The sequence below is a fragment of the Juglans microcarpa x Juglans regia genome, chromosome 1S, assembly GCF_004785595.1.
Source record: "Juglans microcarpa x Juglans regia isolate MS1-56 chromosome 1S, Jm3101_v1.0, whole genome shotgun sequence".
NCBI lineage: Eukaryota > Viridiplantae > Streptophyta > Magnoliopsida > Fagales > Juglandaceae > Juglans > Juglans microcarpa x Juglans regia.
The window spans coordinates 12173506-12317684 of record NC_054595.1 but is presented as its reverse complement, the minus strand read 5'-3'; the positions used below and the strand labels follow the sequence as shown (position 1 = coordinate 12317684).

The following is a 144179-nucleotide window of genomic DNA, read 5'->3' as shown; positions in this document are numbered from 1 at the left end:
TAACAGGATTGTGGCAGCTAAACTATTTAGATCTTGGTTCCAATCAGCTCTATGGAAACTTGCCATATTTTCCTGTGAGATTGACAACACTTTCAATAAACCATAATATACTTACAGGCCACATCTCTCCAATTAAGAAGCTCAAAGACCTCATCCGGCTAGATGCAAGTGCTAACAGGTTTTCAGGGGTCATTAGCAGAGACATTCTTTCATTACCTAGGCTGGTTCATCTGAATGTTTCAAATAATCACTTTACTGCAACAGAGTTGGTCAACTTCTCTGCAGAAGAGACGGAACTTCAAGTGCTTGATGCACAAAACAACCAATTTCATGGTTATCTGCCTGCCAATTTGGTTAAAATTCAGAATTTAACCACAATTAATCTGGCACATAATCAATTCTCTGGTCCAATACCAAGAGGATACGGAGCCAAACTAAAGCGACCATGGAGAATCCTGTACTTGGATGACAACTTTTTGTCAGGAAAGCTTCCGCCAGAGTTCATTAGTCATGGACAAAGCATTACAGGCAGCCTTGCCAGAAACTGCCTTAGGTGTCCAACACAGACACCATTATGCCGTGGAGGGCAAAAGACAATTTCAGAATGCCTGAGAAAGAATAACAGCAGCACATAAAGAGATTTCTCAGATCAAAATTGAACAATACTGCCATCAGGAGGAAGAGTAGAAAAGCTCGTTTAACTTTCAATAAATAATATAATATAATATGGAAACCATCCGAGCATCTTTTTTTCACAAATGAATTTCTGGTTAGGTGTCATTCTCCTTCCTCGTACGAATGCTTCCAACAATACATTATATTTCCTATAACACTGCAAACACAAAATACACTGAAAACATGCTTTTACAATTTTTTGAAACTTAAGGAAGCAAAGCAAAGTCGATCAATACAAAATCAAGAAAATTGCCTACAGCATTTTAAAGACTGCTATAAACATAAACCGTTTCTAACTACATAAAACAAAGCATTTACAAAAGCCAATTAACACTAATATTGCCAAGCCAGATGAAAAGTGGGAGTTGAGCCAGAGCAATAAAGAGCAAGAGATAATGGTGCTTGCTCGAATCATAACTCCTCAACTCCGCAAAGAGCACTCGCTTCATTGTTTTTACCAAGAAAATACCCATGCATAGGCAGGTCCAAGGCATCAAAAAATAGTATGAGTATCCCCACACCAACTTCCCAAGGACAGCCAAACACATCCCTGTGAAAGTATACCCTGCATAAGCCACAATATCAAGCAGGGGTGCCTCTCCACTACCCAATGAAAGCAATGTCACCTTCAGAAGTGCGACTTGCAGAAACCACCCCAACAATCCCTTGATAAACAACCAGTTCAGAGCTTCTGGGCTAAACCTGGCAATAAATGAAAATCTTTAGAGATATTGTTTCAGCCAAGTAAAAAGAGGAGACAAGATGGAGGGCTGAAACAGTATGAGAATTAAATGAGTTTAGTTCAACATTGTAACATGAAAAAAAGGCAATGCCAAAATTATAACTAAACCATAAAAAGAAAATGAATCACTAAATTGAATTTCCAATATGACCATGAGGAAATTCAGGCAGCTAATGATAATACAGAATATGACTGCTGCATATAGCACATCTCCTTTTCGTCATATGTGTGTGTATATATACTATATAAATACATATTAAAGAAGAGATCAGTCACTTACTTCCCATGAAGACCCAATGAGAACCCAGCAAGAACAACATAAGTACCAAATGCCATAAGTGGAATGTACAGGTCCGGTGCATTTATATCATAAATTGGCGGTTTATAAGAGAGTCTGCCCCCTACTGGCTCAGTTATCCGTGTCCAATGGCCCTAAAGAAAGGAAAATATGCAGGAAAAAAAAAAGATTTAACTTCTATTGAAATTAAAATTGTGTGAACTGGAAGAAAACAGTGTAAACAGTGCTTACCCTATGCAGGAATGGAAACAGGACAACCTTCAACTTGTTCCATACATACTGGTCATTCACTTGGAAATAGTATTGGGGATCTGAGAAATATCTGCTTATCTGTTGGATTTGAACGCAAGAATTTCAATATAAAGGACAAATAGTTTTTTTTTTTTTTTTTAATAGGTAATATAAAGGACAAACAGTTATCAAGAACGCAACCAAAATATGGTTTTGCATATGACAACACAGAAATTTAAGGGACTAACTGAATGATTTATAATTTTCATATACGGGCCTAACGTACAGAAGAAAATGAAGAGTAAATTACATTTTTTCTATGACGAGGACTCCCGGAGACTATGCAAATGCATGTCTTTTCCCCAGTTAAACTTTGGACCCATGCAATGCATCCCCATCACATGGATCAGGTAAATAAAGTAAATTATATATGTATTTTTTTTTTTATAACTAAAATAAGTATTATTCATCCATTCAAGTGTCAATTACAAAGTCAGAATATGCCCTATTTATGTAGGAGCATTAGAAACTAAGAAGTCATGAAAATCCATGCCATTAAAGTCCACAGCAATGGCCCAAGTACAAAGAGTCCTAAAAAATAACATTTTCAGCTCCGCCCTAGATCTCTCTGTCTTCAAAAATCCTCTCATTGCGCTCCTGCCACAAGCACCACATAATACAAATAGGAATCATCGTCCAAACCGCTTTGATTTGTCGCATACCTTGAATTGAGGTCCAGCAAGCCAAAACATCCAACACAGTTTTCGGCATAACCCACGCTATTTCCAATCTGTTAAACACCTCATCCCATATAATCCTGGCTACCTCGCAATGTAAGAGTAAATGATTCACACTGACTCACCCCCTTTTTTACACATGCAACACCAATCTGCAATAATTATCCTTCTCTTTCTCAGATTATCCGTAGTGAGAATCTTACCTAATGACACTGTCCACACAAAAAAAGAAGCTTTGGGAGGAGCCTTATTGCGCCAAAGCTTTCTCCACGGATATTGTATCTTAGGAACTTGTGTAAGTACCTTGTAAAATGAACGAATAGTGAACACTCCTTTTCTTGCTGGACTCCACCACAGATCATCATGCTGGAAATTTGGACAACAAGAATACAAGACTATAAAAATCTACAAAACTCTCTATCTCCCAATCATGTGCCGCCCGGTTGAAGTTGATATTCCAGTGAATGTTCCTTCCTGCGACTTCCATAACCTCCACCACCATGGCATCTTGAGCATTTGCAATCAAGAATAGTGTAGGAAACAAATCTTTGTAGAGCACTATTGGCACACCATACATCCTTCCAAAATCTGATCTTGGAACCTGTACCCAATTGCAGTCTAGTGTGTTGATGAAATACCTCCCACCCTCTTCTAATATGTTTCCATAGCCCCATTCAAGAAGCCCCTCTAACTTCTCTTGTACACCATCCCTCCCCTAAATCACCATGTTTGTTCTCAATCACAATCTTCCATAAGGCTTATGGTTCCTTGATATATCGCCACAACCATTTGCCAAATAATGCACGATTGAACAACCTCAAATTTTCTGATACCCAAACCGCCATTAGAGATAGGACAGCACACCATCTCCCACTTGACTAGATGGAATTTAAACTCTTCTCCTAAGCCACCCCCACAGAAAATCTCTTTGTAACTTCTCAAGTCGACCCGCCACACTTGCCGGTATAGAGAATAAGGATAAGAAGTACATGGGTAGATTAGAAAGTGTACTTTTAATTAGCATAATCCAACCCCCTTTTGACAAATACATCATCTTCCAACCTGCTATTCTCTTCTCTACTTTTTCAATCACAGTATCCCAGATAGAAATGTGCCCTCGAGGCTATACCCAATGGTAATCCCAAATAACTCATAGGGAGAGACGCTATCTTACAACCCACTGTGCCAGCCAACTCCCTTATATTCTGAACTTCTCCAATAGGCACCAACTCAGATTTATCATAATTCTCTTTTAAACCAGACACTGCTTCAAAACAAAGCAGCAGCGCCTTCACAACCTTCAACTGCTCTTGATCGACTTCGCACATAATAAGCGTATCATCTGCAAACAGTAAATGTGAAATAGTAGTGATACCCCTACTAGGCAATCAAATCTGGAAACCACTAATAAAACCATTAGTCACTAAAGCCGAGATCATCCTGCTTAGTGCCTCCATAACAATAACAAAAAGTAAAGGAGATAACGGATCCCCTTGTCTCAAGCCACGAGAACTCAGAAAGAAACCCTCTAGGCTGCCGTTGATTAACACAGAGAATCTTACCGTGGATATACACCAGCTGATCCAAGACCTCCACCTTTCTCCAAAACCGCACCTACCCAGTAGATATAGAAGAAAATCCCAGTTAACATGATCATACGCCTTTTCCATATCTAACTTACACATAAGCTCTGAGCTGCCAGCCTTCAATCTACTGTCCAGACATTCATTAGCAATTAGAGCCGCATCAAGAATCTGTCTACCCTTCACAAAGGCATTTTGAGGCTTATTAACAATCTTCCCCAAGACCCCGCTTAAACGATTAGCAAGCACTTTTGCAATAATCTTGTATGTACCATTCACTAGGCTAATAGGCCGAAAATCTGTAATCTCAATGGCCCCTACCTTTTTTGGAATTAAAGCAAGAAAAGTGGTGTTGCGACTTTTCCCAAATTTTCCAAACGAGAAAAGCTCCTGAAACACCTTCAGAAGATCTTCTTTAATCACCTCCCAACATTCTCGAAAAAAACCCATAGAGAACCCATAAGGGCCGAGAGCCTTATCTTTTGCCATTTTCCTTACTGCATCATAAACCTCTTCCTCTTTGAAAGCCCTCTCCATGCTAGCAGCATCCCCCGGCTCAAAAGTGTCAAAACCAATCCATTCAGAGTAGGCCTCCACCCCACCTGCTCAGTGAGGAGCTTTCCAAAGAAATCGACCACGTGATTTTGTATTACCTCTTCTTCTCTGCACTCAACCCCCTCAATTTTCAGCACCTCAATGGTATTATTTCTTCTATGAGAGTTTACAATGTTATGGAAAAACTTCGTACTTCGATCCCCTTCCTTTAACCAAAGAGCTCTTGATTTCTGGCGCCATGACATTTCTTCTTGTAGGATTATACTCTCAAGGTCTGCAACCAACAAAGTTTTATGTGCTTGCTCCTCCTCAGTAAGTGGTTTCCTTTCTTGTATTCTTTCTAAATCATGTCTCTCCCTCCACTTAGTAATTTTGTTTTCCTCTACATTGCCAAAAGACTATTGATTCCATTCCTTTAAGTCTCTTTTTAATGCTTTCAGTTTATTTGCAAAAATGAAACTGGGGGTACCCTCAAAATGATATGAAATCCACCATTGTTTGACCCTTTCCACAAAGCCTTCAGACTTCAACCACATATTCTCAAACTTGAAATACCTTCTACCGCTACGAATACCTCCACAATCAAGCAAAATAGGCCAATGATCCGAGGCTAGGCGTACCAAACGCATTTGCCAGACATCCGGGAAATGACTTTCCAATTCAGGTGAAATTAAGAAACGATCCAAGAGGGACCACGTCTGATTATTCGACCATGTGGCTAAACCCCCTGCAAGTGGAAGGTCAATCAAATTCAAGTCAAAAATATATTCTGAGAACTCCAAACTTGTTGGCGTCAATCTTCTGTTTCCAAAACATTCACTTTGGAAACGAACCACATTGAAATCCCCCCAATACACCAAGGAAGCTCCCACCAGCTATGTACTCCTACAAGCTCATCCCACAGCAATCTTCTGTCTACATCTTGATTTGGTCCATACACACCTGCAAATGCCCACAAAAAACCATGTAATACACATTTAAAAGAACATGCTATCATATATCTCCCTATGTATTCCTCTACTTTCTCCATCACCCGCCTATCCAACATCACCACAATTCCTCCCGATGCCCCTGAAGAGGCCAAGTAAACCCAGTCTACATAAATATTGCTCCATAAACTCCGCAAAGTCTTCCTACTGATCATCTTCAACTTCGTCTCTTGTAAGCAAACAATGTCCGCTTTCCACTCACGAATTAAATGCCAAATCCGAAGGCGCTTTTCTACCTCGTTTAGACCCCGGACATTCCAAGATACAATCTTGGGTTTCATTGGGAAAAAGTCAGCCCCTTCCCTTTTGCTCTATTCCTACTAGCTACCCTCCAAGTTCATCAACCACATCAATCTTTTTAGTTCCCAACTTTTCTTCGAGTCACCCTTCTTTTTTTGGCGATGTCCAGCTTCTATAGTAGTTAACAAAGCTATGAACTGCTCCTCATACCCATCACATTCAATCCCCACCACATGTTGAATTTCTTTTGCTTTATGTATTACCCAATCTGAGGCTTGATCAGGGAAATAGTAATTCAATGGGATAGGATTCCCCATCTTGTTATTCCAGTTCTGAAAACCTCTCCCCATCGAAATCTCCTCCAACCCGCAAGCCTCAGGGATGAAAAGTTCATCCTCCACAGAGTGCATCAGATCATTCGAGTCCTCCTCTTCCTCAACCACCTCAAAATTCTCAAAATGTTTCACAGACAAGTCCGTCGGAGCCAAGAACATCCCACCACCCTTTGTCGGCGAGTCTGCACCTCCTTGGGCTGAGAAAAATGTGTATCGAACCCCACCAAAGCCTGATTCGCACAAAATGCCGGCGACACCTCATCGGCGGCCTCCTCTACCACTATCGGCGTCGTCTATGCTACCGTCAGTGTCGTCTATGCTACCATCGGCTAACCATTCATCGTCGGCTAGTTGTCCGGCACAAACCCGAGACTGTGCAACTCGGGTGGAAGGCACAGGCTAGGGCTCTCGAGAGACGTTGCGGGTTGGGCTTCCCCATTCGACTTACTGCCACTATGGGCCATGGGCTGAGACGGCCCAGCCCCATACAAGTTCTACGTGTTGGGCCTAGACGACCCAGCCCCACCAGACAGAGTTATGTTTTGATTATTGGGCCGAGACGGCCCACCCCTCTTTCGCCACACAACCCATCCTTTTCCCCTCTTTAATTTCTGATGGGCCTCATTCTGGGCATTGGTAGGCCCATGGCCCGTAACTTGTGTCTTCCCTTTTAAATCCCCCGTGTCTTCCTTTGCCTTAAATGAACCAACAAATTTCACTATTGCAGCCATGTCCCTCTGCAGTGCACGCAGCTGTCCCTGCATTTCCAACAACCTCTTCCTGACTTTCCACGTCTCCTGACACGCCACAGTGCCCCTGCCATGGAAATGGTTCGACACTCCATTTGTCTTGCCTTCCCAACGCCGCTGCCCTTGCCTTCTGTCAGAGACTCTCGCGCCACCATCACACATGTGCTTTCGGCATCGACGCAAACAGGGCCTCCTTATACGACCGAGCATGGTGTCTCAGTGACCCTTGACCATGATTCCGATAACCTCCACCAGTCAAACCACCCACTTTAGTGACCTCCTTCCCTTGCTCCAACAACACCTCCCTCATCTTCCTCCATCCCCATCCATTTTCTCCTTCCGGAATACATAAAACAATACTCCTTCCCCCCTGGTTGTACTCTGAAATTTCAAGATACCTCCCTCTCCTATTTGCACATCGTTGAGCAATCATACTACAGAAACCGTCTCGCGTTGCCGAATACACCTCTTTCTTCCCCCTGCTTAGACTCTCCTCTAATACCTTCCCAAGCCACTGGATTGAAGAGTGACCCAGCGTCACCATTTGCTCTGTTTTCCAGCTTCTCTCAGTAACTCGCAAACCATCAGCACCAAATTTTGACAAAATAAAGCATTTGGATTCAATCACCACTTCTATAGAACGACCCATCATAATCATCTAAACTTCAGAAAATATTAACATAACATTGCCGATGATGAAAAGCATAGAAAGCAACGAGGATAAAAAAGTGTGCAAGTGTACAGAGAGAAAAAAAGTTCCACTCTTTTTTTTATAGGTAATTTTTTAGTAACTTAAATCAAAATATGACATTTATATGCTTTTGGTTTCAAGTTGGAGTAAAAATGAATAGACAAACGCCTAATATTCATGGATAATAGCAAGGTAGAAAGACAAAAATAGGATGTGAATTAGTGTATGATATCATATGGAACTAATTGGAAAAATGATACGTGAGACCAATATTGATTAATTGAAAAAAAAAATCAACTAACCAATTCCAATTTAGTTAAGATTATGCCTTAGTAAATATTGTACTTGCTAGGTAGCATTTTAGATGTATAGATCTTAGCACACTTTTAAGAGGAAGGTATCATAAATTTCTAAAGCAAATATAATCTTGTCCTATAAGAGATGATAGCTTTCCTTTCTAGGCAGTAAAAATAAAAGCATTTATCCATTACCTTCTCATTGTGCTCAGAATTTTCAACCTACCTTTCTTCTCTCATGCAAGTAAATTTCAATATAAGTGTTTTTACCATTAAACTGTGTTATTTGTAAACTTTCATCTATTGTATGACAAGTAACTAACAAAATGGACAATTATTATATTCTTTTGAATCTCTGGTTATGTACACCAAATGCTCTGGCACTATAACCCCAGATAAAACACATCAAATCAATCCAGCCTGCATGAAATGTCATGCTACCCTCCATTGAACAGTTTTGAAAGACAGTTCAAATTTTCCCAATTCTGCAACTCTCAAAATAATAAAAAAATAAAAATGGAACATCCTAAGGTGTGGACCTCAGGCCATAAGCTTTCAGTTCACGTTAGAAGATGTAAATTTTCATTTAAAAATAGTAGGAAGCTAGAAATCCAATTGAAAACTCTGATAGCTGCATTAACAATTCCTCTAAAGTGCTAGCACCCAATCCATCATACAGATATACAAATAATAAAACTTGGAGCACAGGCATATTACTACCAACACGACGGTACAAAGGATATCATACATACTGTTCTCCCAAAGGATATCATACATACTGTTCTCCCAAAGGATATCATACATACTGTTCTCCTTCAAGCTTAAAAAGGAAGGGTCTCTTAAGTCATAACCTTTTATGCCACTTACGTTGCTTTGCACATATTCAGAGCTCGATCCTAAAAATTTTTCCCCATATGCACCCAATCCTCCTCTGATAAGCCCCGAACTGGCTCCATAAAATGCATTTCCAAATGGATTAGGCTGAGAATTTGTCGGTGGTATTGGCACACCAGACTGGGTCCCCACATTGTTGTACATTTCTGTAATTGAAAACATAAATGGTTACTATTGCACCCAAAAGAGCAGCTCAAGAAGAACGCAGCAAGATCTCACGCTTGAGTAATCCCAGAAGGCTACTACTGCTAACTTTCACGCCAAAATATTTTGGACTGCAATTAACAGTCAGTATGGTGGGTCACGAGTATAAAATGAAGCATAAAACTAAAACCGACATAAGCCAGAAGTTACAAACAGAGAGCTCTTCCACTTTCTGATAGTTTATTAAATACCTAACATAATACTTGAAGTTATGTACCCTAAATTCAAGCAAGAAAAGAAGGGCTCCCCGACACAAACCAAGTCTATGATTCATGAAGTTTCCCCCAAATATCACACAGATTTACGACCCGAAATCGCAAATATAAGCAAAAACGTGAAAACAAATGCAAATCTAAATACGTACATATATGAACGTCAGCGCATACATATATTCGGAGAGAGAGAGAGAGAGAGAGAGAGAGAGAGAGAGAGAGAAAGAGATGTCAAAGCGTACCGATGGGGATTCTGGCGAGTTTTGCGGCTAGCAGATCTGAGCTCCTGCGGGATTCCTGTGAGGGCTGGGTTCGTCCGCGTAAAGGCGCACACAGTTAAAGCGAGAGAGGAGAGCAACGAAGCAATAAATTTGAAAGAGCGAAAAACACAACGCGTGAATAGATGGATATGTGCTCGCTCAGGAATGAGATGACAAGAAAAATATTATAATAGAACATATTATAAAATTATAATATTATTTTTATTTTAAAATTTAAAAAAATTAAATTATTTTTTATTTTTTATTTAAAAGTTTAGAAAAGTTGTAATAATTAATTTAAAATTTTTATATTTGAATTATGTTTAAAAATGAGATAGAATGAAATGAGATAGAATGAAATGAGATGAAATGAAAATTTTAAGATGAGATCTATTTCTAAACAAATTTAGCTACACTGTTTCGTGAAACATTATAGTAGTGTCCATCTAATCCTTTTGCGAGAGTGCATCTTTGTCCACTGTATATCACATTTTTATTTCAAGAATTCTATGAAGAAGCCTTGCACACCCCATACACCCTCCACATCAGCTGGAGTGAAATGTCAACTTTAACCATGGTTTAAAATACATCCTTCTGTTTGCTAAGAGGCTCACTCACGAGCTTCACCCACCGGAGGGGAAAGAAGAAAGGCAAGCAAAGTCGTTCGACTAAGGAAAGACCAGTGCTTTGCTCTTAAGCCGTTCGACAGAAACCATCGTCCCTTTCCTTCTCCTTCAGTTGTTCCGGCCAATTAGGGTTTACTAAAATCTCGTATTTCTTATACACTACTATCTCAACAATCTAAACCGATTGTTGGCGAATTTTTCGGGATCCTTAGTTTGTATTTATGTGACCAACTACTCATTTTCCTCTCGGGTTGGTCATGAGCCTCGTCTAATCGTTTTAAATCTCAGACATTTATTATAAATCTAGAAGATGATTTTAAATTGAGCCAAGTATTTTAGAATCTTCCAAATATTTTAGAAGTCCAAAATTATTTTAATTAATGGGGTAAATTTTAGTATTATTGAACCAAACCTAATTTTCAAGTAAGCCTCCTTATATTTTGGAGCCCCAAAAATAATATAGTTTTAGAAAATCATTTTATTTAAATGATTTTAGTTCTTTAATAGTATTATTTAATATTCATTATTTTAATTAATGTTAAAAACTTTATTTATTTAAATGCTGTTATTTCTCTTAGAAATATTTAATAAAACTCATCATTTTATTTTATGATGAACATTCTTATTTTCAGATCAAGAATAAAAGTTGGTTTAAAACTAAGTGTATTTCTCTTACAATTATTTCTATTCTTTATTTCTATCTATTTTTTACTTTAGTTGGTTTAATTCTCCATGTTTAATCTCCACCATTGGATCTAGGTTAGAAATCCCAAGATGTAAGTCTAGGATTAATTCCCCAAAGCCCTCATTTGCCTCCTCTCTCCCTCTCCCCTCTCCATGCCCCCTCAGCTCTCTCCTTTCTCCCACGGCTCTTTTCCTCAAGGCACAAGCCCAGCCACACCGTCGTTGGCAGTGCCACCTCCACCGCCACACTTCGCCAGTGACCAACCCCTCTCCCTCTCAGCTTCACTTTCAGACCCTGTCCCTTCTTCCCTTAGCTTCTCTCTCCCGATTCCCTCTTCTCCCTCATGGTTTCTCTTCCCCTCAAGTCATCGTCGTCCAACTTCCATGAGCCACGAAAGGCCACCCAATTGAGATTCCGAGCACCAAGCGTCCACCAAGAGCTTCGATACCCTTCGGTCTCTCCCTCATCTCTATGTTCCTCTCATCTCACAGCCTCCAGTTGCCAGCCACCATCCACAACCAACCACCACCCTTCACCGTCCACAAAAATAAGCCTCACTTTTGGATCCATGCCCAACCCCTCTATTTTCACAGCCCTGAGCCAACCCCTCATAGCAGCAACCCTCACGGCACCACCACATGTTCCTCCATGCAAGGCCCACTACCCACCATTGCTCAACCCACCTCAGACCACCGAGAGCCTCTCCTCCGCATCTAGCAACGCCCTAGCACTGCCCAGCTCAACCCTCAATTTATGGTATAAACCTCTGTCTCCTTATCTCAAGGAAAATTATGTTTATGTGATTGAATGGCATTATGTTTGTATAATTGGATATATTTATATATATTCATTGCATTGATTATGGTAGACTTAGAAGAAGTGATGTGTGGTTGGGATTGTAATGGAGTTGGAGGTGAAGTATAAAGATTGTGAAATATGAGATTTGTGTTATTTGCTCTGTGTGGAGTTTAATTGGACCTTGTTTTGAGTATGTCTGTGTAGTTAGTGTAGTGTTGGGATTGTTTAGGTTGGGGAATTGTGAAAAGCATGGTTATTCTATCAATTTGAGATTTGTGAAGCTATGTGATTACTTGGGTTTGTTGTGTATTGAGTTAAATGGATAATGAGTTTAACTTATATGTGTATATTGATTTAGTTAAAGAGTCGGTTGGATTTTACTTAGAGGCAATGGTTTATGATTTAAATGTACGTGAAGACCATGAGGTCAAAGAGTTTGACATATTTGTTGCATTGAATGTGTTAGTTGTTCTATGTGGATTTTAATTTGACTTTTGATCATGTGGGTTGTATATCGTGTGAGGTGATGAGGATTAATGGACAGTTTGTGATGTGATTGTGTTAGTTTGTCGTATGCTGAGTTAAGTGATAGTGATATATGGATTGAGTATGAGTATGAGTATGTGCATGAATTTCCAAGAGATTTCAATTTTTGTTTTGTGAACTTGGTGAATTATGTTTAAATGAAGCAACAATCATGTTAGTAACTTACTTTATAAATTAAATTATGCATATGGAAGTGTGAAGTGGAATACCATAAATTGATGCTAAATATTGGAGTAATGTAATGGTTGGACTGTTTATATTTGCTAGGTTTAATATTTAATCTTTAGCTTCACTTATATTGGATGTGTGAGCAGATAAGTGATTTCTAAAGGCATGATTATGTTTGAGTTGGACTATGTTTATAATTGAATTGTATTGAGATGGTTGAGATGAATTTATGAAGTTTGGATGGATTGTCTTGAAGTGTTGGGATGGGATGATGGAATTGTAGTGGAGTTGAAAAGCATGATGATGATGTTGGTAGTTAAATGGACATATTTGTTTATATTAAATGTATTGAGTATGGATGGAGCTTGTTAAAACAAATTAGTGATTTCATTCTATTGTATATTGATCTTAGGTGATAAAAATGGTAGAACATAGATTAGTTGCATATATTGGACAAATTTATGTACTTTAAATGTATTTTGTATGGATGGCATTTGTAAGAACAAGTGGATACTTAAATGGATTATATGTTGATCTTAAATGATAAAGGGGTATGACGTATGTATGTTTGGTTTGGATGGTTTGGATTATGTAATCTGTTTGTAGGTGAGAAAGTGAATGGGAACTTAAGTTGATGTTGGATTGGATTGTATGTATATGGAGGATGGGTATTGTATTTGTAGTTGGATCTAATGGTGAAGTGAGATAAATTTATAAAGCTTGTTGAGTGATGGTTTAGAGGTTAAAGCGATGCATAGGAGCTCATTTATTAGTTAGAAATGAAGTTAGGCTTTTAGGTTCATAGTCTAGACTTAGGAATTATGAAAATGATTATGCCTCAAGGATTGAATGATGACATGTACAAGTGAAATGAAATGGATATTATGAATACCTAGAAGTACAAGTTTGTATAATTAGGAATGTCATGAAGAGGTATACGGAGTAAATAGTTGATGTAGATTATTTGGACAAGGACTAGTCTAAGTGGAGGAAGTTTAAGTAAGAACCAATTGGAGGTTAAGGCTATGTGAAAGAGAATGCACTAAGAGTAAGGAGTAGTTTTATTATGCAAGTTTTAAGTGTAATGTTCTTATGTAAATGAAAAGGAAATGACGCAAGGTTATGAATGCATATAGGTTGCCATCTGATATGCACATGAATGAATTGCATGAAATGGAATGGCATGGAGTCCAGGTAAGTATTATGTTTATACTCTTCTATAGTTTTCTAAAGATATGAAAATGAAAATGAATGTTTTATTTATGAGAAAGAAACAAAATACTTTTATGAGAAAAATGTTATTTTATGAAATGAAGGAAAAGGAAATGGTTTTCTAGAAATGAAAGAAAAGGAAATGTTTTCTTAGAATAAAATGACGCTTTATGAATTTATGCTAATGTATTAATGTTCAAGTATATGTATGTAATGGCCTTCTTTGGCAGCCCCTTTTTATAAACCCAAAGAATAGTTGTATGCATGTGAATGAATATTATATGTAATATGTATTGTATTTATGTTCCATGAAATGAAATGATGAGTTTTATGCTTTATGTTATGAAATGATGTTTTATAAAATGAAATAGACTGATGAATAAAATGAATGAAAAGAAAAGGAATGAATGAAAGGAAATGACTGAAAATAAATAAATGTTTTAATGTATGAATATACGTAACAGCCATGGCTGAATGAATGAATAATGATACCAATGAATTAGGCAGATTGCAATGTTGGGTAAGTAGTACTGGTAATGCACCCAGTGCTACCCCCTGATTGAGGGATTCCTAACTGAGGCCACGGGCTGAATCGGGTCCAAAAGACTGTTAAGCCTAACACACGGGACTTAATAGTGTGTACCGGCCAGAGGAAAAGTGATAAGAATAATTGGATGTATGGAATGTTTTAGTTTTTTGAAAGAATGTACAATGTGGAAAATGTTTTGAGGAATGAAAATCTTTTTAAAAGAAAAATCCCACCTCGTAATGTTTTTTTTTTTTTAAGAAAAGAAAAAGTTTTATGTAAAGTATATATATGAATGAGAAATGCATGAATGAAACATATGTTAGTATATTTTTACAGTATAAAGTAATGATTATTGAGTATTCGACTCATTTTATTTTTTTTATGTGTGCCCTACCCATGAATGAAATGAGAACGAAGCGTCAGGACAAACATGACCCAAGGAAGATGTGACAGAAGCCTAGGCATTTTATGTAATGTATGAAACCAATTTTGTTAAAAGACTTGTATTTTAATTAAATGAATTCCGCTGCAAAACTCACTCTTAGATTTATAAATGTAAGTTTTAAAATTTTAACTGTAGAATCTTTTATATCTTGGGAAGGGAAGGAAAAAGTTTTAAAAAGTTCAGTAATTCCCATATCATTTTCTTAAGTTATTTTTTAAAGTCCCACCACCAAAACACGCGTTACAATTTTGCATTTCATATACACTACAAATGTATTTCATATTTCCCTTCCTGTTAGGGTTTCAAATTTTTATATGAGTTTTGAGATTTTCTACTAGTTACAAGTTTTTCTTTATGTTCGTTTCTAAGAAGTGGTTTGGTTGAAGAGTTGGAAGGATTGTGCTAAGGTTTCTGCAGAATATCTTGATCATGGTTGAGTAGTTTGTATAAGAAAGGGTGAGATAAAACGGTGCATAGCAGCAAGTGATGTTGTGCGTTTCATGGAGATCAGTATTAACAGTAGGAAAATCCAAAAGGTGTGCTTTGTAGTTAAGTGGAACGGTGCGTTTTATTGTAAAGAAAAACGTGTAGTGTGTGTAGTGAATTATAACGTTGTCGTTTCTTCATTCATATAAGGAACTAGTACAAAAGCCCAAGAATCAGAGGGAAGGTTGTTTTGAATTCTTGAATATTGAAGTGTACTTTGGAGGTTAGAGATTCCTCGAAAATCTCTTCATAAATATGAAGAGTGTCTGGCTTTTCTTCTTTTTCTTATTTCTCGAATTCTTGTTTCTTGATTCTTAGTCTTTTTCTTTTATTCTCGAACTATTCTTTCCTTTTTTCCTTCGGAAGACTAAGGAATACCATTACAATTAGTATCAGAGAGACCAATCCTCTCATGGTAGAGAATACGCATGTAGCAGTCTTGAAGGGACAACAAGAAAGTTCTTTGAGGCATCAAGAAGGAATTCTGAAGTAGTTGGAAGAACATCATCATACCATCAATGAATTACAGGCAGGTTAGACCAATTTACTGATATGATTAGATCTTTAGTAGAAAAGCAACAAGTTAATTCTGTTCATAGTGGTTCTAATGGGGGAAGAGAAGAAAATAATGAAGAAGGGTTTTATGGTAGGAGCATGTATCATGATGAGAGGGCATCTTTGCTGAGGGGGGTTAGATTGGACTTTCCAACACTTTGATGGGTCAAATCTTGTTGGGTGGATTTTTAAAGCCACCCAATACTTTGAATTTCATCAAACATCAACGAATCAATGGCTTTTGATGGCCTCATATCACTTGGAAGGTGAGGCCCTTTGTGCGGTATCAAGATGCTATCTATTGTGGCATTTTTACAAGTTGGGATTCCTTTGTGAAGCCTTTCAAGTGAGATTTGGCCCTAGGACCTATGATGATCCTATGGAGGCTCTAACACATTTAAAGCAAGTGTCATCTACGGCTATTTATAAGGCACAATTTGAGGCTTTATCAAATTGATTGAATGGATTGTCTGAAAAACTTAAACTAGGCTATTTTATAAGTGGGTTAAAGGATGATATTTTATTGCCTGTTTGAATGCTCAATCCTATTAATTTGAATGCTGCCTTTGGCCATGCTAAGATTCAGGAGGAATATTTGTTGGCTTCAAGGAAGTCTTGGAGGAACAATACAGTGTTTGGGGGTAAAAGTTTGTCTGAAATGGGGAAGGATGGTGCCAACGTACAAAAGAATAATGTGCCTATTAAAAAAGTATTTTCTTCCCAAATGAATGAGAAGAGGAGGAAATGGTTGTGTTACCACTGTGATGAAAAGTGGAACCCAGCCCATATCTGTAAAAATTCTATAGCAACAATTTCAGATGGTGAAGAACATTCTAAGGAAGTCAGTATTATGAAGAACAAGACTATAGTGATGAAGAGAATCTGGAGATATCCATCCATGCTATCTCAGGTTGTTCTAACAACAATGTCATGAGGTTACTTGGGAGGATAGGGGCTTGTTCTGTCGAAATTCTAGTAGATTCAGAAAGCACTCATAACTTCCTGGATCCACTAATAGTGCAGTATGCAAGGTTAAGGATCCATAGCATTCTACTTTGCAAGTGAGACTTGCTAATGGGGATAGGGTGCTGAGTGAGGGTTCTTGTCAAGAGGTGGTGAAGATTCAAGGTTCCAAATTTAATGTGCCTTTCGATGTTTTGAAATTGGGGGCTGTGATATGGTTCTAGGTGTACAATGGCTCAGGACATTGGGCCCTATCCCTATTAACTGGGACTCTGTTAATATGTATATGAGTTTTGTTATGGGGCACTCAAGATTAACAGTGCAGGGGTTGAAACAAGATGAATTGAGAATTCAGACAAGGGATAGTTACTTGAAGTCTTCCTTGATTAGACAACATGGATGGTGTTTTACAAATAGTGGCAAAGAATTATGAACAACATTCTAAATCAGAAAAAAGAGATAGCAGCAGTTATTGATGAGTTTAAGGAGGTTTTTGAAGACCTGTGGGGTTACCTCCAAAAGGGCTTTTGATCATCAAGTTCCCTTGAAGGAGGGGATTGGTCCAATTTAAGTAAGGCCTTACAGATATCCACATTACCAGAAGATAGAAATTGAGATTTGCTAAGTTCTGGAGTGGTAAGGCCTAGTTAGAGTCCTTTCTCTTCACCAGTGCTTTTGGTCAAGAAATCAGATGACACTTGGAGGATGTGTGTCGACTACCGTGCCTTAAACCAAAAAACCAGCAAGGACAAGTTTTCCATACCTATCATTAATGAGTTACTTGATGAATTATTTTGAGCCAAGGTTTTTTCAAAGCTGGATTTGAGATCTGGGTACCACCAGATCAGGGTTAAAGAAGATGATATTGAAAGGACATTCTTTAGAACTCATGAAGGCCATTATGAGTTCTTATTTATGCCTTTTGGCCTTACTAATTCCCCTGATACTTTTCAAGGCCTAATGAATGATATATTCAAACCATTTTTAGAAGGTTTGTACTGGTCTTTTTTTATGACATCTTGGTCTATAGTAGAAACTTGGTTGAGTATGTACATCACCTCAGATCAGTGTTGGAGGTATTGAGAAAGAATACTTTGTAACCCAAAATGTCCAAATGCAAGTTTGGATTTGAGGAGATTGATTATTTAGGCCATGTTAAATCGGGTTGTGGAGTTGGAGCTAACCAGTCCAAAATTGCATCCATCTTAAAGTGGCCTCTTCCAACTTCTTTAAAGGCTCTAAGAGGGTTCTTAGACCCCACGGGCTACTATAGGAAGTTTATAAGATACTATGGTACTACAGCAACTCCATTGATAACATTGTTGAAAAAGAATTCATTTGTGTGAGATGAGGTAGCAATTGAAGCTTTTATGAAATTGAAGAAAGTAGTTACTAAACCTTTAGTTTTAAGGTTACCAGATTTCTCCAAAAGTTTCACCATTGAATATGATGCTTTTGGCTTGGGCTTGGAGGTGGTGCTCATGCAAGAGAGCCAGCCTATTGCTTTCTATAGCAAGGCTTAGGCAAAGCCCTTTAGTTATCCACTTACAAGAAAGGGGCTATTAGCACTTGTCTCATATGTTCATAAATGGAGGTCTACTCTGTTAGGGCAAGCCTTTAAAGTAAAAACTGATCAACAAGCCTTAAAGTATTTGTTCGAGCAGAGGGTAGGGATTAAGACTCAATAGAGTGGTTATCAAAGCTTATTGGTTATGACTTCTCTATTGCTTACAAGAGAGGCAAGGACAATAAGGTTACAGATACACTTTCCAGGAAGTCTAAAGAGCAAGTGGCGACTGTAGCTTTGACCACTTCTCCAACTCCTATATGGATTGAAGAATTGAAGCAATCTTACCAGCTCTCTCCTTTAATCAATGACATTTATTCTAAGCTTCAACAAGGCTTAGAGGGACCAACACACCAAAGTATTCAGTAGGGGCTTCTGTTGAGGAAAGACAAGATAGTAGTGGTTCCTGATTCTCCTTTCAAGATTAAGATACTTCATCATATACATTGCACAAGCTTGTAATGTGGGTTATCACAAGACTGTCCAAAGAGCCAAATTGGATTTTTTTTTTGGAAGGCATGATAAATGATATCAAGAAGTTGGTCAGGGAGTGTGATGTATGTCAGAAAAATAAGCATGAAAATCTGTTTCCAGCTGGACTTCTACAACCTTTACCAATCCCTAATTCTCCATGGCTCAACATCTCCATGGACTTTATTAAGGGTCTGCCTCTATCAAAGGGATCTTCTATCATATTGTAACGTCTGTCCTTGTGATGAGACTTTTTATGAAATGATTTTAGAAAAGGACGAGGGGAATTATCGTTCGATTTAAAATTTTTATTTCCATATCCAGGGTGCAAGACTCATCGTTATAAAATAAAATGTGATTTGAGAATAAAAGAGGTTTACAACAGAAAAGATCAATTTTAACAATGAAAAGGCCTCTCACACATTTAAATACTCATGCCTAGACTTTCGTGCTCTTCCCCTTGAGCTGTGTCCGTTCTGATGCGTGATGCTCATTCAATCCCTATGGGGGGAAGGGACATGCAAAAAAATTAAAATGAGTCGATGACTCATAAGCATTATTACTTCATACAATTAAAATATAATAACATAGGTTTTCATTCATGCATTCACCATACCATACATACTATACGTACATGCATGCGTGCGTTCGTTTGAAAACATCACTAGATGGAGTTTTTATTTAAAAATAGGCTTTCTCTTCATAAAACGTTTCTCTCGTCAGTGCCTTCATTTCTTAAAGAACGTGATGCATTCATGTATTCATACGTTCATGCATTCATACATTCTTTCTTATAACTTTTATTGGCCGGTACACACTGTTACGCCCCGTGTGTTGGGATTAGCGGTCTTCCTTTAGACCCGGACTCCGCCCATGACCACGAGTTGGGAATCTCTTTTCAGTTCGAGGGCAGCACTGGGTGCACTACCAGTACTACTTATCCAGCATTGCAATCTGCCCATTCATTCGGTACCCTTTTCATTCATTCATGTGGTCATTACGTATTTTCATACATTAAACGTTCAATCCTTTCTTTCAGTCCAGTCCTTTCTTTTTAGTTCATTTCAGCTCTATCTTTCATTTAATAGTTCGTTCATGGAAAACGTCATTTAAAAGCATGGGCTTAAATATCATTTTACATTAGTTCATTTTCGTGGCATCCATAAGACATCATTTCATAGGGGCATTTTAACATCAATTCATAGGAACCTTTTTAAAACAACATACTTTTTTCGAGTCGTTTAAAGCACCAGTTAAGGCATCAGGCATAAGCCTCAACATTTCTTTTCGTAGAAAATACATACAATAGATACTGCATATGATCATCCATTTACATGCGTACAATTAATACTTTTGGGTGCGTAAAAAGGGGCTGCCAAGGAGGGTCGTACATACGTATACCTTTGAACACTTTGGCCTCGTTTGCATTCAAAACCCACCTCAATTCATCTCATCATTACAATTTTCCCAAATTCTCACACAAAATATAATAAACAATTCAACTTTTTCAAATCCCAAAACAACTTTATCAAATTCTCACACAAAATATAATAAATAATTCAACTTTTATTCTACTATTCACAAACCATCTCAACTCATCTCTGAATCCAAACCGCTCCTTATACATAACATGTTTTCATAAAACATCTTTCGTGTCGTTTCCTAAAGTATCGTAAAGGAAAATATTTCGTTTATTTTATAAAACTCTAGAAGAGTATCAACATAATACTTACCTGGACTCTATGCTACTTTCATATCATGCAGTCCATTTATGTGCATGTCAGATGGCAACCTATATGCATACACATAACCTTGACATCATTCTTTATTTAATGCATAAGCAACTAGACTTAAAAGACATAGCTACAATTCACTTGGAACACTATCTTTCTATTTTTACGTGGATTTTAGTATGTTAAAACAATCAGATACACTTACAGTCACAACATCTTCCAACTCAAGGTCTTATCTCGAGTGCTCATCCGCTAAAGTGAACCCATGATTCACCTTAGGATTAAGATACTAAGACCTTCGTCTTACTCTTCCCATTGACTACATTCCGACGCACGATTCCGACCGACGAAGTCATACATCCCAATCCTAGACAATACGCCCGTCATTGCCTCCATGCACTTTAGCTCACACCAAATCCTCATTCTCATTCTTACACGCCACACGGCTCTAAGCCAACTCTGAGACTTAAGTACAGTGTACTCATGCTTAGGACAAATTACCCATTACATATGGTGAATCTGTCTGGCACATGTGTCTCACCAGACTACACATGTATCTTACCCCTTCATCACCTAAGAGACCAACATATAACACGTTGATCATATGCTCGTAGGGACAAGCACCATACTCCGATGCCAACATTTTCTTAACCCGGCTAGCATGACTCTTCATGCTATAGTCCCTTTTGACAGTTCATCCCAACTCTTAACACGACAAGACTCCATTCGCAATTACATCTTACGTCACGTCATATAGCTTGAGACTACTCCCAAGCTACATTATAATCATGTCACGTCACTTGATATCCCACTACGTCATTTCTATGCCAGCTCCTAACTCATCGTGAGTACGATCCCTCATGTACTCTTGTCACATCATGACATCTCGTCACGTTCCTACTACGTCGTTCCTACACTAACTCCTCACCCATCACAAGCATGACTGCCAGTAACTATACCACTTCGTGCATTCCCCAGTCATGCTTTCGCTGTGCACTCTTACACTTGTTCTACCACTTCACACATACTCCCAGCCATAAGTCAATCACTGTGACACTTGTCACCTCAGACTACAGGCCACATCACAGCTACTTCGGGACAATGTTCCACAGTTCCCGACACTACACACCACGCTCTACGCCCATCAACTACACAATCATCCTTATCTTTGCGACACGCCGCACACTGTATCGCTGCACCTCATGGAGTACACCCCACGTGTACTCCCTTCAAACACGCTACGCCACATCACCATTATGGTGTACACGCCATATGATGCATCACTCCATCGCATGGAGTACAATCCACGTGTATTCCCTTCTCACATGCTATGCCACATCACCACTATGGCATATACGCCATATGGTGCATCACTCCATCGCATGGAGTACACTCCACGTGTACTCCCTTTACACATGCTATGCCACATCACCACTATGGCATACACGCCATATGGTGCATCACTCCACCACATGGAGTACACTCCACGTGTACTCCCTTCACACACGTTATGCCACACAGAGTACACTCCGCGTGTAATCCTCTCATTTCACATTACACCAGGAGGGTATATTTTACATATACTCTTCTTATCCCACACTATGCCAAGAGAGTATGCACTCTCTTCCCATTCCACATGACGCCAGGCCACCATTACAACATAGTCTACAACACTACACAGCACACTATACAAATACGCCCAACACTTCACATACATAGCACATCACATCTCCATACTACATAGCAAACTCCACAACCTAACCAATCAACTAATAACATAAATAATGAGAGATAGATGGTTATACCATCGACGGGGTTGACTCGTGTGTTGTTCGCTAATCGTCACGATTGATGACGTCGGAAGGGTCTTACGTGGCGGCTAACCCGTGTACAATGGCTGTTTTGGCCATTGGAGATGGCTACGGGTGCGGATCTATGCGTAGGATGGTTAGGTCATGGTCTTGGAAGGGCTCATGGTGGCCTTGTGGTGGTTGGGGTGGCGAAGCACCGTGGAGCCATGAGTTTTCAAGGGAAACCCATGGGTCTCAAGGCAAGGAAGTCAGAGGGAGGAGCTTGGCTAGTCGTGGCTGACCATGGGGGAGCTTAGGAGGTTGCTGGTGGAGTTGTGGTGGCGAGGTGGAGGCAGCATGGTGGCCTAAGGCGGCGGATCTAGGCCAAACGGGTGGAACTCGTGTGCTAGAGAGTGAGGGGGCATGCGGTTGAGGGAGGCCAAGAGGCTTTATGGGGAGTTAAAGGAAGGGGTGGGAGCCAGTGGTGTTGCTCAGTGGGGCTAAAACCGACGCACGGCGGCGCTAAGGTCATCGGTGGCCTTGAAGCCGTGCGAAACCCATTTTTATGGGTGTTGTGCGTGTGTGCGACAGAGAGGGAGAGGGAGGTCCATGGTGGCTGGGTTTGTGAGAGGCAGTCACCGGTGTGAGGTGGTGGAGGTGCGGTGGCCTGGGTAGCCACGCACGGCGGCGCACGTAAGAGAAATGGATTTTACCCATTTCGGCTAGCTGACCGTGAAAAGAAAGGGAGAGCTATGCGTGGGGTTCACCTGTGGAGGGAAGGAGCTCGCCGGTGTGAGGGGACACTGGTGGTGGTGGCAGTGATGCCAAGCGACACACGACGGCGCCGGGCTAGGCTGAGGAAGAATTTGGCTAGGGGGAGGGGGTTGTCGTCAGGTTTAAGGGGAGAGGGAAGAGAGAGAGAGAGGGAATGGAAAAATGAGGGGGAAAGAGAGAGGGTCTGGCTTTTAATCTTGATCCCTTTATCTTGGGATTTTCAAAACGATCTAATGGTGGAGGATTAAAACATTGATTTGAAAATGCGTAAACATAAGCACTGAGAGGAATTAAGGTAGAATATTATTTAAACTAAACTTTAGTTGATAAAATAATATTCATTCATCATTAATAAATGATGAAGTCTTCTTTAATATTTTTTAAAAGAATAAAACCATTTAAATAAATTAGAGTTTTCAATATAATTTAAATCTCATAATATTTTAAATAACTGAAATCATATTAATAAATATATTAAAATGATTTCCGACAATTATAATATTTTTGGAACTCTTCAAAAATATTATAATTGTATTATTTAAAATCAAGTTTAGTTCAATAACACTAGAAATTTCTCATATGAATATTTCCAGTACATTTAAAACATTGGGCGTATTTTAGAAGTCACATAATATCTTTAGAACCACTACATCGAGGTTCGGCACGCATAACGAGGCTCACAGTCGCTAAAGAGAAAGCAGACTGTTGCATAATCCCTTCCTCGAAATTTGCTTACATCAGAAGAGAGGAGCGGGGTGTTACACATATTCATAGTGGTTGACAGGTTTACTAAGTTTGTTCATTTCTTTCCTCTTGCTCATCCTTTTACAACAAGCACAGTGGCTCAAACGTTTTTCTCTGGTGTTTTTAAATTGCATGGGATGCCCAAATCCATTGTCTCGAATAAGGATCCTATCTTCACAAGCTCATTTTGGAGAAACAGTTTTTAGTTGCAAGGGACTTCACTGAAATTCCGTTCTACCTATCATCCACGATCTAATGGACAAACTGAGGTGTTAAACAAATCTTTGGAGGGTTACTCAAAATGCTATGCCAGTGACAGACCTAAAGAATGAAGTATTTGGCTTCCTATGGCTGGGTGGTGTTATAATATCACTTACCATTCTTCTCTAAGGGTTTCCCTCCTTAAGGCCTTTTATGAGTATTTACCTCCTAAATTGTTGACCTATGTTCTAGGAACAACTACAAACGCAGCAATAGACCAGTAGTTAAAGTCAAGGGAACAATTGATGCAAATGTTAAAGGAAAACTTGAATGTAGCACAATAAAGAATGAGATTGTTTGCAGATAGGAGAAGGATTGAGAGGAGTTTTAAGGTGGGGGATTGGATATTTTTTTTTACTTCAGGCCTATAGGCAAAAGTCTGTTGCCATGCGCAACAACTTAAAATTTGCCCCACGGTTTTATGGTCCGTTTTAGGTGATTGATAGAATTGGATTTGTGGCTTATAAATTGAACCTGCCTTCTTCTTCAAAGTTACACCCAGTCTTTCATGTGTCATGTTTGAAGAAGAAATTAGACCAGCAAATCACACCACTTTTCACATTTCCTCTGAAGGATTCTCAAGGCCAAATTCAACCTGAGCCTGAGTTTGTTTTGCAGAGAATGATGAAAAAGGTTCGTAACCAAGTTGCTACAGAAGTATTAGTAAAATGGGTGGGAGCACCTCTTGAAAATAGCTCATGGGAGTTGTTATGGAAACTAAAGGAACTTTACCCACACCTTGTGGGCAAGATCCTTTAAAGGGAGGGGAGCTGATAGGGCCTTTGAGGTTAAGGACCTTAAAAGGAAGGGGATTGTAAGGAGAGGTCTGGTTGAGGAGCAGGAAGGATTTTTTTGATGTTTTTACAGAAGAGCTTGATTGTGGTTGAGTAGTCCGTATAAGAAAGGGTGAGATAAAACGGTGCATAGCAGTAAGTGATGTTGTGCGTTTTATGTTGATGCAACGGTATTAACAATAGGAAGATCCAAATGGTGCGCTTTGTAGTTAAGTGGAATGGTGCATTTTATTGTAAAGGAAAACATGTAGTGTGTGTAGTGAATTGTAACATCGTTGTTTCTTCATTCATGTAAGGAACTAGTATAAAAGCCTGAGAATCAGAGGGAAGGTTGTTCTGAATTGTGTTGTAAACGTCAACCAAAAATTCAAGGGATGAATTTCTTTAGGCTTTAGAAACCTTGTGAAAATTCAAACGTTTTCAGGAATTGACCCAATTGCGTAGGTTTTAGTTTGTCAGTATAGTATAGTCAGTATTCTACTCACTATGGTGCTAGACGCGCGATTTTATTTTTGAAAAATGTTATATGTACGTATAAAAAATGTAGATTTCTTTATGTATTGACGTGACCACACTAGTTACATAAGAAAACGTCATCACTCATCTTTCCAAAAAATGGTACAGTGTCGTTTTTAAACTACTTTAATCATTTTCTCAATCTAATAGAGGCATTTGCACCTCTTTCATGCAATACCTTTTAGGAGAGAAGGTTAGAGATGAGATCTTTAGAGAGATTGGAGATGAGATCGTCGGAGAGATTGGAGATGAGGTTGTCTATAGTGTTGGAGTTATGTGTGAATGAGTCAGAGCTACGAGCCTATGGTAAATGCCCCCAGGAAGGATTCTAAAGTAGAATAGGAGAAAATGATTTATTTTTTACTTTTTCAAAGTGAATAGTAACATTGATAGTAGCACCTGAGAGTAGTGTTTTCAAAATTATGGTGAGAAATATCCAAATTAGATTAGAGAAGTTTTATTTGAATACTTGGTAATATCTTAGCCACACTTGGTGAATAGTATGGGATACTTAGCACCAAGAGGAACCATGAGATGGAAGAAGTGAAGGAAATCAAGCTTTGTGTTCATGTCACCTAAGCCAAACACTATTCCATCCAACCATCCATTTTGTGTCAAACCAAAGAGAATTTCAACCCTAGTGAAACCCCAAAATCTTGGAATCCAATTGAAACTCTAAAATCTTGGTTGAAACCGAAACTCTAAACGGTTTCCTAAAATCCCAAAGTTTGCCTCCAAACCCTAAATGGACTCAATTTTAGCTTGTATTTAATCACTTGATTAAATCACTTTCATAATCTATTAACCACTAAAATTTCTGTTATGACATCATTATTTATTTCTTTAAATCTTAAAAATTTTATTAGGCCAAGAAAAATTGGATTTGGGCTTGATAGCAACCCACACCCCAACCAAACCCTATTGAAACCCTAAATGGAAGGAGCCCATTTGGTTAAGGCCCACAAAATTGAGTCACCTTGGCAAGGATTGTGGAAGAAGTTTCCCCCTACCATGGCTGACCAAACACTGCTCAAAGCAGCCCCAAATAGTACTTGATGTGAAGGCCTAAAGCCACCTCACCACCACCCTTCACAAGGAAGCTTCCTTGGCTGAAAACCATTCACTATTTTCCATGGTTTTGCCTCTTGTTTTGGCTGACACAATCATCATTCAAGTGTCACACAAAGCCCTCCCTTCACTCCTCATATGTGTAAGAGGCTTCCAAGTCTCTTCCCACTTCATCTCATCACTTTCCAACTCCTTTATTGGAGAGCAAACTAGAGAGACTCTCGAGCTGAGTTTCTGGCTCACTTTGTGTAACCTTTTCTATGTAGTTTTAATATTTTCTCATATAGTGTTATTCACTAAATTTGTTTCTATTTGAGTCTAGTTTCTGTAGATATATTTTATATTGATTTTTTGGGTCATTTGATCAGTAAAAAGCTGGTTTAAGCATGAAAAGTTAAGTCTGGGTGATAAACTAAAAATGTATGATATTTTGAAGATTTTAACTAAGTTATTAGCAAGCTCTCGGTCTGATTTTCTTATGGAGTATAGTTAACATTCTTATATGAGTTTTTGGTGAATATTATTTGCGTTTTATAAGCTTTTGTTAAATTTTTTACTTAGATAAAAAAAAGTTGAAAACTGGAAAGAGTAAAACAGTTTTTATTTTATGTAAGTTTGAATCTTTTGATGATAAAACACGACTCAATGGCTTTGATATTTTTAAATGATGCTCCTAAGACTTTTATTTACATGTTAGGATGTTATTTTAAGGATATTTGGTATTTTTTTTGAAGATATGATTTTTTATACATGAAAAGAATCATATAGGTCATAGATTTGAGGTTTTAGGATAGATCTATATTTTGGTTTAATTTTGGCCATTTTATCTTGATTTTAATACTTGGATCTACTCTAGGAAATGATTTTAAACCATATGATATTGTTGGTTTATGATTATTTTCATGAAATGTTTTAGATCAAGAGATTTGATCAAAACCAAACCTTGTGGAAATCGGTTTGTGGGAAAGTTTAAAAATACATTTTTGTAACTTTTGTGATTTTTACATGATGATTCAAAGCATTTTAGTTCTTAAGAGTGTTTTATAAAGATATTGGAATAAAGTTTTTGAACTTTTGGAGTTCTTGGAGATGTTTTAAAAAGAGACAAAACCTTCAGAATCAAGGGTTGTGTTTTAGTGAAAAAGATTAGAACTTTTTATTAAAAAGTTTTGTGATTTAGTGAAGTGGATTTTTGTTGGTTGTTTTAGTATGCTATTTGGACATAGGATATGATTTTCTATATTGCAATATTTTGGTTTAAGTATGAGAAATGAGGTTTGATAGAATTGCAACAAAAATAAGAAAAATGGCCTATAAGTGTTTTGGCCTTGGTGTGTTTGTCATGGTTGTGATATGTTTTAAATTTTTCTAATTAGATATTTAGATTTAGGACAAAAATTTACATAAAAAATGTAAATTTTGGTGAGTTTTGGAGTTAAGATGTAAAATTCTTAAGTTAGGGGTAAAATGGTCAATTTTTCACATGTAGAGGGTAAAATGATAAGTTTATTCTAAGATAGTATTTTCATGTTTCTAAGTTATTAGTGATGAAGTTTCTAACGTTTAGAAATCCCAACTAACAGTTTCTCGTATTTCGCACATTTCTCCATAACGTGACAGTCACGATAAGTTAACTTCTAACTTACTTTCATATTTCTATGTATATGTGTTGGCAAAGGATTGTTGTCTATGTTCTTATGTTATTATATATGCCATGTCACTATATGTTATTTGTTACACATTATATTATGTCATGCAATGTTTATTTGTTAAACGTTATGCCATGTCACAAAATGTTATCTGTTACCTGTTATGCCATGTTACAAATTGTTATTCGTTATATGTTATTCCATGTCACGAAATGCTGTTTGTTACCTGTTATTCCATATCACGAAATATTATTTATTACATGTTGGGCCATGTCAAGAAATATTGTTTGTTACCTGTTATGTCATGTCATGAAATGTTAGCTTTTACATGTTAGGTCATGTCATAAAATATTTTCTGTTACATGTTATAGCATGTCACAAAATGTTCACGTTACATCATGAAATGTTTACCTATTTCATGTTATGCCATGTCATTTATCTCATGTACATATCACGTTATGTTATGTCATCTCGTTTCACGTCACGTCATGTCTCACGTACAAAAGGTGTCTAAAAAATAGTATTTTCTTAGTCATTCATGTCTGAGATATTCGTGACGTAATCACTATGATTGTCCAATTATCTCCATTGATAATTCACATGAGGAACTTTCTGCATAATCATTTTGATTGTTAAAATACATCTACTCAAATGCTTATGGCGTAATCATTCTGATTGTCAGAATATTACTAGATACTCCTGGCATAGCTATTCTGATTGTTAGGGTCTCTCATTTAAAATACTCATGGTATAATCATTTTGATTGTCTAGGTATCACTGACGAAATATGTTGGGCAAAATCATTCTGATTATTCAGTATTCCTAATGAAAAAGCTAGTGAAATCATTTTGATTGTCAGAATTCATTTCAGTTCACGTTCAGTTCATGTTTAGTTTTAGTCAAGTTCATGTTCAGTTTTAGTTCAGTTCACGTTTGGTTCAAGTTTAGTTCGTGTTCAGTTTCAGTCCAGTTCATGTTCAGTTTTAGTTCAGTTCAAGTTTAGTTCAAGTTCAGTTTATGTTCAATCTCAGTTCAATTCACGTTAAGTTGAAGTTCAATTCATATTTAGTTTCCGGTTCTGCTTTATGCCATGTTTATTCCACGTCATTCAATTCATTTCATGTCAGTTCAAGTAATGTCAGTACATGTCATACTATTTGTCAAGTCACATCAAGCTTACTCATGTTCGTATTTTGCATTCATGCTTTTACTATCATGCATGCATCCTTAAACTGTTAGTTTAAGTTATTTGTTAACTTGTTGATATTTGTAATGAAATCTCATCATGGTAGTCCCAACTACCACTTTCCTAGAATGGTAGATCATATGTCAGGATCAGAAGGCGCACCAGAGGTTGACTGACTGCACAACGAAGACAGCAACGGCAGGACACGGAGCTCATAGCCTCAATGCTCCGATTTATCATTAGTATTATGGCCTCCTTGATTGAGTTGCACAAGCGACTCAATGGATTAGCCTAGTAATTACTTTAGTTCCTGCTTGTACATAAGGAACTCGGTCTACGTACTCTTATGATTATAGACGTTTTGGACTTATGTTGTAATCAACAATGCCTATCACTTTAATGTTTATGTAATATGTTTCATAGTTTTTGGGATATATCTCATTTGGTGCATAGTAATGCTCAAGAAAAAAATTATCCGCTACGAATATTGCATATTGCTAGGTGCATTGCATCTTTAATTGTCATGAACGGGAGCAGGTAACCTTGTGTTACATGTCCTAACACTTCATATGTCAGTCCGATCCCAAGAGGAGTCTGAGGACATCACAAGTTCTGGCAGACTTCGTCGCAAAGTTCACCTACTTCCCAAAAGAGGTATGAGATGCACCTCCGTGAAGCCTTAGCAGGTCTTTGTCGATGGCTCATCCTGTTGACTAGAGGAGGAGTGAGGGGTGCATATCATTATCAATGCCGAAGAAGAGTACAACTACGCCATCATACTGGTGTTTAAAACCACCAACGAAGCGGAGTACGATGCACTTCACCTAGTCATTGGGCGCTGATGAAGTGAAAGTGAGGGACGACTCCCAAGTGGTCATCAACCAAGTGTGGGGGAAGTTCACCACAAAGGGCGAGAAGCTGAAGAAATATTTGATGTTGGTGGGAGAAAAACGTAGCCACTTCCGGTATTTCCAAATTCAACAGGTGCCTAAAGCTGAGAACCAGAAAGCCAACAGGTTGGCACGAGCCACATTCGGGCACGAAGATGCCCCTCTGCAAAGTAGACAGTGATCAAAACAATGGATGCCCCCGCAGTAGGGGCCAAGATCTCCGAAGTAAGACCAGGAGCTCCAGAATGGGGCGTAGAGATAATCAGATACCTAGATGCCAACGACCTACCCGTTGAAAAGTGGGAGGAGAGGAACACCCTCGTGGACGGAGTTTTTTACCAGTGTGGTTACTCAGCACCTTTGTTGAGATGCCTCTGACTTGAAGAAGCGCGGTATATCCTAATGGAGATACATGAAGGAGTGTGTAGCAACCACTTAGGCGGGAAATCACTGGTGGGAAAGGTAGTGAGGGTGAGATACTACTGGCCACGCACCCTCAAAGATGCAGAAGAATTCATCTAGAAATGCCTGAAGTGTCAGGAGTATGCCCCAATACCTCACTGCCCGTCAGAGGAAATGACGTCGATCGTGTCACCATGGCCCTTTGTGTTGTGGGGAGTTGACCTGGTCAGCCCTCTACCCCCATGCAAATGAGGCATGAAGTTTGTAGTTGTGGTTATCAACTATTTCACTAAATGGGTGGAAGCTGAAGCCCTGACAACGATAACGCTGAGCAACATCACCCAGTTCCTATGGAGGCCATAGTGTACAAATTGGCATCCCTTGCTACATAATCTCGGATAGCGGTAGGCAGTTTGACTTGGATCACTACCGCAACTGGTGTAGAGACTTGGGAATCAAGTTCCGATACTCATTCCTGGGACACCCGCAGGCCAACGGGCAAGTTGAGACATGTTACACAAGGCTACATCCCCCTTGTACATGACAGTTAAGATGCAATGCACCTAACATCTAGCAGTATGCAATAAAACTCGTAGCAGAAAAATTCTTTTTCTATTTAACTAATGCACAGTGGCAAAATAAAGACACATGGTACCACTAAGTGCAAATATCCCAAAACTTTTATATAGCATAAGCACTTTAAAATAAGTTTGTCTTTTCCAAAAGAACTCCCAAAATATGTTAGAGTATTTTGAACCATTTCCAAAACACGGTATCTATCAAAACATTGTTTCTCAAAAGTAACTACCACAATAATCTTAAGTTTCGGGCTTCACTCTTTTCTCTACGTTCTGATCCTTATCCAGATTATGACGACATTTGAAATCCTCTATATCATGGAGTATCCCCATGATAGTTTGGTCGATCACCTCAAGGTGCTCCGAAATGGTGGGCTCGGGCAAGCTTACAACCAACTTAGGCACAATCCTCTCTAGAGGAGGTGTTGTCCTCTTGCGCTTCCCCATCGGGGTTTTCTAAACATGTTACAACTTCTACCATTCCGGGTGAGGAATGGTAGTAGAAACTACCAAAGTGAAATTTCAAAAAATCTCAACAAGTAAACGAACAACATACTATAGATATTATAAGCATATACAAGTAAATACAAACAAATGCGTGGACATGTACACATGACATAAAACTTTGACTTGTGCATCATGCACTTTTCTCATAAAAATAACATTTTTTATCTTTTAAGCTCTTATCACATGTTCATATCCTTTGAGCTCGGGTTCTTGTTCATATCATAACATATCATGCCAATTCATATTATGTCATAACATATCATATTGAGAACAAGTCTCATCATTCCTTATCCTTTCATTTATATCATAGCATATCATAGCATAACATATCATGTCATTTCATGTCATAGAGCGCAAATGCCTTGTTCTTATCATATCATATATGGATACCTCACGGCTTCCTTAAGCACTGTGTGTTCCCTGCTAGTTACCACATCAACCAATGATCCACTTGATCAAGGTGACTATGTCATAAACATAAACATATTCTTTTATGGTAGTTCGCATATTTCGCCTTCACCGTAATGTGCACCCACTAGCTTTAGGTGCAACCTCACTCTGGTATCCTTCTACAGGAACCATTTGAGGTTTGTCAACTGTACCTCATCAACCCAGAGGTTTCCACTCGACTTTGGACACTCCAGAGTGGACAGGGAATTCCACTAAGGTATTTTCCCATCTTGGCATTTGGGGTCGTTATAAAACATCATTGACTCTTTCTTTTAAAAGCATAGACCTGATGCATGAAACATGTAATGTGAACTCATGACGACTCATAACTCTTATTCATGCAACATGTAAAACCGAATAACATAGCTCAATTCCATAGCATGCATCTCATGTCATAGCTTCAAAACATTAGAACATATAGCAAATATCAATCCATGCAAACATATTTGATTCTTACGTTAAAACATCAAAACAGAATTTTATTACCCAACAAATGGTCTTGGTTGATTCATCTAGACCCTCCAAAACATGCATTTTATTCATTCAAACTCATAACATCATGTTTCCATTTAATCTTTACGTCCAAACAAACATGCAAAATCAATAAACATGGCAAAACCGAAACTTGTATCATAAAAACACGAGATTTAAACAACTTCATACACTAATCACAAGGGTCGAATACTTCATCATGCAATATCATGCTTCCATTCATAATTTCATACAAATATTCATAGCATCACATAAGCCGATTAATAAGCATGAAATAATAGACATATTTAATAATCAATCATTCAAGCAAATAATCGAGCAAAAGTTCACATATAAATACATACAAACAATATCAAAGGTTGGAAGTTTACATACAAAAGTCCAACGATAAAACTTAGCAAAATCTGAAAATATAGTATAGTGTATTAAAAATCAATCTCACATAAACCCTAGATTTCGAAAATGAGAGTGAATGTGAGTGTAGTGACATTTTCAAAATCTTTTCCTCAAGCTCAAAACCCTAGGGCCGAAACCATTGAAGATCACAAACCCTATTTTTTCCTTTAAGTCAAAAACCGAACTTGTGTAACCATAGATCACGTGTTCATGTGTTCAAATAGTAAGAACATTTCGGGTTCCATCTTCTAAAAAGAAAAAACCCTAGTTTCTAGAGTGAGAATAAGAGGTTGTGTGAGAAAACCCTAAATCCAAAAATACTAGATGAGATCTTCCCTTGGCCATGTGTGTGTGCATCAAGAAAAGAAGTGAAATGGTTCTTACCTCCACTTGTAGAGCTCTTGCTTGAAAATGGTGAGTGGTTTCTTTGAGATACACGAAAATGGTGGCGTTTGGCTAAAGAGAGTGTGAGAAAATGAAGACTTAGAGAGAGAAAATGTGATGGCCAAAATACACTAGGAGAAACAAGAAACGTTTTGCAAAAAGAGGCTCCCCCATTTTTAGCTCCTCCCTTATATAGAGTCCCTTTAGGTTTTCATCAACCATTGCATGCAAGACAAGTGTCATCCTGTTTTTCCCTCAAGATGAGACTTGCATGGGGAAGACCAAAGGTGTTCTCGTGTGGCCCTTTCTTTCTCCCCAAACCAAAACCCTTCACTTGCCTCATTCTCCATTTTGCCCTACCTCCTATGTCAAAGTTCAATGCACCAAGAGGTTAAAAAGTAATTTCCTCTCAATCCAAATCTTCCAAAGCACTCTTCTAGTGTGCATGGTTGACACGTGGCATAAGTGTGAGTGTGCTCTTAGATCTCTGAAAATCCTATGTCACTTGAGGTGACTTTGTGTCATTCCCTAGGCACCTCTTGCTTTTTGCTTTTTGCTTTTTGCCGCTCTCTCCCTTGTAGTCGTCACTCATATGCCCCCTTTCTTCCTCAAAAATTTTTTTAGAACATGTCTTTTTGCTTTTCCTAGTTGAGACATTCTTGGAAATCACAATTAACTTTTTCTCTTAGCTTGACATGTGTCCATGGGGACTTGAGCTTGCAAAAGTGGTGCCTACACCTCCAAAAACTGAAACCTTATTTTCTCTTTCTTGCTTCTTCCACTTTTCACCTTTATGTCCAACACATGGTTGACAAGTGTCCACTTAGCCTTCTTCCAAAAGACTAAAACTCTTTCCATGCCAAGTGGTGCCTTCTTCTTAGATCCATCACCTAATTTGGGCCTTTCCAAAGCAAACACTTAACATGGGCCTCTTTCCTTAGGCCAAACCTTTCTACTTTCTTTTGAAAGCTAACAAATCTAAGAGGTCCATATCCCACAAAAGAAAAGAAATTAGCCTAAGGGGCTCTTCCATACTTAAACAAAAATCCAAAGACACACCAACATCCATACAAAATGTAAATACGATTCCTCATGAAAAATCGGGATGTCACACAACCAACAAACCACTACTCGCAATACTGAAGAAAAAGCTCGATGAGAGGAAATGAGCTTGGCAGAATAACTCCCTCGGGTGCTATGGGCCTATCGGACCATTGTCAAAGCTCCAATGGGGAAACCCCCTTTGCCCTCACATACGAGCAAGAGACGATGGTGCCGGTCGAGATAGGGATGCCCACCTACAGGATCCACCGTTTTGACCAAGACTCCAATGATTAGAGACCATAAGAATAGCTCGACTTGCTGAAGGGGAAAATACAAGATGCCGAGATGAGAAGACCGTGTAGTACTTCAACAAGAGAGAGATCCTTCAAGGTCGATAACCTAGTGCTGAGACAGACATGGACAACTACACGAGAAGAGGGAAAGCTAGGGCCTGGATGGGAAGGTCCGTACGTTGTCACTGCCAACAACCGTCTGAGCTCCTATCTTCTCCAAGACGCTCAAGGGAAAGAGCTACCATATTCATGGAATGCAAAACACCTATGGAAGTTCTTTTGTTAGAAAATGTAAACATGTATACAAATGATGAATAAAGTTATATTTTTCTTAAAACTGTGTTGTCTCGCAGGATTAATTACCTTCCTGTGGGGCTTAAAAAGGCGAGTCTAGTCTCTAGGCTACTCGACCTCTCTCACCGAAGATCGCAAACCCAACCCTTGGCTGCCCGACATCTTACCTTCCCGTGGAGAGTCAACAGGCAGATCCAGCCTCAGGTTGCCCTACCTCCCTCATAGTGAAGCGCGACTCCAAGTCCTTGGCTGCACAACATCTTACCTCCCCATGGGGCTCAAATAAACGAGTCTAGTTTCCAAGCTGCTCGACCTCTCTCACGGAGGAGCACGAGTCCAACCCTTGGCTGCCTGACTACTTACCTTCTGGTGATGAGTCAATAAGTGGGTTCAGCCTCAGACTGCCCAACCTCCCTTGCGGCGAAGCATAGGTCTAGCTCCCTAGCTTCCCGACATCTTACCTTCCAGTGGGGAGTCAATAGGTGGGTCTAGTCTTCAGGTTGTCCCTTGGCTGCCCGACATCTTACCTCCTTATGTGGCTCAAAGAGGCGAGTCTAGTCTCCAGGTTGCTCGTTCTCTCTCACGGAGGAGCGCAAGTCCAACCCTTGGTTGCCCAACTACTTACCTTCCAGTAATGAGTCAATAGGTGGGTTAAGCCTCAAACTGTCTGACCTCCCTCACAGTGAAGCATAGGTCCAGCTCCTTGGCTGCCTGACATCTTACCTTCCTGTCGAGATCCAACAGGCAGGTCTAGTCTTCAGGCTGCCCGACCTCCCTCACGGCGAAGCTTGGGTCCAGCCCCCTGGCTGCCCGACATCTTACCTCTCCGTGGGGCTCAAAGAGGCGAGTCTAGTCTCCAAGCTACTTGACCTCTCTCACAAAGGAGAGGGGGTCCAGCCCTTGGCTGCCCGACTACTTACCTTCCCGTAGAGAGTCAATAGGTGAGTCCAACTCCAGGCTGGCTGATTTCCATCACGGCGTAGCACGGGTCCAACCCCCTGGCTACCCGACATCTTACCTCCCCTTGAGGCTTAAAGAGGCGAGACTAGTCTCCAGGCTGCTCGACCTCTCTCACGAAGGAATGCGAGTCCAGCCCTTGGTTGCCCGACTACTGATTTTCCCAGCCACCCAGGTTTGATTGTGTCACATTTGAAGTTTGAATTATTTATGCTAATTGGCTCAGTATATTTTAGCATGGTTACGCACCCCATCCCCAAATGAAAGACGAGTCGCGATCCCTCTCATAATGAAGTTATGGCGGGCCTAGACTTTGACTGACCAACCACGTTAACTCCCAACCAAGAAGAGGTAGCCAGGTCTAGCCTGTCGATTGCCGGACCACCCCTGCTACAAGGTCATGACAAAGCATGAAGCGAAGGGGATCCCTACACTTAATCCCTAACAACCAAAACTAGGTCAATCCACTCCTCACCACACTAGCCCCCACCTATCTCCACCTTTTTTGTGCACCCACAAAAAGGGGAAAGAAGGCTTAACAACAAAGAGGAAAAGGCAAAGAGATCGCGGGAAAAGAATGTCATTGACATATATATATATATTGTACAATGAAAGAATACAAGCTTACATGTACAGAAAAGGAATCCATTACAAATGTCTCTTTATAGGAAAAATAAAGAATAAAAGTACAAAAAAGAAAAAAAAGTGCAAGATTAATTGATGGGGTCGTTGGGAAGACATACAACATCAAGTCCTTGCCTATGGTGGTGTTGTGCTTCAGCACCTCCACGTTCGGGGGAAGAGACGCCAGATCCAGGGACCTTAAGTCAACTTGCAGGTTCACCAGCACATGGTTCCTCATCCTCTTCAAGCTCTCCAGATAACCAAAAGACCAGGCCTAGTCACAAACGATCTTGACTTGCTTTAGCTAATCATTCAGGCGAGGGACAATATCATGGACCTGGGTCAAGTCCGACCTAAAATCCTCGATAATGGTGTTGCGAGAAGCCACCTGACGCTTCATCTCGCCCAACCTAGCTTCTAACTCCTCCACCCGCAGGTTCCCTGTATGCACTATGGCCCAGGCCAGGGCAATCTCAACCTCCAAGTCCTTTATCTGTTTGACCTTGGACTTGAGCTCATCCGACATACTCTTCAAGTTTTCCTCCTGAACAACCACTGAAACAGAAGATTGTCCAGGAGGGGGTGGCAAAGCGGAGTCGAAGCTGCTATCCCCAAGCTCCTCTGTCCAAGGCTTTTTCTGCTTCCCCTCTAATGGCAGGCTCAAAGGTCTCTTGTGCCCCTAGGGGCAGTGGGTCACATGGGAATGCGACGATCATCAAAGTGAGTTTGCGCCGAGGGAGCCAGGTATCGCCTTACACTAGCCTCCTCCAACAAAGCCTCAAAGTAAACGTCCTCCTTGTGCAACTTCACCCAAGCTTGAACTATCTCTTGTTGACTCTCCTCTTCCTTGGTGGGCGTTGGACGAATCTCCTTATCCTTTGGCATGATCCCCTAGATACCACGAACAAGGAACTCTTGCTGAGTATTTTGTTCAACCAGAAACTCCCACCCCTTGCTGGACAGAAAGAAGAACCCCCAATTCCAGTCTTTGACCCGATTGTACCGCTACTCCAAGCGGGCCACCGTCTACCCTTGACGTGAGAAAAAATTGCAAGTATTTCCCTTCTGCTTCAAAATGTTGTGGGTCAGAAGGAACTCCTGAGCTCACTGCTCAGGGTGCTCTGGGTTGACCTCCTCCAATGCTTGGCGCTAGACAATGCAACAGCATGTTAGAATCCTCCATACGTTAGGGTGGAGCTATGCTAGAGCCAGATGAAGGTAGTCCAGTACATCACAAACTAGTCGATAAAAAGGAAGCCGCAATCTGCTGGTAAACATGCCAAAGTATAACGCCATCTTCAAAGCTTATAATGCCAGGGTAAATAGGCACCCGCGTCATTTGAAGTTCCCCAGGCCACAAACCAACACGTGTTGCGAAGGAGAGAGTGAACGGGTGCAAATCCCACAATACGTGCTACACGAAATGACGTAGGAGGTGAATCGTCAGTCGTTATCCAAACAAAGGAAGCCAAACGAGTGCACTCAAGTGCACATCAATCTATTAGAGACGTGTCGCTGAAACGCCCCTAGAAATAAAGGAATTCCCACCAAACAAAACAATATTCCCCTTCCAGGCCACTAGGTTGGGCTTGGGCCAGATGCTTAGGCCCCTCTTGAATTGGAACCTACCCTCCCACGACCCAGGAATTATCAAAGGGCCCCGACCCACGAATTGTGTTAACAAAAAGGGAATGCACCATGCGAGAAACAAGTCAAAGGGGAGAGACGGGACGTGCCAACCCCAACACTCGCCTACAATGACTAGCATTAAAGGAACCACGCCGACAAGTGAACGGAAAGCACGGGTAACCTGAGGAATGAGATGAGATGAAAAATTTATGAACAATAGTAAAATTGTTTATGAATAGTAGTAAAATAGTTTAAGTTCTGATGCTTTATGGGGTTTTGGAAAAGGAGAAAAAAATTATTAGAATATTATTTTTTAATATTAGTTTTGTTTTGTATTTGAAAAAATTGAATGTTTTTATGTTTTGTTTGGAAGTTTGGAAAAATTGTAATGATTAGATAAAAAGTTAAAAATTTAAAATTGAAAAAGTGTATATTCGAGTGATATTTAGATGTTAAAATATATGTGATGAAATTAAATGAAATGAGATGAGATGAAACCATCTCAATATCCAAACAACTAGATAGTCGAGATAGGCCCCATTTGGATAGTGAGATGAGATAAGATGATTTTAAATGGAAGTTGAAAGTTGAATAAAATATTGTCAGAATATTATTTTTTAATATTATTATTTTTTTAGATTTAAAAACGTTGAATTGTTTATTATAATTTGTGTGAAAATTTGAAAAAATTGTAATGATAAAAATGAGATGAGATGAAATGGAACCGTTTCTATATCCAAACGGTCCATAGTCTAGATGTTGGCAAATATCCGCCCATATTTAAAAATCAATGTAACAGCCCAATGGGTGGACTAACCAAGGTTTTAAAAACCATTCCGTTCCGGTTGGAATTTTCCTTGCTGAAACAATAATTGGCAAGGTGTGATGGGTTGTTCTGTTTCGGCTCAAATTCTGACCGTTCCAATCCATTCTGGCCGAATTCCGATGTTTCGGCCGGAACACATATTCCGGTTCGAAATTGGGCTAAATTAAAATTTGGAAAATATTCTAAAAAGAAAATGGCAAACTTGTAAATGCTTCAACCCTTTTCATCACATATATATGCACCATTTCCTGTACAAGCAAGTTAATAAAGCTCTTACAACTCAATAGAAAAGAAATAAATACTTAAAAAATATTAATACATGAAATTGAAAGAAAGTAAATGGGCGAGAAAGGCAATTAGACCTGATGATCTTTATAAGGTAATCAAAAACAACAGATTGCCAAAAGGGGCCCATAGCAGTGTATATGTACTGTGTTTTTTTATGAAGATATTTATTTTTTTTAGTATTTTTTATATCAATTTTTTTAACAATGTGATTGAGAACTAATTACGACTTAGAAATATTATTGAATTTTTTAAATAAGTATATTTTTAAGACTTGTATTGATATTATTTTAAAATATAATTTTATAGATATATAATATCTATATATAGACTATCTTAAAAAGACACACCAAAATATATCAATATCAAAATATTCTCTTTCAGTACTTCAACTTGAAGCATCATCGAAACGGAATTCAATATTTTAGATTAACTATTAATTTATTTTATTCTTCGTACCGTGGAATTGCCCAAAAATAAAATAAGAGAGAGAGGCAATGGGATGAAATTGGGTCATACGTCGTAGTGGGAGAAAATTTCTTGTTCTTGTGAAATGGAGGTAGCCGAAATGGATGAAGCCCTGAAGGTGTTGGACTCCTCTCTCTCTCTCCTCAAATGGCGTCTCAAATTTCCATCCAAGCGCCGACTCGAAATTGGTCCTTTTCAATTCAGTTTCTTTTAATTTTTTTCTTAAATTGCTCCCTTTTTTTTAGTCTTTTGAGCAATGAAACTGCTACATTGGTTTTTTTTAGCTTGCAAAATTTGAAAGCCCGTTCACAACTAAGCCAAGCAGTTTTATCGTACTCAATTGTGGGGGAGTTTTGGATTTCCTAGTAGTCCAAGTAGTGTAGATGCTATAGATTTCCTTTCGTTAATGAATAGAAATTCGTGTAAAAATGAGTGGTTCTGGAAAATGAAAACGCTCTAGTTTTAGATATAAAAAAATCTCATCTTATCATTACAACTTTTTCAAAATTCTTACACAAAATATAATAAATAATTTAACTTGTTCAAATACCAAAATAATAATAATATCAAAAAATAATATTGTATCAATATTTTATTCAACTTTCATCTAAAATCATCTCATCTTATCTCACTATCCAAACCCCACCTTAATCATTTTTCCAAGCCAAACGTGCCCTATGATCCGAGTTTTAGTTTCTTTTCCTTTATGGTGAATGTTATATTCCATAGATGTGAATTGTTATGTTTGTGAGAAATTCACATAGTTTGCAGTGAGTATGCACTGTTTTCATCTCAGACAGTGACCATTTTTATGTATTACAAGCTATTGACTCTTTCACTTGTATACCGTTATTGCTCGAGTGTATGTAATTGGGGAACCTGGGGAACCTTTTATCTTTTTTTTAAAAGGATGCACTGTCTTCGAGTAATTTATAATTTTGACTAATTTCTTTTTATGCATATGAATTGTGATTTTGGAATATTTTCTGCAGATATACTGGCCTTGTGTACTGGTATGAGGGCAGCTGTACTGGTTGACTATGGTGGAAAGATGCCAGAACTTCAGGAGCGATTATGTGGACTCGTGAAAATTATTCAAAAGGTTTTACTCCGTACTGCCTTGTTAGATTGTTAGGAGATTCTGTTTTAGGGTTGTTAGCTGCCTGTCATATGAGAAAAAATAAGGGAAAACATCCCAATCAGCTCCATTTGCAAAAAAGTAAAATCAGCCAGAAACTAATGAATTTTAAACCTCTAATTATAAGAAAAGAGCAGATCAGATAAATAATTATGGAGCCAACTTGGCCTTTTTTATTTGGGGATAGAGAGACTTGAACCCTCATGATTTCTAAAGTTGATAGATCTGCCTCTTAGGTTGAGGGAATTGTCTACCTATGCTTGTGATAAACCTCGGTATGATTTGAATCTTGATGGAGGAAAAAAGCTGGAAACTGGGGAAACTACTTGTGACAATTTGTGTTTGCAATATAAGTTTTGATTTTAAGGATGTTTAAAGGGATGATTTGGGATTTGAAGGTTGGAGATTTTATGGTTTTAAGGTTTCAAATTGTAATGTCCCAAGAAAAACACAAGTTGCATCTAGGCTTATTCTCCAAAACAACTAGTCAAGGTTATAATTGAAGCACCATCAGAATTATTATAAATGTCATGAACTTCTTCCTCCTAGGCAATTTGTGATCCCATTCCCATAGATGTGGGGTGTTACACAAAGGGTATAGGATAATGGACTTGACTTGGATTGTAAAAGGAGAAAAGAAGTTCATGGCTATTCCGAGGCTATGAAGGGTACCCATGACCACTACCAATACACAGTGAGGAAGAAGAGAGACCACCACTGTAATACTTTGTCAAAAAATCCTTCTGACTTCAACCACATATTCTCAAACTTGAAGTACCTTGGGCCTCCACGGAGACCTCCACAATCAAGGAGGATAGGAAAGTGATATGAACACAACCTTGGGAGTCGCTTTTGAATGAGATCCCGATAGTGTGCTTGCCATTCCGGTGATACTAGATATCTATTGATCCTTGACCAAGAGGGGAGTTCTCGGTTGCTAGACCAAGTGAAAGAGCCACCTGCAAGAGGAATATCCACTAAATCATGTTCATAAATAAAAGTAGAGAAATCGACCATAGCTAGGTTAAAACTAGAGTCACCCAACCTTTCACTCGGGAAGCGAGTGACGTTAAAATCCCCACCAATACACCAAAGTAAATCCCATATGCTACTTAGTCCTGCCAACTCATCCCATAATAAACTTCTAGTACGATCTATATTTGGGCCATATACTCCGACGAAAGCCCATCGAAAATCCGTCTACAACATTCTTAAACAAACAAGCCACCATAAAATCCCCCGAACATTCCTCCATCATTTCCACCAGTCTTTTATCCCCCATCACTAAGATGCCACCCGAGCCCCCTTGGGATGGTAAGCAATGCCACCCCACTTGATGAGAACCCCATAAACACCTTGTAATGCAAAGGGGAATAAATTCCAATTTCGTTTCTTGCAAATATATGATGTTCACTCTCCATTTACGTAGCATGTTTCTAACTTTGAGGCACTTTCTCTTCCCATTCGGCCCCCTTACATTCCATGAAACAATTTTTAGTTTCATAAAACAACCTCCATTGCCCTTCCCTTCGGTCTTCTACGATTAGAGCTCTTCTCACTGGCTCCATAATTGACTGTCCAATCAAGCCTTTTTAATTCTCTAGCTCTCTTCTTATTAGAATTGAGCTAGCTAGGCGAGCTAAGATGAGACTGTCTAGCCTTTATTGCTACAAGGAGAGCTATGAATTGGTCCTCAAAATCGTCACACAAGATTCCCACACAATGTTGAATCTCCTTTGCCTTATGTAATGCCCAATCTGAGGCCTGAATGTTGCTGCTGTTGCTTGGGTGGATAGAAGCCAGTGGAGCAGGTTCTTCCCAGTGAACAACTGCATTGAGAAAAGGACTTGCTTGTGCCTCCCCCAACTAGTCTGGGTCAGGATACACCATCTTCAAATACTCTCCCTGAGCCCCAGCTGAATCAACCACTACCAACTCTTGGTCTGGAGATTCTTCCCCCATAATACACTCTTTACAACATAGGCTCCTTATACCTTCGATTTCTACATGCCGGCCGGACACTTTTGCTTTAGAAATGAGCTTCGTATCTCTTGTTCTTGTCACCGGCACCGGGGCCTCCACCACGGCTGCCTGGATGTCAGCTACCAGAGTATCATGATGTCCTCAATCAGAGTAACGTTGTCTCCGGTAGTATGGTTGTAGCTCTAGAAGACGATCCGATTTTGAAAATCGAGTGACCTGTCATTTTGACCCTCCATCTCTGGGCCGGATGGCATGTTGGGTCCTTAAGCTTCATTTTCCCTTTCTCATCCCACGTAGCCCTCCCTTCTCTTGTGCCCAATTTACTTTCCTGAGCCCCCTTGGACCTAGCGTAACAGGCTTGTCTTCCCTGTCTCTAGCCCAGGCCTGTATCCTAGTTTATTTTGTGGATTAAACCATTCATCCGCTTCCTCATTTCAAATAGTTCGTCTTTGATACTTAGAATGGAAATTTTCTCTGCACCTCGCCCCATAAACAGAAAAACTCCATCCTTTCCTGCATAACTACCTTTGGCTTTCGGCGCATTAGCAATCTTCTCTCTACTCTTCTCCTTAACAGTAACTCTATCTCCTTCGAAATATCCATACTGCCCTTTGTTCCCTTGTTTGGCAACCCTACACTTCTCATCTCCTCTATTTTCTGGGTGACTCCTTTAATGGCTGGTGTTGAACAAGTGACTGCATTGGCGTATGATTAGGGGCAACTCCCACACTCGGAGCTTTTGTGCATAGTTGTTGTTTGAGAGAAACAACCCCCTTCTAATCTTTCTCAACCATTTTTTCCCACGCTACCATACAATGCACGACGCTCCATTGCCATCTTCCTCCAACATTTACAATCCCCTTCTTCAAGGATGATGATGAGGCTTCTCCTTCCTCCACCTCTGTACTCTACTATGGTCAGGTATCGACCATATTCGTTAGAGGACCTTTGTGCTATGTAAGCACTACTGGCTAGGCTTGATGTTCCGATAAATTCCTTATTACCTTTCGAACGAGAGCATTCATCTAAAGTCTGCACAACCCAGTTCACTGTTGGAATACTGAGTACTAGCTCTTTAATCACCTTCCTTCCTCTATCTATGATGCGCAATGCTCAACTTCCTGCAAATGAAATCTCAAATATCTTTGTCTCAAACTGGACTACCTTCGAGCATTCCATCCTTACAAGATTACACCTCCTAATATCGACCGAACAATGCTAAAGAATCACCGGCCGTAAAACAATCGATGTAACATAAGAGATGAGAAAAAGTGTACGGAGAGAAAGTCACAACATTAAAAGATTGACATTTTATATTAATATATAAAAATACATAATCTCTCTCTCTTGGGGTATGACCTTTCATCTTCCATCCCAGGCGCTTCTCGCCGAGGATAATCCTTGATCTTTCTTTGCTTACTTGATTCGTGTTCCTTTTTTTTTTATTCATTTCTCTTTACTTTTTAATCTTATTTTCTTCGTTCCTCTCTTCCAGTTTTCTCGTTTTCTGGGGTGTTATTGGTTATGGTTTTGTTTGATGGGTTTGTGTCGGAAGATACGTAGTGATAAGAAGCTCTTAGAGCTCAAAAAAGAAAATGCCCAATGGTGGAGGATCATAGAGAGTAGTAGTAGGGTCACTAAGTTCATCTCCATTGATGGAATGTTTAGCATATGTCGTGGGAGCTTGTAGAGCGTCTATTGGTTCTTCTTTTTTTTTTTGATAAGTAAGGATAAACTTTATTGATGTGAATGAAATAGGCATGTGCCATGTACACATGAAGTATACAATAGAACTCCTAAATACATTCTAAGAGCGATGAACTAAGGATAGAAATTCATGAATGTCACCCCCATTTAATACAATAGCTGAAAACCAAAGCAATAAAGTATGTAGAAAAAAATTCTTCAGCTCCACCATTGTTTGTTCCTTGTCTTCAAAACAGCGCGCATTCCTTTCCGTCCAAATACACCACATGATACACAACGGAATCATTCTCCAAACTGCTGCCACTTGAGGATTGCCCTGCAATTTTCTCCAACAAGCCATCAAATCCACCACCCTCATAGGCATTACCCAAGCCACACCAACCTTTCTAAAAATCTCATCCCACAACCCCCTTGCTACGTCACAATGTAATAAAAGATGATCTATCGATTCCCCATTCTTTTTACACATGTAACACCAATCTAACATTACACATCCTCTCTTCCTCAAGTTGTCCGTGGTCAAGATCTTCCCAAGGTGGCATTCCAAACAAAGAAAGCAACTCTAGAGGGTACACGAGACCTCCAAATGTTCTTCCAAGGAAAAGGGGTGTGATCCTGTGCAATCAAGAGTTTATAATACGCCTTTACGGTGCATTTCTTGTGATCCTGAAACCTCCATTTCAAACTGTTATGCTGTGCCATAGAAGTCCCCAAGGAGTGTAGCAAGCTAAAAAAGTCTGAAACCATAGATAATTCCCAATCATGAATATCCCTATTAAACAGAATATTCCATTGATGCGAACCATGAGCAGATAACCGCACATCCGCCACTGAAGCCTCCTTGTTAACTGCAATACGATATAAAGCCAGAAACACCCTTTCCAATGCCTGATCTCCACACCACACGTCCCGCCAAAAACTGATACGGTTGCCCTCCCCTGTGACAAAGCGAATATGATTTATGAAGCTTGTCCACCCCTTCCTTATAAACTTCCATAGCCCCACTCCATGCCCCCCTCTCACTTCTTTGGAACACCAACCACCCCAAGCAACGCCATATCTAGCATCTATAGTTTCTTTCCACAGAGATCCCCCTTCCAAATGATATCTCCAAAGCCATTTCTCCAATAACGCTTTATTAAAAGTTCTCAAATTACATACACCCAACCCCCCATTCACAACTGGGGCACGTACTATCTTCCAATTAACCAAATGAAATTTCTTCTCCTCCCATATGCCTCCCCATAAAAAAGCCTTGAAAAGTTTCTCAATCCTATTCGCCACCCCTGCAGGCATAGGAAAAAGAGATAAAAAATAAGTGAGAAGGTTAGTGAGGGTGCTCTTGATAAGAGTGAGACGACTCCCTTTCGATAAATACACCCTTTTCCATCCAGCCAACATTTTCTCTATCTTTTCTATCACCCCATTCCATATTGTTCTACTCTTGAAAGTTGCGCCTAACGGAAGGCCCAAATATTTCATTGGGAAAGAGGACACACTACAATCCAGAAGACTTGCTAGACTACGTATATTAGGAACCACACCCACAGGAACCATCTCAGATTTGCCAAGATTGACCTTAAGCCCTGATACTGCTTCAAAGCAAAGTAATAATGCACGTAGAGTTTGGACCTGACTCCTATCCGTTTCACAGAAAATCAGAGTGTCATCTGTGAATAGGAGATGAGAAATGATACAAGGGGCTGCCAGAGCCATTTCCAACCTGAAAACCAGATAAAAAACCCCCATCAACAGTAGCCTGCACCATCCTACTCAACGCCTCCATAACTATAACAAAAAGAAGAGGAGATAACGGATCACCCTGCCGTAAACCCCTCAAACTATCAAAAAAACCAGCAGGAGTGCCGTTAACTAGCACAGAAAACCGAGCCGATGAAATACAATGACGCATCCAAGAAATCCACCTATCTCCAAAACCACACCTCTTGAGCAAATACAAAAGGAATTCCCAGTTCACATGATCATAGGCCTTCTCCATGTCTAACTTGCAAAGAATACCTGGACTTCCCTCCCGCAATCTAGCATCTAGGCTCTCATTTGCAATGAGCACCGAATCAAGTATATGTCTTCCTCGAATAAAAGCATTCTGAGGCTTGGAAATAATATTTTCCAACATTGGACTAAGCCGGTTAGCAAGAACCTTTGGTATAATCTTATAGACACTACTAACCAAACTTATTGGATGAAAATCCTCAATACACGAAGTCCCATGTTTCTTGGGAATGAGTGCAATAAAGGTCGCGTTAAGTGATTTCTCAAACTTTTTAAAAGCGTGAAATTCACTGAACACCCACATGACATCACCTTTCACCACATCCCAACAAGTTTGGAAGAAACCCATTGAGAAACCATCCAGACCCGGCGCTTTGTCCTTAGCCATACTAGAGATGACCTTGAAAATCTCATCTTCATCGAAAGGTCTCTCCAACACACTGACAAGTTGCGGATCAATTGCCTTAAACGATAAATCATCAAGTTTCGGCCTCCAAGATACCGATTTGGTGAGAAGTGTCTCATAATATTGTGCAATATGACTTTCTAGTTCAGTGGGAGAGGATAGCACCTGAGTACCTGAATGAAGTGACTCAATCGCATTGTTACGTCGATGAGAATTAGCCACTTTGTGAAAAAACTTCGTACACCTATCACCCTCTTTCAACCAAAGGGCTCTGGATTTTTTACGCCATGATGTCTCCTCTGCCAATAAAACCCTTTCCAACTCTGACACAACCGTGACTTTCCTCAATAACTCCTCCTCAGAGGCCCCTCCCAATGATTCCTTACCCTCTAGCTCTTGCAATTCCTCCAACAAAGTGGACTTTTGATTGTCAATGTGACCAAATACTTCCAAGTTCCACTTCTTCAGATCTTGTTTTAGAGCCTTCAGCTTACCTACAAGAATGAAACTCGGAGTGCCACTAAACTGGTACGATGCCCACCAAGTACTCACCAACTCTACAAACCCGTTCACTTTAAGCCACATATTCTCAAACTTGAAATACCGGCGACTCTCGTGAATGCCCCCACAATCTAAGAGAATGGGAAAATGGTCTGAACTGACTCGAGCTAACCTTTTCTGACTTACTTCTGGATAGTGGGCTTCCCATAATGGCGAGACAAGGAATCTATTCAATTTCGACCAAACATGGCCGTTAGACCATGTGTACTCACCACCCACCAAGGGAAGGTCCATAAGGTCCAAATCAAAGATGAACTCAGAGAATTCCGACATAGCTAAAGTGTGCCGATGATGCCCCGATCGTTCACTAGAAAAACGAGTAATGTTAAAATCACCCCCATAAACTACGGCACATTCCATAAAGAGTAAATTCCCACCAACTCCTCTCACAACCTTCGCCTATCTCTATCCATATTGGGACCATAGGACCCTGCAAAAGCCCAATCCCACCCATCGCTCACATTTTTGAATAACACCGAAACCGAGAACTCCCCAACACACTCCTCAATCGCCTCAACTACTCCTTTATCCCACATTAATAACACACCACCTGATGCTCCCTGAGAGGCCAAATAGGACCAACCTACATACGAGCATCCCCATATACTACGCACCAATCTTCTATCAATAAAACCCAACTTTGTTTCTTACAAACATATCACATCACCCTTCCACGATCTCAATAAAGCTTTGATACGAAGACATTTATTACTATCATTGAGACCCCGTACATTCCACGATACAATCTTAGACTTCATTAAAACTTAACTTCCCCCTCCCTTTCGGTCTAACCCGTCCGCTACTCTCATCCTTAACTTCATAATTGATGGAGCATGTTAAACGTTTAAGTTCCCTGACTTGTTTTGTAGCTGATTTCGATCGACTAGCTTCAATAGCCACAAGAAGGGCCATAAATTGCTCCTCATAACCTCCAAAAGAGACCCCAAAGATATTTTGTAACTCCTCTACCTTTTTAAAAATCCAATTCGACGAACTACTCCCATATTCAGAACTGGGAGGAAGTGTACATAGAGGAGTAAGAGCCCCCTCCTCACCAACACTATTATTGGGATTCAAAATCAGTTCCGAGCCACCCAAGCTAATTGGTTCACCACTTGAGGCCATATTTTTAAGAGGAATGCCATCCCCAGAAATTATCCCACCAAAAACACTCAACTCCATTGGTGTGGATCCAAGCGGATACTTAGACTGCACTTGCACAGCCTCACCCGAAGATGATAACCCATTTCCATCGCTACTGACTGCACCTGCACAGCCTCAGGACCTTCGACCACCACACATGGCTCAAAAAGCCCGAATCATTTCTCAAACTCTCCAGCACTAATGGCTCGAAATCTCCCCCTCCTCTAAATCCTCCCGTCAGAACACCTTTACCGGCTCACCAGAGTGGTCGACGGAGTTCGTCGGAAATTTCTGTGCCGGAAGGGTTGCCGGTGAGATGCATATCGGCACCGCAGCCTGGTCCGAAATCTTTGACCCGGAAGCTTGCCCCGACACCTCGGTTGCCACTGCCCTCCATACTTTCTTTGGGCCTGAGGCCTGACCCGTACCCTGGCCCAACATAAGACCCGTAGAACCAATCCCATCCTTACGGCCCACGAAATCCATCAGCTCAGCCTTGCCCTTAACGCATCGTTTTAAGAAACTAATTTCATCGAACACAATGCCCACCTTCTCCTCTAAGCCAACTAACGTCCTCCATATACTTTTCTCATTTAACCCCAACAGTCTACTGTCTTCTCCACCATACCTCTGCACGTCCTCGACACTGTTTACGCCTGGCACCACGTCTCGCACAGCACGCGGCTCTACCTTCTTCAGCACCTCATTGTAAGATCTTGCAATTCCTGCCCACAAAGATGGAGCACCTCCCACTCCTCTGTTCTTCTTTACAAAATCTACCTGGGTCAAAACAGAGGATGCAGAAAGCTCCATTAAAGTATCTCCAAAGTTCCTCCATCCTTCCCCCTTCCTCCCTTCCGGAATCATAAGCAAACCTCTCCTCTTATCGCGACCAAATTCTGAGAGGGATATGAAACTGCCATGAAGATTACGTCCCTTCCTCACTATTAACACAGTTTCTCCTTTTCTACGAGTTCTCAAAAACTCATGAGAGTCCAGTGTTACTACGCCTTCCTTCACCATAAACCCAGCCAGCCCAGTGTTTCAACATCTACTGAAATGTATTTCACCACATGGCGACTACTTTCTATAATCCTCCACCACCTTGCGTTCTCCTTTCTGAACTCAAAAAGCTTCTGGTCAATGAACACCTCATTACACAACCCCATCTAAACCAGCCCAAAAAACAATACAACCCTAATGACTTAGTGATACACTAAACCCCTCAAGGAGGAAAAGCCATTAACGAATCACTACAGACAGTAAGGAAAAAGCCACAACGACAATAAGGTCTTTTAGTAGACTATTAAAATTGATGAAAACTTCACCTATCATTCCCTTACGTTTATGTAGAAAAAGGTATGAAATTCCATCAAAACCCAAGCATAAGAATGAGCCTATCAAGTTTTATAAAACTCAGAAGGAAAGGGAATCAAGTGCTGGTCGTTCAAAGATGTCTCAATAGCTATGGCAGGTTTCTGTCTTTGTCGGAGTATGGACATGATAGAAGGTGTGGCTTCATCGTTGTTCCAGAAGGTCTAAAGGGTGAGGGGTGGAGGAGGTTTGGAGAATTGCTGAGAGAGGTTGTTTCTTCTTTCTCTGTTTTGGGTGTTAAAAACAGAGTACCCGAGAAGGTTGTACCCCAGTCTTATGTTGAAGAGGGTTGGAAGGGGGACCTTTGTAGAGGTATTGAAGAAGCCGCCGCCGTGTATGGAGGGGAGTAGGGAAGTTCGTGGGAAGTTTAGTGGGAAGATCTCGATGTCGAAAGGGCAGTCGCAGGAGTCCATTCATATTCTCAAAGGTGACGGTCTGAATTCTATTGAAGGCACGTCAGGCTTTGGGAAGGATTTCTCACTGAAGGCCATGTATGATGCATTATTGGATATGAAGTTTAATGCGGACCTAATGTTGTATTGGGTTAAGTTGGGGTTAGGCCCGGTGGGCTCTGAAGGTCTAATTGGTAAGGATATGCAGATGGGTATTAAGATGGATGGGTAGGCTTCTAGTTTGGGTCATAAGGGGGATGCAAGAGTGAAGGGTAAAAATATAGTGGATGGGCCGGGCAGGGCCGGGCCTGGTCAAAGGCCCAAAACAGGTGTGGAAGGCTAAGACTCATATCGAAGTTTTTGGAGTATCAGGTATGGAATTTTCTTCTAGCTCGACGGCCCCACCACTTGCTCCAATGGTCGCGGAGGTTGCACAAACTTTTTCGCCGGTCATCAGTGACTCATTTGGTGAGACTCCAGTAATGGTTCCGTCGCCGGAGGTGGAAGAGGGTGATATAGTGGTTCGGGACGCTGAAAAGGAGGTGTATTATCGGTGGGAGGAAATAGAAGAAGGGGAGTTAGAAGAGAATCTTGATGGGGGGTGTCTTAATCAGGTAGTGATTATGAATCCTTTGAATAATGGAGCTCTTACGAGGGAACTATGTCCAAATTTAATTGAGAAGAATTGGCCAGAGGAAGGGTTTCGGCATCTGGAAATGGTTTTGGGGGGGGGCGGGGTTGACAGAGGTATAGGAGTACCTTAAATGGTATTGAAGGGTGCTTTGCAGATGGCTAGTTCTTCAGAGACTGTGCTGCTGGAAGCTACTTTATAGATGGTGGTCAGCGAGGTAGAGCGTGACAAGGAAGAAATGGGCAGTCCAATTCCGTTATGTACTATCCCTCCAAAGCCAACTTCCAAATTAACATCGGATTGGGTGTTGAAAAAAGTGGAGGAATTACAGGAGTGTGTGGGGATATCCTATGTAGGGTTTGGAGAGCAGTTTAAGGCTCTTCTTGTTGCTATTGAAGCAGGAAGATCCACGGCTTTGAAATCAGCAGTGAAAAGGGATAGGGAGTTGAAACGTTTAAAAAGCTCCATTAATTACGACAACGAGGGAACTTATAAAAAAAAAAAAAGAAAAATTACGACAATGAGGGAAGTGTGGGGAGGGATAGGTTGAAAGGGCGGGGGTCTTGGTCATCTAACGAAGCCTAAAATCCTTTCTTGGAATGTAAGGGGGATCAATGATGTCAATGAACGTCTCCGCATTATATCTTTTCTTCATAGCTGGAAAATTGACATTGTTCGTCTTCAAGAGACTAAGTTGAGTTTTATTGATAGAAATATTATTCGTAGTTTGTGGGGTTGTTCTTTTATAGGGTGGTGTTATCTACCTTCGTTGGGCGCTTCAGCAAGTGTGTTGTTGATGTGGGACAAGAGAGTGGTGGAGTTGGTAGAGGATTGCATTGGGTATTACTCAGTGGCTGTTTCTTTCAAGAATATTGAGGATGGGTGGAGGTGGGCTTTTGCGGGCGTGTATGGGCCTAATGTGGATAGTGATAGAAGTTTTTTGTGGGAGGAATTGGTAGGTTTCTATTTCTTATGGGATTTACCATGGTGTTTGTGTGGAGATTTTAACATTGTTCAGTTCCCTAGTGAGAGGGCGGGGGCATCTACGTCAACAGGGGCTATGGAAGACTTCTTGGAGCTAATTTTTTATCTGAATCTCGTGGATCTCCCTTTGGTAAGGGGGCTTATACTTGGTCTAACAATAGAGGGTGATCAAGGTTGGATAGATTTCTAGCCTATTCTCCTTGGGAGACACATTATCCGGATTTATGTCAGAAGAGATTGCCACGCATCTGTTTTGATCATTTTCCAATTTTGCTTGATTGTGGTGGCATTCATAGGGTAGGTGTTATTTCAAATTTGAGAATATGTGGCTTGAAGTTGATGGATTTGTAGAGAAAGTGAGGAATTGGTGGGCTTCTTATTCCTTTAATTGTACCCCTAGTTTTATTGTGGCAGGTAAACTTAAAGCCCTTAAGACTGATTTAAAGAAGTGGAATGATGAAGTCTTTAGACATAAGGGAGTGCAGAAAAATCTTCTTTGGGATGAGTTGCATGCATTGGAGGATGGGGAAGATAACGAGGAGTCCTTGTTAAGAAAGAATGAGGTTGTGTTTGAAATCGAGAAAGTTTTATTGATGGAAGACATATTTTGGAGGCAAAAATTAAGGGTGCTTTGGTTGAAGGAGGGGGACAAATGCACTAAGGCGTGGTTTGGATTCGAAGATGACTTCAGAAAATCTCAACTCATTTCGTACGGAAAACTCTTCTTCAATTCAAACGGAGTATTGATGTTATCAGGGGTTGTTTTTATGTGTTCTCATATATGACAAAATGGCTTACTAACCGTTGCTTTTTACTTTTCTAAGGGAATGTTTCCATGTGTAATGAAGGCTACGAAGGCCCTCACCCACTCCTTCACCCAGCCCCTTTCACGCAACCCTCATCTTGATGCAGAGCTCGTCACTGTGGGCAGACCCATTTTCTGCCATCATCGACGCCAGATCTCACCAGTTCAGCCCACTTCATGGCATGGGCAAGGGGGCATCTCATCTGCAATCCAGGAAATGCACGAATTCAAAGGCAGCCCGAGGTATTGGAAGCATCTCAACACCCACGGCGAAGGCAACCTAGGTCCGTTTATCGCGTGAGAGATAAGTCCCTTCCAATCCAGCTGGGTTTCATCTACTGCCTGGTAACCGTACCACATCACGTCCCCTTCCTTTTATAGAGATTATTTATAAAAAAATATTTTATATATATTAGTATTATTTAACGATTTTGGAAACAATTAAAAAAACATTTTTAAAACAATTTTTATTTGATATTTTACAAAAAAGTTCCATTAGAAAAAAATGTTGTAATCCGAAAAATATTATTATTCACTATATTAAAAAAAATAAAAATTGGGTAGGTAATTTATAAATTATTATTACTTAAGGAATAAATGTATTTATAAATAAAACAAATTTATTAAAAACACTATGCAATAATTTGTGGGACCCACATCTATTTCATCTCAAAAAAGTTAAAACTATCTCAACTCACTCACTACTATTCACAATTCATCTCCGAATCCAAACGACTCCTAAGTTTTTTCACAAGATGGCTAATTCTCATAGGTGCAATAATGCTATTGAGGTTCTTCATTCCGGCTCTAATGTGTTTCAATCTCCCAATGAGATCCAAGATCATATAGTGAAGTATTATGAAGATCTCATTTCTGAGACAGCAGAATGGCGTCCTAAACTTTTTTTTTTTTTTGTAAGTAAGAATCTTTATTGAATAGAATGAAACTAGGCAATGCCCAAGTACACAGGAAGTAGACAAAGTGAGACACCTAATAACATTCTAGTAAGCTGGAAAGAAGATAAAAACTCATGAACATTCCCACTCTTCAGTACAATAGCAGAAAACTACTGTAAAAGAAGGAATATAAATGAATTCCATATTTTCCCCACTGCACGCTCCGTGTTGTATCATTTCTTTCCATCCATAAACAACACATTAAGCACAAAGGTATCATCCGCCACACTGCTGCCAATTGAGAGCTATTGTGACACTTGTTCCAGTATGCTAGTAGATCCACCACACTCTTAGGTATTACCCAACTCAGCCCGGCTCTACTAAGGATGCCAGCCCATCACTCTCCAGTCACCTCACAATGTAAAAGCAAATGATCTATCGATTTCCCATTCCTTTTACACATGTAGCACCACTCCATAACAACCATACCGCGCTTCCTTAGATTGTCAACTGTCAAAATCTTCCCATGTGCAGTTGTCCAAATAAAAAAGATGACTTTAGATGGCACAAAAACCTTCCAGATGCTCTTCCACGGAAAGAATGTGGGCTGTTGGATTGTCAAAATCTTGTAAAAAGATTTAACAGTAAACTTTTTTCTCCCCGTGTGAATCCACAACATACGATCATTCTCATTTCCTCCTAACTGCGCTGAATACAAATAACTATAAAAATCTGCCAACTCTTCAAGTTGCCAATCTTGAGCATTTCTAGTAAAAGTGACATTCCAAATTACAGTCCCATTTGCATGACACAACACTTCTGAAACTGCAGCTTGCTGGTTTCCAGCCAAGTTGAATACGACCAAAAGAACAGTGTAAAGAGGGCTCTCTCCACTCCATACATCGAACCAAAAGCAGATTCTTGCTCCATCACCCACCTCAAACTTAAGATGTTTTTCAAAAGTGTTCCACCCCTTTCTAATAAATTTCCATAGGCTTACTCCATAAGACACCCTACCCTCCTTAGAACACCATCCCCCCACGCACTACCATACTTTCGATCAATAACCTCTCTCCACAGCTAGTTACCTTCCAGTTGGTACCTCCACAACCACTTTTCTAATAATACCTTATTCAAAATGCACAAATTTCGAACCCCTAAACAACCATTCGCAATCGGACAACTCACTATTTGCCAACTCACAAGATGAAATTTGATTTCCTCCCCCATGCCACCCCACAAGAAAGCTCTAAATTTTCGATCCGATTTGCCATACCCACCGATAATGGAAAAAGAGAGATAGTAAGTGGGAAGATTGGAAATGGTACTTTTGATAAGGGTTAATCTTCCTCCTTTTCAATCTTCTCTACCACACAATCCCAAATACTCTTTGCTTTGAATGACGCCCCAAGGGAAACCCAAGATATTTCATAGGAAGAGAGGCAATTTTACAGCCCAACAACTCCTTTAGAAAGGCAATATTCCTCACTTCCCCCACCAGCACCAACTCCAACTTTCTCAAGTTCACCTCGAGTCCTGAAACAGCTTAAAAGCACAACAAAACAGCCCTTAGAGCTTGAATCTAGCCACTAACAGTATCACAAAAAATGAGCGAATCATTCACGAATAATAAGTGAGAAATGGAACTGACACCATTACTATTGTTGTCCATCGAAAAACCAGCAAGAAATTCCCCCCTTACTGCAGCCTCCACCATGTGACTCAATGCCTCCATTACAATAACAAAAAGAAAAAGGGATAGCGGGTCCCCTTGTCTCAAACCCCTTGAAGTCTGAAAAAATCTACATGATTTTCCATTGAGTAGAACTGAAAACTAAGCGGTCAAAACACAATGTTTAACCCATTCACACCACATATCCCCAAAGCCACATCTTCTAAGCATATAAAAAAGAAAGTCCGAACACACATGATCATAAGCCTTTTCCATATCCAGCTTGCAACGGACCCTCGAAATGCCTTCTCTTAGCCGGTTGTCCAAACACTCATTTGCTATTAAAACTGAATCCAAAATTTGTAGGCCCCGAACGAAAGCATTTTGAGGTTTGTAAATGAGTTTGTCCATCACCAAACTTGTACGGTTAGCTAACACCTTTGATATGATTTTATAGATCCCACCTACCAAACTAATAGGCCGGAAGTCTTTCAATTCATAGGCATTGGCTAATGAAAGTAGCGTTTAGTGACTTCTCAAACTTATGCTTGGAATGAAAATCATGGAAAATCTGCATCACTTCCTCCTTCAATATATTCTAACACTCTTGAAAGAAAGCTATAGAAAAATCATCCGGGCCCATGGCTTTATCTTTGCACATACCTCTCACCACTAGATGCACCTTCTCTTTATCAAACGGCCTCTCCAACCAAAGACTCCTTATTATCTTCCCCTTCCACCAATGCATGCAACTCATCCCAAAGAATATTTTTCTGCACTTCCATATGTCTAAATACTTCTTCATTCCACTTCTTTAGATCAGACTTAAGGGCTTTAAGTTTACCCACTACTATAAAGATAGGGGTACCATCAAAGGAATAATCAGCCCACCAAGCCCTTACCTTTTCCACAAATCCTTCAACTTTCAGCCACATATTCTCAAATTTGAAAGAACGCCTACCCCATGAATGCCACCACAATCAAACAATATTGGGAAATGATCGGAACATACATGTGGCAACCTTTTTTGACATAGATTCGGAAAGTGCATCCTAAACTTGATGGTTTGAATTATGACCAGTTGGATTCTGGTGCAGCAAGTTGGTTGGAAAGGCTGTTTGAAGAAGCGGATGTGCATCAGGTGGTGTGAGGTATGTGCAAAGATAAAGCCCTAGGTCCAGATGGCTTTTCTATGGCTTTTTTTAAGGAGTGTTGGGATATAGTGAAGGAATAAGTGATGCAGGTATTCCATGATTTTCATTCTTGTCATAAGTTTGAGAAGTCCATAAGTGCTACTTTTATTCCCCTCATTCCGAAGATAGCTGGTGCCTATGAGTTGAAAGATTTCCATCCTATTAGTTTGGTAGGCAGGATTTATAAAATTATTTCAAAGGTGTTAGCTAACCGTATGAGTATGGTGATGGATAAAATCATTTCTAAACCTCAAAATGCTTTCGTTAGAGGCCGGCAAATACTGGATTTAGTTCTTATTGCGAATGAGTGTTTGGATAACCGAATGAGAAAGACATTCCAAGGGTTCTTGCAAGCTGGATATGGAAAAGGCATACGACCACGTGTGTTGGGATTTTCTTTATTATATGCTTAGAAGATGTGGCTTTCGGGATAGGTGGTGTGGATGGGTTAAACATTGTGTTTTGACCGCTCGGTTTTCTGTTTTAGTTAATGATAACTCGTGGATTTTTTCAGACTTAGAGGGGTTTGAGACAAGGGGATCTGTTTTCCCTTTTTCTTTTTGTTATTGTTATGGAGGCATTGAGTCGCATGGTGGAGACTGCAATAGGGGGGGTTTCTTGCTAGTTTTTCGATGGGAAACAATACTAATGGTGTTATTTCAATTTCTCACTTATTATTTGTAGATGATACTCTTTTTTTTGTGATGCAGAAAGTGATCAGATTCAAGCTTTAAGGGTTGTTTTATTATGTTTTGAAGTTTTATTGGGCCTCAAGGTGAACTTGGGTAAGTCAGAATTGGTACTGGTGGGAGATGTGAGGAATTTTAACTTCCTTGCAGATTTGTTGGGCTGCAAAGTTGCTTCTCTTCCTATGAAATATCTTGGGCTTCCCTTTGGGGCGTCCTTCAAAGCAAAGAGTATTTGAGACAGTGTTGTAGAGTAGGTTGAGAAAAGATTGTCGGGTTGGAAGCAGCTACATCTATCAAAAGGGGGGAGATTAAATCAAAAGTACTCTTTCCAATATTCCTACATATTATCTTTCTTTATTTCTATCACCGGTGGGTGTGATAAACTGGATTGAAAAATTGTTTAGAGCATTTTTATGCGGTGGTATGGGGGAGGAGAATAAATTTCATCTTGTGAGTTGGCAAAGGGTGAGCTGCCCGATTGTGAATGGTAGTCTGGGGTTGCGAAATTTGAGTATTTATAATAAGGCATTATTAGGAAAGTGGTTGTGGAGGTATCAAATGGAAGGGGATTCGTTATGGAGAGAGGTTATTGATCAGAAGTATGGAAGTGAGTAGGGGGGATGATGTTCTAAGGAGGGTAGGTGGTCTTATGGTGTATGCCTATGGAAATTTATTAAAAAGGGGTGGAACATTTTTTAAAAACATCTTAAGTTTGAGGTTGGAGATGGTGCAAGAATCCGTTTATTGTTTGATGAATGTTGTGGTGAGAGATCTCCTAATACTGTTTTTCCGGTTGTCTTCAGCTTGGTTGGAAACCAGCAGGTTGCTATTTTAGAGGTGTTGTGTCGTGCTAATGGGATTGTGCTTTGGAATGTTATGGAGTGGTGGTTCATGTGTAAGAAGAATGGGAAATCGATTGATCATTTACTTTTACATTGTGAGATGGCTAGGGAGTTATGGGTTGGCATTCTTAGCCCCCCCCCCCCCCCGGGGCGGTGTTTGGATGTTGAGTTGAGTTGAGATAAGCGGCCCACCTAAGATGATTTTAGATGTATTTAGATGTTAAGATGAGTTTAGATGTATTTATGGAAAGTTGAAAAAGGTTGTAGGTCCTGCGTGTAAAGAGATGTTGAACCTTTGTAGATCCCACGTATAAAGAGATTTTGAATTGAAATAAGTTTAGTGATTTGAGAGTTGAATATTTGGATGTTAGACTCAACTTAAAATTAGACTGAACTGAGATCAGAGTCAAGTTCCAAATGGGGCCTTAGTAGAGCTGGGCTGAGTTGGGTTATACCTAAGAGTGTAGTAGATCTACTAGTATGTTGGAATAGGCATCATAATAGCTCTCAACTGGTAGCGGCGTAGAGGATGATACCTTTGTGCTTAATGTGGTGTTTATGGATGGAAAGGAATGACAGGTGCTTTAATACCAAGGAGCGAGTAGTGGGGGAAATCTGGAATTTCTGTGTCTTCTCTTTTTTAGTGGTTTTCTGCTATTGTACTAAAGGGAGGGATGTTCATGAGTTTTTATTTTCTTTTCAGCTTTCTAGAATGTAATTAGGTGTCTCATTTTGTGTACTTCCTGTATACATGGGCTTCGCCAAGTTTCATTCGATTCAATAAAGATTCTTTCTTATAAAAAAAAATTAAAAAAATAAAATAAAAATACATCATACTATGTATGTAGATTCACTATATATAGGGAATATGTAATAGTTATGATGAATATGTGTGTGTGCACGCGCGCGCGCGCGTTTATGTATACATAAAATTTACTATTTTATGAGTATAATTGTATAAATGTTATAAATACATTGATATCCTTTTTTTTTTAATGATGGGGGAACCACCCCGCAGTAGAGTCCTTAGGACTCCTCACCCATGGAACCTAAACCCCCGGGGAGATTAGCACAACAACCCACCGTCATGGCCTCCCACTTAAATCATAGTTTGATCCCAGGGGGAATCGAACCTGTGACATGGGACTCATGCACACAAGTTCGCCCTTACCACTTGGGCTACCCATAGGTGGGTTACATTGATTAGATTTGGGTAATAGCTAAGTAGCCATACAGTCTTGAAGCCATTTAATTGTATTTGTAAATAATTGTGATTAAGAATAAAATCATATCTAATTGTATGTTGTGAGTGAAAAAATTATGTTATCTTATTTTATTTTATAATTTTATTTTTTAAATTCAAAATTTTTTTAAAAGTGAGAAACGAGCTGAGTTGAGTGCTTGATTGAGCGCTGGGCTTGATTTTTAGTCGAGTTTGGACATGAGAATGCCTTATTTGAGTCGAGTTTAAACATCCAAAAAAGGTCGAGTCAAGATTGAGTCGAGCTCGAGCCTTATTTTTTAATAATTGAGCTGAATTTGATTGGGCACTACTCGCTCGAACTCGGCTAAATCAAGTCAAGCTCAAGCCTGATTTTTTAATGACAAGCCAAGTTTGACCATGAACTACTCGCTCACTCGGCTACCCTGATACAACACTTATCATTCTTAATTTGGATAATCATTTTGAAATAAATCACCATGTAGAAAGGCATTTTGAACATCTATTTAAAATAGTGGCCAATCAACATTAGTTGCAAGGGATATGAATACCCAAACAGAAGAGATTTTGGCAACAGGCGAGGTCTCCTCATAATCACACCATAGGTTTGTGTGTGACCCTTGACAACCAAACTTGCCTTTAAATGTTCCACAAAACCATTAGGATTGAACTTCACAGTGTACACACATTTACATCCAACATTCTGTTTACCAGGAAGTAGTGGAACAAGATCCCATGTCCCATTATGGTGAAGGGTGTCTATTTCAGCTTCCATTGCTTGTCTCCAACTTGGATGAGATAATGCATCCTTAACTGTTTTGGCAACAAAGAGTTTTGCAAGCTAAGAAACAAAACAAGAGAATCCAGGAGATAAAGCCTGGCATGAAACAAACTGACTAAAAGGGTAGCAAGTGACACAAGAATGAGTACCTTTTCCAGAGCAATAGGCAAAGAGTTTGAAGCACTAGGTACATATAAATCTGGAGATGAAAATGAAATTGGTGGAGGCACGAGAGGTGGTCTAGAGCAGCGAGAATACGGGCATGTTTGGCAAACCACAAAATTTCCAAAATTTTTCGTAACTTCATTCCCAAAAATCAGTCAAACACAAAAAACTTTTCTATTTCAAATTTTAAACTTTTTATCTAATTACCTAATAATTATACAAAAATCAATACAACTTTTACGAACTTCAAAACGAAAATAATATTAAAAAATTATATTCAAACAATTTTTAACTTTATCTATCCACTTTCACAAACTCCAATACAATACTTATTCTAAAAAAGATTTTTTATTCAAATTTTTCTCTCATTTCCCAAAACCTAATCTCAAACAAATTCTCAAAATTCTCAAATGTTTCCAAACATTCTTGGTATCCAAGCATGCCCGTCAAGGGAATTGCAGAAGGTGCTAGTTGACAAGTTTGATGGAGTAGGTACGGGTGTTGATAGAGTGGTAAGGGTAGGTAAAGGAAGAGATGAGAAGGACAAGACAAGTTCACACTCACCAAAATATGTGACAGAAAATTAGGGTATATACTCAAAGAAGGTGACATCAAGTTGCTTCGAAGAACAAGACCATAACAACAATATCCCTTTTGAGTTCAGGAGTAACCAAGAAACACATTCTGTAGCACGTGAATCAATTTTATCAAACCCAGGGCCAAGGTTGTGAACATAACAAATACACCCAAAGATCTGTGGTGTAATAGAAAAGAAGAGTTTTGTTAGGAAACAAAATAAAGTGAGGAGAAACACTATCTAGAACTGAGGAAGGCATGAAGTTTACAAGGTGACAAGCGATAAGGACATCATCACTCCTTGTAGATATGGTTTTCCTCTGCCTTAAGTGAGGGTTTTAATAAATGGAGGTGTTGCCCTCTTTTTTTTTAAAAAAAAAAAAAGTAAAAGAAAAAAGAAAGGACATCATCACTCCATAAATGGTTAGGAACATGCATGTGTTCGGCCACACCATTTTGTTATGGAGTGTAAGGGCACGAGGTATGATGAACAATTCCCTTTACTAAAGTAAATAGCAAGTGAATTTTTTTAGCATTGTCCAAATGCAAGATTTGAGTTTTTTTCCAAATTGGGTTTTAACTTCTTAATGAAAAAATTATAATATGGAAAAAGCTCAAATTGGCATTCATAAAACACAACTATGTTATTCCAGAATGGTCATCCACAAATGTCCCAAAATAATGAAATTTATTTGATTAAATATTTATTGGCTCCCGAGCATCAAAATGAATCAATGCAAATGAACTTGAAGCATAGGGATCAACTCGAGTGACAAAAGGCACACAATAGTGTTTATAAAGTTCATATGCTTCACAAGGGATGGAGAAATATTAATGAGTTTGCTAATCCGTCATACCCCCAGCCACCACAGAAAGAATTGGTGATCTCAAGAAACCAACGCATCAATGCCATCTGCACACCAACCCGATTCTGACAACCTTAAAGGCCCCTTTTTTTTTTTAATCTAAACTAACTGAAATTTGAAAAAAATAGATCCTTGAAAGACTAGCAAACCAGCTCTTATACCATGTCAAGATTAGTGTTTTGAGTGAAAATGATGGGTAGTCAGAAACTTGTCTTATCCTCTTGCTATCGCATTATATATACCTTAGCTTATATTTTACATTTATATGCTCATTGGCTATACCCAATACATCATGCCATCTAACACTCTTGTTTTGAGTTTGCAGCAAAATCCACTAGAAAATAATAACAAAAAAATAGGTAATTCTTCGGTGTGTTGCTCTATGTTTAGTTTCTTACTCCCTTACTGTCTGGTTTGGTGTAAGAAGATGGGGGAGGATAGTGTGATAGGTAGTGATATTTCAGTCATGAGTCAAAGGAGGTGGTAACAGTAAATGGATGTTCATAAAGTTTGGAAAAATCTCTTTTATCTTTAATTATGGGATGGCACAAACTATTTCTTACTGGTGTCTGATTGGTCAGTAAACTATTTCTTTGCCGATTACAGTGTTCATTTAAGTGGAATTTTTGTTAGGTTCAATGATCAGTTTCATGATGGCTTATAGTAGTAGCTTTTTGTTCTTTCCTTTTTTCAGTATGGCAGATATTGTTTGTCAAAGATGATTGTACTTCATTCTTAATATAAATATGCACAGGAGTCCCCCATTTTTGAGAATCTGAGAGTAATGGTTATAGAAGATATGATATATCTGATACATGTAAGAGGACTTGCTGAGCATGTAAGGTTAAGCTTAAGCTCAGAGGCACAGCTGCTTTTTGTGGACCTTGAACATGACCCTCCAAAGGTAGGTTGGTTCCTGCTGTGGGATATTATTTGAAGTCTTTATCTTTAATCCCTCACATGCTCCTATGTTTCCTCTTTGATGAAGTCCCTCTTTTCATCTTTGTTCCAGATGGTAACATTAGAACAGAGCCCATTAAGAATGCAGTTTGTATCAATTCAGAAGTCTTTCTCTCTGTTATTTCCTCAAGATGGAATGAAAGATGATCTCTTACCATGTCACGGCAACGATTACATGGCCAATGACAAATCTTCAACTAATGAGCTTCTCGTTTCTCAATCTTCTGACTTTATTGATCTTAGTAGCTGCATGCAAGATACACAGGTTACTGTGCCGACTTTAAATGGGTATCCTTCTAAATTCACTTTTATAGTATACGTGTGCTCCTGGGTGTCATGGGGACGAGTGAAATTAGGAATTGATCATAAGGGTGCTGAGGTCGATCATTAGCAAGATAGAAAATTCACCTATGTACGGACACATGTGTGTATAAATTTAGAAAATCTCTTAACATTCTATAAATATGGATATTTTTAGTGACTCATTGTATTTTTGTCTTCGATTTGCATTTTAAAATAGGTTAATTTATTTATTTTTGGGGTTTTGGGGATTTGCTGCAAGTGAAAGCTAATTTTAGCATCATAATGCAAATAATGTAATACACCTATGAGGGGCATATAACTCAGAATGTTGATTTTTATTGCAAAGAAGAATAATTATTTTTGAGATTTTGGGAATCATTCCCATCTTAGCTCTTATGTGTGTATACATGTATGATTATTTTCAAGCATGGATTGTGCAGCCTTGATCTACTTATGTCCTGTTGAACACAATTGATTTTCATATCTTTTAAGAAGCAAGTTGAGGTGGGATTGAGTTTCATTAACAATAGGAATTGCTTTTGATGTTTGTAGATTTCTGCATCTAAAAAAATGCGTATTACAAAGTCGTATGAATATTTTACACCAATTGTTTTTACCTGATCTGTCAGTCAGTTTGATTGCTGGCCTTCTTTTGTGGTTGAATTAATGATTTAGCTTAAGATTTGGCCTCTCTACTTGTGGGGGGTATATTTTCGTCTTCTGCAATTCTCTCTCTACATTTTCTCTCATCTCTTTTGCTACTCGTTTCTGATGATTATGGCTGGTGATCTTCAACACGTTGAGCATTTTTCCGAATGTTATTAGGAGATGTAATCTTTTTTTAGGAGGGAATGCTCGAAGGTAGCCCTCATTGAGACGAAGTTATTTGAGATTTCATCTGCAGGAAGTTGTGCAGTATGCATCATAGAGAGAGGAAGAAAGGTGACTAAAGAGCTACTAGGTATTCCAACAGTGACCTTGGGTGCAGACTCTGGAAGAATGCTCTCTCAATCAGACGGAAACAAGGAATTTATCAGAACATCCAGCCTAGGCAGCAGTGCTTATATTGCACAAAGGTCCTCTAATGTATATGGTAAATATCTTACTATAGTAGAATACAGAGGCGGTAGTCTCATCATCATCATCCCTGAAGAATTGAAAGGTAAAGGTTGGAGGAAGATGGCTATGGAGCTTTGTGAGATGAGTGGCCTTGTGGGTAAAACCGGGATATGGGCCTGGGTTCAGGTCAGAAAAGGCAAGTGGCTCATTACAAGTCTGCTAGGACCATGGGCTCAGTTGTGGGCTCGGGAGAAATAAGGAAAACGTGGGCCAAGAAAGGGAAGACGAAAATTTATGACCCAAAAGACCATCTGGCCCTGCGATGGCGGGTCAAACACGCAGGCACTCTCTCTTTGAAGTCCTCCTTTGGAGCTGCAAATAAACCACCAGAGCTGACTTTACTATGGACAGTGACAACACAGAAACCACTGGCCGAGGAAGGCGAGCCGGTGGCCAGTATCTAGGCTGAAAAGTGATGGCACTGGCGACAAGAACAATAGACGATGGGCTGGTTTTGGATGCAGAAATCATCACCCGGCCTGTCGAAATCATTGTGAACACTTTGGCTTCACCCCATAAAGTGCCATCCCCGGAAATAGAAGGCATAATGAGCCTGTGCGATGTTCAACCAGAGATTGGGATCTGTGAAGAGTGTATTACGGGGAGAAGGAAATTCCAGACAATGTGATGGTAGTGTTTGACTCGGTTGGGGCAGAGGGAGAGTGTTTGCGGGTGTTGCATCATGTCTCAGACAAGTTGGGTGCAGTGCAAACAAGTCCCTTTGTCCATGAAGATGTATACTGGGTAGAACCCACTCCACTGTTTTCTCTACACCCAAGCAACAACAGCAACACCCGGGTCTCAGATTGGATCTTACACAAGGCAAAAGAGATTCAACATTGTGTGGGGATCTTATGTGACGGCTTCAAGGACCAATTTATAGCCCTCCTTGCAGTTATAGAGGCCGGACAGACCCATTCTAGCTCACCTGGTGAGCTTAATTTAGCTAAGAAGAGAGCTAGAGAATTAAAGAGGTTTGACTGGACAGTCAATGATGGAGCAAGAGAGAGGAGCTCTAACCGTGGAAGATTGAAGGGAAGGCCAATGGAGGTGTTTTATGAAACCAAAAATTGTTTCATGAGATGTAAGGGGGCTGAATGTGAAGGAAAAGTGCCTAAAAGTTAGAAATCAGCTACATAAATGGAGAGTAGACATTGTATGTTTGCAAGAAACGAAGTTGGAATTTACCCCCCTTTGCATTATCAAGAGTTTGTGGGTTGTAATCAACTGGGGTGGCATTACATACCATCCAATGGAGCATCGGGAGGCATTTTAGTGATGTGGGATAAAAGAGTGGTGGAAGAAAAGATAGGATTGTTTGGGGCACTTTATGGTGGCTTGCTCATTCAAGAATGTTGTGGATGGATATCAGTGGTCTTTTGCAGGAGTCTATGTTCCTAATCAAATCTATGGTCCCTTACAGCCATAGATTTTATTTTTTTTTCAATTTATCTTGAGTTGGTGGGTGATATTTTGTTGGTTTCTTGGGATAGACACATCTGGCCAGAGCATTAATTTACGTTTTAGATTTTATGGGTTAAATTTGCTTTGTCATTGGATTTAGAATCTGTTCCTGTTGTTGGGATTAGTTTTATTGTGATTTTAGGAAATGGGTTAGTTGTAATGTTGTGAGTTACATTTAAAGAAACTTTTTATCTCAAAATACTTATAAAAAAAGATTCTATATTTTATAGTTTGAGAAAGGTTGATTCATTCGAGTTCCTTGGTTTCAGTACCGGTAAAGACAACGTGTTTGCTTTCCTGGAAATGTATACCTTTGTGCTGAAACCTTTTTTTTTTTTTTTTTTTTTTTTTTGATATGACCTCTGTGCTGAAACCTAAATTTACTTTGGTGGTTAAAACTTAAAACTTTTATAATACTAATTATCCAAAAAATGCCCCATAATAGTAAATTTCTATTGTGGCTCATTAAGAAAGGATCCATGGGTAGGATGGTGGTCCAAATTGACCTGTTACTACTTGTAAGATGGAACACACCTTTGCACTTGACAATTCTTTGATGTTGTGAACTTGTTGGAACAGTTATTGCATTCTTACTACCCCAAAAGATGAACTCTTGCTATTATTTGTCCTTTAAGATTCTCTTTAATATATGCCATATGCTTGTTGCATTTTACTGGCCTTTGGATCTTATCATAACAAAGTAACAATGCTTAACTAAATTGCTGCAGATGGCTTCTGGGTTATCCGGTAGTGTACTTGTTCAGCAAGGAGTACATTGCTGATGCTGTTTGTAACCTTTCCACCAAGTCTCTTCGCATCTTCAAGATATCAGTCTGCAGGTTTGTTGTTCCCAATTCTAGTCTCATGTTGTGTCAAGATGTAACTTGAAGGATGTTTTCTTCTGGTCACCGCTACAAGAATCAACTGTCTCAGTCACAATTTTTTATTGAAAGATGTTATGTTGGTATATTGGTATATAAAAACGGAATACTGTCAAAATAAGGTTTTTTTTCTTTTCTTTTCTTTTTTTTTTTTTTTTTTTTGGTGGGGGGGGGGGGGGGGGGGTGTGTGTGTGTCAAGAATTTTGCTTATTTCAAGGATTTTCATTTTCGGAGAGAAAGTCTTGTGTACTCAGGCTATGCCTTTTGAGTTATTTTTAATAACATTTTCTATTACTTATCAAAGACGTGTTAGAGAGAAAGTCAAGGTAGTACTAGTGACACTGAGTTGGAGAAAATACCTTCCCGGTACCCAAGTTTTATATATGAAAACTTAAGGGATATCAATCTCATGATGGCTAATCAAATTACATGCTTCACATTTGTGGCCAGCAGTCTTCCTGTTGTGAATGATGAGGACATACATAAATCATTTTGTATACATCTTATGCATTTTGTGTACATAAATTATTGCTTATTAATATTTCTATTACTTCAAAAGAAATCCTTCTTGTCAAATGCATTGTTGAAAGTAGCGTTTAGTTTTCTTTATTCCCAACAAAAAAGAGAGAAAAAAGGTATAGTTTTCACCGAGGTTAAGATATATAGCATGTTGATGTCAAAGTTTGAATGCTCACAGGAATGCTGCCCCCAATAAAGTATCTCAGCTTGAAGAACTGTTGAGGTAACACTCCACTAGATATCTTGTTAGTCAAAATTTAATTGATGAAAATCTGTTTTAATTACAAAGGAAAATTTTCAAACAGCTGAAGGACAAGTTATAGAAGATGTGTACACAGGTTATATTGACAGGGGGAAAGAGAGAGAGAGAGAGAGAGAGAGAGGATGATATTGTTTGGTGCATGTATATTTTTGAGTATGACCATGACTCTGCTTATTTGCTGTTTATCTTAACCACTTATCGGAGTTGCACCTTGTGGGTTTAAATTATTGTCTCATGCCAAACTTACCTGTAAAGGATGGTGCCTTCCAAAATCAGAAACCTTGATAATTAGTTTCTTTGTTGAATAAAAATGATGCATGCACAAATAAGCTGGCTACAATAAACAATCACAAAACTCATGGGCTGGGCCACAGGGGAATGTGTTTTGAAGTGAAGAGTTTTGAAAGGGGTAATCTGCATGAGTTAATTTATGGCCTATAGGGAGAGGCAAAATTGAAATTTGATTTTTTTTTTTTTTTATTCTATTGATTGCATTGTCAAGAGAGACTGGTGCACTTATGGGCTTCTCTCTACCTCTTGACAAAACCATCCGGTTTTTATGTGAAAGGGGTTCAGCTCCTTGTTGGCCATTTGGCTACTTGTATGAAAGTTAACTGTTAGCATGGGAGCTCTGAGTTATTGATAGCAGTGTATCCTCTCAGGTAAAGTTGAGAAAAAGTTAATTGGCTGCGTACTTTGGGGTTGGTTCACTTATCTGAAACTTTAGGGTTGATTCACGACTTGTGGCACAGACACACATCATCTGATTGTTGTTGATTATAATTTTGACAGTAATTTCTACTATCATTAAGCACTCATTAGCAAGATGTTTTCTCGAATTTTTTTATTAGTTTTTCGGTGCCTTACGAACTAAGCATGGGAGGGAGTAACGAACCATGGGCAGAGGCATTTCTAGCGCACATGCAGGATAAGTGGGGAAGCTGTAAGCAAGTTTGGAGGTCTTTGCAGATGGAGGTTAGTGCATGCTACCCCCAAGCTGCCATTGTTTTGTAATAACAACCTACACAGAGCTGGTCCAACTCCCCCCCTCCCCCCAATAAAGATTGTAATTTATGACGGATTATTGACAATATAATATATGGAAAATGCTAAATGTACTTAAAGAAAAACTTATAAAAAAAATTTATTTCTCTACATGTCAGTTATTGATACGTTAAAAATTATGAAATTTGAGTTTTAAAATTTGAATTTCAAAAAAAAGTTAACAAAATGAGTCGTCTTGTAAGTAAAAGTGTAAGTAAAAATATAAGTACATGTAACACTATTTATAATATATTGCTCATGTATCAAGTATTGGCTGTTGCAAAATGTTAATTGTACTGGATAAAAACTTACAAAAACAAAAACTTCTTCACATGCCAGCTACTGATATACTGAAAATTATGAAATTTGAAATTCAAAATTTTAAAAGAAAAATGACAAAATGAGTCTTGTAAGTAAAATTATAAGTATATATAGAACTTACAGAAGTTCTTTAATGACGCAACTCTAGACACATGCTTTTGCCGAACTTTGTAAAATGTCGATATATTTTAAGGATTCTTCTCACTTTTTGCACGTTATAAATGCAACTTAATTTATTACTTCCTTGTGTCTCTGCTATTAGTTCTGCGTATGAACGGGACATTTGAAAACCGTCAAAAGCAGACTCGTATGGGATTGTACCCCCAAAGCTCTAAGGCTGTTTTTGGTTCTCAATCTTAATTGAGTTCAGTTTAATTTTAAGTTAAGTCTAATATTTAAACATTCAATTTTCAAATTATTAAACTCATTACAATTCAAAACCTTCTTACATATGGGATCTACAATCTTTTTCAACTTAAAATATCTTTATATGTGAGATTCACGATTTTTTTTACTTTTTCATAAAAAATATTAAACTCATTTTAATATCCAAACACACTTTAAATTCAGTTTAGATAGATTCTACATAACTTATTTCACTACTCAACTCATTACTATTTATAAAGAATTCAACTCAATTCAACTCAACATCTAAATACAATTTTAGCCACCAATGGATTATTTTTTAGAGTGAGAAAAAGATTATTGATTCGTACAAGTTCTAAATAAATAAGGTCGACGCAATTTTTTTGCAAAAAAGTAGACCTTATTATGAAGTGTAAAAAAACTATTATTTTTCAGTAAGATTTACTATTTTATAAAAATGTTGTGCAAGGCTAGTCAAGAGAGAATGAACAGACAATAAATGGAAAGTTGAAACCATAAAAAGTAAGCGAACGAGTAATACTATACACCGTATTTTCATCCTATTTTAATTTTATTAAGTAATATGTGATACATTCATTACTATTAGATGATAAAGAATCATACTTAATGAAATAAAAGTAAGATGATAATATTGTATATAAAAATTTTCAATTGAAAAATATGAAGAAAGAAATAGAACCAATAAATTATTAAAAATAATTAGATTTTAAAAATGGGAGAATGGAAAGACACAGTTAAAGTTACAAAAAAAAAAAAAATTACATAAACCCCTTCTAGATTTTAAAATTGCATGGAAGCTATATAGATTTGAAATTTATAAAAATGTCATCTAAACACTACAAAATTACATAATTTTCATCAAAACTATGCTTTTGATCACTTTTTTTTTTTCATGTGTCTTCTGATCACATCTATTGGAGGAGAAATAGTAAATAAAATGCCAAAAGGATCACCAAAAGAAACAACATTAGAAAACATTTATTTGGACGAGCCATTCAATCGTTACAGGCAGGAAAAACAAAAAAAAAAAAAAAAAAAAAAAAAGAGTAGAAAATGGGAGAGGTTGGAAACCTTAATTGAAATTAAAGCAACTCCTAAGCCGAAGAAAAACAAACAAAAAAAGTCCTTCAAAGGAAAAATAGATGCAACCACCAAGTCTTGTATTATGCCCCTTTGAGCAGACCGAAGACTTCAGTCTCGGTTGGAAGTGCAGGTATTGCTCCCTTCTTGGTAGTTGTGATGGCTCCACATGCATTTGCAAATTTGAGCACATGCCTCAGTCTTGGCTCATCCTAAACAAAAAACAAACGCAAAAATACACATTTAGAAGTGCAACCTATGATCGAGATGGGCATAATTCAAAATCAATAGGCCAGGGAAACTATATTTCAAGTTCCTTTTTATAGTTGGTCTCATATATTTCAGAATATTTAGAACTCCAACTTACAACGGAAATCAAACTATTGAATTTGAATATGAGGAATGAAAGTGAGTGCTTACTTCAAGTATGGATTGGTCATCCACAATCTTGCAGAGTAAGGCACCAACGAATGAGTCTCCGGCACCAGTCGTATCCACTGTCTTAACATGAAAAGCCTCCACTTCTCCATGGAAGTTCTATATTTTTGCAAACGACCAAAAAATGTATTAGGACAAACAAAATTGATCAGGTTAAATGATTTAATTACATTTTCTTAAGTATCTCATGGCAACAGCTTATTGTGACAAAGATATTGTTTAGGTTAAGGCTATGTTCAGATGTTGAGATGAGTTGAGTTAAGTTGTGAATAATAGTATTTTGTGAGATCCATTGAGATGGGTTTGACTTTTTTAGGTTGAGATTGGTTTAACTTTTTAGGTTGAAATGTATGAAGTAGGTTAAGGTGATTTTAAGTTTTTTATGGAAAATTAAAAAAGTAATAGATCACATCAATGATTGGTTTGAGATGAGTTGAGTTTGGTTCAACAACCAAACACAACCTTGATCATTCCATTTTTTGAATGAAACTTAACACCTTATATAAAAGCTCACTTATCATCACAGAAGAAAGAATGAATGCATTTATGAAAGCAAATGCCTCAATTTTGCAATCAGACACTCAAGATAGTAGTTTCCGAGTCCACGCTATTTTAAGAGAGAGAAGAAAGAACACAAGTAAAATTCCCATCCCTTTTGGAACTAATAATCATCTTATCTGGCCGTTACTTCAAGCCATATAAGCGAAAGTCAATTTCATATATGCAATGAAATGTAAGAAATAAAAAGATCAAACAAGAAAAGAAACTGTTAGTTTTTGCGCTCTTTTTGTTGTAGTTTTTCTTACAAAAAATAATGCCCAAGAGAGTTGCATATTCTCATTTTTCATAACTGGTTTGCGTGTCAACACAGACTAATCTTCCCTAGAAGATTGCTTTTCATAGCAGTTACTACAACCATTAAATGAGAATCAAAGTGGACTGCAGTCTAATGGCCAGAGGCCCCATCATCCTTAGATTGATATGCGACAAAAATCTAGTTGATAAAAGGGTCATTTACATTTTGCTCCTTTGAACTACCATTAATTTTTCAAGTTGCACCCCTAAGATCAATGAAAAATAGGACACATGGAAGAATGTTAACTATCTGACCTTTTTTAGGGTACCAAAAATGATGGTAGTTTAGGGGTGTATAATGTAAATTTCCTTTAATTAAAATATCAAAATAATTTGTATAACCCACAACAGACACTTTCATGATTGCATTTTGAAAAATTCTACTTACCATCCTCTACATCGCATACCAATATATAATTTGTCATTTTTGTCCTTCTATTTACACACATATTGATGTGTAAATGTGTATTTAAATAGAAGGATAAAAATGACAAATCATATGTTGATATGTGGTGTGAGAATGCTAAGTAGCATTTCTCTTACATTTTAATGATCCAAACCCCGTTTTTTTAGTGATGCAAACCGCACTACAATGTACTCTCTCTTCTTCTTCTTTTTCCCTTTTTTTTTTTTTTTTTTTTTTTTGAGAGAGAGAGAGAGAGAGAGCGTGCGTCTTCACCAAGCCTACGAATGGAAAAGTAAATGCAAGTGCTAAGTTGGGGGTTGGCTCTGACTGAAATAGTTAGGTGGCAGTGATTTTGTTATTACGTTTTTTAGATAATACGCCAGGCTTTCCCACGTGGAGTACGACAAAAGAAAAGAGCCAAGCAAAAAATAGTATACGCTTATTTCCTATGGAAAGGCCCATGAGGCCATGATTGACTGCCAAATATTCTCCGGAAAATGACTAAAATAAAAAAAAGTGGTTTGACCAACTGCAAACATTTTATCTTACGTGTAAAGCTTATCCGAACACCTTTTCTGCATAACAATTGCTAAATGAATAGATTTTTGTTTTCTTTTTGAGGTGTATTCTATATTGCAAAAAGCACGAAACCGCTTTTGTTATTATAAAATACAGCTAAGAAAGATAACAAAAATCTATTCATTTATTAGAAAACAAATAAACTGTGATGAAAAACTGGGGTCCTGTCCGTATTATCCAAGGTTTTTTTGAGCCCTGCCAATCCAAGTTAAGAAAAAAAATGGCAACTTGTCAAAGGGAGATTTGGTTTATAGAGGGGCGAGAAAAAGAAAGAATCCCGTAGTTCCTGGCCTAATAACAAGGTAGGCAGAGAGAGCCAGAGAATCCCATTATTGTGCGTGGGAGTTCTATCCCATTAAAACCATTACCTACCCATGACAGCCAATTACTACTTGGAAAAAAATAATCGATCATTTTTACTCACAATAGCTAACAGTCAAATTGAACAGCAAGTAAACTCAGAAAGCAGTAATTGAATGAAGTTAGATCCAACCAACATAACATACCTTGGTGTAGTATCTGCAGCCTTTCTCACCAAGAGTGACAAGGAGGAGCTTCAAGTTTGGGTGCCACAGTGACAACGCCGCCGCATCGTCACACTTATCACTCCCTGTGAGGAAATCCAGCTCCACGTCACTCACCTTAATCACCTCTGCCTTGTCCCATATGCTCATTATCTGGGTACGTGCCTCCTCCGCGGACGGCCACAGCGGCAGACGCAGGTTGGGATCGTAGGAGAGTAGAACGCCGGCATCTTTAGCCACCTCCATCGCTTTTAGGTGTGCTGATCTGCATGGCTCCACGATCAAGCTTATCGATCCGTAGTGAAAAACTTTAGCCTGTAAATCACAACGCATACAATTGGAAATCTTAGGCTATAAACAGAATAGAATCGGACTCCGTGATAAACGAGACCAAGGATTACATGGTATTGCTAAATTTACATAAAACATACACCATCAATAATTATTATGATCAGATCCTATAACTAATACCCTCTTTCTCACAATATTACTTGATTTTAGGGAGGAAAAAAAACCCAAATTTTGTTTTTTCCGAAAATATGTAATCTTTCTTTAGCATTTCGGCAGATCACAGCCCATGATTTTAGTGGTATGATTTCAATACTTAAAAATTGCTGAGATTATAACCAACTGAAATGGAAACCATTTCCTTGTTCGAAAATCTCACCAGAAGAAAGGCAAGTACTATAATTCGATCAGAATATGAACCATTAAAACCAGGTGCAGCGTTGCTCCAAAAAAAAAAAAAATAGGTGCAGCGCGTGTTGGTCAAGTCAAAAGTTACATGCTCCGGAAAGGCCAGTAGAAAGTCAAGAGTGGGATGTTATTATCCCACACGCCAATAGACAAAGAAAACCAAACTCATCCTTACTCACTCGCATTAACAGCGCGTGATCCCACGCGCTGTCAATCGATGGAAAATACTAGCATTTGAGGGATCTAGAGAGCGGGGACATTGTGGGTCCCGTTTAGCTGACGTGGTCGACTCGATGAGGCTAGATCTTTCACTGTGGTAAAACGTAAGGTGGGGACCACGACCAAGGAGAGGGAGATCGGGCTGCTGTATCTTAGATCTACACGTATGACCCACACGACACCGTGCAATCATCAGGCGGACAGACCTAAGAAAGGCTGTGACCTGTGACCCCCTAGCGCGTGACATTAGCACACCACCTCCCCAAATCCATGATGACGTATAAGAAACGAAGAATTTTCCCGGAAAATCTCAGAGGGATGAAAATAATAATTATACGAGGGACTTTCAGAGAGAGAGAGAGAGAGCGTACGGATCGAATGAGCTCGACGTCGAGCTCGTCGGGACGGAGGAGCATGTCGGCGCTGGGGTTGCGATAGAACATGAACTCACGCTCACCGTCGGCGCGTAGGGTGACGAAGGCCAATGCGGTGCGGGCCCCCTGGTCAAAGGTGATGCCGCGTCCGGAGACGCCGTTCTGTTCGAGGATGTCTGCGAGCATGCGGCCGAACTCGTCGTCGCCGAGCTTACCAACAAAGGCGGCCTTGCCGCCGAGCCTGGAGACGGCGATGGCGACGTTGGCGGGGGCACCACCGGGGGCCTTGAGAAATCCCGGAGCCTCGGCAAGAGACACCCCCGAAACAGTAGGCACAAAGTCGATCAGCATCTCGCCGAAACTCACGATCAGCCCGCTCCCTGTCCCGGGCACGCCATTGCTCAGCGACGAAGCCATTGCCAGAGAGTTTTATTAGCTTTAGTGAATAGAAAAGAAAGGAAAGAGAGATTTGGTAATGAGACCAGGGGGTTGTATTTATAGAGGGGGTAAGTAGGTGGCAGTGGATCCAGAGGAAAATACTTCACAAAAAAATAAAAATAAAAACATTTTTTATTATTTTATTGTATTTTGTTTAACTAAGTTAAATAATTCTGATTTATCAAAAGAACTATTTAAAAAAAGGAAAAATCACTACAAAGAAAAATAGATTTTTGTGGTCATTAAATTATGACAAAAGGATTATTTGTGACTAAAAAAGACTCATTTTAACTGTAAATAGTCATTTTCCTAGAATTAACTGGTCACAAATAAACAATTTTCTTGTAATGAATGTTATTCAATTTATTTACAGTTATTATCTTTTATGTGATATCAATTATTTTATTGTTGTTAAGGTGCGATTTAGATAGTGGATTGAAATGAAATAAATTAAGATAAAAATTAAAAGTTAAATAAAATATTATTAGAATATTATTTATTATTATTTTAAAATTTAAAAAATTTAAATTATTTATTATATTTTATATAGAAATTTAAAAAAATTATAATGATAAGATGAGATGAAATGAAATACTTCTTATATCCAAATCAGATCTATAACAACGTCAAGAAATGATGAAAGAATAACCATTAAAATGATAAATAATTGCATTGTTTAAAAATTTTATATTTTAATTTGATAAATAATTGCATTATTTTAATTTTATATTTAATATCCCAGACGAAACACAACGTCAAGAACTCAATACTAATTTTTCAAATAATGTGAAAGAATTTAATGTTGATTCTCTCGAATGCAATGAAAAATATGCTGTGTTAAAATGTTCATGGACGAGATCTAATTATTTATTGACTATAATTAAACAGAATCAATCCGATTTGTTTCTCTTTTAATTGAATAATCTAATTGGCCAAAATAATTAAAAAAAAAAAGAGTGTTTTTTCGGTTATGGTACGTGGGGTTGGAATGGCCAACTTGTGGGTCAAATGTTGCTAAAAAAGCATTCCAAACTTGGGCGTGACAATTATTTTGGTGGTTGTGTTGTGCACATTTGAGTGTAAAATAATGAAGAGTAATGCTAGTCTCACCGCTCCTAACTTTTGTTGGGATTTATCGCTCACATTTTTTTTTCTTTTTACTTCATGATTAAAGAAATATTTTTTATAATATTATAGTTTATTTTATAAAAAAAAATATTTAAAAGTGTTAAAAAATACATGTAAAAAAAATAAAACAAAAAAGACCAATTATGCCTAACGGTAGCTCCTAGCGAGAGCTGGGAGTCTCGCTGGGAGCGGTGGACGTAGCATCATCCAATAAAGAAATGTATTGATAATCTATCCACATTTTTAGCAAAGAATGGATAAATTAAAATTTGGATGTAGAGATTTGGTTTATCCTTATCCTTATCCTCGATGATATTCATCTGAATTTTGATGTGTAATAGGATTTTTAGGGAAAAATACAATAAGAGTTAGTTTTTTTTTTTAATGAAAATATTTATAAGGTGAAAATTGATTGAGAGAAATGTATGATCCACTTAAAAAATTATATTAAAATTTTTTAAAAAAAAAGTTATTGACATTGATTTAATATATGAAAGTGATTTGTTTGAGGTCACATGTACCTGCCTAAAAAATTATTGTTATAGTTTTTAACATGGTTGCAAAAATAATGCATGAGAAATATTTCAAGCATGGTAATATGCTAGATGCAAAACTGGGTCGTGGGCTATCATTGATTTGGAGAAGTTTGTGTTCATCTTTAAATTTTGTTAAAGATGGAATGATCTGGAGGGTCGGAAATGGTAACATGATTCAAATTTGGAATGATTAGTTATTTCCAATACCTACTTCATACAGAGTGCAATCTCATATTAAAATTTTAGATAGAGATTCGAAAATGCATGAGCTTATTGAGGTAGGTACAGGTAGATGGAAGGAAAGCTTGATTAATGATATTTTTAGTAGAGAAAAGGCTGAAGTTATATGCAGTAGTCCCCAAAGCAGACTGGGAGTTGAAGATAAATTGATTTGGGGTCCTTCAAATAAGGAAAAATTCTCTGTAAAAGTGCTTATCACCTAGAGCATACAAGAATTAGACTTTTGAAAGGAGAGTCCTCAAATTTATCTGAAACAGAAGCTAGCTAGAAATTGATCTAGGATCTAAAATTCAAGGAATGATGGAGCATTTTATATGGAAGGCTGGACATGATTTACTTCTAGCCAGAGAAAGTAAATATGTGAAAAAAAAGAAAGAGAATCTTAAATTTATGTGAAAAAGAGAGAGAATCTACTAGTCATGCTATTTAGAGTTGTCATGTAACAATCGATGCTTGGGCTAAACCTGACAACCCAGTTCAAAAGTGGTCCAGTTCAGAGGTAGATTTCTTAAATTTATGGAAATAAAAAAAACTTAATCTTTTTTTAATGCTAAGGAGGTAGAGTTGGTGGCATATATAATAAGAAGCATCTGGTTTAGAAGAAATTCTTTAATCTTTGAAAACAAGTTTGAGGATCCAAGAAGGGTGGTTCAAGTTTCAAGATAAGGATGGGATGAATTCATCTAAGCTTAGAGTCATCAGCGAAAGCACAAACACCTAAGAAGCACGGAGAGACACTTGATCAACTGAAAAAAAAAAAAAAAAAAGATATGGAAATGAAAGCAAATTGAGATGTTGTTGTGGATTTCCAATCAATGAAAATGGGAATTGGAGTTATCATTGGAGATGCAGCAGGGGACATCTTGACCTCTCTATGCTCAACATTAATCATCTCATGAAACCTATCATAGCTTAAGCTCTTGCTTTGCGAAGGGCAATGGTATTATGCTTAAAATTGGGGCTTTCAAGTGTGGTTTTTTAAGGTGATTCTCAAATCGTAGTCAAAGCAACAAAGAGTAATGAGAAAATTTGGATAGATTATGGACACTTGATTGATGATACAAGAAGATTACCTTTGGAAGACCAAGTTGGATGTCACATTCACTTATAGAGAAGCCAATATGGTAGCCCACAAGCTTCCAAAGCTAGGTCTTTCTTATTCAAAAGAGAATGTGTGGATGGAGGAAGGTCCTATACGGATTTTGAATTTTGTTTTGAATGAAAAATTATGTAATGACTTATTGTTTTGATGTTTTTTTTAATAAAAATTGATCTTGTGTTTGATTTCAAAAATAAAAAAATATTTTTTTCCTTACAAATTATTCCTTTCAAACGTATAGAGAATATGTCGAAAATGAGTCTAGTTTAGTACTATTCATTCAAGTCCTCTTTTGGGAGCCCAATTCGGAACCTAGATAATCGGGTTTCGAAAGCGATTATCGACCCCATGTTTTATCCGGGCTAACAACCGAATCACCCACCTGCCCATAATCCAAAGGCAAGTGTGAGTACATAAGGTAGGTACCAAGTACTCACAACCTAGGTTTATTTTCAAAAAAATTAAGTTATGCTCAACCTGGGTACTAGATTTTCAGACACAACCTTGGTACTGAGATTTAGACACAAAAAATAGGACTTCTTTTTGTTTCTTTTGTAAAATTTGATTTACCTAGATTTCGAGTTTAAAAAAACCTAGATTATTCGAAGTAGCAACCGGAGTTATGACCCGGGTTAACTAAGAAATACTCAAGTCTTTGTTCAGTTATTATAAATTTATAAGACAAATGTGTTATAATATATATATATATATATATATATATAGTAAAGAAAGAAACTCCATTTATAAATCTAGAAATAATTATATATTAGCATCCATAAGATCATTCGATCGGTCTAATAAGCTAGAGAAATTTTATTCTTCATTTTCAATGTTAGCATATTTAATCATACTAGTTAATATGTAATTGACCCATGAAACTGTTTGAAATATGTCACATCATTCGGTATGACTAAAAATGAATGGATGGTAAAATCAACACAATGCTATGTCTACAAATTCAACGTGTCTAGCTATCAAGTTGAAGATTATGAGTCACAGACTGCGAAGCTAGTTGCAACATATTTTCTATTAATTTTGATATACAAAAAAAATTAATGAAGAATTCTCTTTGTTAGTCATGCCACGTGATCTAGTTATTTTAGAAACCAAATTGGATAAATGCTAAACCTAAGTATCTCGAATTCGGAAAGTACCAAACCTTTAGAAGAGAGAGGAGAAAGAGAGAGAAGAGATTTATGGGATTTGGTTAGCTACAATCATTTCTATTTTTTATTTGTTAAAAATCATAACTATTACAAGTTTATTGGAGGGCATAAATTCTCACTTAGCAGCGCATTCAGCCACTAACCTCACTCTTTTAAAAAGAACAGATGTTTTTTAATAAGAATATTTTTTAAAATAATTATTATATTGTAGTTTATAAAAATAGATAAATAAGTTGAAAATTTGTTTGAATATAATTTTTTAAAATTATTTTTTATTTTGAAATTTATAACAGTTGTATAGATTTTTGTGTTTGAACATTAATTAGGTAATAATTAAATAAAAATCTAAAAAAAAGATTTTTTTTATTTAAATAATTTTTAGAAATAAAATTAAAAAAAAAATATTGAAATACTTTTAAAAGGTCAAACAAGGCCAACTCACAAATCCTACAAATATGACATTCTGATGTGATGTATAAACTAGAGGTGGAGCCCCTACTGTAGCTAGGAATACGTGTTGTGGGGCCAAAGAGTTACTGCTGAGCCATTAAAGAATGGAGCTCAATTCTAATAACCTTTCGTTAAGGTAACAGCCAACCATCCAATCTCTCCCTCCCAACAACTCCACACCAATACCACCTAACTATCCAATCTCTCTCTCTCTCTCTCTCTCTCTCTCTCTCTACCCTTAGGAGATGCTGATTTACGTGTGTTTGCATGCTTTAATATCATAAATCTAAAATAGCCTATATTGATGAAAACAAGACCCACCATTATCCACAACAATAGCTACCATTTTATACATAGAAAAATGATTTATATAAATTTTTGTAAAAAAATAGATTTTACTTTAAAAAAATGTAAAAAAAAAAAAAAATTTATTAGTAGGACTCATTTTTTTACAAAAAATTTGTGCAGAATTTATCTATTTAGAATTTGTTCATAGCATCAATAAAAGAGAAATAATATTTACAATCGTGGAGTATGTAAGCGTCGCATAATTTTTTTTCAAAAAAGTGAATAAATACTGAACCTACATGATTTTTTTAATAGTAAACTTTAATTTTTTTTAAAAAAAATTATATGACTACATTACAAGACTATATCTAACATTACTCTTAATAAAATTGGGTGACTATATAATACGGACCAGCTAATTGATGATACGTACCACTTGGTTGGTAGAGTGGGTACCTTTGAAGGGAAGATAAAAGGCTTGGGACCTTCACATCATCTTGGGTTGGTGCTGTAACAAAATACAAGGCTTTAATTGAAAATAACTTATGAACAAATTCCCTATTTTAATCCTTAAGAACTATAACAATAATTATCGACAACAAGATCATGTTACATGAGTAATTAGTTCACATCACATCTATTATGTATCAGTTGGGAAGTGCATATATTTTGTTACCAAACTTTAATATAATTTTTGCAGTTTTTATTGATAACTAATTATAGTAACGAGTAATGCTAGATATAATCGTAGAGTGCGCAAGTGCCGTACAATTCTTTTAAAAAAAAGTGAGTAAATACGAGATCTACATAAAAAAAATTAATTTTTTTATAGTTAACCCCATTCTTTTTCAAAAAAGATTATGCAGCATGTATGCACTTCATAATTGTATAACATTAATCATAAAGAAACATTATAATAGGTGTTTCGAGGGTATTAAGTTAACATCATACCTAATACGTGTTACCCGTGTATACTGCTTAGACATTTCTTAATAAAATCTCATAATTTATATTAAGATTAATTCTACATACAACTGTGAAGTACGTAAATGCTACGCAATCATTTTGAAAAAGAGTGGAATCCACTATTAAATTTCTTTTCATGTGGATATCATATTTTATTCATTTTTTTTCAAAACGATTACGCGGCTGTCGCATAATTCATGATTATAAATATATTTTCTCTTATATTAAATATGACATAATTCAAAGTATAGCTATTAAGCAATCTCGAAGCACGAACACATAATAATTTTAATTTTACATATGAATTACGAAATATCATATTATTAAAAATTGGTGGTTAAACAAGTAATAAGCTTAATAATATTCTTGTGCTAGAGTGAGGGGTATTGATTTATCTATATTGAGTACCTAATAATAAATCCTAATTTATACATATTTTGAATTTTCTTAATAATTAAATATGCATACATTGCAATGAATTTTGAAAATGAGTCATGTAATGAAATTTAGGTTAAAATTTTTTAATATAGAACTGAATGGGCATATACCATTTTGAGAAACAATATTTATAATTATAGAATATGAAAGTTCCGCACACTCATTTTGAAAAAAAACAAAGTCTACTATTAAAAAAATGATTTTTTTTTTCATATGGCTCATTGATTTATCCACTTTTTCTAAAAAGAATATGCGAGTTGAGATGCATTGAGTTTTTTATGAATAATAGTGAGTTGAGATGGTAAAGTGGGTTTTGTGAGGTCCACCTAAGATGCGTTTGGATGTTAATATAAGTTTAGATGTATTTATGAAAAATTGAAAAGAGTTGTGAGTCCCGCGTGTAAAGAAGTGTTGAGTTAAAAAAAGTTATGGATCCTACATGTAAAGAGATTTTGAGTTTAGATGAGTTTAGTGATTTGAGAATTTAGTGTTTAAATGTTAAACTCAACTTAAAATTAGACTGAATTAAATTGATCTCAGTTCAATTAGACTTCCAAATAGAGTCTTACCTTAAAATTATTGTATTTAACATTACTCATGCATCACTTGAAAACTGGAAAAAGTTCCCATTTGGACTTCTGTAGGGATCGTACAAAACGTATTTCACAAAGGAAAATTCTCACAAAATATTATTGTTCAATTTGTTTTATATCTAAGCTTATAATAGAAAGGCATCTAAAAAATTGATAAACCAAACATGGCCCATGGTTCTCATGCAAGTCGTCGAGTTTAGATGGTGGGCGAACACAGTCGAAATCTGAAAGAGAGAAAGTTGTAAAGGTATGCATTTTTTTTTTTAGGGTGGTCAGATTGCCACCACAAATTAAACGGAACATATATATATATAGAATAAAGGCATGAAAGGAATCGATAACGTTGTTTATTGTCGAGATAGGAGGAACATTCTTCCTACATTTGGAAAGCGAGGAGGGGGTTGGGGAAGATGTGACTTCCTGGGTTTGTTGTTAAGAAAATTAATAAGCAAATTCCCTTACCATGCAATAAACATGCAGATGCTAATTTGCTGAACAAGTTCTGAAGTATGATGTGGTGAACAAGGGACCAGATTCTATTCTTCACTAGTGCCACTACAACGCAAGTTCATTGGACAGATGGAAAGAAAATGTTTTATAGAGTTTTCTTTATTTTTCCCAAAAAATGAAAAGTATGCACAAAGCCAAGGGTGTCTCGGTTTCCATAATTGATGATAAGAGAGAAGAATGTGAAATATGGATTAACTTTTCACGTCTACAACATGTTCTTTTGCAAAATCTGGATTGCCAGAATCATACTTACTTTCAAACATTGATGGAAAACCCAAAATTGTGAGGTAGCTCTCTTCCTTGGCTGGAGATCTTAGTTCTCTGTCTTCATCATTGGAACCAAATATGCTGTCATCTTCGGAATCTGATTCAGTTATGGATAAGTCATCATATTCAAAATCATCTTCAGTTTCTGATACTTCTGGGGAATCTGCTTCTGATTCTGAAAGATCTGCACGAAAGCAATCACTAGCTGAATTGAGGCTTTCCTTTCCAAGTTTCCCTGATTCCTGGAAGTCTTTTCTTGGACTGTCCAAGATGGAAATGGGATTCCTATCATTTGGGTCACCATAGAGTGCAATATGCCTGTAATAGAGTTCTAATTCCTTCTCAGCAATAGCAATGAAGCGTCGTACCGATTCAAGTGATTGCTCATACTTGGACTTTTCCAGTGCCTGCAAACAGGAGAAAAGAGACTTCATCATCAGCCATAACTTTTACAGTATTCATAAAAGCACTTCACTAAACAAACGGTTAACAAGCAAGAAATACAAGTAGGGCAATTAACCACAATCAAAAGGTGAGGTAGAGCCTGTATCTCTTGATTTATTGTAGCTAATTGTTTCCGTCAATACAATGTAGGAAGAATAACAGCCAGGGAGAATGAAAATCAGTATTCAACCCAAAAGATAAAAGCTTAACTAGCTTCCACCTTCAAGTCATAAGTTCTTGCAGGACATAGAGCACTGGGTCTATTTGGAAAAGCATCTAGATGAGTTTTGGACATCGTCTTGTACCAGGAATAAATTTGAGGACAAGGCCTGACTTACTGACCCTAAAAGTGTCCATTTCTAGGAACCCTTTATAGCTTAGATCAATCACTTACCACGGAAAAATGAACTTGCACAACAGTGTAGAGGACTCATAAGTGGCATTCTCACTTTCTCAGAAGCCTAAAGAATCAGCCTGCCCATTTCGATTTAATTTTGGCAGATTTCTTTCCTTGTAAATCAGATTATTAGATTTTAAAGAGCTCAGCCTGAGGTTCCATTGATCTAAGATTTTAAAGAGCTCATATTGCATGTCAGTGCCCATCAAAACTCAACTAAGCTAAAGAACTGCAAAGATTGAAAAAGGGTCATGAGAATGTCTTCTGGCAGGGTAACACTATCATATAATACTGAAGTTTAAGTAGAGAAAGGGCTGCAATTCCATAATGTGGAAGAAGACCTAAGTATGCCCATCTAGCACGAAAGGGTCAGACAACTTCATGGTTAAGAATATTCAATGTATAATTAGGAAGTTGGAAAATAAAACACAACCAAAAGGGTCAGCACCCTCATTCACACCACACCACTGGGCAGATTTTGGCTTGAGGGGACCAAAACTGTACAACTAATTTTATCAACAGGATTGATTCAGGCTTCAGCACGTGTGAAAACTTAAGTTTTGTCTTCCACTTTTCTTTTCTATGTACTTTTTTTATTTTTTATTTTTTTTTTGGGGGGGGGGGGGGGGGGGGGGGGGAGGCATCAATAACTGTTACAGAACTGGAAAAAGAGAAGATGATTGACTTCTTAAGAGATATTTTGGCAGGCGGCACACCATGCCCTTTTACACAAAAGCATAGGTATCAAAGAGAGTTTTAATCATGAATAACAAGGGGATCTGTGTGAAGTTAACCCCTAAATTTATATCTGCAATAATAACAAAATCAGATGCATCTTGTTGAATACCACATCCATTTGACGAACAGCCTAGTTCAACAAATCTAAGCCCTCGGAACCTCTAACAAGCTGATCCTAGAAAGAAGTATTAACTTAGTTAAAATGCAATAGTGTGATGGTTAATGACTTAATGTGAATATACTGTCCGGTTTGGCTGCTGCATACACAATAATGAGCCGTCTGAGTTGTATGCCATATCACGGAATGTCTATGAACTTTAGAACTTCTTCCACCCATATGAATAAAAACTGTCCTAATGTGAATACAAATTTATCTGGTGCTTTTCCTCGTGTAAGCCATCAAATGCTAATCCATGGTGGAGCTTGAACCTGTGCAAGCACTCCAGGAAAAATAATTCCTAGTCCACAAATTGCCCTCAAGAAGGACAGATCAAGAACCCTTATGGCAACCCCCAAACTAACTTGGACAAAGTCGAATTGCCAAATTTTGACATGGAAATTAAATCATATGGTTAATATGCCAACTGTTGACTGCACAAAAAGTGATACCAAATAAAAGGAGATCCTAGTAGGTCTAGGCAACAACTCGCTTAAACTATACTTGAACTAGGAGTTGTTGCTGTCCATATTTGTTTCCATGTTTCTTTCCTTGATTTACTCTTCTGTATAATTAGCATAATATTTGACAGATTGAATAGGGATAGGATTAGCATACACTTATTTCTTTCCATGTATAGAATTCTTTGTACAGTTCATATAATAAACAGAAATCACAAGGCCAATTATTCGGCCATTCTCACAAAATTGACACCCTCGGCAAGGAATTTCATCCAAATCACCTTAGGAATTGAAGAGAAATTCACGCAGCCCGATGACCCCCATAAATTGTTTGCACCCAAGGGTTCAAGCCTTACGCCCGGTTTGGATACACAAAACTATCTTTTCTCATCTCATCTCATCATTACAACTTTCCCAAACTTCCACACAAAATATAATAAACAATTCAACTTTTTCAAATCTCAAAATAAAAATAACATTAAAAAATTATATTCTAACAATATTTTATTTAACTTTCAACAAAACATCTCATCTCATCTCATCTGAACTGCGTAACCAAACAAGACCTTAGACTTGGAGGGACCATACCACCAAGACCAAGACTCTTACCACTTAAGCCAACCATAGGGGTTTATGTCAGAACATAATTTATACCATTAAACCCAAATTGTTTGTAAGATACTTGTATGACAAGGAAGATCAAACAAAAATTGTCCTCCAGTAGATACTTTAAGAAAAAGATATAAAACAGCTGAAAAGGTTGAAGGTTGGAAAACACACCCTTTTCTTGGATAAAGTATCTATAGGTGACATAACTTGTGGCTGCACGTAGTCCTTTCCTCGATAAAATATTATAGTGTTATCTCCAATAATCTGTATCGGGATCCCACCACTCAATCTAGCAATTTCTTGTGCGTACTCTTGTACTTGCCCAGGTTTACAAGGCTTGCAAATGACCTCAACAGTTTCATGTTTCTTCCAATGCATATGCATATTAAGAATTACTCCACCAAATATTCCTCTTCTGCCAACTGGTGCATAATTAGACCTCTTTTGGGCCATTTTTTTTAAATAAAACCGCTCCTCACCAGTCAGGTCATGGGGTTTTACTTCAGGACCCTGAAGTTTAGGAACTTCATACCGCTTCAATCTTTCAATCAGCAAAGCCTCCTTAATTTTGGCCTGAAGTGAAAAGAATCACCCAAATGTAACATTAAAATCAATGGAAAGAATAAGGCTTTAACAACATACAAGAAAATCGAGAATCAATTCATATACTCAAAAACAATGAACCATCGGAACTTAAAGAACGGCTCCTTTTTCCTTTTTTTTTTTTTGGGAGGGGGGGGGGGGGACTCACTTCCTTGTTTTTATAGTTCATTCCTAGTTATTTCTTGGATTTTAGTTTTTTGCTTTATCAGTGTTTCATGGAACTGAACAACTGTAGTACTCTTTTCAATTTCTTGCATTCACATACATTGCCTAGTTCGTGAATGTATAGTTCACATTGTTTTCTTTTTAATAGGTAATCAAGAAGTTTTTTCACAAGAGTATAGTCCCCATTATTTTATTCAGATATTTTACTAAGTTTTGACTAACAACGTATGCTGCAGAAACTTGCTTATTTTACACTTGCAACTTCGATTGATTGCTACATTCCCCTCTTCCTCGAGGTATTTGGAGTAAGCATCTTCCTTAACGCCATTGTCAATATAAAGAAATTAACCCTAGGAGGAGTCTTATCCCTCCAATAATCCTCCACGGGAAAGGAGTCCTGCCATGAGCACACAAGACATTATAAAATAACTTTACTTCAATCACCCCCTCTCTTGCTGGGGCCCAAACAATTTTATCTTCACCTTTAGTCTCACCCTATTTAAATGAAACCATCAAAGAGCGATGTGAAGTGATCCTAAAGAATGCTGGCAAGGCACGTTTTAAGGATTGATCACCACTCTGTATATCATGCCAAAAACGAATACTGGACGCACCACCCACCACAAATCAAGTAAAGGGAGAAATCCCACCCTTCCGATGTTCGTCCAAAGGCCAATACCAAAAGACCCATTTACCTCCTAAGAACAGTCCTCCTCCCTCATTTCATTTTTTGTGTGCCCCAGCACCCTCCAAAGGCTCTCTCTTTCATAAGCATAGCACCATAACCATTCTCTCAAAAGCACTCTGTTGAAAAGAATTAGGTTCCTTACCCCTAACCCTCCTTTTGCTCATGGCAAAATGCTAAACTTCATTAGATGGATCTTAGGCTTCTCTCCCAAATCCCCCAAAAAAAGTCTCCTTAATGTCATCTCAAGTCAGTTGGTTACCCCCACAGATTGAGGAAAAAGAGATATATAATAGTTGGGTAGGTTAGATAGCATGCTCTTAATCAGTGTGCTTCTACGACTCTTAGACAAGTACAACCATTTCCAACTAGTCAAATGACAATCCATCTTCTTGATAATACCATTTGGCTTTGAAGTATCTCCCAAAGGAGAACTATGCTAAGCCATCAGCAGGGTAAAAATCCTACATCCATGGATATCAACCAAACTCACTACGTCTTCAACTCGACCAACCATAAGCAATTTCAACTTACCCAAGTTAACCTTTGGGCCAGACATTGCTTGAAAACATAAGATTAAGAAACACAAGTAGCAGAGTTGATCATGCTTTGCTTCGCAAAATACAAAGCTGTTATTTGTGAATAGAAAATGAGAGATATTGAGCTCTCTACCATATTTTTTTTTTATCGATAAACAAATTTATATTGATCAAAAGAGTATGCAAGAGCCCAAGTATTGGGACATATACAAGAGCAACGCCTAAGTGTGCTAGTTTAGTGATACAAGGAATTCATGGAAGGTCATGCCATGAAAATCAATTACAATCGACCAATGTGGTAAAGTAGTGAAAAATAAGTTTTTGAGCTTGACCGCTCTTGATCTTCAAAACTTTTTGCTCGAATTTGATCATGGCTGACCCCACAAAGATTAAGGTATCATCGGCGAATAATATATGGGATATGTTGAGCGAGCCAGTAGTTGCCTCCCCCACTAAGAATCCAGATATGCACCCACCCTCCACAACACCTGAAATCATCTTACTAAAGGCTTTCATCACAAAAACAAAGAGTAGCGGAGATAGAAGGTTACCTTGTCTCAATCCTCGTGAGCTTTTAAAGAAGCCTTTTGGCTTGCCATTCACCAATATAGAGATACAATGATTTATCCAAGTACACCATTTCTTACCAAAGCCACATCTCTCGAGCATGTAAAGTAAGAAACTCCAATTGACATGATCATAGGTTTTGTCCATATCCAGCTTGCACAAAAGCCCCAGCTCTCTTGACTTGAGTCTACTATCCAAATATTCGTTGGCGATAAGCACCAAGTCAAGGATTTGCCTAGCTTTGACAAAGGCATTCTGAAGCTTCGATATTAACTTCTCCAACACCTTGCTCAACCTATTCGCCGATACTTTGGAGAGAATTTTGTACAACCCGCCCACCAAGCTAATGGGATGATAATCTTTTACCTCTACCATGCCAAGCTTTTTTGGTATAAGCGCTATAAAAGTTGCATTTAGGCTTTTTTCAAACCTTCCATTTTCAAGAAATTCATGGAAGACCCCCATGATGTCTTCTTTAAGCACTTCCCAACATGTTTGAAAAAAAATACATAGAGAAGCCGTCTGGACCTGGAGCCTTGTCACCGGCCATATGCTTTAATACTTGCCTAGCCTCTAACTCATCAAATGGCCTTTTGAGTTGTTCCATTTCCTGTGAATCAAGGACGTCAAAAGCAAGCCCATCTAATCTCAGTCTCCAAGAAACTTGTTCCGCGAGCACATTCTCATAGTAATTGACAAAGTGATTTGTGATCTCAGTTTGGTTGGAGGAAGCCACCCCATCAATCATCAACACCTCTATAGCATTGTTTCTCCTATGTGAGTTAGCCACCCAATGGAAGAACTTGATGCATCTATCCCCTTCATTCAACCATAATACTAGCGATTTTTGTCTCCAAGAAACTCTTTCAACGTCCGCAGTCACACGGGTTTTACGAGCCCTCTCTGCTTCAAATAGTTCCCTTTCCTCTTCCACTCCCTCCAATCCCACGAGTTCCTCCAATAGAGTATTTTTTTGGCCTTCCACATCACCAAATACTTGCTCATTCCACACCTTCAAATTTTTCTTCAGGAACTTCAAATTGCATGCCAAGATATAGCTTGGGTTGGGGGTGCTACCCGACCCCTACGGGGTGGGGGCACCCCGCCCCATGCGGGGTGGGGGGTGGGGTGGGGTTTTCAGCCCCATCCCGCATGGGGTGTGGGGCGGATTCCCAATCCGCCCCGCCTCATTCTACTTAAAAAAAAACACTATATTTTATTTGATTTAAAAATTATTTCTAAGTGCAAAAGTAATTAAAAATACATTTTTAGACCCAAATTATAAATTTAAATTTTGTAAATATGACTATAATTTAAAAACTAAGTAATTTTTAAATTTGCTAATGCATATTTTGTGTAAATTATAGTGTATTAGTTTTTAAACTATTGTAATTTTTAAATTTTCCAATTCATATTTTGTGAATAAGTCTAATAAATTGTAATATATATTCATATAAACACAATTTGTAAATATAAATATATATTTATGTTTATGTTTATATATGTATATAATATATATATAAATGTAAGTGGGGGCAGGGCCCCCGGGTGGAGCGGGGTTGCCCGCCCCGCCATGCTGGGGCGGAGCGGAAGTGGGGCGGGGCCCCGCTGCCCACCCCTAGCTTGGGTTTCCATGAAATTGGTAAGAAGACCATCATTGTCGGACTTTGTTGAGAAATCCCTCTGACTTCAACCACAAGTTCTCAAACTTGGAATACCTTGGGCCTCTATGAAGACCTCCACAATCAAGGAGGATAGGAAAGTGATCAAAACACAACCTGGGGAGCCTCTTTTGAATAAGGTCTAGATAGTGTGCTTCCCACTCCGGTGATATAAGGAATCTATTGATCCTTGACCAAGAGGGGTGTTCTCGGTTTCTTGACCAAGTGAAGGAACCACCTACAAGAGGAATATCCAGTAAATCTTGTTCAAAGATGAAGTTAGAAAAGTCTACCATAGCTGGGTTGAAGCTAGAATCACCAAATCTTTCACTCAGGAATCAAGTGATGTTGAAATTACCACCAATACCCCGAGGTAGGTCTCATATGTTGCATATTCCAACCAGCTCATCCCATAGCAAATTTTGTGTGCGATCTAGGTTAGGACCATAAACTCCTGCAAAAGCTCATTGGTATCCATCCAAGACATCCATAAACGAGCAAGCCACCATAAAGTCCCACAAACAATCCTCTATCTTTTCCACCACTCTTTTGTCCCACATCACGAAGATACCTCTTGAAGCTCCATTGGAAGGTAAGTAATGCCACCCCACTTGGTTACAACCCCACAGACTCCTAATAATGTGAAGAAGGATAAATGCCAATTTTGTTTCTTGCAAACATACAATGTCTACTTTCCATTTATGAAGATGATTTCTAACTTTAAGGCATTTTCCTTCTTATTTAGCCCCCTTACATTCCATGAAATCATTTTTAGTTTCATAAAACAGCCTTCATTGCCCTTCCCTTCGATCTTCCACGATTGGAGCTCCTCTCTCTTGCTCCGTCATTTACTGTCCAGTCAAGCCTCTTTAATTCTCTAGCTCTCTTCTTAGATGAAGTGAGCTCCCCAAGTGAGCTAGGGTCTGTCCAACCACTATAACTGCAAGGAGAGCTATGAATTTGTCCTCGAAGCCATCACACAACATCCCCGCACAAGTTTGAATCTCCTTTGCCTTGTGTATAACCCAATCTGAGTCCTAGATGTTGTTGTTGTGGCTTTAGTGTAATGAACACAGTGGAATTGGTTCATCCAAATGAACCTCTTCACTGACCATAGGGTTTGTTTCGTACTGCATCCAACTTTTCTGAGAGAGCATCCAGCCCCTGCCAACGCTCTCCCTCACCCCCAACTGAGTTGTACACAACCAGCGTATTATCTATAAATTTCATTTCCCGCGTGATACGACCTTCACAAACCCTTGCCTCTATTTGAGCATTTCCCAGGCACAAAAGGCCTTCTATTTCCCCAGACGACGCATTCTAGGTTGATATGTACGTGTTCCTATTGATTTGGACAGTCCAATTGATGATTTTTGCATTAGAAACCAATACGGTTTCCATTTTTCTTACCACCGACACTGGCACCGCCCTCTCATCAGCCGGGATGCTGGCCACTAACTCAACTTCCTCTGTCGGTTGGTTTTGTGGTGTCGCCGTCTAGTGTATTAACGGTATTTTTGCAACTCCAAAGGATGAACCAGTTTTGAAAGTGGAGAGGCCTGATTGTTTGACCCACCATCGCCTAATTGGGAGCCCTGTTAGGTCATGGGCTTTCTACTTGCCTTTCTCGGCCCGTGTTTTTTTGGTTCCCTACTTGCTCTGGAGCCCACCTGTGAATCCATGGACTTATGCACATATCGACCCTCTGAGCCCAAGCCCATGTCCTAATTTATCCTTAGGATTAAACCCGTGACCCTGTCCCTTAAGTCTATTAGCTCCACTTTTATGCTCTGTATAGATGTCTACGCTGCACCACACCCCTTGAACAAAGAGCCACCATCCCTTCTTACGTAAAACCTTCTGGCTGGCAGCGCATCAGACCTCTTCTCTTTGCATTGCTCCACAACGGTAACTTCTCTCTCCTTCGAAAAACCAATACTGCCCTCCACATCTTGGTACAACAACCGTACTCTTCTCGAATACTCCTCTGTTCTTCCAACACCACCTTCGATGGCTGGAGCAAAGCATGAGACTACCTTAGCATAAGTCTTAGACGTAGTACCACTGCATGTGACTGTTTTACAAGGTTGTTGTATGATCACAACCCTCATATTTCTTCCCTCCAACTTTACCCACATTGCCCACACATCTCATTAATTTCCATAGCCATCTTTCTCCAACCTTTGCCTTCCACTTCTTCAGGGAAGATGAGTAAACTTCTCCTTCCCCCATCTTTGTACTCTAATATGGTCAGATAACGACCATAGGCATTTGAAAACCGTTGTGCAATATAAGCACTGCCGCCAAAGCTGGATGTTCTAATAAATTCCTTATTTCCATCCAATCAAAAGCAGTCTTCCAGAGACTGCACAACCCAGAGCATTGTTGAACTACTTAGTACTAACTAGTCACCTTCCTTCCTCTCTTTATTATACTGAATGACTTCCTGCATATAAAAGCTCAAATATCTTTGTCTCAATGAGGACTACCTTCGAGCAACCAATCCTTAAAATTAACACCTCCTGATATCAACCAAGACGTGATAAATGTGTTGAAGATCACCGGACATAAGCATTAATCACGAATAGCATGGGAGATGAAAGAAGATGTGCAGAGAGAAGATTTTCAGAAAGTTCCCCCCGTGTTCGTTAGATATTTCTCTCTACCATTCATGTTGCCCAAGTGCAACGTAAAAGAGATCACCCTACTTGAAGCCTCCATAATAATAACAAAGAGCAAAGAGGAAGTAACCCACGTAAGTACCATTCACCAAAATTGAAAAACAGATTGTGGAGATGCATCAAGTGATTCAAACACACTTCTCCCCGAAATGGCATCTTCTCAATAAATAGATCAAGAATCCACAATTCATCATGTGATCAAGCTTTTTCAATGTCCAATTTACAAGTACCCTTGGCTCTTCCAATCTTAATCTACCATAGAGACATTCGTTGGCAATGAGGATTGAGTTAAGAATTTATCTTCCTTCAACAAAAGCATTTTGGGAACTACAAATGATCTTTGAGAGCAGGAACGTCAGTCTGTTTGCAAGAAATTTGGCCAAAATATTGTAAACACCACACTCTAGACCATTAGGTCGGAAGCCATTTGCATCAAATTGCCCCTAGCTTCTTTAGAATAAGGCCATGAATGCAACATTAAGGCTCTTCTCAAAGTTGACTTTTGAGTGAAACTCATCAAACACCTTCATAACATCTCCCCTCACTACATCCTATCAAACTTAGAAAGAAGCCAACGACTAACCATCTTGGCCTTGTGCCTTATCATCCACCATTCTAGTGTTCTCACTACTTCCCAAACTCTGTTCTCCTTAAAAGATCTTTCAAATCCCAAGGTCTCAACCTTCTCAAGGGATGAGAAGGGAAAATCATCTAACTTAGACCTCCAAGTAAATTGTTTAGTGTATAAGTTATGGGAGAACTAATCACGATAGGGTAAAAAGAGACTATACCATCAACCGAAAAGGAATCGATGGAGACAATCCTTCCATTCAAATAGGCCACTCGATGAAAGAACTTACATTTATCACCCTCTTGAAGCCACAAAACCCTTGATATTTGTCTCCAACATATCTCCTCCATGAGGATCATCCTTTCCAGCTTACTGATAAACATTGCCTTCCCTAACCTCTCTCCATCATACAAAGGTCTGTTTTCCTCATCCCATCCAAACCCTATAACTCTTCAAACAAAAGACTCTTGTTTTGTCCAACATCATCACCTCCTCATCCCACCCTCGCAAAATAAGATTTCAAAGCTCTGAGTTTATGCGCTAAAATAAAACTTGGAGAACCAGGAAAAAGTAGAAATCCCACCACTGCCTTACTTTTTCCAAAAAGCCCTTGGATTATAACCACATATTCTGAAACTTGAAATCTCTTTTACCACCTTGAATATCCCCACAATCCAGAAGCATAGGAAAATGATCTAAGCAAAATCCAGCAAGTCACTTCTGAGACACCCCAAAAAAGTGTCACCAAAAAAGTTCTTTGATTTTATTTCTTCCATGGTAGAGCATGAAGTAAACAACATTATCACTTTCTCCCCAAAGCCATGATAAAGATACAAGCTAAACGCACGAACTCGTATGAAAAAAAAATTCAGCAAAAGAAAGGATCATTCCTGCCAAAAGAATCATACTTATCTTTTTCTATAAGTTGAAATTCAACCTTATTGAAATTACAATGTTATACAAGTATACATTCAGGCCCCAATATCAACAAACAGAATATGCAAATAAAGCAAAAGTAATCAAAGAAGGTTTTTGCACCAAAGAGTGTCATAATCATGATATCACCTTTTCAAGCTTGTACTTAATTCTCTCTTCGGCATTCTCAAACTTCCGCTTCCTCTTCCCCTTGATGCCAAGACTACGTGGGTCTCTCTTATTAGCCATTTTTCTCTTATGCTTCTCTTTCTTCCTCTTCATCTTTAGCCTCTTCTTCGTCGTCCATTTGTGCTTCTTTGGAGGATCCACCTTATGTGTTTCGAACTTAGGCTTTCCTTCTGATATAATGAGGCTCACCGAACCATGGCTTAAGTTTCTGCAAGTCCACAAAGGGCTTGGCTGGTTGAGTGGAAAAAAGTGCTTAGTTATATTAAAAATTGATTCCTGGGCATGGAAGTTTGACCTGGAATATATACAAATGAGCAGAAAAGGGTCAGAATATAATGTATAAAGGAAAGAGGATTTTCTGTAAGTCTTCCATTCCCTTTTAGTTCCCTTATTAGTTAGTGTTTTGATATGTCCTCACCAATTTACTAATAAAAAAAAATGTTACACATACAAAATTGTAGATAATCCATTAATGTGTTTGATTAGATGAGTGGGATTAAGAGATTAGATGGAGATAAAATTGATTCTTCGGTCTGAAAAATCGACCCAGCAGTGATTCAGTTAGAAAATAGGGAAAATAGTGAATAACATAATGTCCGTATGGAAGGAACGGGACTGAGGCTTGTCTTCCACTATCTCCATCATTTCCCTTCTTCTTTTTCTTGCTTCAATATATGCCCACCATTTCTCCATCTTAAAGGTCAAATCTCCCAAAATCTCCGAATAAATCTTCCAAAACAGAAAGCCCATCAAAGGGTTCAATGGGGTACAGGGATAAAAAAAAATTCGAGACTTCATTCCAGGGGGTTAAGTTAGAAAGTAGCCAAAACGATGCGAGCAAAGGAGATAAATGGAAGAGTACCTGAAAGAAAGCGAGTTAGAAGGAGTTGAGAGTACGAGGAACGAAGAAGCTCTGCGTAGACTGCGAAACAACGCCTTTGCCATACCACAGGCAGAGAGGGATAGACCATTTTACTAGTTAGAAAAAAGGGGTTCAACCCGTCGGGGAGCGGGCGGGTGGGTTATTTCGTCCGAGAGAAATAATCCTACGAGTGTAGAACCACTGAACTAGACACGCGTCGGCATATCATGCATTTTACTTAGAGTGATTGACTTTTATTTTATAAACGCACCAATGCTTATTTGGCACGTCACCAACTCTTTAGGCATCCATATTTACAACCTCAACCCCTCCCTCCCTCCCTCTCTCTCTCCGATTCCAAGCCTAAACTCTCAGCTCCCTCTCTCTCGTCGAACGAGGATCGTCGAGAATTTGCAGTAAGTTTCATTAAACTCATTCTCATTTGTTAATAACATTGTTTCTGTGTTTACTATTATTCACTTGTGATGTTTAGGGTTTTTTTTTTTTTCCAAGTTTTTGTATTGTTTGCGGTTGATTATTGCTTGCTTACGCAGAGAAACTTGGGCCATTTCGTCAATCTTTTAATCGCCTCTTTCTTTTTTCTTTTCTTTTTTTTTTTTTTTTGCATCGCTATCTGAGAATATAGATTATTTCTTTCTTTTCTTTTTTTCTCTTCTATCTCTTCTTTGCCGAGTTAAAAATTTTATATTTGAAATATCTCTCTTATTTTTAGGTAAACATAGGTGTAGCATATCATGTTTTGGTCTTTTGGTTTTTATAATAGGCGGGGGGGTCTTGGGAAAGTTGAATTTAGACTCTTGGAAGAGAAAAGGTGAAACAAATCTTGAATTCTAAGGAATCCAAAATATTATACTATATTATACTGCTGTTATGAATCTTCCATTTTTTTACTTTATGACTTTATGCATCTTCCATTTTTTAATTGCTGTATCTGAAAGGGAAAAAATAAAAGAGAATTTTACACGACTCAATTGTGACAATCATTCCATATTTTGGTTATTAACTCCCGAAGCTCTTTATTTTTGTAATAAAAGTTTTTAGAAGCTCTATGCTAAAGTAAATCTTGTAGCGTGAAAACCAAAAGAAATATGAAATTTAGAAAAGTAGAGGAAAGTAAAGCGAGAGTAAAACTTGAAAGCCCTGTTATTTGAGGTTTTGGCACAAGATAGAGATCAGACTAAGAGAATCTGCTTAGTCCTGTACATTTACTGGCCCTGTTTAGATGTGTAGGGTAAGGTGTCCCCCCCCCCCCCCCCCCCCCCTTCTCCCCTCTAAATGGGACAAAGAGCATGAATTCATGCTTCTTTACATGTTCGTTCCTTGTTCTTCCTGGCGGGAGAGGGAGCCAGTTGTCTTGGCTAGTGAAATCTCAATTGGGTGTCAAAAAGTCATAAAAAATTTTCTTGCTGCAGTGGAGTTTGGTGTTGATGGCGATGTTGATGGCGAGGTGGTTGGGAACTCTGTTGAGTTTGAGGATCACAGGGTCGGTGATGAAATTGAAACTGGTGGAAGCTCTGTAGAAGGGGCATTCCAACAGGATCAGGATGATAAAATGAATGGAATGGATATAGTTCCTGCTGCAGTTCCTTCAGTATCAATGGTCCTGGAGGATGAACCCTATGTGGGTCAGGAGTTTGAATCTGAAGCAGCTGCACATGCATTCTATAATGCATATGCCACGCGTGTGGGATTTGTCATCCGTGTAAGCAAACTTTCCCGATCGAGGCGTGACGGATCTGCTATTGGTCGGGCACTTGTTTGTAACAAGGAGGGTTATAGAATGCCTGACAAGCGTGAAAAAATTGTGAGGCAAAGGGCGGAGACAAGGGTCGGTTGCAGGGCAATGATTTTGGTGAGGAAAGTAAGTTCTGGCAAATGGGTTGTTACAAAGTTCGTAAAGGAGCACACTCATCCATTCACACCTGGAAAAAGTCGAAGGGATTGCATTTATGATCAATATCCGGTTAGTCCTTTTTACTTCATTTAATTAGAATTTGTTTTTTATGTTCTGATTTCTAGTCTGATCACATGTGCTGTAGGCAGACCAACTTTTTTCGTTGGTATCATGAACTATTTTCAAGTGAAATATATCATTCTAATAATGATTTTGATAACATGTATGAAAAATGTGGGAAACTAAAACAAGATTATTCTTACTACATTTACTTCTTTGACTGCTGTTGTTGATGTCTATTCTAGGAAGGAAGTTGTTTAGGATGACATGAAGAAATACAAAATAATTGGACAAAGAGAAGGGAAGAAAACATCTGATCGAGACGTTCTTTTCAGAGGTAGTAAATGAAGTTTTTAATAAATCTGAAATGTGTACATATTCAAGGGAGCCACTGCTGGAGGGGGCAAGCAATTTCCATTGCATCCTCTAAGTTGGAATTTCCTCTCTTGGTTAAGAACTTCATCTTTGCTTTACCTAATAGAAATGTGTAGATAGAAGTAGCCATTCCAGAAGAGAGAACTTTTTTTTTTTTTTATTGGCACCGGGTGTCCAGAGCAACGTCCTGACTAATCCCGGGGGTGCACAGGCCCTCGATAAGGAGTTTCCCGCAATTGCACTTAGGGTAATTTAAGGGAAAAATTCTCTAGTCTGATGGCCCCTAGAGATTGTTTGCACCCAAGTGGATTGAACCTTAGACCTAGGGGGAGCATACCCCCAAGTCCAAGGCCTTTACCACTTGAGCCAACCTTAGGGTGTATTTGCGGAGACAAATTGCAGCAGTATGGAAGACGGTCGCGATAGACCTCATTTGGTGTATTTGGAATGAAAGAAATTATAGAACCTTTAAGGACCATGAATGGATGGCGCAGGAGCTCAAGAATTTTTTTATCAACATTCTTCTCCCATGGACTGCATCTATAGACTTTAATGGACTCAACTTATTTGATTTTTTAGTATTTTTTCTTCTTTTAGGTAGGTGTCTATCTCATATATTCCTTGTGTACTTGGCTTGCACCTATCATGCTAATTAATAAAGACTTCTTATTTATCCAAAATTAAAAACAATGTGAAGATTTAATAAGATTAACTAGATGAGAGAAGTGGGAAAGATGTCAGGTTTTTCCAAAGATACATGATTATGGCAGTCACATGTTATGCTGGTGTTATTCTTCTAATGAACGTAATGATCACACTTTGATAGGATCTGGAAAGTTTCTGGAGAAGAATAAAACACTTTCTATAAGGATGGAATACTGGTGTCCAGTGACAAATGATTGGTTCAAGTCAATTCTTACTTGCATAGGGGTGTAAACGAGCCAAGTCCAAGTGAGTAGCATTTTTTGTTCACGAAACAGCTCATTTAATATTCAAGCTAGTTCGAGCTTGTTCATGAGCTGTTTTATTTTGAAAAAGTAGATATTTTATATTGTATTTTATAATTTTTGCTACAAATTTTGACAAACAAGCTTTGACTTTTTGCTAATATCTTTAATAAAGTTTATATATACATATATCAATGGTTATGTTCATAAGGATTCAAATAATATGTATAGTATTAGGAACATGATTTCCTCAAATCACTTTAATTATTTAAAATATTCTCACCTATAAAAAAGATTAGAATATTCTCATTATAAATATATAATAATACTATAAAAATAATAAATGCGAAGTCATTAGAGCTATAGCTTTTGGTGTCTATAAGAAAAGAAAAGAAAATAATAAATGCGAAGTCATTTTTATTTTTATAAAATAAAAAAGAAAAGTAAAGAAATGATCATCAAATATCTTATGGTGTCTGCCATATGAGCTATAGCTCAAATGGCACACTTCCTCTCCTCATAAGAATGAAAAAGATAGTACTAAGGCCATGCAGTTCAATATACTTTTTTACCAAAAATTATAAATCCTATGGTGTTTGCCATTTGAGAAGTTGGAAGAGATGCATGTCGGTATGCTTTTTTTAATTGGTATAGGGATGTGCTTAATGGCAAAGGGTGTAAGCCTATTGTTTTCTTTTTCATGCTGGTGTTACCATTGTGCCTCTTATTTGCATTAGATTATCTTCATGAATCATCGCTGCTGATTGGCTTAGCCTAGGGTTTGGTAAAGAACCTCTTTTGGTTGCCAATCTGATGCCTTGTTCATTCTCTGTGGTCTTAGATTGAAGCAAGGCCCCTGAGCTCAGCGTTAGTGAGTTTAAATGGGGTAAGCAATGTCATGTATATGTGAGTGTAGATTAGTACAAGGCATATAGGTGTGTGTATGCATGTTTTCATGAGTATGGATTTTTGTATGGGTATATGTAACAAGCCCATATACATGTTTCTTTTTATAATTAATAAGAGAAATTTTACTCCGAGTAAATAGGCATAGCCCACGTATATAGGATGTATACACATGAGAACACCTACTTACAAGCTAAAACAGAATATAACTAAAGCAAAACATTACAATCATTCCCATTCCTTACAAGATTCTTCACCCAAAAGCTTAATGTACTAAGGAAATACTCCCTAAGTTCCCCTATAGAATGTTCACAATTGTCAAAGCACCTCCCATTCCTCTCTAACCATAAACACCAAAGTAAACACAGCGGGATCATCTTCAACACTGCAGTGCTGTAACTTATCCCCTCGATACCTTGCCAACATGCAAAGAAATCAGCCACATGCATAGGCATCACCCATAAAATGCCAACCTTTGCAAAAATCTCATTCCACAACGATGTCGCTACCTCACAATGAAGAAAAAGATGATCAATAGATTCACCTTCCTTCTTACACATAAAACACCATTCAGCCACCTGAAAACCTCTCTTCCTCAAGTTGTCTGTGGTTAATATTTTCCCAAGGGACACCTGCCAGCAGAAAAAGGCAACCTTACTAGGCACTTTTGCTCTCCAAATACATTTACAGGGATAGTCTTTGACCCCATGACTGGTTAACACCTTATAAAAAGAACTCACTGAAAATCTGGAATTAACAAGCCCATATATGTGTATCTCTCAATTCTCCGATTGAGAGGGGAGGGAGACCGGCTGATGCAATCATCGTCAAATTTTCGTTAAAAGTTTGAATCACTTAACAAAAAAGAGTCACTCCTTAAATCATGAATGCAAAGCACTCATTTTGATTGACATTAGCAGCATGTCTTGTATTGAATTCTGTATACTTGATGGAATTATTCTATTTACTTATCATGTCCAAGAAAGTTTTCTTCGACTTTCCCATAGGAGGCACTTAAGTTTAGTTGATTGTAAACTCACCTTTGCCTACTTTTACTTTTACAGAATGAACACGACAAGATTCGGGAACTATCCCAGCAGCTAGCTATAGAGAAAAAGAGAGCAGCAACCTATAAAAGGCACCTGGAAACAATATTTGAGCACATCGAGGAGCACAATGAGAGCTTATCAAAGAAGATTCAACACATAGTAGACAGTGTCAAGGAGATGGAGACCCAAGGGCAGCAAAACCAAAGATAGTTCAAGCAATTAAGCTTTTTATCTTTGCTTTGACGAAACATAAATCTAACTGCCCGAATGGAAGTTGCAACTGGATGGCGCTTGTTGTTTAACAGAATTATGTGCTTCCTTCCTTCCTTCCAGGTTTTAGTTATCCTATTTAGTTTCGTAGCCTAGCATGTTTGGCTTAATGGCACTCATTGGATAAATCGTGTAAGTATTTTCCTTTTTCTGGAGCAAAATGTTGGTAGGAGAAATTAGGTGAGTCGATGTACAGTCCTGAAGTTGTGCGCTAACAATACAATGATTCATTGGGGGCATCGAGGCGTATTTAGGAAGTTGATTCATTCTATTGTGTTTCATGTGGGATTTTATGTCTTGTATAGCAATTCAAATATTCATATATCTTGATTTTAATTTCACTGCTTCTTGGTTTTGCTCTTATTTACTAAGTTATTTATTTATTGTATCTTCTGTTAGAACAGAATGATCTCTGCCAAATTAAATCAAGAACATCGTAGTAATTTGTGGGAACAACTTTAGAGTTTAGACTATATATCATTGGTATTGTTAATATTCTATAAGCAATATAACAATTTGGAAAAGAATCTAATTATTTCTAAGTAATTCAATATTCCAATTGGAGTATTATCTCATGTTGGTAAAACTTCTTTTTAACGCTTTTAATTCTTAAAATAAATCAAGACCATTTATATTAGAATCTGCATCATATTTTAGAAAATCTTCAAGGGGAATACATCTTTTCTCCAAATCATCATCATTTAAAGCTCGTAATTTCTAAATCAATCCAAGCAGTCATGTTAATAATATATTTATTGATTAGATATTTCAAGAGTCTTAGGATATGTTTGGGTGTTAATTCCATCTCAACCTATTTGAAATCTCATTGATGGGACCCACTATTTAGGCTTATAAAAAAAAAAAAAAAAAAAAGAAACGACCTAACAGTAATGGTGTCACAAATGGGGACCATGTACTAAGTTTGGGGTGTAGTGAGGTAGTCTCTTTTCAACTATAAGGTCAATCTTTTCTTGCATACCTATACTCACTGCACTTGGCAGGGTTAGACCTTGTCTTAGGTGTGGATTGACTATATTTGCTATGATCAATTCTTTGGGATTTTACTAAATTTACTATGAAGTTTATGTGGTACAAAAAAACAGTTCAGTTGCAGTGACTTAGTCCATCAGATCTCATAAGGGCATATTCTATTTGGAAAGACTTGGATGAGCATCGGAGGAAGTCTCCACTCTCCAGATCTTGAGGGCAAGGTCTTCAAAACGAGAGGGGTTGTGTTATGGGCAGAACGCGTAGGGTTATGTGGGATACAGAGGAAAACTTGGAATGTTTGAGTCTAGTCAAGTGTGGGGTTATCTTTTTACCATTTATTTCCATTGTGGTGTTGTTTTATTTATCAAGTTGACTGGATCAGTAGAGTGTGATTAAAGCAGGGAATGGTACTAAAGCTAGTTGGGAATGGCATGGTCAACTGGTTGAAGACATTAAAGGGGTTTTGAAGAATAGATCTAACTGGACAGTCATACATACATATAGGGAATGCAATTGTGTAGCTCACTTTCTAGCAAAAGTTTCTTGTACATGAGGAAAGAATCTGGATAGAAGAAGGCCCTCTAGGTATACAATATATGTTCAAAAGGATAAAGATGTAATAGTTAAAGAAGAATGAATACAAGTTTCGATGTTTTGATTCAAAAAAAAAGTTGACTGGATCAGTACATGGTGAAATGGGTCTTAGTGGTCTATTGTATGTGGGTTTAAGGGGCAGTTATTAGTCCATTTCTTTTTAACTTTCCGTCTATTTAGTTTAGTATTTATTTTTCCTGTCTATTTAATGTACGAACATATGGAATGAAATTATTTCATTGAAATATCAAGTATTTGCCCAAAACTTTTTGAGTGGTATTGGAGGGATTCTAGCTCCTCTAATGGCCAGTCTATTTTTTACATTTCAATATTATTAAGTCCATAACATAAGGTCGTCGAACGCCACCAATGTCTTGGTTCCACTCTCGTTCTTCTTTCCAACCTCTCTCTTCTCTCTCACTCTCAGTCTCTCCCTCCCTCAAACGTTCTCTCTTAGTCTCTTTGTCTCTATCTCTCTCCACCATGAGTACCGCCGCCCTTGCACCCTAATCACGTTGTCAGTCCCTCTACTACCCTAAGACTCTACTTCTTTTACTTTTCTGTATACGAAATCGCAAACCGCGACGATTCATCACAACAACACCGTCCTTCGTGCCGTAACACATCCGTCAGTAACTCTCTCTCTCTCTCTCTCTCTCTCCTGTACGTCTATTATTCTCTCAATTTGGGTGTTCTATTACATGGTCCAAAACGTTGCCCAACTGTCGCCAGTAATCCCACTCGTCGTACACTATACAAGTGGGTAAGTGCCAACTAGAACTTAGGAATATCTCTGCTCATAGTTTTTGGAATTTGTTGGTTGTATGATCTCATGGTTGATGTTTGGAGGATCTCCGTTTGTAATGTCGTGGACGAAGAAGGGGATGGTTTGTAAAAATGTGGATTGGTGTTTCGATATGCTGGGGGTATGAATGTAAATATGATATATGTTGGCATGAAATTTAAGCGAATTCAAAGAGGTTAGATTAATCTATTGGTAAAGTAGTACATGGATGTTGTACTTGGGCCATTATAAACTCAACGCGGATGGATTATTTTTTTGTGGGATGTTTATTGGGCTTGTATTGAGCTATAGTTCGGGTTTTAGAATGTTGTTAGTTAGGTTGGTTTTATTGGTACAAGTTATTAATATGTTAGTGGTAATTTTCTTTCTAGATTAGGTCGTGATACTAGTTCTGTTCGAGTTCAAAGTTTAGATGGTATATTGCAAAAATAAGGTAAGTGGTGCTTCTATACTAGACTGAGATTAATTTTATAAAAAACCTGCATATTTTGTTATGAAAAAAGTCTTGGTAATTTTCTGCATTAGTCTATGCATCTGAACTCTTAGATTTGATATTTTATTATGAGTGGTGTAAACATAAGCAGTTTATGCACTATGTCTCTCTACTACATGAAATATAAATATGAAGTCGGAAATATTTTTGTTTGATTATATGATATTTATATGTTTAGTACTTTGCTATGATATGATATTGCATATGAAAACCCTGAGTCATAAGATTTTGTTCTGCTCTGATCGGCCTTGCCATGGGATATAATAGTGGCCTCCAACTTGGCTACAGGGCATAATAGTGACCTCCAGCCCTGCCACAGGACATAATAGTGGCCTCCAACCCTGCCACGAGATACAATAATGGCATCTATTTTGAGTGAAATCACTTTGATGACAAAGTGATTAATGTTGCTTGGCTATTCGTATGATGCACAACCCTACCAAGGGGTAAACATGACCTTTGTTTTGAGTGTATCACTTCGGTGACAAAATAGTGACTTATGTTCTGCTTGTCTAACCGCAGACAGTCACAACGACATGCACAACCCTACCATAGAGGTAAACATGACATCTGCTTCAGTTTCTGATGTTGTTCAGTCATGCTTGTGCTTAAGATCTTTTGTATATTATTATTATTCTAATGAAATGCTTCTGAAAATACCACTGTCATTTTTCTTGAGAATTGTTTGTTTCTATATTTTGTAATAGGCGCATGTTTACACATTAGTATAAGTTCGCTGCTTACTAAGGTGTTGATAACTCACATAATTATCTTCATTATTTTTCAGATGATGTTGAGATTCCAGTTGGGAATCGGGAATAGGAAGCACAAGCGGAATTAATTGAGTAGAGTAATAAGTGCTTGAGAGGCACAAGTGGGCTAATAGATTGAAATAAGTGTCAAGGGGTACAAGAGGCTTTTAAATGATCTTATTCATGAAACTAGTCATTTTCTTTTGAGTGTTATTTTGGAATATTGATATTGTTATTGAGAAATTGTGGTGTTCTTGATTAATTATGTTAAAGTAGTTCATTAATGTTCTTGTATAGGAATGTATACGTTTGATTTGAACAAATGAGCTTTATGTGTTATAGAGCCTTCAAAGTTTATACTTGTATTGTTAATTTGTGATTTTGAGTGAAAAGAACTAACTCCTTGACCTTCTAAGTACGGGGCATTATAATTGATATCAGAGCCAGGTTTTAGATTCTACAAACTTAATGGAACGAGGATTTCGAAATTTGAGGTTTTAGGCTTTGCTAGCTAGCTATAGGAAATTATATGTGTGACATTTGATGTTTTATGTGTTGTGGACTTTAAGAATGATGTTGATGGTATCTACGATTTTAGATTTTGCAAACTACAAGAAAGGATTTTGGATAAGTTTCAAGGTCTTACATTCTGTGGATTTTAGCATATAAGTTTGATCAAATGCTAAGAATTAGATTTTGTAGACTTTAGGTAATGATTTTTATGAGAGTCAAGGTTTTGAAGTTTGCATATTTTAGATTACAGTAAGATATGGGTAGGAATGGGTAAAAACAAGGTTTTGAAATCAGCATTTTTTTATGAGTGTTTACTTGCCCGACTGCCTCATTATCGCCAGCATTTTGACTGTTGTGAGGGGATTCCTTCTCTCGATTCGGTGTAGCCCTCACAAGAGTCATTACCAATGCATCATCATGTGGGTACAACACGCATTCACAGTCTTAGTTGCCAAAAGTTATGGGAGTAGGCTTTCGGATTTTAGTTTACTTAGATTGCCTGTTGACATCAAACCCTTTTTTCATACCTTGTCCTCTTGGCATGTGCTTTTCTTGCCGAAAATGACATTCTTGTTCCAACGAAAACCCCCTGATATGGTTTTGATCTCACTAAGAGGCTGATTTGGTCTAGCAGGGCTACGATGGGGGAATGCTCCCTTTTTGTGTTCTTGTCCCTCTTCGAGCTCTCACTCCTATGCCGCCCTACTGATCCCTCTCATTGTTTTTCGATTGGCTACCTTAGTGGCAGCTCGTGTTCAATAATGAGTTGCTCCAACTCTCCATTCTCCTGCATGAATTCTATATGATGTTTGAGGTTGCAACAGTCATCAGTCTTGTGCCCCTTTATTCTGAGGTAAGCGCAATAGCAGTTGATGCCCTAATTGTTCAAATTTTTATTGTCATTCTATTGTGTTTGCGCCTCCTAGTTCCTTTGCACATTCATACTCGAACAAGCCATCCTAGAACCTTGATTGCGGGAGTGGGAGCCTCTATCCTTCCTTTGCTCATAATGGATGTTCCTCTGTAATACCCCATTCATTCCTTCTTACTTACACTTCTTCATTCTAACGTATGTTCCTTCTTTCTGACGTAAGCAAGTTTCGAGGATGGAAATTATGTAACTGTCCGCCCCTTCTCTCTAATGACTGCAGGCCACGTCATGCGTGCCGAACCTCGATGGCGTGTTTTAAAAGATATTATGTGACTTCTAAGACACGTCTAGTGTTTTAAATATACTGAAAATATTTATAAGGAGTATTTCCAGTATTATTAAACTAAGTTTGATTTTAAATATGACAATTATAATATTCTTGAAGAGCTCCAAAAATATTATAATTGTCAGAAATCATTTTAATATTATTATTAAAATGATTCCAGTTTTTTAAAATATTATGGGATTTAAATTATGTTGAAAGCTTTAATTAATTAAATGGTTTTATCCTTTTAAATATATTAAATAAGACTTCATCATTTATTAATGATGAATAATATTATTTTATAAACTAAAGTTAGTTTAAATAATATTCTACCTTAATTCCTCTAAGTGCTTTTAATTAAGTTAATGTTTACGTATTTTCAAATCAATGTTTTATCTCTCATCGTTAGATCATTTTGAAGATCCCAAGACGAATGGACTGGGTTAAATACCCAAACCCCTCTTCCTTCTCTCTCCCTTTTCCTCAGCTCTCTCTCTCTCCTCCCTCCCCCTCAAGCGTACGTTGTACGCAGTCCCCTCTCTCGCCGAACTGCTCCACCCCTCAGCCTGGCGCCGCCGTGCATCGCAAGGCCTCACCGCCCCTTCCATCAGCACCTCCTCCCTTCGGCGAGCCTCCCCACACCAGCCTCTCTCTCCCACGCTCTTTCTTCCTCTCTCTCGGCAGTGCACAGCCCAAATAGGCTTGGTGCTCACTGCACCGCCGTGCGCAGCCCAACGATGCCACCACCTCCACGGCAGCTTCTCCTCCCGCCGGCCATCATCCTCTAGCAAGCTCAACCTCCCTCTCCCCCTCCGTCGTGCATAGGCACCATACCCATGAAAATGGGTTCACACGGCTTCAAGGCCACCGACGGCCCTAACGTCGCCGTGCGCCGGTTCCAGCCCCACCGAGCACCACCACGAGCTCCTCCTGGTCTCCCCCTTCCTCCTCCACGTGACCCAAGACCCATAGCCTCCCTTCACCGCATGGGCTTCTCCCCTCTCCAACGCAGGGGTTTCTCACCTTCCACCACCGTACGCCGCCACCCACGGTAGATGACCACCATCTCCAACCTCCTCCAGCCACCACCAACCTATCCCAACTGCCCATAGCCCCGATCTGCCACCCATGCATGCACACTCTCTCTCACTCTCTCACGAGCTTCTCCCCCCTCACACAGGGCCATTCCTCCCTCCACCACCGTGGACCATCGTGCCACCACCTCCGAGCCTCCACGACTCCACCAACAATTCCCTTAGCCGAACCCTAGGTCCAAACCACCACTTTATGTGATGGGTAGCCACCGCACGTGATGGACAACCATTACGCGTGGCTGACTGCCATTGTACACGGCTAGATCCGCCGTGTTACGCTTTTTGCCACCATCACAAGGCCACTACAAGCCCTTACAAGACCACACTTAGCTATCCAAACGCCCAAACAGTCACCGTACGTGGGTTAGCCACCACGTATGACCCTTCTGGCATCATCGACTGTGACGATCGGCGAGCAACGCACGGGCTATCTCGTCGATGGTATAACCCTCTATCTTTTGTTAATTATGTTAGTTGTTGATTAGTTGATTAGGTTGTGGACTGTGCTATTAGTATTATGGGATTCGCTATATTGTGATGTTCTGTGTAGTGAAGTGTTGGGCATTCTATGTAGTGAATTGTTGGGCTTCTCTGTGTAGTGCGCTGTGAAGTATGGAGCGTAGTTGGAAATTGTATTGTGCAGTGTTGTGGACTGTGGTGTGCAGTGCGGTTGTGGAGTACGTGTTGAATTGGTAATGTGACATGTGGAATGGGAATAGTACACGTTGAGTATACTATGTGTGTGGCGTAGTATAGAATAAGGAGAGTATATGTAAAAATATACCCTCCTGGCATATTGTGGAATGGGAACAGTACACGATGAGTGTACTCTGTGTGTGGCGTAGTGTGGAATAAGGAGGGTATATGTAGAATGAGCGGTGCTACTATGCCGCTTGCACAATATCGATGTAGATGACCGTTTGACGTCAAATAATATTAAACTAAAAAAAAAGTGACTGAATGAAATTAAACTTGGCAGAGAAGACGAGCGAGAGAGGTAGAATTCCTCATGAGTGCATCGCCCTCCAATCGCCCCCGTCGCTGAACACCATCACACCTCACGAGTGCCTTCGGTCGCCAAACTTAGTAATAGCAAATGGATAAGCTCAACCAATTCGCACAAAACCAATTCTATCTTTAATTTGTATGACTAATTCGCACAAAACTAATTCACTCAAGGTCATGACCTCAGCTGCCATGCACGCGAAATTAAGCAAGCAAATCATGCGAAATTAATGATCCACATAAAGACATGGTAGGTGCAGGAGTCCACTTAAAGAATATCATCATCACGCAAAATTAATGATCATCATCATGTCTTTAATTTTATCTGTATCTGAATATTTTCACTATCCTGTCAGTGAGTTGCAGTTCTTTCTTTCGGCGAGAACCCAGCAAATTGATCGGTGAAATCAAGTGCAAGTTTTGTAGATGGATTTCGGTGAGATGAGGTAAGTGCTACTGCTAAAATCATCGATAAGTGCTGCAGTTTTGTCGGTGGTCGGCACCATGAGGTAGTGTGGAAGGTGGATGTGAGGCTAGGGTTCAGTGGTCGGTGCCGTGAGGGAGGGAGGGTCTTCGCTCTTCACACAGACATACAACAATCAGGTCCCGTGACTGAAGAACCTTCTGTTTTTATCTTGACCATGTTACATGGAGTCCTACGTCAGCCTCCACTTCAAGCAGTCATCTGTAGCGGGCATATTGAAGTGGCAAGCTAGCATTTCTCATGTAGAATATACCCTCCTGGCATATTGTGGAATGGAAAGAGTACACATAAAGTGTACTCCATGTGGTGGAGTGATGCATCATATGGCGGATATGCCATAGTGGTGATGTGGCGTAATGTGTATGAAAGGATTACACGAGGAGTGTACTCCATGTGGTAGAGTGATGTATCGTATGGCGAGTATGCCATAGTGGTGATGTGGCATAGTGTGTATGAAGGGAGTACACGTGGAGTATACTCCATGTAGTGGAGTAATGCACCATGTGGCACGTATACCATAATGGTGATATAGGTCGTAGCGTGTGAAAAGGGAGTATATGTAGAGTGTGTACTCCACGAGGCAGCAACACTCCATGTGGCATGTCGTAGAGAAAATGATGGTTGTGTGGTTGATGGGCGTGAAACGTGGTGAATAGTGTTGGGAACTGTGGAACAGTGTCCCGAAATAGTTATGGCGCAGCCTGTAGTCTGAAGTGACAAGTGTCACCGTGATGGACTTATGGCTAGGAGTATGCGTGAAGTAGCAGAACAAGTGTAAGAGTATGCAGCAGAAGCATGACTGGGCAATGTTATGGAGTGACGTGGTTACTAACAATTGTGCTTATGATGGGTGAGGAGTTATTGTAGAAATGATGTAGCAGAAACATGACGAGATGTCACGATGTGATAGGAGTACGTGAGGAATCGTACTTGTGATGAGTTAAGGGTTGATGTAAGAATGACGTAGCGGGATGTTAGGTGACGTGACAAGGTTATAGTGTAGCTTGGGTATAGTCTTAAGCTATATGACATGACATAAGGCGTAGTTGTGAATGGAGCATCATCGTGTTAAGTGTTGGGATGAACAGTTAAAAGAGATGGATAGCATGAAGAGTCATGTTAGCCGAGTTAGGAGAAGGTTGGTATCGGAGTATGACCCTTGTCCCTGCGAGCAGGTGATCAACATGTCATATGTTGATCTTAGGTGATAAGAGGTACATGTGTAATCTGGTTAGACACATGTACCAGATGGATTCACAATATGTAATGGGTAATCTGCCCTGAGCACAGTTACATAGTGCTTAAGCCTCAGAGTTGGCTTAGAGCCATGTGGCTTGTATGGATGAGAATGAGGATTTAGTGTGGGCTAAGGTGCATGAAGGTAGTGATGGATGTATTGTTAGGATTATGATGCGTGATTCCATCAGTCGGAATCATGCGTCGAATGTGGTTAGTAAGAAGAGTAAGATGAATATCTTAGTGTCTTAATCTTAAAGTGAATCATGGGTTCACTTTAGGGGATGAGCACTTGAGGCAAGACTTTGAGTTGGAAGATATGGTGACCGTAAGTGGTCCCCAAAGGGTTTAACATAGTAAAGGGCACGTAAGAGCTCGAGATAGAAGGAGAATGTTCCAAGTGATGTGTAGTTCTATTTCTAGTTTAAGTTGCTTATGCATTAGATAGAAAATGACGTTAAGGTTATGTGTATGCATATAAGTTGCCATCTGACACGCACAAATGGACTGCATGATATGCAAGTAGCATGGAGTCTAGATAAGTGTTACGTTCATACTCTTCTAGAGTCTTTCTAAAATATAAAGAAACGAAATGAAACGCTTTTTCTCATGATGCTTATGAAAAGACACGAAAAACGTTTTACGAAAGAAAATGCTAAGTGTTCAAAGGTATACATATGTGCGGACCTCCTTGGCAGCCCCTTTTTCTACAACGAAAGTATTAATTGTACGCATGTGAATGGATAACTATACATTGTATCTATTATATGTATTTTCTAAGAAAATTTACGAACTGCACGAAAGACATAAAAACAGACGCTTTTACAGATCCTACGAACCGAGGCTTTCATGTGTGCCATGAGGTGATACTCATGGATGCCGTGAAAGACGACATTTAAGGTGATGCTTATGGATGCCATAAAAGCTGACGTTTAAGCTCATGTATGTTTTAAAATTATGTTTTCCATGAACGAACTGTTAAATGAAGGATAGAACTGAAATGAACTGAAAAAAGAAAGACGATTTTCGGGCTTACGCCCCAAACGATATTTTTCTCATGAAATTATGTTTTCTCATGAAAATGAATGTTTTCTCATGAAATGACTCTTAAATGGAAGAAAAGAAAAGAATGAAAGCTTCAGCTCTTTAGAGCTGACATGAACGAATGAAAAGCAAGGAAAGACATGAAAGTATGAAATGTATGAAGACACGTAACGGCCACATGAATGAATGAAAGGGTACCAATGAATGGGTAGATTGCAATGTCGGGTAAATAGTACTGGTAGTGCACCCAGTGCTACCCCCTATGAAAGGGATTCCCAACCCGTGGTCACGGGCGGAGTTCGGGTCCAAAGGAAGACCGCTAACCCCAACACACGGGGTGTAACAGTGTGTACTTGGCTATAAAAGTGATAAGAAAAAAATGCATGAACGCATGTATCCATGAACGCACAAATGCATGAACTTTTAAGAAATGAAAGCACTGACGGGGGAAACGTTTTATGAAAAGAAAGCCCATTTTCAAAAGAAAATCCCGTCCAGTGATATTTTCGAATGAACGCACGTATGCACGCACGCATGTACGTATAGTATGTATGAATGATGAATGCATGAATGAAAACCTATGTTGTTATATTTTAACTGTATGAAGTAATGCTTACGAGTCATCGACTCATTTTAGTTTTTATGCATGTCCCTCCCCCTCACAGGAATTGAATGATCAGGACGGACAAGGCCCATGGGGAAGAGCACGAAAGTCTAGGCACGAGTTTTAATCGTATGAGAGACCCTTTTATTGTAAGATTAATATTTTTCGATGTAAACCTTTTTTATTCTAAAAGCACATTTTATGTCATAAACTTAGAGTCTTGCACCCTGGGTATACAAGTAAAAAAGTTTTAAATCGAACGATAATTCCCGTCGTCCTTTCTAAAATTATTTTATAAAAAGTCCCATCACAGGGACGGGTGTTACATACTCACCTTGTCTTCTTTCTCATTTCCTTCGCTACCCTTACTTGCCTCTTTCGCCTTCTTGTCTGCCTCTTCTACCTCAACTCTTCGCAGATCAATCAACGCTCTAAGCATGTTTTTTGCATTGCCAAAATTCGTCCGTCATATCCTTAAATTCTCACAATGTCGCTAGCTTTTTCCTCGCCAATTCTACCATAAAGAGGCTTATGGGCCAAACTTTACCTAGGAGCTCTTTCAACATTATTTTCTCATCTTGGTCGTCTGTCGTCAGGTGCTCCTTATTAAATTGAATAAGGTACACCTTTAGGCTTTCGTCCTCCCACTGTTTCACAGTGGGGAAGTATGCAGTCGGTCGTCTCTTGCAGGGTTAATGAGAAGGCCCATCATAAGACTTTTCCTGAAAACTTGTGCAAGGTCATGTGGGTCTTATAAGGGTCGAGGTAGTGTGTAACACCCCGCTCTCTATGGTTAATAATAATGTTATTCTTTCAAAGATCTGGGGAGTCAGAATGCTACTACTAACCTTGACTTAAAAACTTAATTTTCTTACAAAAAGGCCAAGTACAAATGTTCTTTATAATAAATAAAGTCGTTTTGTATTAAAATACTTAAATCATAAATGAGAGTGCATGAAAACATTAATTAAAACTTCTAAAAATTTGTGTCATAAAAATCATAACTTAAAATCTCTGTACATGATCCAGGCCATTGTTACGCCTCTCTGGGCTAAGTCTCGTCTTACTGTTCTACCTTTATAAATATTCGGACCTGGGGTGATTTAAAAACGTAAAAATAAACTAAAATGAGTCAATGACTCAGTAAGAAATACATTATAATGTAAACATACTTAACATAAAGTTTTCATAAAATATTTCATGTTGAGAATTAAAATCATGATTGTTCATAAATATGCTGATGACATACATGACTTATCTATCTGAATTAACTGACCGATCTGATTTATTTGACTGATATGACTGGCCAACACACTTAACCATGTGTGCGAGGTTGTACACCAGCCTCACGTCCCACCGCCACAAAGGGAGCTGCTAATAGTATTTTGGCATACTATGGTGAACCATGCTTGAGTCTGTGTCTTGCACATTCACCCTAAAACTGCATTAGTACCATGCATCTGATTAACTGTTTTGAGCTTATCTTACACTTGGTCTTATGAAATGTTACGTGTTTTATGCAACGTGAGATGCATAATACATATATAACTATAATATACGGAATGAAACATGATGAATGACGTACTTGCAAATATCATGACATGCGTGGTACATAAACACTAGCTTCTAAAGAATTGGCTTCAATAATAATATATATCTAGCTAACGTGTACTAATCATAATTTATAATTAAGCTACTTACATTGTAATGTTGCTTCCTAAATTTTTTAACACAAAATCGATCACGGTACGATGGAGGGACAATGATGGTTGTGATTAGGAGGAAGGAAGAGATGATAGTGATCTTGTCATGTTCATGGTAGGGGAGATAAGCCTACGACATGCTAAAGGTAAGTAAAAAAAAAAAAAAACCCTAGGCTTGAAGAGGTAAGTACACATACAATGCATAAGACTCTATTTATAGGATATTATGAGTTGGGTTTAAGAATTTTAAGATGAAGAGGATTCTATAATTATAATCCTAGTATGTTTGAAATTAAAGACATACTCTAGTAGTTCATTTAATGTAGGATTGAGAGTAACTGAGACTGTGTAGAGAACTTCAATCGGTGATAATTTAAAATTGAAATAAATTTCTAATGACTGATTTTTAAATTCTAAAAGGAGTCTAACTCTTTCAATAAATAATAAATGGGGTTTAACCTAGTTATTGCTAATTAAAACTCATAATCAATCTCAATAATTTATCGTTTGTGGGCTTATTCAATATGGTCCATTAAATATAATTTAGGTCTAATAAAAGTTCTCAATATTCCAACTTTAAAATTATTGGGGCGGGTCATTTCATAGTCCATTATGATGAAACCTCTACTTGAGCACAACTCTCAGTGCCCAGTTTGCTATGTAACACTTGGCATGAATATTTCATTTGGACTTATTTTTATAGATATGTATCTTGTCGGGATATGGTTGGTTAGGTTTCCATATTGATTACGCTTTTCTAGGGTTTTTCTTTTTGGACTGATCCCGATATTAGATGGATACGGGTGGTTGACTTTATCACTAAACCCATATGGTAGGATTGGGGGAGGGGGGGTGCCACATCCCGCATCCCACCCCCGCCCTAGTAGGGGTTGGAGTTTACCCCCAGGGATCCGGCCCTGGAGCCCTGGGACGTGGCCCTTTATAGGGATAAATGACCCATAACCTCTTTCTGGGCCCAAAAATGGCCCATAACCTCTTTCAAAAAATAAGTCTTAAAATAAAGGATAAATTATATTTTAAAATTTACATATAACATAAAATTAAACAAATGTTGTTTAAAGCATAAAACATAAAAACGTAAGTATTCTAAGTTGTTCCAATAATACAAATTCATTAAAATTATTACAAATTATTCTAAAAATATTACAAATTGTCAAATAATGGAAATCAATAATATTACAATATTAGAAATTATACTAGCAATTTGACAAACAAGATGACTTTTGAGTTTGAGTCCTAAGATTGGAATTTGGGGGTGGTGGCAAGTGAGATTATAAAACCTAAAATATTAATAGGAAAACAAATTAGAATTAGAAACAATATAATGGCATATACATATGTAAAAAAGTTAAAAATATAAAATTATAAGTACAAACCAAGTTAGACTATCAAGGATTGCAAATTAAATCATTGAAAATTTGGGGCTTGGGTTGGAACTTGGGAAAGTGAGGCTGTGAGACTATAAAACTTGAAAAACAAAATAAGAAAATAAAATCATAATATAAATATTATATAGATATGTGATAAAGTTACAAAATTAAAATTACAAACCAATATGAGATTGAGATTGAAGATGAGATCATTGGAATTGGGCATATGACAATGAGACTATAAAAATTGAAAAAAAAATACAAAAAAACCAATTAGAATTTCAAACAATAAACATTATATACATAGTAAGAATAAATAAGAGAATCATTATACAAACAAATGGTAATAGTGGATCAAACGGAGAAGTCATATTGTGGCCAATGTAGACGTAGGGACATTTGGCAAAGTTGTCCATACAACAATTATAATGATTCTTAAATCATCTAGGAGTTCAATCCAACCCCCTAAACTAATTTAGGATTTTGGATTTGAAATCCTAGATTTACAATAAAACATCAAAAATTCACCAAACAATAAACATCATCATAATTACACAAATATCTCTACAACACACAAATCACAACTCCATCCTCCAAATCTATTCATGAATCTCATCCTCCAAAGTCCAATCCGAGAACTAAAAATTAATGGGTTGTCGGAATACTTACAAGTTGAAGATGTAGGAGAGAGACATGGACTCGGTGAGGGAGAGGACAAGGGCTTCAGGCGACGGTGACGAGTAAGAGAAATTGCGAGAGAGGTCTGTGTGCCGTGTGGGTTATGAGAGAGAGAGAGAGAGAGAGAGAGTCTACAAGAAGGGAGTCGAGAAGTGGGGTGAATTTACACATTAATAAAAACGACATTGTTTTGGGAATATCCAAAACCGCATCGTTTTGTTTAATATGTGTGTGTGTGTGTGTGTGTGTATGCGGGTGGATTGCCCTGCCACCTACATTTGGCAGACGAGGCCACCGCCCTGCCGTGGTAGAGGCAAGGCGGGGTGGGGTAGCAGCGGAGGGGGGCGAGGCCCCACTGCCCTCCCCTACCAAACGGTGCGTTTAATATATCTTAACCCTTTAATTGCCTTCTGTCACTTAAGTCTTATGCGACCACGACCTTTAGTCGCCTGCAGCTTTTTCCTCGCAAATATATTTATTCCTAACACAGGGGTGTAAAAAAAATCAAAAAGCTAATTGAACCAGATTGAACTGAACTGAACCCATCGGTTCAATCCAGTTTGTAAACGGTTCGGTCCGGTACCGGTTCTTAAGAATCGAAATCAGTCCCGGTTTTCATATTTTGAAAACCAGTTTAAACCGAACCAGACCATTATATATATTTATAATATTTTATATTATATATAATTTTTTTTATTATATTATATGCTAAATTGCTAATTAATATAACATAAAATTCTAATATTATTATTCAAGTCTATTATTTTTATAACATAAAATTAATATAACATGTCATATAACATAAAATTAATTTTAGAATTTTTAATATAACATATAATTTTAATCTTATAGTATAAAATTAATATAATATAAAATTTTAATCTTAAACATAAATATTAATATTAAGTTGTTAATATTAACTTAATTTTGATATATATAATGTATTTATATTGTAATACTATAAACTTAGTATATGTAAACATTATTGAAATTATCCAAATACCCCTGTAATGCAACGAAAATATCTACCAATTCACTCAACAAATTGGTTAGTATTCAAGCATGCAATTAGTTTAATAATTAATCAATATCATAAAATAAATAAATTACATAACACTAAAATTGGTATCAAATGGAAACTCTTTAAAGAGCTCTTTAAAGGTAAAACCCTATAGGGCAGCCAAACTCAAGAAAATCAATCTTATTATTTAAAAATCAATTATAAGTACTTATTAATTACAAAACCTTTACAACTTGACTCTCTTACTTACCCAGACAAACGATCCATTTGTCTTCTACCGCGGTAGCAGCCATAACCTCTAGCAATCTTCAAATATTGTCTTTCCTTCTAGAACTCTAGGGGCTAAAGTCCAATCACACGATCCTTCACGCTCGAAGCATGATCACAATCAAAGAGAGATCACAAATATGAAAATTCACTAAGGAATTTTCTCACCAAACAATGTACTAAAAAGTGCTCTAGAAAATATGTAGATCTAAATTTCTAGCAATTTTAACCAGTATAATCCCTTAAATAAACTGTCTGGAAGAGTTCCAGTTTCAGTAAGATTCTGCTGATGAATAGAATCTGTCACGAATACGTCTTCTGACTGATTGCTGACATGTTGCGACAACTCTTCTCTGCAATAATTGATTTCTGTTCAAGTTCTGTTCTGGATAACTTCTTGACGGTTCGAAATTATTTCTTCTTGACAGTTCAAAATTCTTTCTTCTATCTAGATTACTTAATATCTTCTATCTTTTCGAATATTTAATCTTGATCAAAAGTTTTTTGAACATTTATCTATTCAACCAGTTATCTTAGAATTCAAATATTCATAGATAAAGACAAAGACAAACTTTTATCTATTAATTTATTTATCTTTGAATTTAAATATTCATAGATAAAGATAAAGACAAATTACATTCATCCAATAATTCAAATAGGTCATAGTCATCTAATCCTAGTCAACAAACTTTTACATCAACAATTATATTATTACTAACATAGATAATCCATAAAATTGAAAAAATCAGACTGGACCGGACATTTCCAATTTCGATAGTGAATCGATTTGGTATTGATTTTTAAATTTTCAAAACTGGTGAATATCGATTCGGTTCTAAAAAATGTATAAAACCGAATCGAACCTGACCACTACAACCCTACCAACACATGATCTAAGCATGTGTGACCATTTGAGCATGAATTTTGGGGGATGCCTGATGCCATCTTTTTTGTCTTTCATCATTTATGATTTCTTTCTTTTTTTAAAAATTTTCCATATCACGCACTACACATGATTTTTTACTTTTTATTTTTTTCTCTATCAAATATGTGGTGTATGAATTATAAGAGCACTTTCATTAGATTAGTCAAAGTTAAAGGACATTTTTTATGAATGTAAGAGAAATTTAACTTTTGGCTATTCCATTAACATAAATCTCCACATTAGAATAGCTATTTTTTCATTATATAATAATAAAATAATAAAAGATGAATTTGATTTTGGTTATTTACATCAAATCTCCACATTAGATTATACATTTATTCATTATATAGTAATAAATAACTAATAATTTCAAAAATATTTAATTTTTTTAATTATTAATTTATTTTATTTTATCATATTTTACTATTCTACCTATTATATATTAATTAATAATCAAATTATTATTAAATTAATATATCAATAACTCAAATTAATATATCAATTGTAATAAAATATGTGATAGAAAGAAAGAGAGAGAGAAATAATTAATAAAATATGTATTTGATGTATGTACAATAATCTTCAAATTTAAAATTTTTTTTAAAAGTCACTGTAGCTAAATTCCAGCTAATTCATTATGAGCATATTTTGCTCTTTAATAGCTAAATACTCAATGAATTTAGATTTTAACTAATCCAATGAGAGTACTCTAAGTAAAAGAACTCAATTAGTTTAGGAGGTTTAAAACAATTTTAAAAATAAAAAAATAAAAAAATAAAGATAAGTGTAGTGTGTAATATGATGAATAACAAAAATCTTTTTTTTAAAGCATTTTTCGACTTATTTTTTATTTTAGTTTGTGAAATTAATCTGACACTGTTCATCATGCCACGTCAGACGGTTTCAAACCGTTGTTGAACGAATTCTGTCCGTACCAGGAGTCTGCCCCTTCAAGCAGTGGAAAGAAAATACATAAACCCTAAACGTCCGGTAACCGTTACTCTTAAGCCAACCCTCTACTCCTCTCGCTGCCACCACAGGTCTCTCTCTCCCTCTCTCTCTCTCTCTCTCTCTCCCTCTCTCGCTATTTAGGTGTGTTTGCGCGTTTGTGTGAGAATCGGAAAACTTTCTATGAGAACTGTTGCAGAAAACTTTGTGGTGTATGCATGAGCTTTGATGTTTTTTGGAGCAAGAAAGGCAAACTAATGAGTTCAATTCTTTTTTTTTTTGTTGTTGTTTAACTTGATCCTTTCTGTTCATTCTGTGCCATTTTCCCCTTTTACGTAGGACGTGTTATTTTATTTATTTTTGTATTTGAGTAGGTAAATCTGATTGAAGCCAAATTTGGTTCTTCGTGTCTCTCTGGATTTTTTTTGGTGAAGGATACGAGTTAAAGATGGGTGATTTTGTAAGTTATTTACAAAATGGTTCCTGGAATGGAAATTGTCTGTTGGAAATGCTATCAAATTCAGCTTTAATTATTTGAAAAAAAAAAAAAAAAAAAACTTAACAAGCAGATGCTTTGAAATAGCTTTGTTGCTTTATGATGAACAGTGTCTTGGCAATTGGCTGTTGGCAGTTCGATTTGACTTTCCAGTTAAGTATTGGCTATGGCAACTAGTTCCTCACTAAATTTTGTATTGAAATGCAGATAGGAAATTTTTTTACATATGAAGTGGCTTTTTATTGCTGATCTTTGGTCTATAGCATTTGAGTTAGGCATGATAGTTGGGATCTGTTAATCTTAGGCCTGCTATTAATTTTCCCAAACTCAAAAGATATTGGTAGTTGGAGATAATTGACTTCTTGGTTATGGATGTAATTACAGGTCATCTTCATATTATTTTACAAATGAAGAAAATGATAGCCTTGGGGTTTGAGGGTTCAGCCAACAAGATAGGCGTTGGGTTAGTAACTTTAGATGGCACCATTCTATCAAACCCACGTCACACCTACATTACTCCCCCAGGGCAAGGATTCCTTCCGCGGGAAACTGCCCAACACCATCTCCAACACATTCTTCCACTTATAAAATCTGCTTTGAAGACTGCCCAAATAACCCCAAATGAAATTGATTGCCTTTGCTATACGAAAGGTCCTGGCATGGGAGCCCCACTACAAGTCGCTGCCATTGTTGTGCGGATTCTCTCACAATTGTGGAAGAAACCCATTGTTGCTGTTAATCACTGTGTGGCACATATTGAGATGGGGAGGATTGTGACTGGGGCAGTTGATCCTGTTGTGTTGTATGTTAGTGGTGGGAATACTCAGGTAATTGCATATAGTGAAGGGCGGTACCGGATCTTTGGGGAAACTATTGATATTGCTGTTGGAAATTGCTTGGATCGATTTGCTAGGGTTTTAACGCTCTCCAATGATCCAAGCCCTGGATATAACATTGAGCAGGTATGTTTGTGTGGATTTTGTTACTTATTGTTGACATCATGTATAAATATACCCATCCATGCCTTATATACATCAGATCTGTATAGATATAATAAATACATGTATATATGATTTGCTTCCCTTGATTTATTTTTTGAATATGGCTGAGATAAAATTTTCTTCTCCACAAAATCCAAGCAAATATGTGTTTTTTTACAAGATATCTATTTATATCATTTTCTGACGTAGATGATCATACAACATAGATGGGAAATGTGCTTATCATCTTGTAAATTGCTTTGACTACTCTTAATATATAATGTAAACAACCCAATTGAACTCAACTTGCCTTACCTAGGCTTTGAAAAGATATTGTATTTCAAGAGGATGTGTGCATGAGCAATGAGTGGTTTCTTGATCTTTTTTGGAATTTAAAAGGTCAAATTGGTTTACATAGAGAAATAACATGATTTATTTTGAGTAAGCCTTAGCTTCTAAATTTGTGTAGCCAAAGGAGAAGAGTCAATTTTGATGATCCACAATTTCCAAAGTTTCTTTTGGCAATCTAGCAATCTATTTATGAATTTTCTCTTATAATGTCCCACAAAATCTCACAATGGGTGGGTGATACATGGTAGAAGTGTTACTGGGGAGTTTGTTAATGGAAAAACAGTGGGAAGGCCATCCTCAATCAAAGGTGCTTCGTACGTTGCGGTGTTGAGGTCATTGGCGGGTAGTCCAGCCGAGATCAGCTCAAAGGCAGAAGGAAATAGTAAGGCACTTATAGGAGACAAAGGCCTCAGGTGACATTGTGAGAGGTGGAGGAGGTCTTGTGGGATGTCAAAGCTCAATTGAAGGGAGTTATGAAGTATGTGAGAGATCTAATGATTAAAGAGGATAAGGGGCCGGACTTAGTCGTGGGTTTTGGCTGTGGGCCGAGCATGGATGAGGGAGGGCATGGGGTAGATCCTTCGGGTTTGAAGGCCACAAGTGTGTAGGCAAAGAGCGTTTCAATGCTGTCACAGTTAAGATCGTTGGACGCTGGCATCTTTGTCCATGCCAGTGTCACTATGCCTCTTGAGGGAGTTGTAGGGCCTCAGGCACCATATGCAAATGGGCTTGGTACTTCTGTTCAGGGTTCATCCTTAGTTGAAGACGGGGGAGACCCTCCAGGTCTCAAGTACTTTGGAAGAAACAGTCAAGCTTCTTTTGGAAGATGCAAACGAGGTTACAGAAGGTAGTGCTTTCCCTACCTGTGCTACAGAGGGAACAATAGGGTTAGACAAAGTGACACGGCAAGGATCATCAGGGGTTGGTGCAAAGTCAAGCAATGTTGATAGAGGGGAGGAACCTGTAATGGTGACAGAAACAATGGACACTAGCGGTTTGTTGTTGGTGCCTTATGTGGGGGAAGGTTTAGAATTGGGAGTGCAGTTGAGTAATGTGGCTGGGGATAATGTCATTCCCTTGGTTTCTATTCCTCCATTAAACGATACAGCGGGTTCACCATCGGATTGGGTTCTGAATAAATTTAGTTAACGGACTTCGCAAATCCTGGGGCTTTCATATGGAGAACAAGGAGAATATGAAGACCAATTTAAAGCTCTATTCACTGCAATTGAGGCAAGTCATGCGCTTGAAACCAAATCACATTTCAAGAAAAACAAGGAGTTAAAGTGTCTTTCATGTGCAATCAACTACGATGCTAAGGAATGTAGCTCAAGTCGAGGGAAAAATAAAGGGAGGGCATTGTGAAGATGATCTCGTAGTGGGATGTTCGGGTAGAGGATTAGTTTTTATGGAAACAAGGGGTTGGGGAGGTGTGTTACATTCTAATTCGGGCTTGTTGTATTGTAGGTAGGTTTCATGGGATTTTTGGTCATTAGGGGCTCTCTTGTATGTGTTAGGTGTTTTCTTGTATACATCCAGTGTACTTGGTTACTCCTATTGATATATATATATATAATATTATTACTTATAAAAAAAAAAAAAAAAAGAAGTGAATGAGTATGATAAAGGCGCATTGAGTGCCAAATCCCACACTTGTTCTTTGCTTGAGTGAATTGGGATTTGTAACAATCTAAACAACTCCAATTGTAAACTTGAGTAGTTCTTTCAAAGCATATGCTTAAATGTGGCTTGGATTATCTTTATGTCATTACAAATTGTTTCAAAGCTATCTAGTAGCACCATGTGGGGCTGAGACATTTATTGTGACATTGGCCGTGACGAGGACATCAAGGGTTTGAGTGAATGAGCTTGAAATGCCCTGTTAAGTCTCAAATTGTATGGAAATATTGATAGAAGTTAATGGGCATGATAAAAATATATTGAGCTTGAAGTCCGGACTCCGGAGTTTCGCATTGGTTTCTTATTAGTTGGAATTTTGCTTTATAATAGTCCCAAGGAGCTCTAATTCTAATATTGACTAGTCTTTTTGGATCAATTTTATTGGCCAATCATTCTTTGTAGCATGAAATTATTATTATTTATTTGCTAGTTTCTCCCTTATCCTTTTCATGAAGTAGGTCAGTTTAATATGATGACTTCGGTTACCATTGTCTCCTTTCTTGGTTTCTTTCATCAAGGCGTGTACGGTTTTTTTTTTTACTTGAAAGAAGGTTTTTTTTTTTCCTTACTTGAAAGGAGGTTGATTCTGTAATCGAAGTAGTACTTTTCACAAGATCACAAGATCAAAGTCTACTCTCTTCAGTTTGCCTACTTAATGTCTTTATTATACAAATCTTAGTGGTGTATTTCTGTTAGGAAATATTTAAATGAATGTTTTTGGGGAATTTAAGGGGAGAGTTCAAATAGCACTTGGTGGGTTGGGATGATACTCTCCTTCAAGTGATAGTGTCTGGAGGTCAGGCACTTAGTGTCTCTAACCAATAATTTGTTTGGCCATTGGTGATCCACAGCTAAGAGGGAAATCTTTTGACTTAGAAGATGTGGTGGGGTTGAGGTATGAGGTATGATTTTTTTTTTATAAGTAAAAATGTATTAATATTAATAGGCGTAACCAAGTAGTATATTGGGTGTATACAAGAGAAAACAGCTGGCCTATAATAAATAGCCCCTCATGAACATCGCCCAAGAGAGAGAAATTAGAGACCTATCCAATATAACACCAAGCCCGATGGGAACAAAACACGCCCTCCCAAAGCAAAGCAAGTCACTATAACTACCCAAACCCCTTGTTTCCCACAAGACTACTACTCCACCTGAATGATCCTACAAGGACTGAGAAAGGCTTCATGCCCTCCCTCTAGTCCTCCCTTGACTTGTACTACCTCCCTTTGCATTATAGTTGATTGCCCAAGTAAGACGCTTGAACTCCTTGCTTTTCTTAAATCTTGATTTTGTTTCAAGTGAGTGGCCCGCCTCAATTGCAGTGAGTAGTGCTGTAAATTGGTTGTCAAATCCTCCACATGTAATCCCCATGCACTGTTGTATCTTGTTGACCTTTTGCAAAACCCAATCCGATGATGAACTAGCTATATTGTTTATCGGAGGAAGAGATACTAGGGGGACAACATCTTCCCAGACACAGCCCCCAACTGTACACTAGGCCCTAAACATTCCTCTTCGCAAGGCACTAAAGACAAACCAATAATTCTCCACACCCCCCCCCCCCCCCCCCAATCTCTTGCATTCAAATCCCTTACCTCAACAGCTCCATTGTTGTGTCACAAGTAGGGGTGTAAATCGGTCTGGTCTAGTCCGGTCCGGTCCGGTGATGGATCGAAATTTTTGGTCCATCATTTTTCCCGGACCGAACATCTATAGGGACCAGACCGGACCAGTAGCTATCGGTCCGGCTTAATTATTTTGTTATTTTTTTCATCTTTTTTTTTTCAAATAAATTAATAAAAAAATTATTTAAATAACTAAATTACAATTAAGTGAATTATTAATGTGGATTATGTAACTAACTCACTAAAAAGAATATTTTACTATAATTATATTTATGATGTTGATAGTTACTCCTTATTAACTTAGACTTTACTCTTTAGTATGCATAATTATTAATAATGTCATACATTTTATATATGGTTAATGAATATAAAAAAATTTCATTGTACATAGAGTATTCATGCTTGCTAGCAACTTAGATATTTAAAAAAAAAAATTACCTAATTATTTTAATTAAGTGTAAATAGTAGAATATGTATGAATGTATGATGTATTAACTATTTACATATAATGACATAAATTATCACATGATTTAGGATTTATTATTAATTGATAGCATATATTATTTTATATGGTCAATGATAATAAATTAGATGAAAATTACATTATTAACTTATATAATTACTATATAAAAATAATATATTAAATTATTAAAAATATTTTTTAAAAATATATATGGGGGTTTGGTCTGATTCGGTCCGGTCTGGTCCAAAATTTGTGAACCCTGGGACCGGACTGAAATTCATCGGTCCACATATTTTGGGACCGAGACTGACCAGTCCAGAATTCGGTTTGGTCAGTTTTGCCAGTCCGGACCAAATTATTACAGCCCTAGTCACAAGATGTCTGGATAGATACTGAAAATATGGTTCTCTCCATCATGAGTGGTGAGGCCAAGGTCACTATTGGAGGTTTTGGGTTGGCAGCAAGTCTCAGCAGTACATCAAGTTCAAGAGGTTGATAGTATTGGCAGTTTTGAGGTATGATGTTCAGGACGTTGATTAGTATAGAAATGGTTCCCAATTAAGTAGTGTTGCTCATTGTTTGACAGCCTGTGTATGAGGCAGTTAGAGAGGAAGTACTAAGTAACTCGGTGCTAACTTTGGCACAAAGGTTGGTGCTTTCGGCGACTATGCAACACGGTGAAGTGTGAATACTTGCTTCCTATATAAGGCATGGAACTGGAGTAGGACAATCGCAATTTGAACTTTCCTAGAAATTGTCGCAAAGATAGGGGAGAAGGTATAGTTTTGAGAAGGATATGATAGGATAGAGAGGGTTTATGGTTGAAATTAGGCTGCAAAAAGATTGGTTTAAAATTTGCAGGAAAGTGGGTTTGAAGTTGCAGGAAATTCTGGCAACAAGTTCTTTAAGGCTTTGGTGTGCGTTTGGTTTAAGTCCAAAGTTGAAAAATGGTTGGACTGTGGTTATACTTGCTGTACTGACATTTTTTCCCCTCCCCCGGAGCTTGGGTTCCTGATTTATGTTCAGTAGAATAATGTGATAGAAATGCTTGTCTTGACATGTATGATATTATGCGTCTCTTCACCAGCTTAATTATAAAAAAAAAATGTTTCTCTTCACCAGCTTGCGAAGAAAGGAGAATTGTTTATAGACCTTCCTTACGTTGTCAAGGGGATGGATGTATCTTTCAGTGGAATATTAAGCTATATTGAAGCCACTGCTGTGGAGAAGCTAAAAAATAATGAGTGCACCCCTGCAGACTTGTGCTACTCCTTGCAGGTATGTTAAATTAGGATCATTTACATCTTTGCCAGCAACAAAACTATTGAGATATATTTTTTTTTTTGTATTTGAATCTGGTTATTCTTCATATACCAGTCATTTCGAGTTTTGTCATCGTGTATGCCAATCATGTGTCTTACTGCTTATCCTCTCAAGAGTTTAGCTCACCCTCTAGGAGGAATCTTCGCATGATTCTTTTGTACTAGAGCCTTGTTCTTTTCTTTTTCTCCTTTTTTTACTCATATATCTGAAAAAATTGCTACTTAAATTAATTCAGGCGCAAGTGTTGTGTTGCAGGAAACTGTGTTTGCAATGCTTGTAGAGATTACAGAACGGGCAATGGCACACTGTGACACGAAAGATATTCTCATTGTTGGTGGTGTTGGTTGCAATGAGCGCCTGCAGGATATGATGAGAACCATGTGCTCTGAGCGTGGTGGAAGGTTGTTTGCTACTGATGACAGGTATTGTATCGATAATGGGGCAATGATTGCATATACTGGTCTCCTTGCTTATGCTCATGGTACATCAACTGCACTGGAGGAATCAACATTCACCCAGCGGTTTCGGACTGATGAAGTACATGCAATCTGGAGAGAGAGAGAGAGTGCCAACTAACGTGAATGGTTTCAAGCAGGAAAGCAGCTAAATCTAGAGGATCTGAAGGTATGGACTTTCTGATATTGCCGGATTTTGTATTATTTTTTTTCTTTGACTATTACTCAAGCAACAAGATTATAGAAAAATCTAAAACGGCATAACTAAAACCTCTTGTCGCTCTCATCCATTTGGAAAGGTAATCTGTAAAATGATGATTTCTATTTAAAGCAGTGAGACTTCAGTTTTGTCAATATTCTTAGCATTTCTCTTCCTCTGAATTACTCCACTTAAAGCATAAAGGTACAACGTTCTATTCAGCTATTTGAATTTCCTTTGAAAATGTGATAATATTTTTATTTTGATAAGACAATTTTATTAAAAGCGCAAAGCCCATGACCTAGGTACACAAGATTCATACAAGAGAAAGTAACTAGGAGAAGGAAAACAAAAAGACAAAAAATTAATTGATTGAAAAAAAAAAACTATTTTGAGCCGATGCTCAGACATAAATGGTTTTTAGCACAATTTCTTAGCTCAACCATCATCTTCTCACAGATTCAAAGTTCCGAGCATTGTTCCAAATACACCACTCCTAGGCTGCATACTGGTTTCCCAATAAGCCAAAAGCTATAGCATCCTTTTAAGGCATCATCCATTCTACACCAAAGTGTTCGAGGCCCACACTGCTAGCCAATTCATAATGTAGCAAAAACATGATCAATTGTTTTCAGCAATAATCAATTGACTTTCTCAAATCATCCATTATTGAAGTCTTCCCCAATGTAACTGTCTACACAAAGAAACCTACCCATGATGAAGCCTTGTTTCACCAAATGCCTTTCCAAAGTAAAGGAGGACTTGTGGGATGCAATGCATGATAAAAACTTCTTACCTTAAACTTTCAATTTTTGTCTGGAGGGGACGCTAGATCTTGTCCTCCCCAGGATGCCCAATCTAATAGACTACAAAAGGTTAAGGAATGAAGAAAACAACTCTGTGTTGTTCTGATAAAAGCGGCAGCACACGTATGTGGTATGCATAGTTTGCTATTTAAATGGGCAGCGTAGGTATGGGGCTGGGAGTTTCCTAGCGGCATCTTAATGTTGAATAATCAAGAATTCCCTTTTTCAGTCCTATGGGTCGTCACATTAGCTAGGAATTTCCCTAGAAACTTACTGCTACTTGCTGGAAATTAAAGTGGTAGCTTGGGCACCCAGTTTGGCGCCACTGGAGGTCTCTGGGCTGGGCAGTGTTTTTTGTTGAGGCTGTCTAGGTGGCCTTCTCTTGAAGGTTGCTTCACAACCTCGGTAAATTTCTAATTGCTAGAATTCCCATCAGTTACACTAAACAAGTAATCAGGGCCACTTTAATTATCTGTGCACTTTTCCGGATTAGTCAAGACACTATTCTTGGACACCCGGTGCCAATCAGAAATTATCCGTGCTCTCTCTCTCTCTCTCTCTCTCTATATATATATATATATATATATATCTATTCCGATGTCTTTTGCCTGTGTTTCTAGCTGGCATAAGCTCCTTTTCTGCCTTTTCTTTCCCGTAAAATGACATTGATAATTGTTAAGATACTTTTCCTACCTAGGAAACACCTTTGGCTCCTATTGAGTGCCTCATAAAAGTCTAAGGCTCTTTGGGACGGTGCGATAGAAAAGATGGAGTGTAGATTGGCTAGTTGGAAGATGATGTACTTGTCCAAAAGTGGGGTAGTACACAAAGCACTAGAGTGATTAAGTAAATAAAATGAGTGATGTGATGGCAGGGGAACCGGCCATAGTCTCCTGCTCCCTTGTTGTTAGGTCACCAACTTCCTTGACTTTTTGGCACTGGTAGCGTTAGCCTCCATACATGGTCTTACAACTTTGTGGAGACCTTTGTTTATGGTAAACAATTGCCCGGGCAACCCCCTTGGTGAGGAGGCACCTAGTTGGGGAGGAACTAAGAGGCTTTATTATTCTAGTTACACTATAGGTGATGGTGGTGAATTCTTCAAAATGGTTTGACATGTACTAGGTCCTATGTTCAAATCCAAATATAGGTTCACCTTAAACTATTGGTATTAGTCGCCTAAAGATTCATTGAATTTCTCTAGTGGGGCTGCAGTCTAAGCTGTGGCTCAAACCTGACTTGAGGGAGTGCTCTACTGCATCTTGTCTTCTAAGTTCTAGGCACCTCCTATCCAGCCTAGTGGGTAGGATGCTACTATGGTCGCGCCCAGTGGGGAAGTTACTTCCGGTTGCCCCCTCCTACCCTTTTCATTTAAGAAAAAAATGTACTACGGGCAAATTCACTTTAAGAGTGGGAAATGAAACAATAAAACACAGCCACTTTAAATTAGTGAATTAATAATAGAGAGGAAGACGTTTCTCCATTCTTCCTCTGTATGTCCCTTCTAAGTAGTAGATTCTATCGAATCAATTTTTATTTGTCAATGCATACTTTACAACATTATGTCCATTCAGAACGGCACAAGTCCAAGTCACAACATTCTCCACCATCAGTGGTGGTTTCAACTCCAACCATCAACATTATCTCTGTATGTTTATGACATTGTCTTTCCATTTGGGAAAGAAAGTATGTTAGGTTGTTATACCAATAGGAAAATATCATTTCTATTTCAATGCTTGTTTCATTTGAGCTTTAACATTTATTTTATGTTTTGGATTACAGGTTTTGAGTACTTGGGATGATTACTTGGAGATATCAGTACGTCATTCTGTAACTAAACATGAAGGATCTACAAAAGACAATATATTTGTAGTATCAAATTCATCAGTTGAAACTGAAATCTAATTTCTCAAACATACTTGTCCCCTTAAGGCTACTGGAGGTTTACTTCAAGGTCCCATTAGATTAGTTGAAGTACGCACAAGCTTGCCCAGACACCCACGGTTAAAAAAAAAAAAAAATCTCAAACATACTTCATTGTGAGAATGCATAAATATTTATTATGAGGATAATCTGTGGGGCAAAATCTACCCATGACACAATCTCTACTTCAGTGTGAGTAATGTTATATACAGTCGTGAAATACGCGAGCGCTATGCAATCGTTTTGAAAAAGAATGGGATCTCCTATTAAAAAATTAATTTTATTTTCATGTGAGTTTCGTATTTATTTATTTTTTTTAAAGTGATTGTGGCGTTTGTACACTCACAATTGTAACTATCATTTCTCTTTTAACAATAAGCTAAAAACTTAAAGTAACTTTTTTTTTTTTTATGTTTCTACCTTTTCTTTTATATATGGCACGCCGAGTTAATTGCTACTTTGGTGTTGTAAAATCACCAATTGTCTTGGTAGGTTCATTTTATTTATTGAGTAATGCTACACAATCACTACGTTACATATTTTTTAAAATTTAAAATATTTTTAAATTTTTTTTAAATTTTGGAAAAGATAATAAAAATTAAAAAAGTATGGTGTATGAAAATTGTGTGAATAGTAAGAGGTTGTATAGATTTTTTCTTATCAATTGCTACTTTGGTTCATTTTTGTCTGGTTCAATGCACTTCCAGCGTGTATCTGGAATTCTCAAATCGTTTTTCAGCATATATGGTTCTGGTATTTTTCGGGCCTTCTCCAATGTTTGTTCGTAACACCTGGTGTTCTCTATTGTGATCCCAACACCAATTTAGGCCATAAACGGTTTTACTTCATCTCATTATTGTAATTTTTTTAAATTTTTACATGAAATATAATAAATAATTTTAATTTTTTCCAATTTCAAAGAGTCAAAACAATAATAATAATATTAAAAAATAATATTCTAATAATATTTTATTTAACTTTCTATTTTAATTTAAAATAATCACATTTCATCTCAGTATCTAAACAAGGACTTAATGTTTTATTAATTTTTCTTTTCATAATCAATATATTTCTGGGTTATTTCTTCTTTCTTTCCTATGATTGGAGATTGCTTCGATGGTCGCTTCGGCTTTTACTTTTCCGGTGCAAGGAAGATACATGTCATTGCCCTTCTATTTTAGACCATATTTGAATACAAAAACAGTTTCATTTCATTTCATTATTATAATTTTTTTAAATTTTTACACAAAATATAATAAACAATTTAACTTTTTTAAATCTTAAAATAATAATAATATTAAAAAAATAATATTCTAATAATATTTTATTTAACTTATGACTAAAATCATCTCATCTTATCTCACTATCAAACGGTGTGCTAGTATTACAACTATTGTTCTCACGTGGGAAGTCAAATTACTCCTACTTAGGGGTGTAAACCGGTCGGTCCGGTCCGGTCCGGTGATGGACCGAAAATATTCGGTCCATCACCGGACCGGACCGAACACCCCATAGGGACCAGTAGTTATCGGTCCGGTCGGTCCATTCGGTCCGGCCTATTTTTTTTAATCAATTAATAAAAAAATTATTTAAAATGCTAAATTAAATTAAGTGACTTATTAATGTGGATTATGTAACAAACTCAATAAAAAAATATTTTATATGGTCAATGATAATAAATTAAATGCAAATTACATTATTAATTTATATAATTATTATATAATTAACTAATTGATATTATATATTAGTTAATTCATAGAATATTAACAAGTGTTAATAACATATTTAAAATTTTATATTGTTAATAGTGATAGGTTAGATGAAAATATATATAAAATATTGTTAATTTATAGAATATTAACAAGTATTAATAACATATTTAAAATTTTATATTGTTAATTGTACAATTATTATATAAATAATATATATAATTTTTTTTTATTCAGTCGGTCCGGTCCGGTCCGGTCCGAGAAATCTCCACCCCGGGACCGAACCGAAGACCGAAATTTATGTACTGTTTGGATCGAAACCGACCATGCATTTGGTCGGTCCGGTCCGGTCTGGACCGACCGGTTTACACCCCTACTCCTACTTCATAAAGTACATTTATGTGGGTTTCAAGTTGCTTTGGTTACCAAGATAAGACGAGACTCATCTCATATAATTATTACAATTTTTTCAAACTTCTATATAAAATATAATAAATAACTCAATTTTTTCAAATCTTAAAATAAAAAATAATATTCTAATAATATTTTATTCCAATTTTCAACTTTTATCTCATCTTATCTGTATAACCAAACGAGACCTCTCAGCATTTGCTCTCAACATGTTTCTCTATTCAGGATTTTGTACTTGATTTCAAGATGTTCCAACTTGAGAGGTGTGACGCCCCCAACCTCTACTTAGGATGGAATAAAGACTTAGAGCATCGGAACATGCAACACAATGTTACATACTCCCGGACATGACAGTTAATATTCAATGCATACTACTATGCAATTAGTAATATGCAATAATCGCAGTAGAAATAAAGGTGAAAGTATAATTTATGCCAAAATAACTAAAAACATCCCAATTTCATTAGTAATCATCAAGTTCAACATACCAATGTAGCATAATCTAAAGTCAAATCATTTGCTTCATGCATTCTAAAGCATGAAGGACTTGGCCTATAACATCATGATTAAATCCAATCTCTTCTCAAGATCTGATTCCTCCTCAGTCAGTCGGATCTAATGCTCTGTCTAACTCGTCCTCCTCGAGTTCTGACACAACTTCTACCATTCCGAGTGAAATGATAGTGGTCTCATAAATGGTGAGATTTACACGAAATTTCAGTAAGTTAAACAACCAACTTGTACAAAGATAAATTAAACATGAAGCATAATAACAATGTAATGCATGAGATGCAGAAAAATCAGTATATATGTCTCCCACCCAACTTCACATTTTAGAAAAATAGAGACACAAGTTTTCATTCAGTAAACATTTTTGCTATCATTTTTGAAAACATAACTTTATCATAAACTTTTATCATTATTAGCAATTCATAATTAACATCATAACGTGTGGTAATGTCACAGTTCTCCCTATATGCATTGTGAGTACCTGCTGGTGACCGTAATACAACTCACGTTAAAATTATGTTGTCTATAGACTCATTTTCAATGCATTGGTAATATAACATAACATCATCAAAATCATAATATGTACACCCACCAACGTTAGGTATCATAACATGTAGACTTCGCTTCGGTATTTTTTAAAAAGAACTCATTCGAAACCCATTGATTGTTCTTCATCAACCCAAGCGTTATCACTCCATTATTAAACACTTCAGAGTGGATAGGGAAATTCTACTAGGATAATTCCCCATCCTAACATTTGGAGTCGGACAAAAATTATTTTCATACTATGCTTGAAAAATATTTTTTATGACATGTGCATATGTGGCAAGCTTTCATGCAAAAATGATATTTATAGATGCAATATGCAAAAATAGTGAGAAATATCACATGTCAGATAAGTATGCACTCAATGTATCATTTAATATGATAATTTTATGCTAGAAAAGATAATTGAAATATGAATTAAATATTTAACAATAATTTATAAATAATCTATCAAGGTATAAGTTAGAGGCCAACTTACAAACTTCCTGAGTAATCGAAAAAATATCGTAGCAGTTGAAATCAAGTGCGTACTAAGTTAGGATTAATACTTATATGGTTGAGGTTCAAAATCAAAGGCTTCAAAAATGGGTATTTATAAAAATACCCCCTAGACTCTCAAAAATTACTGTTAAGGCCCTAAATTTTTACTAATTGTAAACGAACTTCAAATATAACCAAAATTTTATGGACTTTATATTTTTGGCATTCTAAAACCATCTAGCCCTTGGATTTTCAAAAAGAAAGCAGAACTTGCCCAAATAGTCCCAACCCGTGACATGCACTCTAGTTCATGCCTAAGTATATTTTCAACTATTGATTTCTATGAATGCATGCATAAGAGATTTTATTTAATTACAAATGATCACTAACATCTTTAATGACATAATGAATGCTAATTCTTGGATAATAAATTTCATCTCAATACTTAATCATGGTTAAGATATCCTAAATCTCCAATTTATTCAAAATCGATTCATACTTGATGATCAAAATAAGATAGATTTAAGACCTATCATGGCATGCTTTTAATCACAAATCAAACATTCTATAATCATTTTAAGACAATAATAAATCATATCAAATCATGCTTAAGACATGTCATAGCAAAATTTTTACTTAAAATTATTTAATCATTCAGACCACCCTTTAATGACCCGGTTTTGAACTAAGCATCATAATCTTCTCAAAACTTAACCAAATTTCATACCAACTGTAACGCCCCGACCCCGAGGGTCCGGAGTGTTAACTCATATAACCTGATAAACAACTCTAACAATACTAATGAACCTCCAAATCCAAGAATAAATACTTCCAAAACTTCAAATCAAAAGTACATACTTCAAATTAATAAATCATTCACTCTATCAAATCATCAATTCAACAACCCAAATAAATATCAACTTTTCCCCATGTCTCAAATAGCAAACTAGAATCAAATAAAATTGACATAAGTCTCCATAAACCGTCTAAATCCATTGAAAACAACTTAATAAGTAAATAACATCCAACAACAGCACTAATATCATGAGATACCCAAAGCAATCCACAACTAATCTTGTCCACAAACTCTAATACTGATCCTCAGCTGAACCATCAATGTCATCTGACAATATTATGAAGATTAAGAGGTGAGTTATCAACAACTCAGCAAGCAGAGAGCATATACTCGCATGTAAACATGAGCATTTATAACGTTCAACATACAGAACAAAACATTTTCTTCCAGAATACAGAAACAACATGTTTACTTTCAGAATGTATAAACAAAACTTGTTACAAAACATCAGAGCGAAAATTTTCAGAAAATAAACTTGTTCCCAAAAAGAAAATCCTTTGGCATATCCAATCTAAAACATTATATTCATATCATCTCATAGCATCACATCAGGACAAATACCATGTTTAACCCCCGTGGTAGGGTTATAAACCACCATTATACCCGTGGCTGGGCCGTATACCATGTTTTACCCCCATGGTAGGGTTATAAACCACCATTATACCCGTGGCTGGGCCGTATACCATGTTTCACCCCCGTGGTAGGGTTATAAACCACCATTATACCCGTGGCTGGGCCTCAACAGAAACAGAACGAAACATCATCGGAATCAGATCACATTCATATACAGAATCAGAACTTCATGCCAAGGTTTTCAGATAACACATCATATCAAAACAAAAATACTGAATAGCTTCAGATCATTTCACATATTTGAAATATACAGAACCCAAAACATCTTCATTTATTCATGGCAAAACTTTTAGATTTCATATTCGCTCTTTTTACATAGTTCAGAATCAGAATGCATAAAATTAGCTCATGTCTACACCAGTCATGACAGAAAAATACTTTCTCTTATATATAATTTATACACATGCAAAACAAATATTTGAGGTCGTTTTCAGATTTCTTTTCAAAACAAATATGCATATTTTCAAAGTCAACCTCATTTCATTTCTTTTTATGCAAATCTAGTATATGAACCCCGCTTACCTGACTTCCGTGTACAAAATATGCCTTGGATCTGTCCCCTAACAGTATCACAAACTAAAACAATAAACGTATACCACATAATTAATAATCCAAACAGGTATACCACTAAACTCAATTAATAAAACTTAAATCAGCCCCTTTTTAATCTAAAATTCTCCATAAGATAAAATCTGGACAGCCCATTTCAAACCGTCAATCTTTTCACTCTAGCACCACCAAGTAATTTCCACCCAACATCCACTTAACCAAACTCGAACAGCTTAATAATAACCCAAGAATTAACACTAAACAGTCCCAATTACAAGCCCAAAACAGTCTCACAAACCATCCAAATAATCATACTTCTCAACTTCAAGACTTCAAACATAGGCAACCAACCCAACAGATAAAGCACCTATACACCATAAATTACATATGTAATAAATTGCCAAAAGCTTACTGCAGTAATGCAAATCTGACCAACGCTACAACCATATCAATAACACTTTACCACATTCCACAATCCAACCAAATAATATCCATATACTATCAAAAACTTCGGGAGAGACTTACCTAGAAGAGTCACAAAACTTCGAACCAAATCGAATGGGTGTAACCCACAGTGAATTAAGCCAAAAAAAAAAAAAAAATTCACTAAAATCTCTAGTGAAAATAGATGGTGATCTACGCAAGGAAGGACGATGGGTTTGAGTGTGTGCACGGCAACTAAAACAGAGTGGGTGTGTGTGTGAAACAAAATCAAAGCAACACAAAGTAAAAGAGAGGGTCTGCGTGTGTGCAAAAGCATGGGGGGTCGAAGTGAAAATTAAATGTGAAACCAGTGAATGGAAGGGATGGTTACCGAAAGGAGAACTCCAAGGAGAAAGAGTTCCAACGACGGCACCAATGTTATCGAGACCCACGAATAAGCTGCACAATGTCAAAACTCAAAGAAAAATTCATGAAGCTGTCGGTGAGGCCAGGAAAGACAGAGAACGTGAGAGAGAGAACGATGGCTCACCTTCGAGGAACCAAGATTTCGAGGCTCACGGAACAAGCAGCGCCAGCCAAGGGTGAACCAAATCTGCGTAAGAGAGAGTCTGAGTAGTCAAAATGAAATGAGGGAAGTTTTCAAGTGAGAAGCCGAGAGGATAAACTGTAGGAACGTGGGAGGAGGCACACGGAAGTGGAGAGATTTTCGGGAAGAACAGAACAGCTCTGGAAAGGAAAGAAAACATAAAATAAAAGGAAAGAAACCGACGGAAAGAAGAAAGAAGGTCAAAACAAAGAGGAAAAAAAAATACTCACCAACAACGCTGTTTACTAGAGTCCTCCAAGCTGGGCTTCATCTGTACCTGGGCCTTGGGCCCGGGTGTTAAACCAACACTTGGAAACAAAACTTGACATGCTAACTAAGTTCAAGAGCAAGAAAACTTATAAATTTCATAGCCTTCCAAGCACTCAAGATAGCCTTGCTCAAGAACATTCAAGAACTTATCAAAACTCACTTGATTTCACTCTTTTGATCTTTAAGGGAGAGAAGTGCTCTCAAGACTCAAGAGAAAGCTTGGAGCTAAGTTGTAGAGGAAATGAGGAAGTGAGAGAGGTATTTCTAGGGTTAAACAGGGGAGAAGACGTTGACCTTGGTGCAAGGTGATTGGGTGAAGTGGAAGGTGCAGAAGTATGAAATTTTTCTAGCTTGCTTCCATTAACTTGTGTCATCTTGTGCATACCAAAACAGTGCCCTAAACCACTATAATCTCACTTATACAGTTGTACATTGAGCCTAAAGAAATCTGGTCTGGTCGGGGTGCAGAAGAAAAGAAAGAAAAATACAAAATCATCATACACAAGCAAACGGGTTCAATGGTGGTTTCCTTGGGTAGATTTCGGTTTTGTGCTTTCTTTGGGTGGGAAAACTGAGTCAAATGGTCATGATGACTATGGGGAATTCTTGGAGATTGGGTAGTGTTGGAGGTGGCGTGGGGTGGTGGCTTAACCATGGTAGATGGGTTGTTGAAACTCAACAAAATCAGTTTGAAACCAACTAGCTTCCTAGGTGCAATCGATTTGACGTTTTGGTTTGGTTTTTGAAACCAAACTCGTCCAAGGTTTGGTCTGGGTTCAAAGGGGTCTCATGATGTGTTTAAGGACCTTATTGCCCTTAAGAAAAAGGTACAAAAAAATTGGACTTAAGGGCAAAACTATCCATGCACTCAAAGGGCACACATGTGTGCCAATTGGTGTAGTTTTGGGTTTGATACGTCATTTTCTCAAATGAAATGTGTGGAGGTTTATCTAGGATTTTAGTATGATCTTAGAGTGATGAAATGAAATAATCAATCAAGAAAAATTCGAATTAGAAGGTTAGAAAAGATTAAACAAAATTAAGTTTCAAAGTATGGCTTAAAGTTCACTAACCTGAAGTATGATGGTTAATGGTCTTAGCCAACTTTCAAAACTTAATTTGGGTACTTAGGGTATAATTTAGGCTTAAAAAAACCAATGGTATGGTATAATGGGCTTTCAAGTTGAATAGTGGAATAAACCCAAATATGGCTTTGGGCCTTGTGGGCTTAAACGGCCAAGTGTGTGGGTTCATGGATTATGCTCTCTTGGGCTTGCATGAGAGGAGTCTCATTTCCAGATTTTTAGGGTTGAAAAGAAACCTCAAGATCGGCTAAGATGAGCTTGAAAAAGTTTGACTTTGCCTAATTGGGCCATTGGTCCATTCTACAGGCCTTAAGCCTTCTATACCTTGGGCTTAACTTCTAAAGTTCTACAAGAAATGTCTATATCCTTATAATTCTCAAATTGGTCTAGGGCTTATGGTACTTATTATTAGCCCACCACATCCTTATTGAATTAGAGGGCTAAATTCTAGTGTCCATCAAGTAGGGCCTAGTGTCCATCAAGTTGGGCCTAATGCCTTTACTATTATTAAGTTAAGCCCAATGGTCGTACGTCCTTTTCATTGGGCCTATTTTCTAGTATCCTCCAAGAAAGGTTTAAAACTTTATATCTCCCAAGTTGGGCCTGAGGGTTTTTAACATCTTAACCTTAACCCATCACATCCTTAATGCATTAGGACCCTAAAGTCTTATGTCCATCAAGGAGGGTCTAAAGTCTTATTGCCTCTCCTAAAGCTATATATCCAAAAAGCTTGGGCCCTTAATAAACCAATCTCTTGGGCCTTTTGAAGTCCATCAAAATTTTTTATACAAATTACTTAGCCTAATAAGGTGGAAAAATCTCCAATATGCCATTTGTCATTCTGATATTGGCCTGTTGGCACCCTTCCTCAAAATTAATAATGTACTAAAAATTCTCCAAACTAATACTACCAAACCAATCAAGATCCAAAAATCTTCATTTTTCTCAAAAATAAATATTGCACTAGAATCTTCTAATAATTCTACTAAACCCAAAGTATGCGGTCCTCTTGCCAACTCAAATATCCAAATTATTCTTATTTTAGAATAGCTCAACTCCTAATTAACTAGGACTAAGGCTACTAAGGTCAAGGCTTAAGGAGCTTTTTAGGCTGAGTGTTACATCCTCCGCCCTTAAAAGAAGATTTTGTCCTCGAAATCGGGGTATGGATATGGATGAATAAAGCATGCAACACACATATACTATACATACATACCTACTAGAGATTCTATGGTCCTAAACTAGATAAGAGATCTTCACTGACATCATCCGATAGTTCCTCCTGAGTGTGGTAGAAGAATTGATCCTCTTCCGAGTCATAGTATGCGTTTAACTCGTTCTTCCATTTCCCTCCATTGTTCAGTTGATGCGTCTTCGATCTCTGGAGATCCCTCTTCATGGTATTGTATGCAACGAAAAGAAAAGTCAGTGACTCTGAGGTATCCATGGAAGAGATAATTGGATACAACGGTTCTTGGTTTTTGTTTCATCCTCTTTCTCCAAGTGGCTTCTTCAACATTGTGATTTTGCCAAAGCACCTTCACTAAATGAATTTTTCGACTCCTGAGTTCCTTTGCTTTCCAATCTATAATCTGAACAGAAACTTCCGTGTGTATTAGATTGAGTTGTAATGAAATGTACTATGGATCTTCAGGGCGAAGATTACAGCGGCTAACTCTAAGTTATGGGTGGGGTAATTTTGCTCGTGGCTCCTAAGTTGTCGAGAAGCATATATGCATAAGTATTCATCTAAGTCTTGATAATCTAGAGGAACTCTCTACGAACCTTTGGTAATAACCGACTAATTCTAAGAAACTTTGGACCTCGCGTACATTGGTAGGATGCTGCCAATTCACTATTGCTTAGATCTTACTAGGATCAACAGCTGCTCCTTTACTCGAAATCTCATGCCTAAGAATTTTACTTTCTTGAGCCAAAATTCATACTTGCATACAAACTATGTTCCTTTAATCTCGCAAGCACTTAAGCTGAGATGTTGCCTATGTTCTTCTATTTGAACCTTCAATGCCTTTAATTCTAATGGGACTATATGGTATGGTGTTCTATTTGTGAAAGGTTCTAGATCTATAATGGACTCTATTTCCCTATTGGGGTAATCCTGGTAAGCCGTCTGTGAACCTCAAGAAAATCCTCAACTACAGGTATCCCATGCATCTCTTTATACCTACTGGAGTCTTCAATTATCAAACCTAGATAGGTTACATCACCGTTAGTAGTGCAGTTTCTAACTAAGGAGGGAATAGCCTTTATAGTTCCTCTTATCCTACTAGCTTCAGGTGAGTCAAACAAAATCTCTTTCATCTTGCAGTCTAACTTGGCATAGCATTTGGATAACCTGTCCATTCCCAATATCAAATTAAACCACCAATAGACTGAAGATAATCATATCTGCCTCCATAATCCTTCCATCTAACTTAGAGGGAAAATGCTAAGGACTCGGGTACACTTGACTATACTTCCATCGAGAATCATAACTACTACTGAGTACTAAGCAGCTATTTTAAAAACTAATTTCTAAAGAGGGGTATTTAAAGAAAAAGACCAGGGATAACTTCCGTCTCTTCATCTATGGGAATCTCCTCGTTCATCTGTCCAAGGGTGATGACGTACACACGAGCTTAAACAGGTGGCCTTTGATTGGACTGATTGTTAGGAGGGTTCCTTCCTCCTTGTGCATTCTGAGGGCACTCCCAAATCATGTGTCCTAACTGATTGCATCAGAAATAAACTCTTAAACCCACTCGACATTCTCCACCATGATTCTTTCCACACTTCTTACAGGTAACAGGTGGAGCTATCATAATGCCTTTGCCCTTACTGGCTCCCTGTATAATCTTTCTTTTGGCATTATTCTCTTCTGCAGAGAAGGAAGAAGTCCTTTTTTGCTCAAGGTTAATTTGGGCTGTCACACTTTGTTGTTTCGCCTCAATTATTGCAATCATGTTAACCAACTCTTGAAAATTATGGATGCAGAACCCAGCTACGTAATTGCGAATCCTGGGATGCAGTCCTCCTTAGAACTTTTGAGACTGCATCTTCTCAGTGGCAATCAAGTGTGGAGCAAACATTTCTAGCTCCATGAACTTCGCAGCATACTGCTCAACTGAGAGATTGCATTGCACCAACATGGCAAACTCCTGGGCCTTCTGGGTTTTCATTGACTCTGGGAAGAATCGATTGTCAACCTCCTCCTTGAACCTATCCCAGGTCAAAACAGTGATATTGCCCAATTCTCTAATCAAGAGCTGCCTCTTGGTATCCCACCAGATACTGGTTTCACCTTGAAGCAGATGCCCTGTGTACTGTACCTTTTGCTCCTCAGTACAACTGCTGATCTCGAAGGTCTTAACGAGATCTAGTAGCCACTTATTGGCCTACATGGTTTCCTCAGTTCCCATGAAATTAGGATATCTGTATATCAGAAACTTCTCATATGAACACCCTCGGTTCTCCTAACTTTCAACTTGCGGGCGTTGTTGGTTTTGCCTCAGGATTATCTCTTGTTGCTATTTCATGGTTTCCGTCATCTGAAGAATTGCATTCACCAAGTCACGTCCTCCTTCAAAACATCGGTTCTGATCCTATTGGGCATTGGATCCTTCAGGGTTTCTTTCTTGCCTTTCACATGCCATTTGCCCTTAATCTTCCACTCCTGAGATGTATGCATATCAGACCAAGCTTCAACTGTAGGATTCAAGCCTATGCAAAACTAAGATTCAAACCTATATTTTGGCATAACATTCCTAAGGACATGTGGGTTTATCTAGAGGCGTAATTACTTTGATACAACCTTGTGACGCCCAACCTCCGCTTGGGATGGAACAAAGACTTAGAGGGTTGGCACATGCAACACAAGCTTACAAACTCCCGTACATGACAGTTAATATGCAATGCATCCTAGTATGCAGCTAGCAGTCACAGCGGAAATAAATATGAAAGTATAACTTATGCTAGAATAACTAAAAAATCCAAATTTCATTAGTAATCCTCAAGTTCAAAATATCAATGCAGTATAATTTAAAGTCAAATCATCTGCTTCATGCGTTCTACAGCATGAAGGACTTGACCTATAACATCAGGATTAAATCCAATCTCCTCTCAAGGTCCGGCTCCTCTTTAGTTAGTCGAATCCAGTGCTCCATCTAGCTCGTCCTCCTCGAGTTCTGACACAACTTTTACAATTCCAAATGGAATGATAGTGGTCCCATAATGGGTGAGATGTACTCAAAATCTCAGCAAGTTAAACAACCAGCTTGCATAAAGATAAATTAAACATGAAGTATGCATGAGATGCAGAAAAATCAGTATACATGTCTCTCATCTAGATTCCTTAACATTTTAGAAAAATGGAGACATAGGTTTTCATTTAGTAAACATTTGTGCCATCATTTTTGAAAACATAACTTCATCATAAACTTTCATCATTATTAACAATTCATAATTAATGTCATAACGGATGGTAACGTCATAGTTCCCCCTATATGCACTATGAGTACCAACCGGTAATTATAGTACAACTCATATTGAAACTACGTTGTCTATAGACTCATTCTCAATGCATTGGTAATACAACATAATATTATAAAAATCATAACATGTACACCCATCAGCGTTAGGTGTCATAACATGTTGACTTTGCTTCGTCGTTCTTTAAAAAGAACCTATTCGAAACCTGTTGACTGTTCTTCGTCAACGCAGAGGTTACCACTTCATTATTAAACACTCCAGAGTGGACAGAGGAGTTCCACTAGGATAATTTCTCATCCTAACCTTTGGGATTGTGAAAAGATTTATTTTCATAATTCTATTAAATCAATATTGTACTAGAATCTTCTAATAATTCTACTAAATCCAAAGTATACGGTCCTCTTGCCAACTCAATCATCTAAAATTATTATTGTTCTAGAATAACTCAACTCCTAATTAACTACAATTAAGGCTACTAAGGTCAAAGCCTAAGGGGCTTTTTAGGTGGGGTGTTAAAAGGGGGTAAAATATTGGAGTGTTAGTTCTATTAGCTAGTTTTTGATTTGTTACAAGTTTCTTTGGTCACTTGTAGTTAGTTGAAGAATTTGTTAGTTTGTTAAAGAGCATTTAGCTTCTTTGTTTTTCTTTGAAAATTTTTTCTCATCAGCCACTATTAACTATCTCACACCTTATGAAAAAAAGAAGTTATAAGTGTGTTGTGTGTAGAAGTAAATAGTGGCTGATGCATAGAATTCATCTTTTTCTTTTAGGAACACTTAACTTTTGTTAACGAAGGAAGTCCTACCTGCTTTAGCTTCTTAGCCTTTCCTTCCATGTAATTTCCTCCACACCTTTATTTGATTCTGAGAAAGCCTCTCTCTTTTCTTCTCTCTCTCTCTCTCTCTTTAATCTCTCCATCAAGAAAGTGGCATAAGATAAGAGTAGAACATACTTAAAGCAAGATATATCAAGCTTGCAACCAACTCGGGGGCTAAGTGAAGTTGATACTCAGCGGTCTACTGGGATAGAGAATATGCTTGGTAAAAACTAAGAAGCTTAAAACCTAAAGTCAAGTGAAGCTTATAAAATTAGAGAGATTAATATCTTTACAAAATAGAGCTAATATAACCTACATTAGGTAGTCATTTATTCAGTTATGGAGTTACATTTTCCACCTATAAAATTTCGATTACTTTGTAGATGAGATATGCGTAACTGCCAAAAAAAAGGAAAAAGATATCGCAATCTTTTAGACTATTATCCCTAACTCCGACAATTGGCCTTAGTTTATTTTAGAGTAATACTATATGTACTTTCAATTTTATATACTTGAATAATTTTATCAGTCTTTTTTTTTTTTTTTTAATAAAGTGCAAATTTTGAATTTCATATTTCATAATTTTCATCGTATCAATAGTTGACACGTTAGCATGTATTGACATTTTTCATAACTACAAATAGCATTTTTCTTTATTTTAATAGATTGACATTGAAGCGAGTCACTTTTAGTGATATGCCATAAGGGTCATTTTGTAATGAACCGGTTTTGTAGAAATATTGTGTTTGATAACAATTCTACTGTTATGTTTTTCAAAATTATTTATGTTTAGAATTTTCGTTGCAATCCCTTTTTTTTTTTTGTAAAAGGCTTGTAGTAACGACCAATCAATACGTGAAAACCATACAGTAATCTGGCAGTATACCATGAACGAGGATAAAAATTCTTCACAAAAAGCCATGCAAAAACCTCAAAGTAGAGGGGTTGAAACTCTTAAGAAAAATTTTATTCATCATCTCTACATCAAACACTATATATAATTTTTTATTTTTTATTTTTTCTTTATTTTTCTTCCCTTAGTAAGTACATGGGGTAGGGATAATGAGTAGGAAAACTCAATTAGTTTAACAAGAACAAAAAATAAAAATAAAAATAAATATGATGTGTAGTGTGTGGAATGATGAATATCAAAACTTAATTCTGGAATGATGAATATCAAAACTCAATTCTGGCTGGTTTGGTTAGACAAAATCAAACCATCTCATCTTATCTTATCTCATTTCATCATTATAACTTTCCCAAATTTCTACACAAAATATAATAAACGATTCAACTTTCTCAAATCCCGAAACAAAAATAATATTAAAATTTTATATTATAAAAATATTTTATTCAACTTTCAACAAAATATCTCATCTTATTTCATCTCATCGGAACTGCTTAACGAAACGAACTTTCACAATCTCTAGTATGGAATTTAAAATAATGAATAATTTTCCTCATCAACCACTATTCACTACTCTACACCCCACACCCTATAAAAAAAACTGTCAGGTGTGGAGTGTGGGAGTGAATAGTAGCTGATATATAGCAAAACTTTTAAAACAATAGTTGAGACTAAAGAGATCATTACCCAGTAAAGAAAACTGCCCAATAGAGAGTTAAAAAAAAAAGAATTTTCATAAGCCTTTTCTTTTTATTTTCTTATTAGAGTTTTTATTTGATATGTCCATTAATTTTTTTTTTTTTTTGAAACAGATTCATTCTTCATTAAAACTGAAGTTAATACATAGTTTGAAGACAGTGGGGAGTTTCCTCCAAGTCCACTATACACTCTGATCTAATCAGAGCATCCTTACCAAGTAAGTGAGCTATTACATTACCTTCTCTATTGATATGTCTAGTAATACATACATCCAAAAAATTGATTCTTGTTTTTATATCTGAAATGATCATTCCAAAGTAGCTATCATCTGGTACATGTTTTTGAATCCCCATTACCACTCTTTTGGAATCACCTTTTAGGATAATCTTTCTCATTCTTAGATCAAGAGCAAAATTTACAATTGTTAATGCTCCTACTGCTTTTGCTGATGATGGATCAGGACAAAGGATCTGGTTCCTTCTCATGGTAGCCAAGTAGTTGCCCTCCTCGTCTCTAACTGCAATGCCAATGCCAATCTTGTATTGTAATCTGTCAACTACCACATCCCAATTAAACTTGCAAAACCCTAATGGAGGAAATTCCCATGTACCATTTCTCATTGCATTACTCTGAATCTGAATATTTGTGCTGGCTTTAATTGCTGCTAGCTCATGTTGCATTTGTAGCACTCGATGTAACACTGTCTTAGGATCAATCAGTACATTATTGAACACTTTTTCATTTCTTCTCCTCCATATGTTCCATAATGTTAGAGCTACTTCTTCCATTTCATCTTGCTGTAGCTTCTTGATCATCTCTGCAATAAGCTCCTTCATATTCTGACATGTGGTCTTGCTTTTTTGAATCTTTTTTGAACACTATCCCAGAATGTTAGTTGCTGAAATGCATTCCCAAAGAATATGTTTGGTTATTTTTGGAACTAATAAACACATAGGGCAGCTATCATCTGTCATCACCCTCATTTTGCAGAGATTTTCTTTAGTTGGTAGA

At 37.8% G+C, this 144179-nt stretch overlaps 8 protein-coding genes and 1 long non-coding RNA gene across 13 annotated transcripts in view; 6 read left to right on the top strand and 3 right to left on the bottom strand.

Annotated features, from left to right (window-relative positions):
• Nucleotides 1-635, top strand: part of LOC121247312 (LRR receptor-like serine/threonine-protein kinase FLS2) — a 1248-nt gene extending 613 nt beyond the window's left edge. The window contains exon 1 of the mRNA XM_041145681.1: nt 1-635. This exon is cut by the window's left edge and continues 613 nt beyond it. Within this exon, the coding sequence (XP_041001615.1) occupies nt 1-635 (635 nt within the window).
• Nucleotides 636-682: 47 nt separating this feature from the next.
• LOC121247122 (protein YIF1B) lies at nt 683-9828 on the bottom strand. The gene is made up of 5 exons (XM_041145464.1): nt 9674-9828; nt 8989-9161; nt 1947-2045; nt 1698-1849; nt 683-1377 (listed from the first exon to the last, which is right to left on the bottom strand). Exons 2-5 carry the CDS (start codon nt 9157-9159, stop codon nt 990-992), a joined length of 810 nt encoding a protein of 269 aa, XP_041001398.1. The 5' UTR covers nt 9160-9161; nt 9674-9828; the 3' UTR covers nt 683-989.
• A 29932-nt stretch (nt 9829-39760) lies between these two features.
• LOC121246054 lies at nt 39761-68524 on the top strand. The gene is made up of 7 exons (XM_041144038.1): nt 39761-39964; nt 40769-40878; nt 62570-62719; nt 62828-63063; nt 66390-66500; nt 67240-67284; nt 68175-68524. The coding sequence occupies exons 1-7, from the start codon at nt 39862-39864 to the stop codon at nt 68335-68337; spliced, it is 918 nt and encodes a 305-aa protein (XP_040999972.1). The 5' UTR covers nt 39761-39861; the 3' UTR covers nt 68338-68524.
• On the top strand, nt 51703-56996 carry LOC121246055. The gene is made up of 3 exons (XM_041144039.1): nt 51703-52770; nt 53657-53807; nt 56534-56996. The coding sequence occupies exons 1-3, from the start codon at nt 52432-52434 to the stop codon at nt 56629-56631; spliced, it is 588 nt and encodes a 195-aa protein (XP_040999973.1). The 5' UTR covers nt 51703-52431; the 3' UTR covers nt 56632-56996.
• LOC121246056 lies at nt 58545-61234 on the top strand. Its single transcript, XR_005937049.1, has 3 exons — nt 58545-59081; nt 59236-60338; nt 60383-61234. It is a non-coding gene; the product is annotated as an uncharacterized LOC121246056 (long non-coding RNA).
• Nucleotides 68525-70033: 1509 nt separating the features above from the next.
• LOC121246053 (probable fructokinase-4) lies at nt 70034-74719 on the bottom strand. Its single transcript, XM_041144037.1, has 4 exons — nt 74244-74719; nt 72940-73272; nt 70576-70692; nt 70034-70367 (listed from the first exon to the last, which is right to left on the bottom strand). The coding sequence occupies exons 1-4, from the start codon at nt 74661-74663 to the stop codon at nt 70239-70241; spliced, it is 999 nt and encodes a 332-aa protein (XP_040999971.1). The 5' UTR covers nt 74664-74719; the 3' UTR covers nt 70034-70238.
• Nucleotides 74720-82170: 7451 nt separating this feature from the next.
• LOC121246636 (uncharacterized CRM domain-containing protein At3g25440, chloroplastic) lies at nt 82171-94755 on the bottom strand. The gene is made up of 4 exons (XM_041144849.1): nt 94610-94755; nt 93709-94042; nt 85343-85744; nt 82171-82772 (listed from the first exon to the last, which is right to left on the bottom strand). Exons 1-4 carry the CDS (start codon nt 94690-94692, stop codon nt 82290-82292), a joined length of 1302 nt encoding a protein of 433 aa, XP_041000783.1. The 5' UTR covers nt 94693-94755; the 3' UTR covers nt 82171-82289.
• A 61-nt stretch (nt 94756-94816) lies between these two features.
• On the top strand, nt 94817-100477 carry LOC121246637 (protein FAR1-RELATED SEQUENCE 5-like). 2 transcript variants are annotated; one of them, XM_041144850.1, is made up of 4 exons: nt 94817-95025; nt 96043-96593; nt 98748-98792; nt 99877-100477. In XM_041144850.1, coding segments are annotated over exons 1-4 (792 nt in total). In that variant the 5' UTR covers nt 94817-95024; the 3' UTR covers nt 100072-100477. The 2 variants fall into 2 exon arrangements, with proteins under 2 accessions (XP_041000784.1, XP_041000785.1); XM_041144851.1 differs by lacking the exon at nt 98748-98792 and having other exon boundaries at nt 94868-95025.
• A 17335-nt stretch (nt 100478-117812) lies between these two features.
• On the top strand, nt 117813-128180 carry LOC121246908 (probable tRNA N6-adenosine threonylcarbamoyltransferase). 4 transcript variants are annotated; one of them, XM_041145228.1, is made up of 6 exons: nt 117862-117966; nt 118481-118522; nt 118755-119332; nt 124595-124750; nt 125051-125419; nt 128038-128180. In XM_041145228.1, the coding sequence occupies exons 3-5, from the start codon at nt 118778-118780 to the stop codon at nt 125369-125371; spliced, it is 1032 nt and encodes a 343-aa protein (XP_041001162.1). In that variant the 5' UTR covers nt 117862-117966; nt 118481-118522; nt 118755-118777; the 3' UTR covers nt 125372-125419; nt 128038-128180. The 4 variants fall into 4 exon arrangements, with proteins under 4 accessions (XP_041001161.1, XP_041001162.1, XP_041001160.1 ...); XM_041145229.1 differs by lacking the exon at nt 117862-117966 and adding an exon at nt 118249-118334; XM_041145227.1 differs by lacking the exon at nt 118481-118522 and having other exon boundaries at nt 117813-117966.
• Nucleotides 128181-144179: the final 15999 nt, after the last annotated feature.

Bases quoted from the DNA above. Each gene is read 5' to 3' on its own strand.
- LOC121247122 (XM_041145464.1), bottom strand. From the start codon at position 9,159: ATGTACAACAATGTGGGGACCCAGTCTGGTGTGCCAATACCACCGACA. The intron at 2,046-8,988 runs GTAAGTGGCATA...CAAATCCAACAG, and splicing joins CTGAATATGTGCAAAGCAAC to ATAAGCAGATATTTCTCAGA. The intron at 1,378-1,697 runs GTAAGTGACTGA...ATTTATTGCCAG, and splicing joins TCATTGGGTCTTCATGGGAA to GTTTAGCCCAGAAGCTCTGA.
- LOC121246054 (XM_041144038.1), top strand. From the start codon at position 39,862: ATGGAGGTAGCCGAAATGGATGAAGCCCTGAAGGTGTTGGACTCCTCT. The intron at 39,965-40,768 runs GTCCTTTTCAAT...TATTTTCTGCAG, and splicing joins CAAGCGCCGACTCGAAATTG to ATATACTGGCCTTGTGTACT. The intron at 40,879-62,569 runs GTTTTACTCCGT...AAATATGCACAG, and splicing joins TCGTGAAAATTATTCAAAAG to GAGTCCCCCATTTTTGAGAA.
- LOC121246055 (XM_041144039.1), top strand. From the start codon at position 52,432: ATGTGGCTTGAAGTTGATGGATTTGTAGAGAAAGTGAGGAATTGGTGG. The intron at 52,771-53,656 runs GCGTGGTTTGGA...ACGACTCCTAAG, and splicing joins AGGGGGACAAATGCACTAAG to TTTTTTCACAAGATGGCTAA. The intron at 53,808-56,533 runs CTAAACTTTTTT...GGAAAGTGCATC, and splicing joins TGAGACAGCAGAATGGCGTC to CTAAACTTGATGGTTTGAAT.
- LOC121246053 (XM_041144037.1), bottom strand. From the start codon at position 74,663: ATGGCTTCGTCGCTGAGCAATGGCGTGCCCGGGACAGGGAGCGGGCTG. The intron at 70,693-72,939 runs GTATGTTATGTT...GCAAAAATATAG, and splicing joins GCTGCAGATACTACACCAAG to AACTTCCATGGAGAAGTGGA. The intron at 70,368-70,575 runs GTAAGCACTCAC...TTTTTTGTTTAG, and splicing joins ATGACCAATCCATACTTGAA to GATGAGCCAAGACTGAGGCA.
- LOC121246636 (XM_041144849.1), bottom strand. From the start codon at position 94,692: ATGGCAAAGGCGTTGTTTCGCAGTCTACGCAGAGCTTCTTCGTTCCTC. The intron at 94,043-94,609 runs GTACTCTTCCAT...TATATATTCCAG, and splicing joins TCTAACTCGCTTTCTTTCAG to GTCAAACTTCCATGCCCAGG. The intron at 82,773-85,342 runs GTGTGTTTTCCA...TCCTGTTTGCAG, and splicing joins ATACTTTATCCAAGAAAAGG to GCACTGGAAAAGTCCAAGTA.
- LOC121246637 (XM_041144850.1), top strand. The intron at 96,594-98,747 runs GTTAGTCCTTTT...CTGTGGTCTTAG, and splicing joins GCATTTATGATCAATATCCG to ATTGAAGCAAGGCCCCTGAG. The intron at 98,793-99,876 runs GTAAGCAATGTC...TTACTTTTACAG, and splicing joins CGTTAGTGAGTTTAAATGGG to AATGAACACGACAAGATTCG.
- LOC121246908 (XM_041145226.1), top strand. From the start codon at position 118,093: ATGAGCTTTGATGTTTTTTGGAGCAAGAAAG. The intron at 119,333-124,594 runs GTATGTTTGTGT...TCTCTTCACCAG, and splicing joins CTGGATATAACATTGAGCAG to CTTGCGAAGAAAGGAGAATT. The intron at 124,751-125,050 runs GTATGTTAAATT...GTTGTGTTGCAG, and splicing joins ACTTGTGCTACTCCTTGCAG to GAAACTGTGTTTGCAATGCT.